Here is a 144,179-nt window from a genome sequence, read left to right on the forward strand (position 1 = left end):
TGGTTCTTGAGGAGGACCGTGAGAGGTTTATGCCTCCAACTGCAAAGGAAAGAAAATACATGGGGTTCATATACTCACAATAATACAACATGAAATTTAATAATTTTTATTATTCATATCTCTATAAATAAGTAAGAGGTCCTTCAGTTTTAGCCAAATTTACATGACAGTAAAATTCCACTTCCAGATATTATTAAGAGACTATTAAACTCTGTTCTCCCGTCAGCACTGTCCTATCTTTTATCTACCTTACATTTTTCATTGTCTATCTATACACACAATTATAGCTTTTCCTTTTTCAACTGCTTTCTATACATAGATTATAGCATTTTTTATTTCAGTTCTCATATTTTATTCCCCTTATAATTGAAAACAAATGATAATAATAAAATTTATCTGCAAATTATTACCATTTTTATTAATCCAATGGATAATAATCTTACTAAATAAAGAGATAAACTTTATCAATTAGTGATAACCGATGGTAAATTTATTCTAAATGCTATTTTTCTCTTACAGTATGTTAAAAACGAGGTGACAAATTACCACCAAACAAGCACTGAATCCCTTGAAAAGGTTACTGACATTTAACAAACGATGTAACATTTTTTAAACTCACCTAAAAAACTCATTTATTTCGGTTCGATTAGAGAAAAAAAAGTAAAAAAGCGTAGTGTTTGCATAAACAAATGAGGTAATATAGGAAATGGTACACAAATGAAGGCAGAAAAGGGCAACACAGCCATAAGTCAAGATGCGGAAGCTGTCTCCATACGTCCCGCACATTTATTCGGGTCACGTAACCTGCGGACTGCCATTTCAAAACCACTTCCTGCTGCCTTTGCGGAAAACTGCGTAAGCGTGTGGAAAATAATCATCTGAAACATCTCTTTCTCTTTCCCTCTTCTGCTATCTCATTTTATTTTCAATACTTACATTGCGTTCAACTATCAAAATGCCATAAGTACTCACATATTATAATAACATTAAAATATACATTGTAGAATTCTCTTTCATTTCATAAAACTTTTAAATAAAAAAATACAATTTCAGTACGACTATTTTATTTGATATATAATATTTTACATAAAATTTACAGTTTAAAACAGAATTATTTATTATAATTTAATTAATGGTATTTACATTATGTACACATTTAAATATGTTTAGATCTAGTACTTTAGCAACATTAAAAAAAAATTAAAACAGGTTCTTAGTTATTTTAAACGAGTAGTATTGATTTAACGCGACAAGATCCGGTAGTTATACCTACTGTTTTGAAGAAAATATGAACGTAACGGTATATGTTATTGATATATCTATTATAATAAAATATTAAAGATCCTGTAAATTCTTAATCTTTATATCTTTATTCTGTAATAATACTGAAACATACTTTTTGTTCTCATTTCAAATAATCAATAGAATGATTACATAATGATAATTTACAATTTTCAAAAAATAAATAATAACATTTCATAAATTTAAATTAAAAAAACTGGTAGTGGTCGATGTAATGAAGAAAAATTTGAGATAATATAACATACCAACGTATTTTAGGTATCTGAACATAAAATTATAATTGCAGTGCAATTAAGTAATCTATAATAATACAAGAATGTATTAAAAAATAGATACGTCATAATCGAGGCCCACTATAGTCATGAAACTGTAAAAATTCGATGGTGGTGACAGTTATTGCTCATAATTTGAAAGGAATATAGTAAACTATAATAAATCATGATTTTTTCATATTAAATTAAATGGTCATACGACAGTTAATTTGAACAAAATATCCAATCAACAAACTTTATTTCGTTCGAAAAAATTACCGCATCGTGTTCAATGATAATGATATTATTAACCAACACCCACATCGTATTTTTCAATTTGATTCCACGGCTTGACTTCAGTGACTATTATATTGAAATAAATTGTAATTTTTGAAGGAAATATGCAATCAAAAATCTTTATGTGTTGCAAACACTGAAAAGGTAACCGCATTGTTTTCGAAGATAATCAATAACTAGTAATTGCATAATAATTGAAGGCGTCCATATAAAAAGTGTCATACTTATGCCAAAACAAAAATTTTCAGGAAAGATCAAAAACACAATTTCAATGTTTTATGGGTACATTTTGAAAGATAATCATTTTCTGTTATTCATAGGTTATTCTGTTATAGGGACGCCTTCAATTCTCAATTTAGAGCCACGGCCTGAATATAGTTGGCCATGAGTATAATATTTCATAACTATAAATTTTACCTTATCTGAGTGCTTTGTGTTAAAAAAACAGAGTTTATTAAAAATGTGGAATAATGCGATCGATGAATTATTAACGATATTGTTATTACATATTTTAATCTTTAAGTTTATAATCATAAATAACTATATATTAAATATTCGTTATGTATAATAATAAATATTGTTATCTACAATTCGTAATGCTGATTTGAATTATTATTATTGAATATATATGATTTGGAACAGATTAATTAGATTGAAAACAGTTTGAATAATAGGTATTTATTTTTAAAATACCCCAATTTTTATTATTAATTTATAAAAAGTATTCACAAAACAAAATTTTATCACATTTATCTGGCCTGCGCAAATATGTATACAAAATAAACGTTTGCAAAAGATTATTATCTTAATAAGTTATTTAGTAAATACACATTTAAAACCAAAATCCTAAACATCATATAGTATCTATAATTTTATTAATTTATTTAAGTAAGTACTTATATTATTTTAAAAATTAAACTGCAGTTTTTTTACATAGCTATGTTTATAATAGTTCTATAATAATATATTTATTTTATTACATAACTACGTGATTACATTATTTTTTTATTAATAATATAATGTTACATAGAATTGAATAGTTTTTTTAACGTTTATAAATCTGTAAAAAACAGTTAATTATTATGATAAATTATTTAGAAATATTATTTTATGACTGATTTAAAATATTAACGAGGGTCACCGTGCAAGCACCGCGAATATTTCCGATACGGTTATGGCCAGCAAGCACATAAAACTGTTTTGCTTGAAACTCGCTCTCGAACTTTTTCTCCGTGATATGGCGGCCATTTTATCACCTAAAGAAAGAAAACATAAATATATATAATATAAATAATGAAATGCGATACCTACGCAAATAAAACTTATAGCATACAATAATGTAACGTAAATCAAATTTCAAATTAAATATAGAATTGTAGTGCGTATTTCAAAATACTTATAAAATATAATATTATACGTATTATAAAAAAAAAACACGAAACCGGGCGGGAATCGAACCCACGTCCATCGAGTTTGCGCCAATGTGCTCTACCATTGAGCCACCAAAGTCATAATTGATTACGACGAAATGTCTCGCAAATTACGTTAAATTTGGTAATGAAATAAATGTTCCGATAATTAATAGGTATTATCAAGATCTTGGTAAGTTTTAATTACAACTATAAAAAAAATATTTATTTTTATTAATGATTTTAATGCATGAACGAGGAAAAAGTCTGACTAAAACATTCAAATTCAATCAAAATCATTCAAACAAACATATTTAATAATATACTATGTTAATGTTTACAATCCCAACATAAAATTCCTGTACTTAAATACCTAATACAATGTTAGGAATAAAACAATTACAAAACGGCTGACGTGATAGCTGCCGGCTGCTTACTCATTTTGAATCATGTATTACTTATTTTGTGCGATCAATTGGTTAATGTAAATAATTGTCAATACTTTTAATATATTTACATTAAGAACTTATGAAGTGGAAGTTTCACAAATTAGGATCGCACTCAAAACTAATCTCAATGTCTGACTACTATATTATGCATCCTGAATTTAATATTGCGTGTATTGTCCCAGCAAGTTCAGATAATTTATTGGGTCTCTCATGTGTGTCAAAAGATAAAATAATAAAGGATTGATTTCTTCTTATATTATTGGTGATAATAGCAAACTATCTTAGGAAATATGTATGCATATGAGATGTACGGCAACACTTATTAGATGCCTTCAAACCGATTTACAACAAAACGCATATAAAAAAATGCAATTTTCATCGATCCACAATGTCAAAGGTGGCAATTTGTACGAATTTAAAAATGTGTTTAAAAGTGTCGTTAAATTAAATCATAAGATTGTATATAAATTCTAAATAAATTTTTATTCAATGTTATAAACGATTTTTCTTGACGATAATGTAATATTTTATATATTGGACATATATAATTTGAAAACATATTATTATATACTCACTAGAAAAAATCTTTTTTTGAAAAAAGTTACACCCTACGAGACTTATACCAGTGACCACTAAATTCACGTCAATGTGATTTACTAATTAAGCTACGGGCATCCTACTTAATTATGACAAATTTAACTAGTAGTTGTAGTCGTACATGAAATACTTATCAAATTGCGTTAACAATGTTGGATATCTGGTTAGCAATTAAGGATTTTAATTGATACTTACATAGGTGCCTACTTTGATTATATTATATCTCTTACCACTTTGAAATAGGTAAAGCTAAGTAATTGATAAAAACAGATTCAGCTTGAATGTTTTTTATGCATTTTGTGAATCGGACTAATGTTTTCGGTTAATTACATAATACTCTACATGATTTGAGTTGAGTTGAGTGGTATGACGTTTTGCTAGACTAGGTCATGCTTAATTACACAATGTTACATAAAGTTAGTTCAAAGTATAGGAAACAATAAATTTACGTTGTGTAAAAAAATCAAAGTATTTTACCTTCGGTGACGAAGACAAATATGCTGGCCGGTTCAGTATTGCTCGCGCTGCAAGTGTAGTTTCCTGAATCAGTATCTCTTGCTCCATGGATGGTTAGCCTCGACTGACTCTTAGCTCCTGGTTGAGTCTCCACAGTGATTCCTCCCCGAGCAGTGTCGTAATTTATCATCCTGTCATTATGGTACCAGAACACGTACTGCGGTGGAGTTGGGCTCTGAATAAATGAAAAAAGAAAACATATATTAAAAATACTATCATATTAGGTATATTATATCAGTGGATCCCAGGATGTTTGAAGACGAAAGCGTTCTTGCAAAACTATGACATAAAGCGATGTCTTTACCTACCAGAGGCACCTAGTGGAAAAATACGAAGCTTGGAATTTGAGACATTCGTTTGATAATTTACAATTTCAACTTCAATTAATAAATAAGAAATATTATGTCAGATACCTTATATCATGTATCTGAAAACATTAAAAAGAAAAATATTTTTTATTTTAAGTCAAAGATAAACTAACATTTGTAAAAAAATTAAATAAAATGTGAATTTGTTGCAGGACCCCATCTTATTATAACATAAATTTTATTGTGATCTTAATTAAAATTTAGGTTAATAAATTTTCTATATTTTAACGTAAAGATTTTTTACTAACTCATAGTTATAATATTTTTATACTAATTTAAAAAACATCGATTTTTATAAAAATATAAATGTGTATAACTTGAAATCCTTTTTATTGAACCCTTCTGCCTTCCCCGTATCAGCTTTCCTAATTTATTAAATTGTATATAAAAAGAGATGAGTTCAAACTGATAAAAAAGTTAATATTAGACCACACAATTGGTACATTACAACACAAAATGTTTTTATGAGAAAAGACGATTTGCAGCTTTGTAACGAATGTGATGTTCAGGAGAATATTTTATAAAATATAACAGTACAATTTCCCAATACAGAGACTAGACTAAGTGAACAAATCAAATATGTATGCATAATACGAGAGATGCTCCTTCTTTTGTGATTGGGATGCTTGAGACGATAGTTTAAACGAAAAGTCGTACGTTAAAAAACGGGCCGGAAAGTTGTCGTGGCTATTGAAGAGAACTAGACAAGAAATAAGGCACAGTATACAGAAAATTATAATGACTTCCATTACATATTTTTCGATGTGAAGATTAACCTACAACTAGCTACGGTATGACCCATAAATAAATAGTCCTGGCACAGTTGGATGGTTTTCACAAATGCTACTTATTATTATAGTATCGTGCTTGTGAATTCCATTCATAGAAAGAGACATTCAACATAGTTATTTAATTTGAAGTTAAAAAAAACATCACTAGTTTACAACGCAATACGCGTCATAATTCATTAAACTGCCGATTCTTTAATAAATATATATTAATAATTTGTAATATTCTTCGCATCGGAGTCTTTATTACTATTTTAATAAATTTTCATCACAGCTCGAAGTAAATGAAACAACTAAGGCCGTTTTAATTTACGTTAACTCATACTTAAGAGATGGTGCAAGATTTTGCTTATCTAGGATCTCTCATCGACGATGATCGATTATTCGAGGGAGAAATAAAAAGACGCATTATAATAACTAAGAGTGTTAATCTGGCGGCTATAAAAAGTATTTCAAGACAGAAGTATCTCCATGTTGACTTTCATCCATCCCCTACAAAGTTGAGTATTTTCCTAATCATAATAAATATTTGCACAACACAATATGAATTATTATAAAATCAGTCATTGGTGCTTTTGGTTTTTGGTAAGAGGATTAGGTGTAGGATTTTTGAATAGCCTTGCATTTTAACATACAAATATCTATGTAAAAAAAGCTCTTCTGCTTTTTGGTTATTTCATATGAAATATGAGAAAGAAAGGGAAATGACAGATTTGAAAGACTGGTCAAAATTAGCAGCTAACTAAAAACTTGTCGGAATTACAGAATGTCAATGATAACAACAATCCTCAAAAACAAGCAACGAATGAAAAGACGATATTTCCACTATCTTTTATGTGTATTGCAACACGTGTATTGTATCTAAGTTTTATTTCAATGGGGATTAGAGTATAAGTCTTGTGACCCACTTCCGATGTAACAAATAAAATAAAACTACATCTCAGGTGGATTGAAACTCACGCATTCAGCCTCCCAATCCCTATCCTGTAGTAAATAAACTATTCACTTTGTAATAGTCTTTTTATAGAATGATTCCAGCAATAGTACAATAATAAGTTCTAAAAGTAAATATTTTTATTACTTTTGCTCAATTGCACTTATACTAATGTTTAAATTATATTTTTAAAGAAAAAATTTAATACGTATTATGTTAAAATCCATTTTTAGAAGCTGTAAACTAAGAGTAATATAATAAATGTGAGCAGAATTATTCAGTGAAATGAACTGTAACTTGACCCTTTTTGTAAAGTTTTTCTTTCCAATGCAGGTCTCGCGAGGAATGAATAAATGCGAAATAAGTGCTACCTTTTATTTCACCAAAGAAACTTTTTAATGAAACAAATTTTTCATTACTAGTTGAACGAACCATTTTAAGTTTCTGTAAGATGTAATTTAAGCTGAAAATGATGTAATTGTTAAACATTTTATCGGAAATAGTAGTTGTCCATAACATGTTTTAGAATTTTTCATTATAAATTACACCTAAACTGAGTATTATAGCCCGTTTACACGTGCAAGATTGCGTTTACTGGCAACAGTAAGTATTATCGCGATCATAACGATAAAATGCAAATTTAATGTAAACACGTATTATCATGCATATTGTAAGATTACATGCATGGATCAAACGTTTTTAGCAACTTCTGAATTTTCACGCTTCAGTTGCAACTTGCATGACGTGTGAACATGCGCAGTAGAATGGTAGTGGCGATCATGACAGAAAAATAAAAATAAAACTATTATACTGCGAAAAGCATTTTGACGTTTCACAATCTTCACAATCTATCAAATTGCACTATAAAATGACAACACCGCATCTTGTTTACGCTTGAAGAATGAGATTGGCGTTAATCATCACTTTTACGTAAACAGTTATTATTGCGATAGTTTAATTTACATACTTTTCCAATAAATTCATGCTCTTGTACAGGCGCTATTGTAAATAAGCTCAAAGATCTTGCCTATATGAAAATTACCGTTTTTTATAGACGTAACAATATCATTCTGTGATAATGATAAGGAAAAATTATCGAAATCAATAAATGTGTTTTGATAATAATAAAATTAATTTAATTATTTTTTATTGTTTTTTAGAACACGTGAACTTATTGGAAAATAATTACAAGATAAAAAGAATTTTTATATACAACGTTTTTAAATTTTCTGTTGAATCATATAAACTTGACTTGACTAGCTTAAACGATCAAAAAAATTTGAACTTGATAGAAATAATACTGAAATGTCATATTGATTTCTATAGTAACGCACGTATATATTGATATTAATAATTTAATTGCTAGGACCCACTTAGCAACCAATAATAGTTTTACTTTTTACGGATTTCTTCCGAAATAACTTTTCATACAAAACAAAATTAACTGAAATGAAATCAATTCTACTTAAAGATTGCTAAAAGTATTTAAAAAATGCATTGGCATCGTGTTCTGATATATTCTAAAAGTTTCAATTATCTAGCTAGTCGGGAAGTTAGTAAAAAATCGATTGCAAGATTTATACTGGAAAAATAAGAATACGAGCTAAGAAAAACGTTGTAAAATAAGCTTTACTTTAATTAAAGCTCTATCAGTCAATTAGATATCGAAACAAATCGTCTCACATATATCTGCCATGTCAGATTATCGCCTCTCCAATTAGTATTCCGTTTCAGCAGCGGAAAACTACCGCCCGGCTCTCGTTCGTATCTCGCTTCAGTTTTGTCCGTGTCAATCTTCATTCTGACTTTTCCAATCCTCACCGTTCACACATCGTGTCGTTTGTAACATCCCCCTTTTCTCAATCGTGCACGTCGAGTATATCGTACAATAGGGGTAGCAAAACTAAATCTCTTCAAACACGTATTTGCTTTTTCTTATCCGTTTTGTTTTTTCTATCACTCAATAGTATTTGTTTTCATAAAAAAAATACATAATTAAACTTTGATATAATCATAAATGAAAATAATTTATATATACTTAGTAAAATCCAGTTCATAAACATTAAAGAGAATCACATCGTTATATGAAGTGGTAACAAATAATGAAACAATAATTGGAGAAGGGAACAGACAAGATTAACCACCTAGTAGTACCAAATACGTAGGAAATTAAAAAAAAAAAAAGAGATCGTCCGTTAGGCCTTCGTAAGTCCAATGTGTAAGGAACTGACCCTCTGAAGGCCAAGGAAATTTATCTCTTTCTCTATACGATATGGGATGATATTATTATTTTTCATTTCTCCTATGGGTTCTATAAGAATTAGATTCATATACACAATAAAAAAAATTAATAAATGAATATGCGTTCATTTATAGATAAAATATGTCTTAATTAATCCGTTTTTAATAATTCAGTATAACGTTTTTTTTAGTTAGTTTAATCCTAGAGGTATTTTTCTCAGTAACTTCAGATTTCCAGTGCAATAAACGTTTTCAAATATTAGCCCCACACTACCCCGTGTCATTTCCCAGCTTCCTATTTCTTTACTATCAACAGCCTCGTCTAGTTTCCGGACGCGTGATCACGTTCTCATCCTCATTGGCATTCTGGATGCTCGTCAGAGGCAGTTAGCGGCGCCGCCAGCCTTCAGCCAGCCGACGCCTCAGCCCCGAGGCGTCGCGGACGTCCGCCGCATATTATCAAACTTTTCCATGCGCCTACACATTTTTGAACATACGATGCAGCGATTGCGCTGATAGCTACCTGATTTTAAAACTACAACGAATAATCAGAACTAACTGATAAATTAAGCACACTTTGTATAAATTCATATTTTAATAATAAATTATAGCGACTAGTTAAAATTTTTATAATAGATTTGAAAATAGCCAAAGCTCCGACATAATAATATATTCAGTTGGTAGAAATTTCTTGGTGTAATTTGAGAAACCCCAAATAGAATTCCTAGTTATTAACAATACGCCCAAAGACAAATAATAAGATTCATAATGTAAAATTTATGTTTTCAATTACCATTTCATATATTTTTTCCCTCGAATGTTCCTAATGAAGCATATCTGAAATTTTTCAAACATATCGTGTATTTTCAAAAAAAGTCCTATTTTGAAAAGAAAAAAAATTATTTTGTTTTTATTCAATCTTGAATAAATAAATTGTTATTTGCAAGTACAAAGACGTAACTCTTAATTAAATTAGTCAAAATATAATTTAATTAGATTTAAGCCACGTAGTTGATTTTTTTGCCATTTCTCACCAAAATTTACACCTGAGATAGTTATTAGAAAACATTTGGATGAGATTCTAGCTTAATTGTTAGAACCATCTTCCAGAATACAAACTATGTGAATCCAAATAGCCATCGGTGAGATTGTTTTTCCATAGTTTTTTTAATATGACTTTAATATGAATAAGAATTTTCTGAAGTAAAATCTTATATTGTGTCTATTCATAAAAAATAATATATACCAATAAATACGAATAAATGCTGAAAATGGTCTATCTCTAATAATATGGAGTCTAAAAATAATATGCACGTGAAGCAAAAAATATATATTTTAATATAAACTAAGAAAACGTTGAGTATACTCATTATCGTTTCATATAAGAATGACACTTTTGATAAACTAAAACACGATTAATCTGGAATATACTTATTTTGAAATTATTATGAAAAAAAATCTTTACATTTTAAGATTAAGCTTTGACTTCAATGTCACTCAAATTTATTATTGAAATACCTAATATGGGCGTTTTATTTGATTTAAAAGAAATTTAAGAGATGGATGTAATTTTTTTTTCATAAAAAGTTAGATATAAAAATAATATTATAACTACCACTTATTGCTAGTGACAGTCATACGTAACAAGATATTATTTGCTTTTCCAAAGAATATTGTTGAATCTTTTTGCGTATTTGATTTATATGCCTGAAAAAAACTATATTTAAATGTAGAAATAGGAGTTCTTGGCAGATAGATAATAAAAAAAATATAACTTTTAAAGCAGGCTACAACAGATTTCACAAAATGCGCGATATAAAATAATGATATTTACAGATTTAAAAGTAGGCCTTGTTATATTTAAATAATATTGCTGATTTTCATAAAATAGGCTTCATATTTTTAACACGTATTTTTTGTTTAAATTTCGACATAATCAGATTAAAATTAATATGTAATGAAGGCTTTCTTAGGTTTAATTTTTTCTTTCTGGTCGGTAAGTATTTCTGGTAAACTTAATTATTCCATCAATCATGTGGCCTTCAACGCGATCCTTCAAGTGTTTTAATCTCCTCTTCAGTACCATTGTATATATATGCCTGAATTTATTCACTGATTTATACCGGTTTTTTTATTTTTACAACGTTTTTCTTAGCTCGATTTCTTATTTGTCCGGTGGTTGTTTGTCCGGTACAAATCTTGCAATCGATTTTTAACTAATTTCCTTTAGAATATATTTTAGAATATATCAGAACACGATGCCAATGCATTTTTTTAAATAATTTTAGCCATCTTTAAGTAGAATTGAATTCATTTTCAGTTAATTCTGTTTTGTATGAAAAGTTATTTCTACACCATTATTGGTTGCTAAGTGGATTGTCCTAGCAACTAAATTATTAATATCTACGTGCGTTACTATGGACATCAAAATGAAATGTCAATATGACATTTCAGTATTCTATGATCGTTTAAGCTTGTCAAGTCAAGTTTATATGATTCAGCAGAAAATTGAAAAAACGTTGTACATAAAAAGTTCTTTTCATCTTGTAATTATTTTTATATAGTTTGTTTGCGAAAATTTTCACATCATATTATGATTATAATACATTCTACTGTTCGTCATTGTTGCGTTATTCCTAACATGCACCTTTCTAGAGCACGTTGCGCTAGTTTTAGTTCTTTGATGTCTTTTGTATTAAGAATCGACATTTTGTATGTGTTATTATTGAAAACAATCATTTTGTTTAAAATTTTACGGTTAAGACACATTTGAAAGTAAAACTATAATATCACAGCTGAACTTACTGAACAATATAATTTAATAATTATTGACCTTTTCGAGCGGATTTGTAGAATAATGTATCTGTCTAGATATCGTCGCTGTAGGATTGGTTTGTCGAATAGACCAAATGTTCAAGAGGCGAAAAACAAATTTCATAATCGTATATTTAAATACATGGATATATTTAAATTGTTACTTTTACAGCATATGAATAATGTATTCATTACCAACAAAACATTCTGCATTAAAAGTTCGATTTCGACAAAAACGGATATTCGACAAACCAATCCTATAGCGACGATATGTGTATATTAAGAGATTTCGTCACCGCGTATACACTGTTGCAAACTTAAACGCCAGGAGACATTGTCAAAACAATAAACACTGTAAATAATCACAACCTACCAATCAGTGCAATACCATTTTAATATTATATAATTTTGCTCAATATCCCAATATCGTTAACATTCGTGTCGTTTAAAGCCAAAGGTTTTTACTTAAAATTTTATTTTTAACCAACAATAAATTAGGTATTTATAAAATAATACTTGGTTGGGCCATTTATGTTCCCATTCCACTCCTTATCTCTTTACCCACCTTATAATCCCCAGTGTTATTGTCACCAGACAATCAATAGCAATTAGGGGTCATGAGAGACGGTTGAAACAAAGAACATTGAGTTGCATCTCGATAGCGGACGCGTGCGGGCTTCTAATAGCTTTCCGTCGCTTAAGTGATTGACTCAATAGATACAGACTCATTCATAATCATCATCATTCATACACTCTTACATATAATCCATAAAACTGTGTCATAAAGTGCGTGAGTGTACGAATCGGGTGACCCAAAACAACAACACCGCGCGAGCGAAAGTTGAAACCAGACTACGGAGCCATCATACATCATCACAAAGGTCAGTGTCTGGCACTCTGTCCCATCGCCCCCACCCCTAATCCGACCTCCTCATCTTCCCTTAAAATAATTACAGTCCACTTAAAAATATCAACCAATACTTTTCATACATTTTTATTTAGCTTAGAAAAACATTGTGTACATAAAAATAGCAAATTTCAAACATTATACAAGAAATTAATCATTAAAAATAAAATAACTTTATATTATATCACTTAAAATGCTTCGGGCTTTTTGGTGGGTATTAATCTGCCAGTACTCGCTAATGATGCCTTATATAATAATTAATACATGACAATATGAGGAAATAGTTTGAATCCAGAAGAGTAATGGCTGCAATCATGACGGATGTTTGCAAATAAAAATACCTTTAGAATTATAAATAATTGTTGCTCATTGGGGCAGGAAAAATTGTTTTATTAACACAAATGATCCACAAAATTATAAAAAGAGGTTATAATTCGAAGAAATCAGGTCAAAAAATATTCATTCGAAGAATTATCGAGAAGAAACTAGCTAGGTATATTATGTGTTGAAATTATTCTTTCTAATCTCATAATTAGCTTACAACCTTTCACATAATTATCTTTATGCAACACGTATGGATGTTTAATTTTTTAGTCAAGCCGATTTTGAGAGGAAACCTTATTATGCTTTAATCTAAAGACCTTGTGGTTCATAATCACTTTTGTAAAGTTTTGAAATATTATTTTTGTAGGGTCAGCTTTGTACAACAAAGAAAATGAACAATTAATTATTATTTCTTTGTTGGGAAGCACTGGGCTGTACGGTTGTATAGAGTTCAAAGGATCATCTTGGCACGGGTTAAAATAGAGAATGCGATGCTTCATTAAATACAAATTACTGCGGCTTGTTCGGCACCATAGATTCTGTTATACGTACATAATTTTTAATTTAATATTATTATGTGGATATCCAAGGAAGACGAAAATTAGAACTGAGTTTACTTTGTAAACATTTATTATTCTTTTGTATTATCAAAATAATATTATCTATAATCCCTGAAAAATATTGAAATATTTTATTATGACAAATTACCATTTTCATTACTAACTAAAAATAATTGACTCACACCTCATAAACAAAGCCCAAGTAATTATCTATGGTTTTCAGAAAATTGATAATTGTTTGCCAATAATTAACGGAACATAGATTTATCGTGTTAAGATGATTATTTGAATACATTAAAGGAGTCCAGAAATCTACCTCACAGCTTCATTTCGAATTGATTTCTCTTGTAATTAATTCCTCACTTGTGATTTAAGATCTCATTTCATCTAGCTAGACTAATGTCTGTAACTTATATACGAGGAATGATTGAATTGAGTAGATAAAAAATACATTGAAAAAATAGCTTCAAGAAAGGACACTTTTCCACTATTGAACCACGGACGAAAAAATATTATAATACTATTATTCTATACTTATGATTTTAGGAACTCTCGTTTGATTTAAAGAAAGTATTGATAGAGTAGACTGAGTAGAGTATAGATAGGATAACCACAATGGCCGCGCGGCTTAAGCGTAGGCCTATAGCGTCGTGGGTCTCAGGTTCGAATCCTGGATCTGGCAAGTACACTATTGTTTTTCAATTTGTGTGTGAGTCAGGGTATGAACCCAATAGGTTGAGCAAGTGGCTGACATGCATTTTTCGTAAAAAAAACAAAATCTGTTAATACAATACTCTACCCTGTGTTGGCCCATATGATCCTATTAGGATCGGACATGGTCGAAAAAAATTTTTTATAATAATTTTCAACAAGCCTTTTATACTTGTATATGGTAATTAAATATTAATTAAAAGATCCGCAGTGAATCGAAAGTAGGTGTATAATATAACAATTATAACATTTACTACATTTTTATTTTGTACTAGCGATTCCCCATTCCCCTTCCGCATTAAAAATGAAAAGAAAATAAAACAGACGTCTATATGCATTGAAGAATAATAATATTGATTCGTATTACTATTTATTCGATTTCTAGGCACGCGCTTCTCAACCTGTCTCATACCTTACATTGTTACAAGTGCGTTATGTTAAAGCTAACATTCTGAGCCTTCTAAGATATTAATATGATACTTTAGTCAATTAATACAAACAATGTATTCTATGAGGTGTATAAATTTAATTTATATCGGGTTACCAGTTTTTAAGTTGTAAGTAAACAAACAGATATCCAAATTTTCTGTCTTCCCTCTCTCGTCGCTTGATTTAATATAACTTTATTATTATAGTATGCAATAAAATGAGTATCTGATTTTTATACTGATTTTTATTCAATTTTTCAATAAAGTAGGGAGAAAAAATTATTTTCTTTTATAGAATATTCTACACTAAAAAGTAGTTTCGAGTATTTACAATATTAAAATAATTAAATTTATTAGTAGGTAACAACGTCAAAGAAAAAAATATACAAGTTGGTTTACTAGTCGATAGTCACTACTAGCCTAAGACCTGAACTAAAAAAATGAAGGTTTGTTTAAGGGGGGACATGCTCGTCGAAGGTCAAAATTGAATTTTTATTGTATTTTCAAACCATGATCCTGGACACTCCTTAAACGTTGGAGATAATCTACTTATATAATTTTGAAGCCTTATTATCCTTTATAGTTATTTTAAACATTTGATGAATGCATAAAGTATTTTTGTTACATAAAATAGTATTCTTTTAAACCTCTCGCTCTAATGTTTTAGAATATAGTCATATTTCGGTACATAACTGTGCAGTGGTGTTAAGATTTTTTACATTTATTAATTTTTAAACGCATTTATGAAACTATTAGTATAATTTATTACGAAATAATTTTTGTAAAATATTCACGATAAAAAATTATATTGATAATCTCTGTGATCCCAAATTTGACAAGAATTAGGCATTTTATTATTCAAAAAATCGTCAAGATTAACACATTTGAAGATGATTCTAAAGATATTTATTATAAGCTATGTTTTTGACCATTGAAGTGTAATAAACATCTTATGAATAATGATTGCTTTATAATAATTATTGACCTAAGAATAAGGTAGTGTTTTTTTGAAATACGCCATTACTTTTGTCATTCCCTAGTGGTTAAGCTACAACATACGGCCGTAGCCTTAAATTGACAAACTGTGTCCAGGATTATGGTTTGAAAATACAATAAAAACTCAATTTTGACCTACGACGAGCACGTGGGCCGTTAAGCGTAACTGTTTTAATTTTCAGAAAGAAACGAAGTCTTCACTCTTACTCGCTTCAATACTACCCAAGAAATACTCTACTATTCATTATTTATGAAAACTGAATTATTTTTGGATTTTTAAAACAGATTATTAAGAGTCGTATAGTATCAAAAGTAGAACTGTCGCAAATATATCGAAATTTTACTAAGTATGCCAAAATATTCTCCTGACCATAATGTACGACTAGAAATATAATATTCGAGTTAAAATCATATCTGTGTGGTATAAAATTGTGATGGAAAATAGGGCTTGGTATCAGAAGTAGAACTGTTGAATTTGAATTGAATTTCTAATTCATAATTGTAGAAACATATTTCACGCTATTATAACACTAAAAAACCCGAAATTATGAATAACGCATAGATCTACTTTTGATACTATACGACTCTAATAGTGTATGGCCTGCATGAATAATTGACAACTTTCCAAATCCTAAGTTAATTAATATTATCTTCATCATCATCAACCGGGGTCGATCCACTGCTGGATTAAATCCTCCCCTAGCTCTCTCCACTCTTCCGTTCCTAGTTCTTTGCTGACATGTACATACGCCGATCTTTATGAACTCGTCTATCCAGTGGGTTTTAGGGCATCCCTGCAAGCATTTAGTTCAGCCATTGCCATTTCATTTGCTTAGTGATCTCTATCACATTGCGTACTCTTATAATGATCCTTATTCATTGGTTTTTTGTGATCTTTACGCATTATGCCCAACATCCACCACCTCATTCTCTCGACTCAACTCGTAATTTTTGGATTTCTCTAACATTAAAAGTCTATGTTTCCCATGCTTAATACTTTGGACGCGGAAGACGCACACGGTGCGTAATGACCAGGCGGCCGATCGATGTAATTAACGTGCATTTTAAAGGGGGCAATTAAAATCTCATTATCTATTCAGCAGCGAAAGCGTTAAGTGAGCGCTGGTTATACACACTTTACGCTTAAGACACAATGGGAGGTCACTTCTATAGATACCATTCAGCAGTTTAGTTCTGCGAGCAATCTCATCATACATACCACCGTCAATTGACATGTGTTGTCCAAGATAGACGTAGTTGTTGACTCGCTCGATTTGAGTATCATAATCGTATTCTAAAAGTCTTATGAATTGTTTGCAATGACAACAATGTCGTTTGCAAAATGCATGTAACTGAGGTATTCGGCCATTATACCGCTCTCTCAGTCAAGTCGCATGAATAGATCTTCCAGAGTAGCGGTGAATAATTTGGGTGAAATCGTGTCGCCTTGTCGGATACCTTTGCCATTAGGAAACTTTCAACATGGCTTATAAAGCTTTACACTGGCCATTGCACCACTGTATAATATGGTATCAGGGTATTATTTATACAGCGCCTAGCAATGATATATTCGATACTAAATTGAAATCGTTTATTACTTACAACTCTGTGCGTAGGTAGTTATAATTTTTGTCTTTAATAATGCGATTATATGATGATATAATATGATAAGCAGGAGTAAATCAAGTAAATTAAAACATTTAGCCTTGCCAACGCATTTTTTTTAATAAAATCGTAAGTAATATTTACATATTATCAAAATATAAGGCATATGCTTACTAATGCATTATATCTACATCTGAATAACTCTACTGAGCTTTTTTGTAGAGCTTTGACGCAATGTCTGGTGTTGACCTAACAACTATTGTTTGGTATAAAATCTATTTTTGTTTTTTTGTGGCGTTTTTATGACAATAAAAAACGCTAGAAACTTAATAATTATGCAAATTGCTGTTCGTTATTTTCTATTCGTTCAAAAACAGAAACATTCATTGTTGTATATGACGCATTTTTCTTTACAAAACCACTCTACTTTAGTGACTGAGAGTATGCTTTTCGTATCCATTATTTTTAATTACTTCCATCCAAGACCGCGGATATCTGTAAAAAACTTAATTTAAATAAATATACTTTGTAAGAAATAATATTTGTATTATATTATATGAATGGAAAATGATTTCGAAAATAATAATATTCTATAATACGGTACATAATATAATTTACATTGACGTAAAGTAAAAATATCACAGTTATCAAAAAAATGCGCAAAGAATAGAATGTTTAGTATGAATATAAAATATTATTAAGCATTGTGTCTACCCTAGTATATGTAGGTATTTTTTTCACTACACTGAACCCATTGTTTGAGGATAAAAATATATCAATACACATACATAATAATATAATACGTTATATTGAGGGAGTATGGAAGATTGAAGTTTACTTATTGGACATTCACAACGTCTTCATTATTGTTCTTTTACTTTTTTATATACTACTAATATTTCTTATATATAACCAGTATAATTAAATTAATAATTTAAATATTATATTAATATATTTTTATTTCCTCTCTTATGCAAATAATAATTGGTTTCCACTACTGTGATTTTTGACTGAAAAATCAAGGTTCGGCTCTTGCAAAACCAAGTCATTAGATCTTTCAACCACGATATTAAAGTAGTTATAATTTTTTCGTGAATTACAAGTTATAGATTATTACATATTTTGTGAATTTTTATATAACATTTGCACATATTTTTTCATTTTTTTGTTTATCAATATGCGTGACTTAACAGTTTTCATTTCACTTCAATTTTGTTTTCTACTTTTTAAGGGATTCTCTTCTGGATAATAAATTATTTTATGACATCGTATTTTTGTACAAAATGGGGATGGAGAGCCAAATCTTAAACATTTTACCCCATGCAGACGAAGATGTAATTATAACAGAATCGAAAGATGATCGCAAAAGAATGCTGCACAGATTTCACCTGACAGCAAACCAATAAATTTATCTATTTAAAAGCATAATATTTTCAAAGGAAGTAGCGAAATGCAAACTTGTATTTTAATGTAAATCTACAAAGAAATCAGATTCCTGTAAATAGATATAATTTTTTTCCATGATAAGTAAAGTATTAAATGAATAAAGTAAATAATTTAATTTACAAAACTATCTCTGACAAATAATAACATACTGAAGACTGCAGACAAAAATAATATGTGGCAAAATCTAAAATTTACGATGAAAAATATTCAAGTATTACATAAATAGAAGCATTCGAGAAAATTTTGACGGTAAGATTGTTATCAGATGAAGTATAAAACAAAAAATTTCACACTTCGTGCTATATGGAAGACCCGATGACTATATAGTTATCCTGGCAGACATCCCGAAAGATGGAGTTAGACATAGCGTTGCAAATATCTGAAGAATGCGAATAAAAATAAAAGGTAAAGACTTGTAAGTCTAAACATGAGGTAAGTGTGAACACTGATCATAAAATGGGCTAAAAATAAATATTTGATAGTATTGATCTCTATCGCATTCTGTTGAAACAACAATTAACAATTTGAATCAACAATAAATTCATACAGGAATCAACTTTTATTTCATCGATTGGCAGAAACACATGCAAAGGATAATTAACAGCGTGCTCATAGAACTGCTTAATTCGTCGATAAAAACTAAGTAAGTGAGTTATTTTTTATAAAACACATCTATAATCAATTTATGTGTAGTATAAAAGTCAAAACAGCTATAAATTATATTTACATTAACAGCAATTTATGCGTTTTCACTTCCCAGTTAATAAAAAAAAGGATGAAGTATTATTAACTAGGTACCTAAAATATTAGGTATTTGTTGCAAAAAACACTAATAGCCTTAACGCAATATATATATACATATATAAACTATTCAATACTCTGGCAATATGTATGAAAATAGAAAATTTTACCTTTTCAATAATGCAGACAAGGTTTATGATGCTATCTGTGTCAACATGATGTTCGCCAGACCCCAATATAAATGCTTCAGGAACAACTATGTTTAAGTTGACATAGTGAGACAGCAGACCAATTCCAGTGGAGACCTAAAGAAACATATTTCATTAATTTAAGACGAAAGCCTACTTCAAAAAAGGTTCGGTAGAAATGGAAAGAGGGAAAAATAAGAGGAAACACTGTTTTGAATACAAATCAAATTGAAAGAGATGATTTATGTGTATTGAATGAGTTTTTTTTAATGGGTAGGCATACAATAATTTTATTACACACAAAGTGAATTCCAAGAATCTTCATAAATATGCCAATTTAAAAATATTAGACCAAGTGAAATTCGAACATACATGATTTATTAATTGAGTAAGTGCTTTTATACGTTACCAATACGTCTATGACTCATGCGAATTAAATAATATCATTTTATACTTTTATTAAATTTAAAATGTTCATTAAATAAATTAAAAAATATATAATAAAACTTTTTTGAAAAAGGAAAAGAGTAATACGTTTAAAGCTACTACTATTTTAATAAAATCAGATTGTATTTTGTGAAACTTTAATTTTCCTTTTATATAATATTATGTGATTTTATATGCGATAATATATTATGTGGGCATGATTATACTTATGTGAAAATTACTAATTCAGCAATACCTATTGATTTTTCAACAAAATTTTCAATTATTTAGACGAATTTCTCTTTCTGCTTTCGGACGCTGAAATTATTATACATATAACGTGAATAAGACTAAATAACATACATAATTCTGAAAACATTTTTGAAAAAATATATTATAAGCAATAGAAAAAATCTTTTTGCAAAAAGTAAGACACCCACAGGAATTGAACCTGCATCTATCGGGTATCGCGCCCACGCACTCAGCTTACTATGCTAAAGGAGGCATCCTTAATTATGACAATTTTTAACTATTGACCTTTTTATTACTCACAAAAACGATCGGCTTTTGTATGACCCTACTAAAACTACTAATAAAAATCTACATAGTCCTTATAATATGACCTAAATCAATAAAATTGGAAGTAGCTAATAGTACAAGCATTAGCCGCGTACTGACTGAGCGACCAGCCTCGCGAGGCTGCCTTGGGCATTTGCTTCACGAAAATCGCTGCGCGAGTCAGCTCGCAGCAAAATTAACGTAGCCGGCTCTCGTCCTGCAGTGCGTAAGGTGCTGGTATTCCACCCGAGAGTTCTGGGTTCGATTCTTGGTGACGCAATATTTATGTGATTTTCTCAAACCCTGGGTATTTGTGATTCTTCAAAATTACTTACAACCACCTTGTACGAAAAAGCAAGAACATGGTTATTAATAACTCTAAAAACTTTACGCGAGACAGCCACGTACAGCACCCTTGAGCATCGATAAACCGACAACGGTTGGATCGGCTGCGGCAACGCTCGGGGGAATCAACGCATGCGCTTGCATCGGAAAAATTGCGTTCTGACTGACCGAGCATTTGCCTCACGAGGCTTTTACGTATATTATTATCAATGGCGAGGCTGCTCGCTCAGTCATCAGTACGTGGCTTTGAAAAGGTTTATATTTAGTTCTAACAAGTATACGAAGCAGTCGAATGAATTTCAATAGATTATTATTTTGATTACAAAATAATTATTAATAGTAATAAACTAATATGACAAGATGATTTTTTCTAGTTGGTATATACATGATATGTTTTCAAATTATGTATGTCAAATATATAAAATATTACATCCCAAGTCTTGTAAATTGTACGTTGAATAAAAGAAATAGTTTATTTAATTATTATTAGCAAGTGCAATACGTTATAACTAAAAAGTTAGTGTGATCCGGAATTCGATTAATAATTAAGGTATTTTTTTTATTATTTAATTAATTTCATACACAAAACCGTTAGCCCACATTATTTCGTAATTAAGTAAAAAAGGCACCTTTGAAAAACTACATTGGCGTGAATCCAATCCCGTTGGGTCATTATTTTTTTTCAAAACAGATTATATCTAGTGAGTATAATATACACGGGCGGCTCTCGTGGTGTAGTGTGTAAGACGCTGGCCTTCCACCCGTGAGTTCTGGGTTCGAACCCCGGCGAAGACACGACATGTATGTGTTTTTGTTCAAAAATTACTAACAACCACCTTGTACGAAAAAGAAAAGACATGGTTATTAGTAATTCTAAATATATATATATAGCGATATTTTCAAATTATGTATGTCTAATATAACTAGTTTTATTATATTTGTCTTTCAATACTGCAATTCAAATATATTTCTGTTGAATCTATTTTGATAAATTAATAATTTAACTACCAGTATAAAAAAAATACCTAAGTACGTAAGTTGACAGCTTCTACAGTGACGATTAATCCATTTTTTTGTAAAAAAAAAAAAATCTTTATTTTCACCTGCTTTTATTTGTCATACCTACTACCTTACTAGAAAATTATATGAAAAGGTGTTTATACGTCTTGATCTATTAATAGTCCAATAATTGTGACATCTCAATAAATAATGTTACAGGGACAGATAAATTATTCAGGACCTTCCATTCCAAATTGAATATTATATAACTTCGATCAATACTCAAATTAACTCTTTAAATGCCACGCATGAGTTAATTCGCCAAATTTAGAATAACCTCTCAGGCCAGGATTAAGTTATCATGATAATTTATTTTTGTTTCTGATGAGAATTTTATGATAAATTTATTGACAGTTAACAATAATGAATCATTAAACAATATTCATCTATAGAATTTAAAAAAATTAACAACGTAATATTTTAATACCAATAATGATATTATAATATATATAATATATAAATGATCAAAGATTATATTGTTACTAACGTAATCACTAAATAAATAAATTTTCAGGTTAGATAACATATCACGTATCGTATTAGAAGTATATGTAAAGTCAAATCCATAAAACTTCAATATAAAATTATAATTCACTAACTAACTGATCTTATTATAGAGATAAATTTTTTATTAAACTCTATAGTATATTTTTAAGATAGTATAACAATCACATAACGAGACGGTGTTATCTCTCGCAATCACTATGGAACTATTTAAAAATTGTACCTAGGTAAGTACTTACTTGGATAGCATATTAATTTATTTTCTTACAGGTTACACCATAATACTTTAACCTATTCAAGTCTAATATCTACCAACCTGGAAACTTTTAAAATTAAAACTGTCGTTTTTTTTTAAAGCAAGCTATTATATATTATTGTTTCCATGAATCTGTGTCTTTTCATGTCTTAAGGCTTTAACACCATAAATACATAATACAATTAACCCATGCTAGGTACATTCAAGTTATCTAATATAAACCACTTTACAATAATATTAATTTTAATTTCATCCTAAATTTATAAATAATAAACGAGGTTTTCATTTATTATCTTTATTAATTTTATGTTCCAGTGATGGGTTAATCAGCATTTTATGACAATTCAATAAAATACTTCGAAAACTTAGAATCTGATTTCCATTAATTATGAAAGGTCTACGTTTAACAGAATTTGGCAAAAAAATGTTTAAAAAAATCTTTCGTGATATTGCACTTAAACCAACGACTTTAAGTTGATAATTTTTCATAACATTTCTATAATTTCTTTAAATGTTCGGATAAATCTATTTTATCAAAAAGTGGCGGCATTACTTACGGTTAAGCAAATTTCGCGCGTTATAAAGGTTAAAACTTGAATGAAACTATAAATAGACTGCTGAAAAGGTAAGTCAACTTTATCTTGACTATCAAATATCACCAAGTTTGCCTTAACCCTTAGCCGTGACGATACGTTATTCTGTCTGATACATGATTTACGCAAGATATGTTACTCATCGCGAGCCCCTTTGGGTAGACATTCTACGTGTGTTTGCTGATTAGTTTCCGAGATAGCTTGTATTACATCTGTACTCAGAACTAATTTTCTTTCTTTTACTTTTATAAAAACGCATTTTATTAGCAAGGATTTCTTTGGGAAAGGGCACTATGGCTTATAATAATAGTGTATCTAGTATGATAATATTATTAAATAAGTTGATTTTCTAAACTATAAAATTTAGTTTTACACCCTACTTCGGTGAGATACATCAACATACAATAGAACTAACGATCTCAGAGAATAAATTAGTACTCGTCACTCGATCTTATCATAATTATTACGTTGTATTGGATATAATGATTAGTCGATATCAAACCGTTCACCTCACAAAAAATCTCTCAATTGAATAATCGTTTCTCGGATACTGTATTTGCTCGAAATATACATTAAACTATCAAAATAAGAAAACTATAGGTACTATCATGTTTTGTCAATATATATATATATATATGAAACAATAAACAACAATTAAAAAAATTCTTTGTTTATTAATCAAATACTATGTAACCATATAAAATTAAGCTTGGTAGTTGTAGGTACATTATACTAAATTAAGATACCGAACAATAACAAAGATCAGACATAAAATTGTTTACTACATAAAAGATTATTGCATTAATTACTTATTGTGAATTGATTTTATATTATGATGTTAATTTGTTGTTTTATTATCCTTATTTTGGTTTATATTTTGGGAATATATTTCTCTTACAAAATACGTTATATATGCTTTCTGTTTCGAACAAAATACCTACATAGATAGCCAAATTATAAAATACCAAATTATTTTTTTAAGTGTGTATTCAGCAATATGCTAACAAAAAAAATTACTGACATTCTCATTAAATAACTGGTAGATTTAATTTCATAATTATTTCAACATAACATGGGTCATTCCTGTTTTAAAATCGCGCTTTTATTTTGAAATATGTTAACATGTCAAATAATAATTACAATGAAATCACACAATGAAGCAAGGTTAGGTATCCATTATTTATATACACAGAAAATATTTTTTATTACAAAATTAAAACCTTGTCATAAATCACTGATTCTAGGTATTTTAATTTTATTATAATATTATTATGTTATTACGTATATAGTGATAGATCCACAGAAAACCTTTTATATATGAGCTTTATATGAAATGGATTGTCAAAATAATAATAATAACTATAAAAATTACACCGACTGACAAATACTTATTTAATTACGTAACCACTTATATACGACTTTCCAAAATACAGTCAAATAATATGATATTATATAAATAATGTTCTATATTATAAAAAAAGAGAATATAAAATGTTATATTCACTATCACTAAACTAAAATAAATTATAAATTTTTAGTTCTGATTTACATTAAATATATAATTGGTATTTAAAAAAATAGTCATTATACTGATATCGTGAGCTTGGATTATTTAGAATATTATAACTAGTTAGATATATTTCATTCAAAAAGTAATCTAATTCTGGTACATTAAATTTGACAAGGTCGTAGGCGACTTATTTAATTTTGACACATGGATACAAAGTTGTAGAAAATTACTACAGCCAATTTCTATAGGGAGATAACTCAACATTTCAAGGTTTTTTAGGTTAATAATACCATTCGACCTAGAAATGTTTTTTTTATAATTCAACAAAAAAAAAATAACCTAAAATTTATTCAACGGGTCATAAAATCGAATAATCCTTTCTGGGATTAATTATTAATTCAATTATGAACGGGAATATTATAGGTAATTATTTTTTAAACTGTAAAATTCAACTTGCTAAGACGGTCATTTTAACTGAATAAAAAATATACTTATTTAATTCAAATCGAAACAAATTGAAATAATATTTTTTGGAATGGAGTAATTTGAGTTTTTATCCTATATAACTAATGTATTGATTATTTTGATTTCATAAAAAATCCAATTTTCACAATTCGATCTATATCTTTTTGCGTGTTTATTAAAAAATAATATTTAATAAAAAACAGAAATAAACAAGAAATCGACTTGTATTAAATGTGCGTAAAAATATTTAGATTAATATAATATTATGTTCTAAGATGTTTTTTAAAGCAAATTGTTTTAAGAAAATTTTATTTTTACGATAAATGTACATAATTATTTTAGACACTTGGTCATTTTATTAGGACATTAGGTCCATACTCTGGGTGCAAAAATACATATTGAAAAAAAACATGTCGATTTTTACTAGATTCGGAATTCGAACATGATATTTTATAATATTTATAATTGTTAAAATATATTAACAAGAACCTTTCTTGAGTAAGGAAGTTTTTTACTTCAAAGAATAACGATAAATTATTGATATATCGTGACCTATATATTTAAAAGTTGTTATGGCCATACATACACATCCTCTGGGAAATTACTGATAACACGTGCTTTCTCGTTATTTTATTTTAACGGGTAAACACAACACCTGAAATATGACAGCGCAGTACAACGACTATCAAAATATAGGTACATCATTAAAGTTTTATCTCACAGCATTTCCGTCAACGTACATGACTCGCAAAATAATAACGATAATCGTGAACATTCAGTGAAAACCGGTGAACTAACTACCTACGTTATTTTAGATTTTTTGAACCTTCTCATATTTTCATATGTTAATTAATTTTTATATAAAATATATTATTATGTTTATTTAAGCTTCATAAACATATTGAAGTAGGCAATCTATTGACAATTATATCGTGTAATAGTCTTTAAATATTATATTATCCAGTAGGTAGTTATAATAATTTATTTAAAAATTACAACTAATTTACCGAACGTTTAATTAATTGACTATGTCAGTCATAAATATTTTAATTTATATTTAAAAAAAAAACCATTTCCTGTATGATAACTTATCAGGGCTAAGTACAAACAGTGTTTAAGTTAAAAGTGTGATTTACGATCTTGGTTTTATTACATCTAATAAAGGGGATTTTATTTATTTATATGTGAAAAAAGTTTAGTAAACGTTTGAATATTTTTTGTTATCCTGAATTTTGACGAATGCAAAGTGAAATTTATTCCATATCTTTAATAATTTGTATAAGTTATCCATTATAATTGACTCTTCGATTGTAATATGTATGTAGTATTTTTCAATACACATTTATTCTAATAAGATTAAAGAAAAAAACATATTTTCTCATTATTTATAAAATTCATTTTACTTTGCCCTATCACGTTTAAGCATCATAGCATAGTTGTATAACTAACGCATGATCATGCCAGATCCCTAGGCATCACCATATAAAATTTGCTGGGTGTATATTAATTTATTGCACGTATTACGCGTAGTATATTTTTCAAAATTATGTGTTTTCTGTAATTAATAATTTGATATTTTTCAATCTTGCATAAATTATATTTAACATCTACGATGGCCGAGCAACTACCGCATCGGCTTTTAAAGTCATCGGTACTGGGTTGGAATCCCAAGTCCGTGTATTTATATGTACAGTCTGTATAGGTTGAGCAAATATATGCATATTATATTTATTCAGTATTGAATAAAAAAAATCGTGGCTCCCCAATCCCATGTCTTAAATCGTAAATTTTAAATAACCCGGTTTTGATAGATATACTATAATATTGTATCTAATCATATTATATTTTTTTTAACATAATGTATATCTATATCATATTTTAAGTATATTATACTACAACATATTATTATAGCTTCAACGAATTAACCAAAATAACGAATATATTTTCAATAAGGTTTTTATGTACTAAAGTATTAGTTTTCATAATTTCTATAATAATATTTATACTGTCTAATAACTCTAATACCTTATTTATTTAGGTTATATAAAATATAACATTACATTAATTTTAAATAAATATGAAATATAAACAATGTAACACGAACATAATTATATCCGTGTTTGTGTCCATTGTAAAAGTTATAGGCAGTAGCGCACCCAGGGGGGGGGCAAGGAGCCCTGGCACCCCCCAAAAATGAAAATTATCAGAATGATTTTAAACATTGAAATTGAAAGCCAATAAACTATACCTTTGGGCTTAGACAAATAAAAACACGGCAAAAAAATGATTTGTAATAATTCTCCAGCACCCTTTTTAGAAAAATTTCTTAGATTTTAATTTCAAAACACTAATGTCAGGTTTTTTTAGAAACATAATTACTTATATAATTGTGCAATATATTTTTTGATTATTATGTGTTGATACTTGACAGCTCCATTATTAAAGTAGATGTATTAAAAATCGCCAATAATTTACTGTATAAGTACCCTTAATTTGAACTGAAACATAAATTGAAGAACGTTAATGTAGTGTTTCACACTGCCTTTAATCTTAGCGGTAGGTAAGGGGGCCGCCAAATATCCTAGCCTGAGGGCCCGTTTTAGGATGTGGGGACCATGGTGTAGGTACACCGAGTGCAATAGACAAAATATCGATAAACGAGAAATTAGCCTGTGAAGAAGAAAAAGATTATATGGGACTAATTTACATTCTCCTCCTTGGATAATATTAAATCCTGGGTGCGCCACTGGTTATAGGTATGTACTAATCTACATAGTAATAAAATGTTTTATCTTAGTAGTTATGAACGTACTACAAGCATTTTATACTACTTATTATTTTAACTAAAATTATTGGTTGTTTATTATTTCAGTCACATAGAAACGATAAACACCGAAACCCTAATCTAACGTAAATATATAAAAGCATATTTTTCAACTACAAAAAGCTCAATATTTCACGTAAAGGTATACCAGACCAAATCTCACGTACCTGACACTCGTAAGTTCCGTTATCTCTCTTCTGGACATATTTGATTTGTAGAGTCCAGTCGTCCGAACTTTCGCCGTGGAGTATCTGTAAACAAGTGAATTTTGTGAGAAAACTGAGTTACGTCATAATCCTGTATCGGAAATGAAAACCGATATACTTCCGCTTAGTGCTTTCGACAACTTTTTGATATGATTTCAAAAGCTCTCAGAATGTCTATTGAAGTTTCACTTTTCAAGTGCCTTTTATATTGGCCTTCTTTGTCGTTCACTTTGATTGTAAATCGTTGAATTGAATAAATATGTACACGCTCATATATTATATTTATCTCTCGAATAAATTACAAACTTACATGTGGATACATGAAATTTATAATATTGTTTGCTATTGTTTACGTATAATAAAAAAAACATAGGTGACATAATAATACAATATTATTCTACTATAAAAATAGACCACGTATATTATTTAAATGACATTATTATATTATGCCTCGCCAAACATATATATTTTGTTACTTGTTACTATTTAGCACTTACATGCACTTACATATTTTAACTAAAACGATAAAATTATGTATTTACCTAGGTACTTGATGGCATTTTAATTTTAATTCTAGTTGATAGAGGTTTTATATTATTACATTTGAGTCATTTTTTACGACCTAATTTTTGCCTTCCTGCATCTTTAGGTACTATACGCACTTGCCAATTGTAAATACATACTGATAACAAATACAAAACTGTTAATTCTAGATGATATAATAAATTCATTCAACAAAATAAAGTAAACACCATATCAACTAGTACGTAAAGGAATATGGATTAAAAAAATTGAATATTAAGTGTTTGTAAAAACCCGTAATGAATACATTCGATACCCACTATTAATATATTTAGTAATTCTATAAAATTTTCACCACTTGTAAATAATGGAACTAAGTAATTTGTTTGGAATTTAATAAAATTAGCTAATCAGAATTATAACTAAAATACCTTTAAATTAAAAATTAATAAATGATAGGCATATTAAATAATACATACATACTCTGAATTAAAAAAAATATGTTATGTTTAATGGAAAAGTTCATGATATAACATTAACAGTACGCTTATTCAGTTAAGTAGAACATTTTCTTAAAACAGTGGCTGTTAATGCACCATTTATTTGCACCTCGCGATAGGTACTACCTACTTGACGAAAGGCAAGTTTCGCAATAACTTTTTCACGACACGCACGTGCAAAGTGCTTGGAATCTTATTTGGCTTTATTACACATGCCATTGGTGTAGCTATTAAAAGTTAATAAGTATTTAAATCTAATAGTAAATATAAAAAGACTTCTTAACACTAACTTTATAAATGAAGCAATACATCAGTAAATATTTCTGAAAACTTTCTTATTGAATTAGTATGTATGATTGTGATCACATAATAACAGTATATAATTGAGTGAGGGTTGTAACAATTTGACCACGTTTTTATTAGCTCGTATTCTTGTTTGTCTAGTACAATTTTTTTCTTGTTTGTCCAATATCTTGCAATGATTTTTAACTAACTTCCCGACTATCTAGACATTTGAAACTTTTAGAATATATCAGAAAACGATGCCAATGCATTCTTTTAATATTTTTAGCCATCTTTTAAGCAGAATTGTATTCATTTTCAGTTAATTCTGTTTTGTATGGAAAGTTATTTTGGAAAAAATTCGTAAAAAGTAAAACACTGGTTGCTAAGGGGGTCCTAGCAACTCAATTATTAATATATACGTGCTTTACTATGGACATCGATATGAAATGTCAAAATGACATTTCAGTATTCTATATTTTATTCAGTATTTCTATCAAGTACAAAAAAAAGTATTTATTAATACATATAATTGTCAAGTTTGTATGTTTCAACAGAATTTTAAACGTGTACCTATATAAAAAGTTCTTTATATCTTGTAATTATTTATGTATTTATATTTGTATTAAAGCATGTTTTTTACGTATTGCATCAGTATCGACTCAATGTATGAGGAATTGTAAGAAATATATTATTACATATAACGGAAGTTTACAAAAGATTATTGTATAAATAAAAATAACGTATCGTTATTATATTACCAGGTGTGTACCTACCAAATTTCAAAACATTTGGTTATGGGATAGGCAAAAATTCAATCACAATTTAAACACAATTATCAATAGTACATAAATTACCGATACCATCTGATAGAACGTGTGAAAACTATAATTCAATGAAAAATAGAACTAGTCTCAGGAAATAAAAATAAGAAATAATATCGCAAAGAGTATTTGTCTCAAAACGAGACGACACCTCCTTAGCATTCAAGACATTAAGTTAGGTTTGAAACTGTGTATGGTTTGTTATTAATTATGTTTTATTGTATTTACGATAAACAAGGAGGTGTCACGAAGACTTGAGGCTTTCAAAATGTGACCGTATAGATGCATCTCCAAAATACCTTGGACTGACCGGGTAATATAATATATTGACACTCTCAATCGAATGGGAAAGGACCAAGAAATATAGTATCATAACTAGAATAGTACAATACGTCGACCACGTCATTATGGGATGATGAAAGTGCAGAATTTTTTAATTTGTCATTTAAAAAAGTTCAACGGTAAGCGTCGCAGTGGACAATGCCACACTACGTGACATTGGCTTCACCTAATTGTTCCGGGTAGTAGATGGTAAAGGAAAGATCGTTTTAATTGTGACTGGCCTTCATTAGACAGTAGCACGATAAAAAGAGGAATTAAATAAAACGTATACTCCCCTGAAGCCTATTTCCTAAATTTATTCAACAAAATGTAATATGCCTGACTGACAATTCGGAAATATTATCCTCATATGAATTGCGTCACAATCCTCTTACGTGACATATTCCACATCGTAGCTTAGTCATCGTCATATTTATCACGATGCTACATCATGCAGTTACTTAACGAATTGTCAGACGGATTTAATGATATGAAATTCTAAATTCATTACAAATAGCTAGGTTACACGACATCAAAGTTACGTAATAATTAGATTTTTTCTCGTTATTTTTACGTAAATTCTATTTTGAAATATGTATTTAAATCTTTATTATTACAAATTAAAATAATATAAACATAGCCTAATAATATTATAGTCCTCATAAAGGCCCATGTATCACATATTCATCTAAAACACTTTTTAACAATTATAATATATTTGGTATATATTTTTCGCAGTAGGATGTGGAGAAGAAAGAAGGTCATTGTTGCTTGGAGATTCTTTTACAAGAATAAATAAATACTTTAATAAAAATGTCAACGTGAGATTATAATCGCGGCTAATGATGTTCTGGTGAGATCAATGTGATCGAAACATTGATGACATTGATAAACTGAGATACTTGATTCAAGTGAAATGACGGTTGACTATGTAAAGTAAAAAACCCATGATAATAGTAGTGCGTCCCGTGATGGACTCGATGAGTGAGTGCGTAATCATGCATTACCCTTTCAAATTAATACAAATGCAGTCCGTATATTGAAAAAAATATTGTCATAATTAACAAGTCATAACAGACCCTATGACCCAGTTATGATTGAGGAAATGCTGACAATCATTATCGCTATATTGTTTTGTTTTGACATCAAAACATACGTATTAAATTGTATCACTAATTTAATGCTGAGTGGTATTATTGCTACATAATATACTGACGTAATGGTCACACGAAATATAATATTAATACCATAAAAGAGGATTAATTATTTTAATGTCGTCGTCGTATAATGATTATGAATAAAGCCATATTTTATATCATAAAATATCTGTGAGTATAGCACTTTTAAATCTTTTTTTCAACTTAATGTAAATTCATGTAATGTTGAAGTAAGGTTATACGACTCATATGTGTGTGGAATCTTTACATTCAATATTTGTTTAGAATCCTTTCTTTTCCATTCGATTACGCATTCACATATGCCTAGTAATCTAACCTATAGATGTAATATGTGATATTATTATATTCTTTTTATAGCTACATTATAATATATCATTAAATTTATTATTATCATTGTTATTATTAATTATTTTTAATCTGAAATGAATCACATCATAGTAGGTATACATAGTTGCATCCCGTTATTTATTTAATCCATATTTTTATAATTTTTATTGTTGTTATATTATTTAATTTTTGACTAGCCTATGTGTACATAGAAAATTATTTCAATGGCATATATACAATTAATCAAAATAAATCACTTTTTAATCTAAACTGATTTTTTTAATTAAATTTTATATTATTATTATACCTGTATTGATTAATATGGTATTGCTATGTAATGAAGTCTCTTCATCGCCTATCAGTACCGTGATTAACCAGTGTATTCCTACTAAATAAAATATTATTACGTAAATTGATCACTAGGTACTTACCTAATATACCTACATAGTTAATTATGTATCGAATGTCTCACATAAGTTTAAGGATTTTTTTCGTGCATTTTTAAATATGTTGCGGCACATCAGAATTTTGTCAACCTTAGAAGTAGGTGACACACCAGATCTAGACATATCTATTATATTTATATAATATCCTTTTTAGCAAATAAACAGGTCAAGAAGCTCAATAATTAAAGTAGTGTATAGTTAATCACATAATTATATCGTAACTTTACCGAGAATCCATCTCAAAGACCCCGAATAAAACACCGGCGGCGTACGGTCTGTACTTCGAGGATCGCACAATTCTTCTTTTAATGTCCCTTTATCCTAAAGCCACTTTTTACGACAAGTGTGTAATTAATAACTGGTAATTTTTCCCCAAAATACGAAAATAGTAGTCTACGTTGCCGAAACTTTCCATCTATTGCCTTTGATTTTGGCAGCATGGTTGATCAATATGTCGAATATCGAACTCAATAGAAAATACGGTAATAATTGCTAGATAAATCTATTTCATTCTCGCTCTGCTCCATATGTGCGTCTCTGTTTGACCTCACCCCTAGCAACAATAAAAACATAAGTGACAGCCGATTCGATAATTTTATTTTTCGCAGTAATATTATTGTGGTGTTATTACTAATCGTCAATTCATACTACGTACAATGAATAAATGGGCAAACGACAGGGTATTGGAGTTTATTAATGAAATTTATTTACGTCTGGAGCAATGGAACATCGAATTCAAACTATAATAATGATCCTAAAATGAAAAGGCCAACTATCAAATCTGCACAAACGTCAAATTTTGACATTCTTTTAAAGTTTTTAAATAAATAATTATTAATAACTAATTCCTGTTTTATATTACTTATTGTTTCACGTTATTTTTAAAGTAGGAACTGATCCAAATCCTTCTTTCATTTTGGATTAATTTGTTTATGTGATTATTTATATGGTGCAGAAATTTCATTGCCAACCGTTGTTGCTTTATCTCTAGTCACGTGTACGCACAAAATACATCGGCCTCACTTGCCCGACACTAACGTCGGGTCATACATTGCCCAGCAACTGGCAATAGTTTTACCATTTTTTCGGCAATTTATCGGCAATCTGCAATTTTTGATGCTCGTTTACGGGCCCCTTAAGGATCGTCAATTTTATTATATGTATTAGTTATGACTTTCCAGTATTACTGTATTCGGATATATAAATGTCTGAAGGTATTCAGAGATCCATAAAGTTGTTCACTCGATCATCAATGTTTACACTCATAAAGAATGTCTTCTAAATTATTGTTTTCCTTTCTTACTATATTGCTAAAAAGTTCAGAACTTTCAATATACATATTTTAAAGAGACTGTATTATCTGTATATTACTGATCTGAGGCTGTATCTTCTTTGTCGTACGTACATGACATTCAAATGTACTAATCTGTGGTCTTTTATTTTTATATATAGTTACAGTTTTATGAATCTATATTATAAGGTACAATGCTGCCTATAGGCTAAACTTGTCGTTATATTTAAATCTGTTAATTCAGTTGATCGAAAAGTGTGACCCATATTTTGTTGATTTTTTTAAAACCAACTTATTTATTCAATCTTACAGATCAAGAATTTATTTTCATTTTAACGATTCTACTATCAACACACCTTCAAAACTTCCATTTAGGTGCTTAGACTGCAGTAAATAAACTATTTATAATTAAGTAGGTACATGTTAATTTTTTTCAATGTACTTACTCCTTTTTGATTACTAATTAAATGATAATAATTTTTAGTTTGTTCTTTCTTATCTAACTGTAAAATTTTTATACTATAATTGTAAAATTATAAGATAAGTTTATTTATCTAATTTAATATAAGCGATAGACGGAATCCCGTTATAGTGTACTTAACAAATATTTTTCCGCTAGTTTTTGATAAAATATGTTAGGAAAGTAAACAGTTTCATGACTTAATCATGATTATTTTTCTTAAATACACGAATTATTCGTGGTATCAGATGAAATAGTGATGTCTATTATGTATATTTTATACAAATAACTGCTTCATTTAATCAAAAAACACCTTTGAACTTGAATTATATGAGGAGCGGTCACAACACAACTGTCATAGAAATCGTACCAGATGCTATTAACAATGTGACTCCAAAGCTGAGCTCCTATTGGCTAACGTGAGATGATCCGTCTTTAAAACTAAATGATTGTGAAATAAGCCATGTTTTAAAGTCAGGAAGCTAGGTTTGAAGTTTCTACCTAAAAATCTTTTAAAATATATTTTTCTTTAAAAAATGATATTCAAGGTTCATTTTTCGACAATATTGGAATGTGCCACGTTTGAAAATAATAAAATCAATTATGTGAACAAACCAAGCATTTACTTGGAACATTTGTCAAGTATAAAGACCAGTCGTTGAATTATTCCGCCTGAAGACAGAACGATTGAAAACTATTTCATAACAATTAATGGAAATTCGTCTGACAACTTTACTATAACAATATACTCTGACGGGGCAATTTCGCTATCACTTAGCTCGGAGCTACAAAGGTATATTTTATTAATAATTGATAATGCTGATCCCAGGTACGCCCATGTCCCCAATGCTATCTCTTGACTCTTGCTGTGTTCACATCACCAGTCGCCATAACTTCCCATTAACGACAACCGCCGCGGGACAAAAGTTTATACGGTTAGGCGCGAAGGGTTTACGTTGAAGGTTTCACACAGAACTACTTGGGTGATTCACGTACCTGAAAACGCTCGTCGTTCGTGTATGTGTACATCCCAGAGGAAAGTATGTGCCAGTCTCTCCGTCGCACCCAGGATATTTGCTATAACAATAGAAAACATACAACATTAATTTTAATTAGTATACAAAGTGTTAATTAAATAGAGCCGTTTTGAAATGTTATAAAAAAGTCAATTCTTTAAATCGATTCGATTCAATTGCTTAATAAAAAAATATGCTAATATTCTTTAGAATCACTTTGACCTTCACCTTTAGAATCACCCTTTTAAAAAGAAATATATAACGGTTATTTCGGTTCGATTATCTTACTTTTCAAAGAAAATATAATATATATTTTAATAGAGAATCAATTCTAATCTAAAACTGGTTAAAATAACATAAAAGAACAGTTTTTAATCACATACACTGTTTACTCATTAAATATGAATGAATATAACAAATATCCATTGATTTTAACTTAATATTAATTAAAAGCATTTAATTTTATTGTTATTGTATTAATTAGTTTTTAGAATAATCGTGGATATACAGCATAATCATATTACTTCACCTCATTACAATACATTTATTTTGGTTTTGAGAAAATTGATATTCAAATATGAATCCAATATAAAGTTCTTATTATAGAGAGACCAAATATATACAATATCTTGGTCACAATTTAACAAAAAATCTCTAATGATCAATTATAAAAATGCACTGTCAAACTATATATTATGGATACTAGATACTTCGTATATAATTGATTATAGTAACATATATCAACATAACATAGAACTAACAATTTTAGACGATAAATAAGTAATCATCACTCAAATTTATTGGATATGATATAATTGTTAGTCTATATCAAACCTTTCACTCAAGCAGTTCACAAAATAATCTGTCAATTCAATAATCGTCATTCGCATACTGCGTTTTTCTGCAATATAATACATAAGTCCATCAACATAATAAAGCCATACTATAAAAAAATATTATTAAAATCAATGACATTAGTATGGAGGAATCATCTGGAAAAAAAATGACACTCACTTTAATGTCGGGTCTGCCGAATGGCATAAACTATTCTAACGCCATTACAATAAAGGTGATATTGCTATAAATTCCTGATGCTTTTTGTTGGGTCTGCCGAATGGTTCGGTTCGAACGGGTTCGCTCAAATGAACATTGACATTAGAAACACTGCTCTAACGCCATTACAATAAAGGTCATATTACTATAAATTTCCGATGCGTGATATCGCTTAATGGAAATTGCGTGACGTCTACCTATACATCCGAATGCGCAAATTTACTTGCTAGCTACTGTATTGAGTGCGTCGTCTATGATTAAAATAGATATGAACCAATAAACAACCATTATAACAGTTCTATGTTTATTAACCAAAAATGTATATATCTAAATGAAATTATAAGAAGTAGATGGACATTTTAATTTATATATAATTGGGATGACGAATAACTACGACAATATAATAATTGAAAATAAACAAATATCAACACTTTTTAAGAGATTCAGCATATAGGGTTAAAATAATAAGAGTAAATTTAGTAATGTACATAATATTATAATATAGGAGTATATTCCTATTACTTAGGTATTCACATTGTTTGATGAAGTGATTTATTTGTAAAGGATTTACCCAAAAATGTTTGATGTGCAATTTTGGAAAGTTAAAATGTATTTAATTCGTTGTTGAAAACGCATTTGTTTCTTAAATGACATTTCAATTATTAGGGTTGAGAAAATAGCAGGTCGAATGTGTTAGATAATAGTGTACTAACTATTTTTACGTTAGTAATGCTCGTCGGCCTTTCATTGTACTGTTGGTTATATATCTATTATTATAATTCTATTCTTGTAGGTTATTTTTAGGTATAACTTATTGCTATATAATCGACTAAATGTTGTATAGAAATATACGATTTATACCCAGGTATATCAGCTGTTAAAACAAAATTACTCATTTGAATTAGGTTTTATAAGGCTCCCATAAATTTGAAACCAATCTAGGTACGCAATCCAATAAATTAACGTAAGCAGTAAAGGGGTAATATTTTCTTTTTAATCACCATTTCCGCGAAGGTATTTCAATATTAATTGGACAAGCTTTTATGTTTAAGTATACATTTACGACGAAATAATATAAATACCTACTTTAATTTTATACTTGCAGCTTTCAGATAATGTTATATAATTAATATAACATTAGGCTTATGATGGCCAAGCGGCTTACGCATTGACTTATAATGTTGTGGGTTCCAAGTTTGAAACCTAGGTCTGGCAAATTGGTTTTTCAATTTGTGTTCGGAGTCATATTATGGACCTCATAATAGGTTGATCAAGTAGCTAACACCCATTTCTTATAAAAACAATAATATTATGTTACAAAACCTTCACCCTGTAGAAGCTCATAATATGGTCTTATGATCGGACATGGTCTAATAAAAAATTATAAATAATTCATAGTATAATTTGGATAGTTAAGGGGGGACATGCTCGTCGAAGGTCAAAATTGAGTTTTTATTGTATTTTCAAACCATGATCCTGGACACTCCTTAAACGTTGTAGATAATCTATTTATATAATTTTGAAGCCTAATTATCCTTTATAGTTATTTTAAACATTTGATGACTGCATGAAGTATTTTTGTTACATAAAATAGTATTCTTTTAAACCTCTCGCTCTAATGTTTTAGAATATAGTCATATTTCGGTACATAACTGTGCAGTGGTGTTAAGATTTTTTACATTTATTAATTTTTAAACGCATTTATAAAACCATTAGTATAATTTATTACGAGATAATTTTTGTAAAATATTCACGATAAAAAATTATTTTGATAATCTCTGTGATCCCAAATTTGACAAGAATTAGGCATTTTATTATTCAAAAAATCGGCAAGATTAACACATTTGAAGATGATTCTAAAGATACTTATTATAAGCTATGTCTTTGACCATTCAAGTGTGATAACGATCTTATGAATAATGATTGCTTTATAATAATTATTGACCTAAGAATAAGGTAGTGTTTTTTTGAAATACGCCATTTCTTTTGTCATTCCCTAGTGGTTAAGCTACAACATACGGCCGTAGCCATAAAATGACAAACTATAATTAAAGTAGGGAGTAAAATTATGTTAACGCGCGTGTTTGAACATGTACCTAACCGAATTGTTTTTTATTTTTTTTTAAACGGTACATGTTCAAACACGCGCGTCAATATCATTTTACTCCTTATTTCAATTATAGTTTGTCAATTTATGGCTACGGCCCTATGTTGTAGCTTAACCACTGGGGAATGACAAAAGAAATGGCGTATTTCAAAAAAACACTACCTTATTCTTAGGTCAATAATTATTATAAAGCAATCATTATTCATAAGATGTTTATCACACTTGAATGGTCAAAGACATAGCTTATAATAAATATCTTTAGAATCATCTTCAAATGTGTTAATCTTGCCGATTTTTTGAATAATAAAATGCCTAATTCTTGTCAAATTTGGGATCACAGAGATTATCAATATAATTTTTTATCGTGAATATTTTACAAAAATTATCTCGTAATAAATTATGCTAATGGTTTTATAAATGCGTTTAAAAATTAATAAATGTAAAAAATCTTAACACCACTGCACAGTTATGTACTGAAATATGACTATATTCTAAAACATTAGAGCGAGAGGTTTAAAAGAATACTATTTTATGTAACAAAAATACTTCATGCAGTCATCAAATGTTTAAAATAACTATAAAGGATAATAAGGCTTTAAAATTATATAAATAGATCATCTACAACGTTTAAGGAGTGTCCAGGATCATGGTTTGAAAATACAATAAAAACTCAATTTTGACCTTCGACGAGCATGTCCCCCCTTAATTATGTATTTATACCTTATCATAAAAATAGTATATCATTTGAATAGTATCGAAAACTACATCAGTTATTTTACAACTTGTTGATCCATAAAAAAAGACTTAATGCATTGGAAAATGGCTATTAACTTTTCTTTGTGTACAGTCTGTAAAATTATATATGGTGTGTAAATATCAAAATAAATAAATCAATATCCATAACAAATAGTTTAAATAATATTGTTTTATATTTTAAAAAAAATTGGGTTAACCTGAATGACCTAAATCGATTTTAAAGTAAATTAAATTGACAACGGAGTGCCGCCCATTAAATGGCATTTATAATCTTCTATTTCTTTATTATATTTATCGTAATCAGTTTATATAGCATATTTTTTCGTTTCCAAATCGGGTGTCTCCGTCAAAGGGATGGTTTTTGGTACTACATATTTTACTTCTTTGGTCATATTATCTACCCCTTAGTTGAACACTACGCAGCACCTCCAAGAATCCCTGTCGCTAACCAGTCTTCTTGCATCATACTCTATATATAGTATTTAATGGCCTTCCAGCAAGCACACCGGTATCCGATTGGCTAAAAGAACAGGCAAGCTAAGTTGAGGTTCTCTTCTGGCATCCTCAGCACGTGGTCAAGCTACGTCCAACGTTACCTCTTAACTCTCAGCTTAATGAAGTGCTGCTCGGTACGTTCTCTTATCTCCTCGTTACTCCTAAAGTCACACCTAGTATCCGTCGCAAACAACTCAACTGTTTTCAAAACTCAAATTCAAAGTATACGGTGCATATTACATAGTGATATTATAATAAAAGCTACCGCAATGAATCTGACGCATTATCATATAGTGGCAGAATTAGTAAACTTTTAATTAAAAGAAAATTCATAGTCTTATTTGAAAAATTGCTTATTTAAAAGTGCCTCAATAAATCGCCAATAATAGCCACTGCAGGCATTTCAGTAAAGAGATAGAGCAGAGAGTTGTAATAATAAAATTATTTTGAAAATCTTCCTCCGCAGACTGCGAGTAATGAAGAAGCCGTTTATGTGAATTATATTCCAGTCGTAAAATTTAAGTTAATGAGGCTGTAAATCACTAAGTAATATTTAAAATTAAGATTAATGCCTTGTTTTACTCAAAGATTGTGAAGGCATGCATGATATTAAAGGTCTGTAACATTTTTAGTGTGAATAAAGCTGCAATTATCTGAATATAAACAAGTCTCAAGTATATTTGAAGGCCCTTACAAAAATATATCATGCACTAAAATAGCGCATGATAAATGAACGATTTTTTAACGTAAAACACAGTATATCTTTTGATAATTCTAAAAGGTTACAAATTGGTAAAAAAAAAAGTATGTGACCTTACCTAATAGCAGAAGTGAAATGTCTTTTATATGAGTTTGTAAGCCGTTCAAAGAAACATTACTACAACACTATAACACAATATATCACATACAAATGATATTTTTTTTTTTTGTTATTTAATATTCCACTTGAGTGTATGATAACCTCAGCTGTGGATAGCTTCTCCTTAGATATAATTTCCTATTATACGCCCGGTTAGAGCCAAATGTGGTATGGGACAGGTGTAATTTTATGATACCATCGTGTTCAGTGTTCTAAATTATTTATATTATTCATTCAATAATTATAGTATTTCAGTAGAACCATTTCCGCTCATTTTCCTGAAGTTCAGAGACGTGAAAATTACCTGACAATGATTCCGAAATGTTGCAAGTATTTGAGCGTAAAATTGTTTAAAGTCTGCACGGTAAACATTTGACAATGGCGAAGGGTGGAGGTAGGCTGTTAACACCCGACATAAATAGTGCACATTAAACTTTGTAACTCATTCATATTTGTTTTTATAGAAGACTATAATTAATTAACAAATGGCGTTAGTCAGATTTTAAAAATAAATTAAACCCTCCTTAACCAAATTATAATAGTTTTGGTATATTTTTGGCGATCCGACAAAATTGTGCATACTTTTTCATTCATACTTATTTGTTTTCGTTGAATTGGAGATACATACTACACATGTTGTTAGTTAAATAATTAAAATTCATTAAGCCTTGCCTAAACCAAACTATAATAGATTAAAAAACATGCCATCTATGAAATATCCAAAATTATGTGTGATTGAATGGCATAATTTTAGATATTTTATAGATAGACGAGTATTTTTTAACTATTATCTATAGTGGATTGGTTTTTGAGGGTTTAATTAAATTTGAATGAATAATATCTGTAAACAATTAAATTGTAGTTTTAGTCCAATGAAAACAAAATATGTATGACACAGAAAGTTTATTGTGCACTATTTATGCTGGATCTTAACAGCCTACCTCCACCCTTCGCCGCTGACATTTGACGACATCGCTACAATGCGTCCTATAAACATAAACTCTTTGATATATTTATCAGAATCCATCGCCTCCGATGGGCTGACCCTATGATACGTATGGATGATTATGTATCGACAAAGCGTTTTGCGTTTAATGGGTCGGAAGGAAAATTGCGTGCGAGTTGACCACTACTTCCGTTATTTAGTGAAAACCATAAAGAGTTGTAATCAACGGTAGTCAATATCTGAAAAATAAACGTGAATTCGCAGAAGAATAAATTCAAGAATCTGCTTAAGGTTACCTGAGTTACCCCGGACTTATGGCACAATAAATAAATATGAAGCGATTATTTTGGTTACACTCAGTCAATATTAGACGAATTGATTTATTTGTTTTAAAAGTCGACGCGACATAATCTATCTGAAGTATTTGACCAATATCAGCAATTTATTCAAATAATTAATATGAGGCATTTCTTTTAGAAATTCGATAAGTTTATAATCTAAAATGAACACAAAATAACATGTTTAAATTTCAGTTATAAGTAAGTAGTTGGTTTTTTACATTTTTATTGTATTTTTCAGAATAAATTTACCATATTAAATTTATTATTACAATGTTTTTATTAGCTCGTATTCTTGTTTTTCCGGTGGTTTTTTGTCCAGTACAAATCTTGCAATCAATTTTTAACCTACTTTCCGATTAGAATATAATATCATTCACGATGCCAATGCATTTTTTAATACGTTAGCCATTTTTTAAAGAGAATTGAATTCATTTTCAGTTAATTCTGTTTCGTACGGAAAGTTATTTCAGAAAAATCCGTAAAAGAAAAAGACTATTATTGGTTTTTAAGGAGGTGGTCCTAGCAACTAAATTATTAATATATACGTACGTGACTATGGAAATCAAAATGACATTTTAGTATTCTATATTTGTTTGTTTATTTGTTTTTTATTTACTTCGTATCAATTACAAGTTTGAGCATATTTAGTAGGTATAATAATTCAACAGAAAATTTAAAAACGTTGTATATAAAAAGTTCTTTTTATCTTTTAATTATTTATTAATCAATAAACTATTTTTATCAAGCAATATAAGAATGTATAAATAAATAAATATCCATATTTTTGTATCATTTTAAATGACTGATTTTTTACGCGATTGGTGAGTTTGATAATATTGATTGTAAAATTATACACATTACCTACGTAAAAAAGAATACGATTTCGATACGAAGAAGAGATATTATGACCCTCCACGAATTCAAAGTTATATCACACAGTTTTTTTTTACGAATAATGGTAGTTAGTCATTCTAAGAATCCATTATAATATACTTCCATTAGACGGAACATACATTTAAAAAATATAGACTGTTTTAAATTATATATATATATATATGTTTATATATTATACATATTTTTGATAGAATTTAATCATATAAAAGCCAATTTTTTATAATATGCAATATTCAAGAAGAAATAGTATCAAAGCCATTATAAACTGTCAATCACAGCGGTAATATCATAATAATAAGAGAAAAGTTATTACTATTTTAAGGCATTTTTTTTCACTTCTTGTGCTAATATTTACAATCCGTCTATATCGGCAAGTATCAATTCTCATGTTTTTTATTTTTATTTATTTTATTTAAGATAACAAAACATTGTGGACATAAAAAATCAAAATTCAGGATGTGTACAACATGAGATTTACATTATAACAAAATATATTACTCTCACAAGAGTGGAAAAGAAAAATATAAGTAATAGATACTAGTCTTGCACCCCTCGTTAATGCTGCCTGATAGGCTTGACTCAAGGAAACAGTTCTGACCCAGAATAGTTCATGGTTGCGGCCACGTAGGTAATCGACAGGCGCATATAAATTTAAATTCTCTGTGTCGCCAGAATTGGAAACAATCCCTCGTGATAGCAGAAAAAAATGTTTCAGGACCAGAAGTGACCTTCGAGATTCAATAGAGTGAAAAGTGAGCATGCCTTGTAGAAAGGCAGTCGGAAAATAATTATTTGTCAAGAAAGACATCAAATAAATTTCTTCTAGACGCGTTCTAAAATAAGCTTGTTGGAAACTTCATAAGGACTCCAGATAATAGACCCATATTCAAGAATACTACGCACTAACGAAACGTATAGTATACCTATGAAATTTTAATTATTGAATAGTTTGACTTGTCGCATTAAGAATCTTAGAAGCTTACTTGCACGTAGAGCTGTAGAAGTTATATTATGCGAGTGAAATGTTCCCGCCAATATCACACGTTACTATGCGGTCTTCCTGATACCCCGTCGCAAGACGACTATGATGTTTCATGATACTGTGTAGTAAGCAATTAGCCTATTTGATAACATCATAATGTTATTTTTCAGTTTAATTTATGATTGTGTTGTTGTTGTCTCTTCTTACTTCATGTTTTATATTGCTTGTTATTAAATAATAATTTTGTTTTATTTATAAGATGTAACTATATTTTATTATTATTATGGCGCATTGGGAAATAAGTGTATTGTCATAATACTCAAAGAGATTGAAAGACTGGAGAGGGAACACGCTATCATTTATGTGCTAAAAAATACGAATCGGAGAAAGACAGTTGGTAATGTTGGTATTCTGGAGCTTCTTAAAGTTCGTGTGGTAAAACAACTTGGCGGATATGATATTGTTATTCTCTCGATTTATACGTATTATACGTTATTATTTGGTAAAAAATGTTTATTAATGGAAGAATACAAATGAGTAACAGCATTTCGGAACAATATATGCATACTATTAATTATTTATACATTGATAGTTTTTCCTAAAAGATCTTTTACAATAACAATTCAAAACTTTTACATCAAACGTCAAATGGTTGTTTATTGCGAAAAATCCAGGGCCGTATGCATAATATTATTTTGAACCCAAAATATATGATGCCTTTTTTAAAGTAAAAACTGTTAGTGCTAGTTAATGACATTCATTATTTACATAGATTTTATATTTCATTTCAGAGTTAAATATATTTTTAAGAATACCAAACAAAAAATTGTATTTATATGAAGTATGTAATGGAGTATATGTAGCAATTTTATAATGTTATAGGTATAAATTAAATTATTTCAGATTTCCGAAAAATGAAGTTCTTCGGAAATTGTGGATTGATGCAGTCGGGCGGGAGAGCTGGGTGCCATCTAAATATGCATTACTGTGTGGGAAGCATTTCTCGGAAAGTGACGTTAAATGAGTGTTAAAGTTAAATGAGAGTTAAAAAAGTGAGATATTGTAATTAACTATATAATCAAATAGAACAATATGTAAAAACAAGACCATATTTCTTATTCCAATATTTAACCATTTGCTATTAACTGATTTGTGTATAATTTTTCGTAATATTATTGTGTTTTTTGTGTTATTAAAAATAAAATACTTACATCCATTTGCATTATTTTTTCTTACCCTGAATCCTAATAAAGTTATTATTGCGGGAACTTTTTATAATGAAAATACGTTTGTCATAAATTTTTGTAAGCTTGTGTTGATAAAAAAAATACTCAGTGTGGCGTTTTTATGTCCAAGTATGGCCCATTTGCAGCAAAGTGTACCTAATTTCATAGAAGTAGAACTTTCTCTCACAAAACGAGTACACACTGACATTTGTGTGCTACCTCTGGGGGAGGAGTCCAATCTCTTTGATAATACTCTATTTTCTAATAAATAAATAATTATGCTGTATTATAATATTAGTGATAAAATTTGCGAATATCAAAATGTTCTTACCCCTCTATCAGCTTTGTGCCTAACAGGACAATGCAAGAAGGCTGTGGATCCAAGTTGCACCGTTACATTGGTAACAGTATTATTGTCCAAAGCAGGCTCGAGACGCTGAAACTCGTCAAAGCCACTGTACCACAGCTGTTGCCAGTCGCCGTCGCGGCGCCCTGCGTCATCTGCAAAACAAAATAAGAATAATATCTTTTTAATAATGTATAAGCATTAGAATCCCTAGGTTAATTTCCTAATCTGAATAGAGACATCTTAAATAATAATATGAATAAAATTTTTAAATAATAATGTTTGTTATTGATACTTGGTAGATGGTAGATTTTTTAGACGTTTCTAAGATAAAAGTATTGATGATTGATACCTGAATCGATCAAAATAAATAAGTAATAAATAAATTTATCAAATGAAAGTTATTGATACATTTTTTTAACTAGATACGGTAAGAACTGTGATAAAACTGTCGTCGGGTTTATACTGACTCAAAGATCATCTGAGTGGCATCTTTTATCTAAACAGTATCTTTGAATTCATATAATGTGAAGACTGTTATATTATATTAATTCTACTATGACAAGTTTATATCATATAATATTATGGTTATTCTGAGATCGAAAATAATATTTAATCTTTTTTTAATTAAATGATTCAATAGAAGATACAATACGATTAATTTATGTAGTGTATAATATTTTAAATATTAATATCATAAATTGTCAAAAAAAATTAAGCGCGAAACCTAATATAATATTAAAGATAACAGTTATCTTAGATACTAAATTAATCTTTATGTTAATAAACTGGCCTTGCAAACTAAGTAAATTTATGCCTATATTATAACATAGAGAACTCTCTTTTTCTTTTGACAACTCATAATTATCAAGGATGATATAGTAATGATTAAACATTTTTAATAAAACTCCCTAAGTATTCCATCGTTTTAATTAATTTAAATTAACGGAAGAGATTAATGGGGTCCTCAATTATCCGTTCATTTATTAACGTACATTATCACTTCACGACAAAGTCTATACTGCTGTAATACTCTGGAGATATCTTATGCTGTCTTTCTTTTAATTAACCAAGTTCAGTGCAGCCTGCTCTGTTTGCGCAACGAAACTTTTCATTTCGCAAATAAAGGAGTTCACGGCAAAGACGACCTAGTGGGCATCTTTATACTTTGCTTCTTCGCAAGCAACGGGTTCAAAAAGTACAACAAATACTTTCTCACCAGTCAAAAGTTAGAAAATGGCGTACAAGATAATAATGAAGGGGACATACAATTATTTATATATCTAAAGAATACATACATATAATATGCTAGAGCTCTAATTTAAGCGAAATGCAAAAAATATTATTTAAATAAATGGTACAGATTTGTCCATAGATTTTAATACACATAAGAATCTAAATCAATAAAGTTATTGGAAAACGGTTTCCCAATTGAGATATGTGATTTTCCAAAAACTTGAACATAAATAAAATAAAAACTAAGCACGTGTTTTTAATACACAAAATAAGTACCTATAATTATTAATATTTTTTTCGGTATTTATAGAATCATTTTCAACGTGTGGATAAGTATGTATGTACTTCAAGTATACTTAAATTACGAATACCTTACCCTATTTATGACAAAAACTAACATAAATAATATCTTGGATTGAACAGGTAATAAATGTCTTCACCAATACTTAAGGACACATTTGGCATAGGACTTTGCTTTTATGATGCAGAATCAAGGACTCGCATTTTATCCTTTTGAGATAATTACTACGGATAACCCAAATAAAAGGAAGTTACTTAGTAAATCTTATTCATTGTAAAGAAACAAAGACTCAAATGCTTTGAAAATCATATACGAACAACTTCAGTTAATAATATAAGGGAATAGGATAAAACTAATTTGCAAGAAAGTCATTATTTAAAATAAAAATGCTCAGAATTAATACAATCAAGAATAACGTCATGTCTTTTTTAACACGAGCTTACTTGTAAGCTGGGTTATAAAATTTGAACGGCAATAATAATTAGTATACTAAGTATACATTCTCGTGTATCCGGAAACACTAAACGATAAGATCCTCAATCTAGGTGATAGTTTTTTTTCTGAAATTATACGTTAATTTTAATGAATACTTGACTGAAATAATAATATTTAAAAAAAAATATTTTTGAGAATGAATCCAAAACGTTGATAAAGGGGTTGAGAAAGAACAGTCAGTTAAAATATGAATGAAAGTCTCAAACAATATAAAAAATAATATATTTTTCTAGTTAAACAAAAACAATATTTTTTATTATTATTAGATGATATATTATATTGTACTTGTAACTCTCTTTTTCGTACTACTCGTTTTTTTCTAAAACTAAGAATATAGGGACATGGCGTGGTCTGTATTTATTTTTATCAACTATTTTATTTTACTACCATTTTTTTCTATACTTAGATTGCTTGATAAGGTAAATTACGCTGATTGAAATGATCAATTTAATAAAAAAAACTCAAAAAATTTAATATATATACTTGTAATATCAACGTAAAATATTTTAATCAAATTAAAGACATATTTAGGTAACAATATCCACTTACTATAAATTTAATATGGGTACGAAAATAACTGATTTTTAACCAATCAACCGTAATCAAGCAATAAAGTACAACCCAAAAATATTTTACTAAAAAAACTATCCGAATAATATAAATGATAGTTTAAAAAATTGCAAACGATTGATTATACGTATAGCACTAGATAATATGATACTAACACCGGGAAACAAAATGATAGTGACTGACTGTCAAATTGACATACGATAATTAAATAGATTAAACACTATAAACAAATACTTTGAAACTAATACCCTAAAATATTTATAGCGCGCCGCTGCAGATTTAACCCCTCGTGCTTTGCGTAGAGAGGTCTGAGTTTATAAGTAAATACACCGCCGACGGAAAACTTCAATCGTTTCTTCAAACTTGGCGCGTCGGTATATAAATGTACGTGTAAAGGGTTTTTGACGAGTTTCCTGAATAGTGTATTTAGCGATAACTTCGCGTCTCGCACAGTACTCGTATTATTATTTCTACCCGCAAAAGAAAATATGACTATTCCATTTCACAAAACAAAGTAATTTGACTATGTATATCTTGCAAATTAATTAAGTTTGAACAAGATCCCTTAATGTACATATTATATTCGTGTATATATAACATCGAACAGTGGGTGTAAAACCATAGTAAGTGCAAATAACTAATTTGGAATATAGTTTGAATAGTTTGAAGATAATATTATGATTTAAAGATTTCATTTAGTTAATAAATAATAACAAGATTAAAAGAACTTTTTATATAACACGTTTTTCAATTTTCTGTTGAATCATAATATAAACTTGACAATTCTATGTATTAATAAATACTTTTTTTTTGTACTTGATAGAAATACGGAATTAATATAGAATACTGAAAATTAATTCAATTCTGCTTAAAGATGGCTGAAAATATTTAACAAATGCATTGTCATCGTGTTCTGATATATTCTAAAAGTTTCAAATGTCTATCTAGTTGGGAAGTTAGCTTAAAATCTATTGCAAGATTTATATTGGACACACAAGAAAAAATATTTACTGGACTGATAAAAACCTGGTAAAATAGACTTTCTAAGACAAAACGATAATATTTGGTGGTTGGAGAGGCAGATAAAAACCATCGTCGACCTGTTACGGCTACAATAGTGACCAAGTGAAGAAACTCACTAGATAATAGTATTCACTCTGCTCTAAGAGGACTTGGTCACACCAAAGACTTTGCATTTCAGGATGATCACGATCTTTAACTATGAGGAAACAACCGAAAAGAGATTTTATGCCAAACTTATTAATGTGAATTGCCATATATTTATGCATCTCACTTATATAAGTGTTATTGCATATTTATATCTCGAAATGAAATTAAACCACTTAGGTGTAATGAATTTAAATTCATTATGCGATGTGTATAATATATTATACTTAGTTATTTAATTGATTCGTAGAATTTTATAATTTTTTTTAGCATCTAAGCTACGTTTTTTTCTTCAACACATACTCGTGTTTATGAGATGATAAATTCGTCAATCAGAAACGATTAATTTAATTACAAATAGGCACTACACGTAGTTTATACATATTTTCCTGATACTGTTAAAGATTATTATACTCTACAACTTCATGAAGACCTAGGCTGTTATCTAATATGTAAAAAGTGACACAGAATTATTATTCATAAGACTAAAGCAGTAGCAAGAAAGTAGTGATATTTTCTAAAAGCGACTAAGACACATATTAGGATGTAGTGCCGAATATTTGTTATTGGTAAAAGGTAATTGGTTAATAAGGGCAAATACAACATTTTTTAAATTTCAGAAATACACATATTAGAAAAAATCTAAAAAAAAGTTGAATCAAGCTGAACTCAAACTCACATCTTTCATTTTGCGGCTGAGTGCTCTAGCCTTTTAATTTGTATTAATTATTAATAAATTATGATTTAATTAATGTAATTAATAAATTGATACCTTGAATTTAAAATACAAAAGCAAAATTGATAAGCATTTCATCTAAAAACAACTAGTTAATTTCATCCTAATTAGATAGGACACCCGCGTTGTTTAAAAGTACATTGGCATGTATCCAGTAAATACAATATGTTCAACTCGGCGTCTCTCGTGGTACACTGCGTCAAGCGCTGGCCTTCCACCCGAGAGTTCTGGGTTCGATCCCGGTGAAGATGCAATATTTATGTGATTGCCTCAAAGCCTGGTTGTTTGTGATTGTTTAAAATTACTAACAACCACCTTGTTCAAAAAAAATATAAACATTTATTTACGTCTTATTTTAAAAAATTGATTTTTTCTGGTACCTGTCTATATTTAAGTTATACACTATGTTCTAAAAATAATATGTTTTGTCTATGAAACTATAATTTCTGTCTCTTAGGATTTTCTAATTGATGTATTTTTTAAAATAAAGAATCTAACATTCTTAAAGCTAATATATATTCAAAATGTAATAAAAATATAGTAATAACATTAAAGTTATCAAACCCAATTATATCATAAAAATTTCATAGTGATATTAGTTTTACGTACAATGTAAGGCTACAACAGCTGATCTGTTGCAAAGCCATCAAAAACAGCTTGTGGAAAATTTGCATTAAGCCGTTAAAGGAAGCGTTGCAATTTGCCAGTTTGAATGAAAACAAATTTAGCTGACGACACGGATTATTAGTTGGAGCAATTTGGGCGTGATGTTCCGTCCGCTGTTAAATTTCCTCTCGAGCAGGTCGCCCAATAGATGTCACGGGGTAAATAGAATTTAGTGGCGAACGAAAAAGCTTTCCAATAAAATGTTACCTATGGCTTTTGTTCCATAAAAAAGGGATATATCTTTATGTGCTTCGGGTTTCTTTTTCAATCATTTAGTCGTATACAATATTTGGGGCGATTTCGTACTTTGGATAAAAGATCTATTCCAAGTGAATGTTACCTTCGAAGTACATTAACAATATTGATGGCTACCAGTCTTCTAAAAAAATATTCACGACCCTTAAGATAATACCATTAAAATGGGTAAAGTAGTAAAGTTAAATAGTATTAAACGTTATAATACAATACTGTATAATATAACTAAATTTGATAATTTTAAATAATATATTGATTATCGTATACTTTCCATGTTACAGTAAAACAATACCTAATGTACAAAATAATCCATAAACATTTGATAAAAAATTCTGTTAGATTTAAGTTTTGTAGGTACTATTCTATTTGAGTCGTAATTTGTGACCCGGGTTTTGCCTTTCGTCATCTTCAGCCGAAACCCAGGTCTCAAAGAACGAATCGAATGGAATAGTATAAAACTAAAATAATTAAAATTTCAATTCAAATTCCATCAAGGACCTTCGGTCGATAGTATTAATAATTGATAATAAAATTAATACTAACAAATAGACAATGTGGGCCATCATATTCCAGTACATAAGTCGCTTTCTTTTTATTCAGGGGCTCCATTTTGGATTCCGAATTAGGTCACAATATAATGTATGTGATTTTTTAAAAGTCTGTGTGTTTGTGATAGTTTCAGTTTAATTTCTAATCGCACTAGTATTTCACTACACTACTGTCATGAGACCCCATTGGCTGTTGTAAAAATAAACTCAAATCAAAAAAAGTACATAAAAAGAAATACAATAGTTTCTCTAGCTCTTTGGAATCATTGTCAGTGAGTATGTAGTTTTTTCCTTTTATTATTATCCGAATTGAAACTTTAAATCGTTTTTTTTTTAAATACCAGAAATATTTATTAACCATTCATTCAATATGTAAAATCAGCGGTCGGAAAACTTTTGGCACTGAGCTTATAAGTAGTAAAACGAGATTTACATTATTTTATCAGCTATTTTAACAACCTAAAGCTCGTAGATAATTATCATGATTAGCACAGTGACTGATAAAAGAGGAAGAAAAAACTTTAATTGTTATAAATTTGCATTAAAATGATTTGTAACAAAATCTAAGTTTGGTTCACTATTCACAAATTCATTAAACCTTTTCAGAAAAGATTATCTCTGTCTGAAAGAGTATACATTAGTTGATTTATTGTTTAATTGCCCGTCTTTTGGCAAGTTTCAAAAATATTATTATAGTTTTGAATTAAATAGTTATCAAAAAAACAACGCACGTATATCAAACAGTTTTGTTTGCTGGCCACAGTTTTAAACTCATTTATTAAGTCTATGCTGTCAATCTAAATATACGTTGAAACAAAAACAGACTCGTGTATTTTCCAGACATCCACCGATACAAAATATCGTCACCTCAACAATACTACAACAACTAGATAACTTTGACTTGGTCATTGTTGGGTAAATGAAATTTAAACTATACTTGATTAACATAAATATAAGCTATAATTATTATTTAAAATAAAATTTAAAAAACAATTTGTGCTTATCTAATTGGGAACAATTTAATTATTTTTTAATTGTTTGAAAATATATTGTAGATATATATTATTTTATTTATTTAATGCATTTATAGTTTTAAAATTATCTAATATTTACAAAAACATAAAATAAAATACAGTTCCCATTATCTTCTGACCTAGGTACATAGTTTTATCATTTTGTTGGTAAAAAAATGTAGAATCTTAATATTCAATAGCTATCTCAAAAATATTTAGATGTTTTATTGAGGTGACTATAATATAATAATATATTTATAATCTATATCTGTGATATAATATAATTTTGAAAAAAATGTTAATAAATGAACATACCGCTGGGCTGTGTAGGTGGAGTAAGCAATGCGGGCGGCAGGCAAAGCAGCAAAAGTGCCAAGGGCCCCATGCCGCCCCTGCACTTGCGGCGGCGCCCCTCTAGCGCCGGCCCTGTCACTCTGCAATAAAAGTGAAGAACGTTAGATAACACATCATAAATCATAATAATAAATCACGAGTCTCATCCCTATAAGTTATTTATTTGAATTCATACAATACTAATCGTTTAGGTAGTGCAATAACACTGCGCCATGCTTAGTATTATTTATTTATTATTATATACATCCACATTATTGTGAATTCAGTAGATGCGGCTTGGAGTCCCATAGGATGTCGTATTTTTTTCAAATAAATTTTCAGTTTTTCACGCTCTAAAACCTTTCTAATTAAACGTTGAATAAAAAAATAGTTTATCTAACATACTTTCTGATTTTCTTGTCACTAAACCGATGAAACGGTAGGTTACTACCACTAAAATACTAGGTACATATGCTGTAGTTTAATTTATTATATTCATTTTCAATAATTAAGTTTTATCTTATCTTTATTTATAGGCAGCCCCCGTCGTGTAGTGCGTAAAGCGCTGGCCTTCCATCCGGGAACTCTTGATTCTACCCGGTGAGGACACAATATATTTTTTTTTTATTTTCTCAAAGCCCGTATATTTGTAATTATTCAAAAACTACAGTACTGTTCGGTTATACGGTAAAACAACGGAAAACGCATTTTGAAAATAGCCGATAAACTGGATTATTTGTTAGTTTGGGTTAGGTTAGGTTAAGTTTGGTTAGGATAACTTAACAAATAATTCAGTTTATCGGCTATTTTCAAAATGCGTCTTTTGCTGTATTCCGTATAACCGAACAGTACCAAAACTACTAATAACCACATTGTACGAAAAAGCAAGGACATAGTTATTAATAATATACAAAAAAAATATGTATGTTAAAAAACCCCTATCGCGTGACATTTTTCTAATTTTCCGATGACAGGTTATTGATCTTATTTTGCAAGGTGTATGGAAGTATTATTTTCACAGATTTGCATATTTAGGGATTGTAACTTGAACATCAATTTTATAAGGTTTCTTATGCGGTGGAATATCCTACTTATATTAGTATGCCATGTAATCATTTAAGTATTATGAATCAGATAAAAAAATAAACTCAGAGTACGTAACAAAGATTGATGCAAAAAAAAATTAATACTGCAATTTAAAATACTGAAATAATACCCCGTTTACATGTGCATGTATGTACTGTGTACAGTAAGAAAATTTATGTGGAAACATGTATCATCCTGCAGTTGGCAAGATTGTGTGCATAAATCAAATAAGATTGGAAGATTCCAAATTTCCAATGCGACAGTGAGATTATTTTCGATCTGCGCCTGCGCAGTAGAGCGATCGTAACAAACCTGCCGGCAAAAAAATGAACTACTCATTTTGGGCTCCGATTTTTAATACGACCTGCCAGATAGTAGTATAAAATAACAACCTCGCGTCTCGCTTTCTCCTAATGAATGAGATTGGAGAGACAGTCAGCACTTTTGCGTGTAAACAGTTATTGTCATGACAGTTTAAAATAAGCACAATTGCCGACAGTAATTCCATGCATGTACGTACAGGCGCTTTAGTACCCCGTTTAAACGTGAATGGATGTACTGTGCACAGTAAAAAAAATGTATGGGGAAATATGTATTATCCTGCAGTTGGCAAGATTGCGTGCATAAATCAAACAAGTAGACAGTAAGATTATTTTCGATCTGCGTCTGCGCAGTAGAGCGATCGTAGCGAATCTGCCGGTAAAAAAACGAACTACTCATTTTGAGCTCCGATTTTCAATACGACCTGTCAGATAGTAGTATAAAATGACAACATCGTGTCTCGCTTACTCTTGAAGAATGAGATTGGAGAGACAGTCAGCACTTTTACGTGTAAACAGTTATTGTCATGACACAATTGCCGACAGTAATTACATGCATTTGTACGGGCGCTATTATGAATCAAATAAAAAACAAACTAAGAATACGTAACAAAGATAGATATAAAAAAAACAAATGAATACTGCAATTTAAATAACTGAAATAAAATAAATGAATAAAAGCTTGACAAAAAATATTGTAAATCATATTTGAAAAAAATGTTACAATAATAAAATAAGTACTATGGTAATTCAGTATTACACACTAACACTTTACTGTCATTCTGAATACGTATATTATCCTAAAACATTTTGAAAAACGCACTAATTTTTCATTTAAACGACTTTCAAGCACTCTAGACTAGCACTTTTACTTTGATTTCTATTACTTCAATTTGAATCGAGGATAATCTTTTAAAACTTTACACAATCAGAGATAAACCATTTTTTAAAACGCGTTTTCTATCCGTTGCCATACTTTTTCACGTCATTCCGTCTATCTACGACAAATTAATTATAATTTCGTTTAATACATACTCTCTATATAATCTGTATATTATCACAAACCACAATTATTATTGTACAAAACTATTTTAATCTGAAATCGGCAAATTAGTGGAGTTTTAACAATAAATAAATGCATTTTTCCTCACTATTTACTACGAAAATATAATCTGAAAACACGATACTGGCACTCATCTATCTACCTAATAGGAGACTGATTGTCATTCGTTTTTTTCGCGAACAGAAAAATGATTAAATTATTTGAGGTGTATTTTCAAATTTAGAATTTTCGGAAATCGGAGAAAACATCGAAAAATTATTTGAAATTTCTATTAACGTAAATAATCAATTAAGATAGTATTTATTGCAATATGAGTTTTCTACACGTATATTATTAAACAAAATAGATAGATACCTATTTTTAATAGCCAGAATCATAGATCGACCAACTACATAAAGTAATTAGCGGGAATGGGCCAACTGGACTCCAGGACAATTGGACGCCGCACTGTCTTAGACACGTATAATACAGAACGTAGACGAGGAATTTTAATCAGTTTTTATCTACTACTTAGTAGTTTTAATTCATTTTACTCTTAGCGTAATGGTTTTTTTGTTGCAGATTGAAAATTATCATGCCTAAGGCTTTATACAAAATAAAAAACTCTTTTTTCGTTGAAACTTAAACATGTGCACGATTAAATCATTATTTACGTGTGCATATTTAAATTCTCACCAACTATTTTATCATAATAAATAATAATTTAAATATAAATAATAATATTAAATATTCTTTTTCAAATTACCTATAAGTAGGTACCTAAAATCTATTTAATTTTGAATTGCGTGGCGTCCAGTTATCCCGGTGCTAAATCGTATTATACTCTAATTAGCGTACCAAGTCAATGGGTTTTACGATGATTAGACTTTTTCATCATTTTATTAAAATCGGAGACTTATTTATATTCAATTAGGACGCCAAGTGACCTGCAAGGTCCTGGCAAGACAGCTGGCTCTGCTAGTTTGTATTAAATTACACAAAATGGTCGCCAATGTATTAATATTAAGTAGAATAGAGATCGAAATATAATATCTCAGTGCATCGCAAGTAATCGATAAAGGAATGAAGTGTAGGAATTGCGATTGTTGTAAATCCCATTCGGTGAAAATATATTCAGAAAAAAATCTAATACCTTTGTTTCTAATGTTTTAAATAATTATTGATTATCAATATAAATTGTAACATCAATAGGTATATCTTGTACGTATTTAATAAAATATCTTTTGATTAAATAACTGGTTTAAACTTTATTTCAATTTATTAGTTGCCTAATATATTATAGTATATTTGTTGTCATTATCGCTGTAAGTACGGGAAACTAGTGCCTGGATGAAATTAGGAAAAACATTTTTTAATGGTTGCATTTAGATGAAATTTGGATTATCACAAAAGTTTTTTTAAATATATAAGTATTGAATAACTATAAATTATTATGCTAAAGTGTTCCATACAATGTATCCAATAAACTTGATAAATTTAATATTGCCAAAATTTACCCATGAATCGCATGCACGATTCTGCGGCTGCGCATAAAGAAAACCAGCTTTTTTTTTAATGTGTGTTTCATCCAATCCAAAGACCAGCGGATCGGGCGAATTTCTAACAATGATTCTTGTGAGAATTAATAGGAACAGCAGGAAAAGAGTAAAGGCCATTTTATAATGATGAGGTCATTTGTCTCGTGAGAATGACAGTGTTTCAATAGACAATATAAAATAATATCGTTGGAAAGTGATTACTTATTTGGATAAACGTTCTATAAAAGTCCACGGCTCAAAAGCTACCACAGTAATTTCTTGCATTTTTAAAAGCATCTTTTGACAGTGATTAGGGTTGAGATTATTTTATTTTATTTTAGGCTCATAACTCTCATTTCTTTTTCAATTTTCAATTTTTCAATTTCAATTTTAATTTATTTTACATATTGTGGACATTACAAATTATAAGTTTAAGACGTTCACAACATGACATTTAGAAACAAATAAATATTATTAAAAAAGTATTATGTAATATTATAATTATGCAATATTAAGTTATTCTATAGTATAAATGTGTAAATACAAAAAATATGAAGTATATAGGTACAAGGAAGTACACCGGATGAGTTAAGCAGACCCTATTTTAAGAATTTATAAAATAACGTCCGCCTATACTCATTCTCACGTAGATGGAATGTATCAACATCCGAAGCAATTTGGTTGAACAGAGTTATTGCTCTACCAATTGGCATCACCAATGGCAGGTTAGTTCTGCTCCTCGGGAGAACAAACAACTTCTTATTACAACCCACTTAGTATATATATTTAAAATTTTAAAATACAATTGAAAATCAATAAGATATACAATCTAGAAGCAGGGTTTGATTCCGCGATTCATAAATCTAGGGTTAGACGTTTACTTTTCTTTGCCACTCTTGACGACATTTAGGTACCTTTTAATACGAGTTATGTAATATTTGGATATTTATTACACTGCATTATAAGCTGATAGCGCCGAAAAATAGGGTTATTTTCATAATGGAAAACGACGTAAATAATATTTAGTACAAAGAGCGTTCGAAATAAATAAAAGCATTTTTTCGAAATGTAACCCGTAATGCTCATTTCATTCTATTTTATCGCGGTCATCAATCATTCAGGCAAAGAGTCGCCTGTCAAACAAAGTGATTATCCCCAGTATTTCGATATAAAGGCAACATTGTCATACATCATTTGGACAGAAAGCCAAAAAGTCAAATCAGAGGTTAATGCCACCATTATTTTCTTGAAAAACTCATTCTTAATGATAAGCCATTATTAGTAAATAACACACGAGAAACTTTTATCAATCTAATCGACTTTATTCGAAGACGTTATGCTTGCTGCTAATAATATAATGTAAACACACAAACTATAGATTACGGAAAACTTCTGACGAGAGACTATGCGATGCATACAGTGACGTTTTTAGTGTCAAAAATATACATACAAATTTTAAATACGAACCACTTAATTTATTACGATTTTCTGACATTTTTTATTAATCAATATTATTTATTTATTTGATAAAACAAAACATTTAGACATAACAAATCAAAATTTTGTGCGTTCACAACATGAGAGTTACATTATAACAAATATTATTATCCTCACAAGATTGAAGAAGACGAAAAAAAAGATAGACAATTTTATACAGCAAAATAAAATTTCATAAACAAAATACATAGCACATCACCTAAAATCTATTTGCGCATTGCTAGTCTTGCATCCCTTGCTAATGGTGCCTGATAGGTTTGACTCGAGGAATCAGTTCTGACACAGAATAGGTCAACCACGTAGGTAATTTACAGCTAGTGCATATAAATGTAAACTCTTTAGGATTTCAGGATTGAACACCATTCCTCATAATCTTGATTATATATATTCAAAAGCATTGAAAGGAAAAATAATTATTTTTTTAATTAAAAAACATCAATTTATATTAATAGAAATTTCTCTTACATCTATATAATATAAAATATCTAAAATATATGTTTAACTCCAACAATTAATTCGTGGCAGTAAGTGTTGTAATTTTAGAGCCTCCACCCATTACGACGCGATTCGCATAAACTCAACGCAGCGACTGGTGGGTGAGCATCGCCACATGCATTGAATAGAGTTACCACTACAGAAATAATAAAGCAAGGCAAGGTTACACGGGGCTAAGAGGGAAACACTAATCTTTGAAAAATTTGCCATCAAGCCATTGCATTGAGCTGCAGTAACTTATGCTCTTTTGTTATAAGAAGAAGTGAAATAAAATTACTAAGTAAGGCACAAATTACATACCACTTATTCTTCGTTATTTATTTTTGGCCATATATTTTAACTAAATTATATAAAATATGAGAGAGATTTTTTACACCAGGCATATTCAACTTCAAGTAGGCAGTGATATACTATTCATAGACTCATGTGGTTTTTATTCAACTTTAATAAAGACGTTATATTTGGTTGATAACACTGAGGCGTTAGAAACTAATCAATACTCATATTTATTTCATTATCACAAATATTATTTAATATCACATTCATCAAGTTTTTATATTTTTAGCCACAAAGTATACTCAACTAGTATGTCACTGTAAAAATAGCATACTAAGTGACGGTAAAGAAAAACTACACCTTGGTTTAAAGTGCTATAACTCACATTTTTAACTCCTGTGACACGCCTCTTGTAACGAATTCGAATCAAGTAATAGAAAAAAGTTACACAGGCTTCTTTGTAGATCAATTTACAAATTAATGACTATCATGTTAGTATACATAGGAATGTTTAATACTTCTCTTCAAAACCTCAATAAAATCTTTTTTTTTCCACAATTTTATGGCCCGATTTCTATGGGTCCATGGTGCGATTGGTACGTTGAAAATGACCATTAAATTACATTCCTTTATCTGATAAATTGCATTATTTAATATTATTTTATTGATTTTGTTTAAATTCATAAGCAAAAATATAGATACGCAGATCAATCACAATTCTAAAAAAGCTACTATGAGAAAATTATTACGTATTTTTTGCCATTGTGTTTTTTTACGGTTTTTGGGATTTTTCATGTAGTTTTATTATGCTATCTATCAGTATCATGATTTGCAGTTTTCTGGGTCATATATAACTGTTATTATTTGGTTATCTTACCGGTCATGGATTTTGAAATAAGTATAATATAAGAAATAAAATAACATAATATTATATACCTAATATAAATATGAACTTATAAGTCTATTATGATATTCAAAAAGGTGAATATTTATTGGTGTAGAATAAAAACTAACACAAAGGATATCTATATTTAATATAATACATACGTCAACTGTAATATATGGAATATATTAATAGTAACTAAAAAATCGTAAAAGTGTATTTATAAATATGGTATTTTTATTATTATACTGTCGTCCTTTCCTATTATTATTTATATAACAAAAAATTTATGATTTTTTTATTTGGTTACGACGATTATTTTTGTCCTTGATGTAATACAATAATAGCTAGAAATAAAAATAGAATTCCATCAACCATCAAAGTTATGAAATGACGAATATTCCAGTGTTTGTCAAAACAAGATTCTTAAACGATGACTGACCAATACAACTAATGGTACAGTTCGGTTATGACGAATACAGCGAAAAACACATTTTCAAAATACCCGATATACTGGATTATTTGTTAGATTGATTTGGGTTAGATTAGGTTAGGTTGGGTTAGGTTAGGTTTGGTTAAGTTAACCTTACAAATAATCCAGTATATCGGCTATTTTCAAAATGTGTTTGCCGCTGTATTCCTCATAACCGAACTGTACCCGCCTAATCATTCATAAAAAGTAAACGTAATATTATTTTAATATTTGCTTGCACCTTAAAAAGTGAAGCATTATATAGTTTACGTTTTATAACCTTAATTTTTTTTTGCACTTTTTACTACACTGATACGCTTCTGATTACCTCGCACACAATTAGATTAAATGGTGTTTATTTTTAATAATATGTAGTATTAAATAAATAAATAAATAAATAAATAGATACTATTATATTACTCGTATGTAAACAAAATATTTTTATGCGCCGGTTAGATGGCAGCAACTTGCATGTACGGTATAGTTTGTGAAAAAAATACGGATCACTTTGTGATGTCCACACGGTAAGTAGTAAGTAAGTTTGGGCAAACTTAATTGAAGTCGTCGTCAAGTACTGTTTTATCAAAATCACAGCAATGTCGGCAAGTGACGATTTATTTTTGTTATACGTGTTTTTCTATTGTTTGTTGGTTAAAATAAAGGTAAGTAAACTCTACAGATTCAAGTGGGCCAAAAAATGGCTATCAATAAACATACACTCGCATGTAAATTTACTCAGAAATTTAAGAGATTATCCAACTGACTGGCAGAATTATTTAATAATGGATGAAAGTGCACATAAATCCTTTAAAAGTAATTACACGTATATTTTTAATAATTACAAGATAAAAAGAACTTTTTATATACAACGTTTTAAAATTTTATGTTAAATCATATAAACTAGACTTGACTAGCAAATGAACATAAAAAAATGTATTTGATAGAAATAATACTGAAATGTCATTTTGACACTGATATTGATTTCCATAGTAACACACGTATATATTAATAATTTCCTAGCAACCAAAAATAGAGGATTAGATTACGGATTTCTTCCAAAATAACTTTTCATACAAAACAGAATTAACTGAAAATGAATTTAATTCTACTTAAAGATGGCTAAAAGTATTTAAAAAAATGCATCAGCATTATTTTCTGATGTATTCTAAAAGTTTCAAATGTCTAGCTAGTCGGAAAGTTAATTAAAAATCGATTGCAAGAATTGTACCGGACAAACAATCACCGGACAATAATAAGAATACGACCTAAAAAAACGTTGTAAAAACAAAACACGTATTATTTACAACGTCGGTAACCTTCGACGGACTGAAAACAAGCACGGCTTGTATCCTGTATCTTGTCCACACGTACTAATTTTCACAAATCAAAATTTCAAGCAAGCCGAATATTATGCAGGCCGTGTTTTTCGGTTTGGGCGAGCTACAGTTTTCCCGTCCATATACACGGGCTTCCCGATACATTCCGGTTTGCGCAGGTAAGCTCGCGGTAAAGCATAAGCGTGCCGGTGCAAAATTGTTTTCATCCTAGAGCCGGAGTGCAAACAGCATACTATAATTCAACTATCATGGTAAGTAAAAGTCCACTCATCTAATATCAGCTGCGTTTGTGAAAGTAAATACATCAAACACTGTATTAAATAGTTATTTAGGCTATTGTACAATAATTATTCATTTATAAATATTTTCATAAAATACCTACCACATTTTTTTATATTATATTACTTCTATATCGTTTCGTAATAAAAATACGAAGTAGAAATTAGTAAGATTATAAAAAGGTCGCGTTTTTTTTAATGATGAAAATTTTTAATCAGGATTATGAATGACAACAAGATAGAGTATACGCTTTTTAACTTTGCAATCCGGATCTAGGATTAAAATGATGTAATATATTATTATAAAAATAGTCTTTTTACGTAATATAATATTATATGGCATTTATTTATTTATTACTATAATATTAATACAAGTATATATCGTTTCATCTTATTTTATGTGAGTTTTCTGGCTAACAGGAGTATTTATGTAGTAAAAAGTGCATAGTTATAGAACGGATACTCTACTTTATACTATATACAACTTACATTAATAATTATTGGTAGCAACAACAAAATATTTTTCCTGACATATTGTATTCCAAATTATATTTGTCCTGTTTCATACATAAGTATTTCTAAGTTACCTGAATCTACTTTTGAACTTTGCGAACATTATTAATAAATAACATATTTTACGGTATATAACAGTGGTATATAAAATATAATTAATAAACCAATAATATTCCTTTCAAAAATCGATACGTTATGAACACTACTCTACTTGATAATTAAATAATTATCATTCACTTTACGAATATTGAAATATTATAGAAAATACATTAATAAATTGACATATTATTATTACAAGATTTCATGATTATGATGCTTATAACTATTAATATAGAACAACATATGATTATCTAGTAAACTATTCAAACGACCATACATTTATTTTTGAACCAATTTTCAATTATATGAAAATTGGAGTTGGATTCTTGATTTTTACCACGTTTTTATTATCTCGTATTCTTGTTTGTCCGGTACAGATTTTTTCTTATGTGTCCAGTACATTTTTTTTCTTGTTTGTCCAATATATGTATTGGACAATTGAAGATGTTTAACTAACTTCCCGACTAGCTAGATATTTGAAACTTTTAGATTATATCATAACACGACAACAATATATTTTTTTAATACTTTTAGCTATTTTTAAGCAGAATTGAATTCATTTTCAGTTAATTCTATTTTGTATGGAAAGTTATTATTGTCGGTTGCTAAGGGGGTCCTAACAACTAAATTAATAATATATACGAGCGTTACTATATAAATCAATATGAAATGTCAAAATGACATTTCAATATTCTATGTATTCAGTATTTCTATCAAGTACAATAAAAAGTTTTTATAAATACTTTAACAGAAATAAATACTTTATAAACAGAAAATTTAAAAACGTGGTATATAAAAAGTTCTTTTTATCTGGTAATTATTAATACTATTTTTGGGCCCGAATATAAATTGAAGATTGCATTTTATGCATATTATAATTTTTAATAAAAAAATACAAGGTACCTACATAAAAAAAATGCACTGGCTTTTCATCCGGGGGGACCCGAATTCGATGCTAGGTGTGGTGACATTGAAGTTAATTCCTCCAAACCAAAACTCATCCTGCACCACACTCGGTCTTAATCGAGTGTATTACGGGACCCTACAGTGGCGTTGTGAAGCATCTACAATATGTTTATGTGATATTCTCAAAGCGTGAGCTTTTGCGATCTTTTTTCTTATCTACAACACTAAACGGTCGTTAAGTGTGATAACCTGTTAGTTGTAGTGTTAAAAAAAATATATAAAAATATTTTTTATTCTTTAGTATATTATAGACGTTCAATGTTGAATACATGACGTATCTCTCATTTCCCGCCATTTTGTGTGGTCCGCTGCTTTTCGTATCCATGTCAGTCAAGCGACTTTTCCAATGACATTCTTCTATCTAGTAAATGGTCTTCCAATATTTCGATGCTTCCGTACAAGAATCTTTTTTTATAATATCACCATTTTCTACTAACGTGTTCAACCCATTATTTCTTAAGAAGTCTTCCGAGATCTTTACGGAAAACTTCCATTGTCATTTTATTCAATAATATTTTTATCAATGCTTATTCCATTTTCACTTGCTAATTATTGAAATATACAATTTGTATTTTTAATACATATGTCTACAATTTGCATGTTATCACAAGGAACAAACATAATTATTCCATAACCCTAGTTTTAAGACATTACGGCACATTGGCCATGCGTGAAAAATTTCATCAATTTAAAAGTAAGAGCCATATGTAAACTACAGTGATAATATTATATGACTTGTCTTCCTAATTTAAAATATTAAATTTTCAATAGAATGAAAAAATTTAATTTTACTTTACAAATAATAAATTATTGCTCATGAAATCTGTCAATCATAAAAATATATTATTCTCTTACAATTTATTATAAGTATATTATCTAAAATAGTATAGTAGGTATTATTACACATATTTTAAAGAAAGGTTAAAAAATACAATACTACCGACATTAACTTCAAAACCAAATAATCGTAAGGTGCGAGGCGTAAGAATGTTTAAATTTATAATCCAGTATACTTACCAACTTTGCGTAGAATATACGAAGGTATGGTATAATATAACATTAAAATGTACGCAAAATTTCACTTTTACACTCGGGAAAATGGAAAAAGTTACGCGTACAGTGTTTTTCTTCGCGCACGTAATACATTTAACTCCGCTTTTTTGCAAATCTTAAAAAATGGAAAACACGAGGAGAGAGGAAAAATCGAGAGTGTTTCCAGATGACAAGTAACACTGTGCAAAGTAACCGTGGGCGTTGTATAATATACAATTTTCCTATGTAGATATATGTTTTTTTTATTAATTTCTTTTATAACCAATCTCGTTATTTATTATCAAATAAATCAAGAGAAATTTCACGTAAGAGACATTAATTAAACAAGTACCTACATTAAAACTAAAATTTTGAAAAATCCTAACGTCGGTTATGAATCATAGCAAGTACCTGTTATTAGTACTGCAATGTTTTTGAGATACCTAATTATTATCAAAGTTTATCGTAATTAGGTAGAACGCAGGTGGCCTAACGATAAGGCAAATTTGCGTGAATTCAATGAAAGCGGGTTTGATTTACACCAGGCGTGATGTTTTTCTCATTTTTATTATCTAATAGATACATATCTTAGGCATTTTCTATTTTTTTCAATTATAATTGACTTAAATTTTAATGGATTTAAGTTATTTACTATTCCACTTCAGATGTTTTTTTGCTATACGACTCAAATGGAATAGTAAAAACTCAAATCCATTATAATTTAAATTTAAATTCCATCAAGTATTCTCGGTCGATAGTATTAATATGATAATTGACTTAATGAATTGTGCTTCCAATCCAATGATAACATTTCCGTATAAATAGCAGTGGCGAAGGGTGGAGGTAGGCTGTTAAGATCCGCCATAAACAGTGCACATTAAACTTTTTCAGACACAGATATTTGTTTTCGTTGAAATAAGACTACAATTTACAGATAATGGTGGTTAGTTTTTAAAATTCAATTAAACCCTGAGAAACCAAGCCATAATAGATAATAGTCAAAAAATACATGTATATCTATAAAATATCTAAAATTATGCAATTAAATCATACATAACTTTGAATATTTTATAAATAGAATAATATTTTATATATATTATAGTTTGGTTTAGGCAGGGCTTAATGAATTTAAAAAAAATAACCAAGAATATGTGCAATATGTATTTTTAATCCAACAAAAACAAATAACTATGAATGAAAAAGTGTGCACAATTTTGTCGTATTGCCCAAATTAGACTAAAACTATTATGGTTTCGTTTAGGCAGGGTTTAGTTGATTTTTAAAAACTAACTAACACCATCTGTAAATTGTAGTCTTAGTTCAATAAAAACAAATACATATGACTAAAAAAGTTTAGTGTGCACTATTTATAGCGAATCTTAACAGCCACTGAAAATAGTTCATAGTTTTTGTTAAATATCTTTAACCAAATATTAAAATAATTTCATGAAGACCTATTATAATATACCTACTTACGTATACAATTTATAATGTTGTTTAAAGAATTTATAATAGATGTTAAACTAAAGGAAAACGTGCCTAAATATAAAACATTTGCTAAATGCTTGCTAAAAAGAAAGCCGTTACTACTACACGGAAGTATTCAATACACTATTAATTTTTGGTTTTGTTGTTACATTATTCTGGTTGTGAGTGAGATTTATTACCTTTGAGTTTAATCGAGTTTGAAGATTGAATCCACACGATAGCACTACAAGCGGCAGAATGGAATTCAATGTTGTAGACTTAAGTCGAATAATAAAATATGGTAAGTCATACATACTTAAAAAAACCAAATACTTACACATTTTTAACAGTTAATTGAAATAATGAAATATCATATTACACTTACAACAAATTAGAGATGGGATAATGATAGTTTAAGACATATTTGAGGTACAATTGTTATATTTTTAGAAACATAAATTTCTGTAAAAGTTTTGACAATATTGGGACTGTTAATACGAGTGTAATCACTATTATATTGAAATACTCGATGAATTAGATACGAAAGAAATTTTTAAACCTTATTAGGTAAACCTAAAAGTAAGTATTGAATTATTTCAAAGTTAAACGCACAAAATTCCATTTTTTTAATTAAGAAAAATCTTCCGGCTTTGAAAAAAAAAAAATCATTCAATATATTATATTTTAAGCAAGTAGTAATTAATCTATAGATTCTAATTAATTTGGTCGTATTTTAGTAAAATACAAGTGACTAAATTGATAATTTACATTGACCGAAATACAATGGATGCAGATTCAAGTCCGGCCCGGTATCGCATTTTCATATATCTGAGGTGTTTTCAAGCTATGTTTATTCAATAAATAATGTTACATTATCTAATCTTGTGAATTATTAGTTGAATAAAAAGTGTTTTTTTGTATACCTAATTTGAATTAATGCCAATTTACTTGCGTGTGTGTATATTCTTTTATATTTACTATCATTGCCTTATTAGATAAGAAGGCAAAAACTCTAACATATTACAATGTTTTATTATGTTAATTATTAAATTAATTACAGATACAAATTTATAGTCATTGATTATTTTGTCTTCTAAAAAATTATAAAGACTACATAATCACAATTATTATAAGTAACCTTGAGATAATTTCAATTTGACAATTAAAACCAAACTAATTTTGTTTCAATTAACCGGATGAATTCTTGTCAACAAGATTATATAAGTAATGTTTACTATCGTCCGAAAACTTTGTCTGCATGCGTTCTCATACAATAAATCTTACCCCGTATACTAACATTATTATATCCAAACTTTCATATTATGTATGTGCAAATGATAGAACTTCAACAGATGGTGTTATGTTTTCGTGCCTGAATTTAAGAGAACTTTTGGAATGGACATACTAGTCCACATAGTTTTTTGTACAGTAAACTTATTTAAGCTATTTAAAATAGTACATAATATTATTAGGAGCGAATTCTCTTATCTGTGGGTACTTCACGGATCTTCAGACAGAGTGTACTTTTAAGTTATCATCTTAAGTTTGTTTTAATACCCTAAAGCTATGTTACGTTGAAAAACTGATATTAACTATGTCTTTAAAATCAATCTCAAACCAATTGTCATCGATATATTCTGCGGTGAACCCGGTTGAGCAAACCGCCTCACAAAAACATGTAAATAATATTACTTGCTAAATTCGCTATTCATAAGAATTTATGCAATGCAAACGCATTAAACAAGTCAGTTGTTATTGCGAGCGAATTAGTAGAACAATTGCACAAAAACGCAATAACGCAGTTTTGTATCGAGAAATACATTATTTAATGAATTGATAACGTTGTGTCATAACGTAAACAGAGACAGAATTCTACGAAATTGTTTACCATCGGTCATGCAATAAACAATGACATGCACTCGCCGGTCATTCGTCCCAAGCCTACTTGGCGTTTCCTTTGTCTCAATTCACTATAAAAACCAAGGGGGCAAATAATTAAAATAATACAAGCATTAACGTCGTTCTAACTAGGGAGTCCAATCCCGGGATCCCGAATCGCGGGATCCCGGGATCCCGAGCTATTTTCGATACCTATGAATCCCGGGATTGATAAACATAATCCCGGGGTTTCGGGATTGATTTTTTTATCAATTTTTATGGAAAATAAAATAAAAGTGAAAATATAACAGAAAAAATATTTTTAATAAAAAATAACTACATCAGAAATAAACTGAGTTTGAATGAAGTTTGATTTATACCCATGTAGCCGATTCATTTTATTTTTTCACATAAATTATTAAAAATGAGTAAGATTGGAAAAAACAATGCTTCGCACTTTTAACAAAGTAATTCTACCATGATATCATACGTTTTCCTGCAGTTTCATATTTGGCTGACTAATTAGATTTATGAAGCGAAAAGGCCATAAGTACGCCATGATTATTTGCTTTACTATTTTAAATCTTGCTAATCCATTCAGTATGTCTTTACTATCAGAAATATCAATCTCATATTAAATTCACATTATTATTTATATTACAATATTATTTACTCCATTAAACTTGTGTATTTCCAAGATTGAACGTATACAATATAAATGTCTTAAATAGAATAAATTATACTAGATTTATTTTTGACCGATTTTATCAATGTTCTTTGTAAATATAAAAATTTTATATTAACAATGGAAAAAATGCCAATCCCGGGACCAGTCCCGGGATCCCGGGATTGTCAAATTGTAATCCCGAAATCCCGGGATCAGAATTTTGGCTCGGGATTGGATTCCCTAGTTCTAACCTACAGTCGCATTAACGTTCTCCGATTAGTAATTTTCTCGCAACACACTTATTAATTGTAAAATTCATTGTACAAGTCTGTATCAACGAACGTATCTTTTGTGGTTAAGGGAATAAAACTGGGTTTACTTTATTACGCACAAATTCTTCTACTCATTGGAACCTACCTACCCCATCTCACTCCATCCCTTACCTCATATCTATTATTTTTATACGTATTACATTTTCGAGTGCAAGTTAGAAAAATATTATACTCAACTCTTGGAGAATGAAATGCATGAAAAATAATTATTCAACTACCGGTAACAATATAGTAATTATTATTTTACAAATAAATGATTTACCTTTCAAGCTAATAAAATGTAATAAATAATGAATTATATAGGTATGTATTTATTTAGAAAAGACATATCGAGCACATAAAAAATTATTAATTCAAGACGTTCGCAACATGACTGTATTAGAAGTACATGTAAATCAAAATACCAAAAACAAACAAAATAAAAAAATAATTTTATAGCAAACGGAATTTAAAAAAAAAAATACAATAATTCAAGAAAAAATACAAATTAAAAAAAAATTAAATTTTATAAACTAAATACGTATTGCAGGAAATAGCTTTCACATAAAATAGGTCATGGCTGCGATCACGCATCTAATGAACGGGTACAGAGTATCAGGATTAGAAACTATACAACGTGAGAGTAGGTAAAAATACTTTAAAACCAGAAGAGTGACCTACGAGCTTCAAGAGAATGAAAGACGAACATGTCTTGAAGAAAGTTAGTCGAAAAATACTCTATGTCGATGAAATTTTTTCTTAACACTTTAGAGCCTTATAAGAAACCTCAAAAGGACTCATTTATGAAGAATTATGATGGATATTAATATTTTCATCACTTAATTCATTCTAAAAATCAGCTACCTCGCATTCATTGCTTATCTTAATTTATATCACACTAAATTTAAATAAATGAGTTATTTATTTAAATAATGAACGACACACATGATTTATCATCACAAAATCTCAGCATGTATTAAAACAAATGATGTGTTTGGAAATTGGAATAATCATTATTAGATTGAGTATGTAATAATTACTGGTCTAAAATTTTTACCTAAATATATGATTATTCATAAGAAATAGAGTAGATATTAGCTAGGATTGACTATTAGCTGACTATTGTCCAGACGTGAAGTAACATCTAACGTAATGTGCCTTCATTAGACGCAGGTGGAATAGATTTCAATGAATTTATAGATCAATAAAATATATTATAAAAATACTGTTGTCCTAAAAAATTTTGGAATAGCTCGAAACAGCTGTCAATATAAATAATTAAGATATCGTTAAATAACAAAAAAAAGAAACTTTGTTTCAAAACCAATAATAAAATACACCTTCACAATATTTTGGGGTAGAAAGTAAAATACACTTATTAAAAAAAATGAAATACAAGTAAATACTCGTATAAATAATAAATTTACTCGTAATTCGTTAGGTAATTAAAACAAATAAAACTAGGAGAACAAAACAAAACATTATTAAATCATCTATGATATATATAAAATATTTATTTTCAATTATGAATTCTTTTATCAAAAATATTGAATAGGTACATCTTTCTAATATAATAGGGAGGATGCCTAAGCCTATAAAAGTAAAACAAAAATGGACCCTCCGTCTATTAATTTTCTTATAAACCTTGAATATTTTCGTAGATATTTATTATTCATTGCTTATAATAATAGCATTTAGACAAGCTTAAACTTGCATCTGCGATAATTATATTGAAACCACATAATACTCGATCAGGTAGAAGTGTTTCTTCGACATCTCTGTATTCAAGCCAATTTTAATTCTACATTTTAGTTGAATCTATTTGTCATGTTTTATTAACAAACCCGGGATTCAAACCTGGGAACCGTGACGTTACAAGCCGACGCGTAAATCGCTTGACCAATAACGACTTTTTAATGATAAAAATATAAGTATATTTAAAAAAAAAACTTAAAGAAAAAAAAGGATATTTTTATTACACATAATTGATTTTACTAGAAAACAAATATTTCTCCGGACTTAAAATATCTGAATGTGTAAAAAGAGGTTCAAAAATATAAATTAATTAGGTCATCTCGGGACAGTTTTACAATCTATTTATTTAACACAATCCTATGCTCAATAAGGGTAAGTCGACGACCCTTGTCACATAGATATACAGGTATATGAAAATGAGTTGGACTTACATATTGTGAATCGGTCTTACCTATTTTCCATAAATGTATGTGGTATATATGTCATAAATATTTCCATAATAATATAAATTCCGTCTTTATATTAATTATTATATTTTACCACGTTTTTATTAGCTCGTATTTTTGTTTGTCCGGTACAGATTTTTTCTTGTTTGTCCAAGATTTTTAACTAACTTCCCGACTAGCTAGATATTTGAAACTTTTATAATATATCATAACACGACGACAATGCATTCTTTTAATACTTTTGGCTATATTTAAGCAGAATTGAATTCATTTTCAGTTAATTCTATTTTATATGTTTGGGGAAAAAAAATCATTAAAAGAAATATTTACTACTACTCACTATTTTTGGTTGCTTAGTGGGTCCTAACAACTAAATTATTAATATATTATACGTGCGTTACTATGGAAATCAATATGAAATGTCAAAATGACATTTCAGCATTCTATATTTATTTAGTATTTCTATCAAGTTACAAAGTACAAGTACAATAAAAAGTTTTTATTAATATATAGGTAGAATTGTAAAAGTTTATATTATGATTCAACAGAAAATTTAAAAACGTGGTATATAAAAAGTTCTTTTTATCTTGTAATTATTTACATTATATACTTAATAGTTGTGATATTAATTAATCACATTTTTATAAACAATAAAAAATGTAAAGATATCTGTTAATTTTTATAAAAGTAAATTTTATTTTATTAATAATATGTTGGTACCTACAAAATAATTATATGTTTATGGTTTAATGGTTATAATATAAATTTAACCTTCAAAGTGAACCGATAGGCACCCTAACAATGCTTCTTGCAACCCTCTTTTGAAAGTCAAGCATGTATGCTGAGATTCCTACAAAGAAAAATGACGAATAAAATTCGTTTGTGATAAACGTTTTTTCTTTGTTTGACAGTCTGGTATTTGATTTATCATTTAAGAGTTTCAAATGATTCCAGATGGAAATAGAAATAAAATAAATTATTTTTATGATGCATTTTATAAAATAAAAACTTTGTATGTATTATTTTCTTTAATAGTCATATAATAAAATAGAAAAGTGCATAAATATAATATTATTACATTCAAAGTAAAAAAAGATACACTTAGTAAAAGAAGCATAGGTATTTGTGAAACATAAGTAAAATTCTTAAGATCCCATTAGTATAGAAAACTTATAATATAGCAAATACGTTATCGAGTCATAATAAACAATGTGTATTCACAATTAAATAATTACACTATCTATTATTTCCTACATAAATCACTCAGTGAAAAGTCACAATGGTTTTTAAATAACGTTTTTTATTGATTCTGCATTGTTTGCGTTCATTTTGTTTGATATACAAATTTCAATAAACCACCCATTCCCCACCCATAATCCTTTGTTTTTACTCTTTAGTTTTATTTATGGTTGGATCGTTCGGCGATAGGATTATAATTCAAAATATATGTCAATAATAGCAGAAAATTTGTGAAACAAACAATATTTCTAAACCACTTTAATGCAATTCCACCAGGCAAATGCTAGTTAAATTAGTATATAAAAATATTGAAGCTTATTTTAGGGCTACACAGACTCGTTAATTATTTATAAAAAAAAGCTAAGATAATGAAAATAAAAAAAAAATACCGTAAACCGTTTTTATATTTTAGTACTTAACCAATTACAAATTATTACAACTCATTAAGCTTAGAAGCATAGAAAATATAAATTTTGTGCCTACGTTATCTTTCAAATTTACGTAAGTAATTAGGCATAAGAGATAAGAATTAATGGAATTACTAAAATTGATTATTCGACGCAATTTTAACAAATTAGTGCTAGTGTAAAATATGACTTTTGCGACCTATAAATATCTGTACTAAGTACGCAAAGAATGTGCTAAAAAAATGTCTCCATGTGGCATATATTTAGTCAGCCCTTATATTCTTACACAATAAACAGATAAATATAGATAAACATGAATTATACCTGTATTAAAATAAGGATCAATTTGCAAACTACGTTAATTTATGTATAAGTCATTAATGATATTTTTGCCCAAAAATTCTGTAGTCTGGCGAGTATTGTAAAATCTATATTTAATAAGAATGAAGTCTATAATATACAATGCAATAAAGGCGATTGCTAGAATTTTTTGTCAGATTTCTATAACATTTTCTGAAAAAAAGTACACAGTGTACTTTACTGTACAGGTATTGTATGGTAGGTACTGCATAATATCATGTACATCAATGATTTGAAATATTTGATACATAGCATTAGAATACCTAATTTAAGTGTTTTGAAATAAAAATGGTAGTTTTAATTTTCGTAGAATATTGGCAAGTAATTTAAAAATGTCTTATATTTTTCTTACGGGTATAATGCCTTTAAAAAGTTTTGTTTGTATACCTACTAATAATATTATATAATTTTTTTTAGAAATTATATCTACAGAAAGAATTTAATTTGTGTGTGAGTCAGTGTATGGACCTGATAGGTTGAGCAAGTGGCTGACATCCATTTTTCGTAAAAAACAAAAATCTGTTCATACAAACCTCTGCTCTGTGGAGACCCTATTAGGATCAAAAATGGTCGGAAAAAAATATAACAGGTACCTAAAAAAAATGAAGAGTAAAACATAATTTATTTTTTCATCTAAATATACGTTCATAACAGTGTTTCAAAAAAAAGTGGTTTAAAGTTATTTGCTTATTTAAAAAATATATATTTGATGGCCAATAATATATGTGTCGCTAGATTTCAAAATCAGCCAAGTCCATAATAGATGAATAGGAGAAAAACAGCTTTTTGTTTTCTCAAAAACACAGTCACAAGGGTGAAATTTTATATTATTTCAAGTATAGAATGTTTAAAATTAATAAATTCCACATTTTGATAATGCAGAAATGTTAGAAAGCAGTTGTTCTTCAGCAATTTACAAAAAAGTCAAAAATACCTAAAGGTGGACTTGGCTGATTTTGAAATGTAGCGACACATATATTATATTTGATTGATATGCAGGAATCGATCTCATGCCATAATGATTCGAGCTCAGACATTCTCCGCTGCAGAGCTGTATGTATAGATAATAGTTATTTTTTCATAGATAACGAATTTTACGAATATCCAGAAAAAATTGCCAATACATAATGTACTAACTCGAAACAGTATAATAATAAACAATGAATAATATCTTCCACTAAGGTAAAAAATATCCTTTACCTTTATTCGTATATTTTTAAAACAACAAATATGTCATATCAACAAAATCAATCAAAATAACTTACAACCTATTGCCAACAGTTTCACGAAAAATTATAAAAGTCAATAGTTTGTAATTTAATGACCCACAAATCATGTAACATTATATAATTGTTATTTTGAAAACGTTTTCATTGCTTGCGAATTCTTTCAGATGATTGATACCACCAAAAAAGCCACTTTCACGATATTAATGTTGGAAATATAAAATGGCTTTGGTGGCATTTAAAATACCTGTGTTTGTCAGAAAGCAGTAAAATTAATATTAAAAAGATATTTTTATAAAAAATATTATAATACGTAATCTTTTGTTGCCTACATAATAAGGTGCAGATACAAACACTAGCTTATTCAAAAAAAATATTATAGACTCACTATGAATCAGCAATATCAGCAAAAAATATTTTTTTGATATGACCAATTTAATCCACAATCTTCTTCATACTTTTGAATTGCAGCTAATACATACTAAGTAAACAACGATATTTCTGAATTTAAAAAAAATATCATCTGCGATCAAGCTGGCTACAGACAATATTTCTTAAACCAATTCTTGGTTTCAATCACCGTGTTTATGAATAAAAATGAAATTACAAAAACACTAAAATGATTAATTTTCTGCAATTAATGATTTTTAACAAATAACAGACAAATTGGGTCAATCTTCGTTATAATTTTAATCTGCTATTTATAAACCAAATAAAATTGACAACACCCAAATAAATGCTTTTTCTCTCTAGTTTAAACTCACATACTCACATTCATGCTGTAAACTGACAATTCTTTGAGTGAAAACATTATATTAATTCAATTATAACCCAATAATGTAATGTTTAGTTCACATAATATAATAACGATCATTGATCAGTAGATTACCATACTAACAAATGTATTATTATTTTAAGATAAATGTATAAAAATATACATGGTTTATCGAAGTAATGACTAACTTATACTTCATAATATAATCATTGCAAAATGCTTGAGGTTCTTACCCATTCTGAGAATCTATGTAGGTAAATTTAATTTATAGATTTAAATATTGTTCTTATTGCCAAATTATAATTTATGTCTAAATTTGTTATTGTGAATACCTTTAGAATACATATCAATAATTGTTGATGTTCTATTGAAGTAAACGTTTCCTGGTCGTAATTAAATTTGATGAAGTAATTACAAGGTACACGTTTGGTTTTAATTTATATAGTAGTAGTGTATCCTGTTTTTAGTGATATAAAAGAATAACTTTCAAATAATAAGATGATGTTTTAGATGATCTATCAAACTTCGTTAGGATTTTTGCTGTATTTATGGTGACTTCACCCAAAATCTGACGATCAAAACACTTGCCCAACTTTTAGAGACTGCTAATAAAAGAGGTGCTTAAATATAATATATGGATAACTAATGATTAGAACTTATGAAGGTATATTATATATTTTAATTTTTACTCAGTTTCCATTAACATAATATTATTGTATTCATATGACAGAAAATTAATAAGCACCTATCATTTATAATATAAAGTATAATAATATGATATTTGTTGTTATACGTAATACGTATTTAAATAATCACTGTGTATAATAATATATAGAAAAATAGAGATAAATCATAAAATAGAAAAAATAGTTAACTTTAATCGAAATGCATAAGATCAAAAAGACTAGAGATAATTAGCCTATCGCCACTTATTTACTAAATTTTACAAAAAAAGAATAGAAGTAAGTAATTAAAAAAACTGTCAAAAATCAATCTTTTAAAGTAAACTACCATGTTCGAATATAAACGGAGTATATAGGCCTCCACAGAGTGGAAGTTGTATTATCAGATTTCGAGGAGCAGTGACTCATTAGATCCTTGTACTTGATCAAATACACACTAAAAACACAACGTGTGTTTTTTGGCCAACCAAGTATTTAAATCCCTGACCCATAGCGGTGTGTTTATATAAATACCGATGCCCATGAACAACGGTCTTTAAGATCTTCTGAAAATTCTGAAAAGAAGTGAAGTTAGATCATCCGTTTTCTTACAGACACACATAATGATGCTGTATGTGGGTATATTATTAATATTTCATCATTAATTATTGCACAATATTACGAATGTGTTTTTTCATTGTTTAAAATTTGTTACCGTTCCAATTAAATTTTTATTTATTACATGAATATTTTTATTTTTAAAAAATAGTTATTTTATTTAAACATTGATTGATGATTAATATTTTGTTTTAAATTGGCTAGACGTTGTTTAAAAAAAAGTATTTTTACATGTCAAAATATATAGGTAGGTACTAAAAAATGTTTTAATATAAAAGTATTTATCATACTTTACCTTAGGTATGTATTATCAATATTATTTTACATGTTTTGAATTCTAAGAATGTCACCTGCGCCAGTTTCGTCGACAAACTTTATATTAAAACGGAATTTCTACGAGAATTCGCGTCTAGAAAAATGCGGACTTTGCTTTTTATTAGATGCTATCAATTGGGAAAGTTAACATTTTATCGAATAAAGTCACGCGAACCGTTGAGCGATATTTTGTTTATGGCTTTTATTTATTAAATAAAAATTAGTACTTGCCTAGTTTCGGTACTATAAACGTTCGCGAGCCGTTTATTTCAATTTGATTTAGTATCCGAATACAATTTAGCCATTAACTGTTCGTTTACGTCGATTATTTTAGGATACCTCAAAGCAATATTACCGATATTATTAGATAAAACTGAAAGATTATTGGCTCTATTATTTTTGGGTAACTACCGGTTAAGTTAATGCCAATACTAATTCTACTGCTAATAAAGGTTTATTATTTTTAAATTGATTTTACTTAGATAACGGTATTGTAATATTTAGATTTATCAAAAAATCACAGTAATATTTATTTGTTTTTTATTTTGAAGAGGCTAGTAATTTTCATTTACAAATAACTGTCAAGGAAAACCAACACAACCTTACATAAAACTCTCTTGCGTCCGGTTTCACGTCGGGATCATAACTTTGGGGATCGATGTGGTAAAGATGATGAGATAATAAAGGAGTATATAAGTTACAATGGTCGGGGTAAGATAACGGATACAGAGTATTGCGATGAGGTAGGCGCTCAGATCAACCCATGATCCGGTGGTGATGACGATCGGGACGAGCTCGGGAGTCTGTACTCGAGAGATGAATGTCTAATGATGGGAGTCGAGTGACTTTGAGTAGGTGACTATGTCTTCCTATCAATTGTTTTTTGCTATTTATATAAAATGAGTCACTGTTTATCTATGTTAATACGTCATTATACAAGTTTTTTCGAACTAGGTTATGAATGAGAAACCAGTTAATCGTAGTGTCATCCGACTATTTATAAGGTGTTTTGGTGAGCAAACATGAGATAGTCGATTGCTATGTCATTGTCTGTAATAAAAACGCTGATGCTAGATCAAGCAATTGATAGGTTAAATGACTTATTGATATTACGTTGTCAAAATTCATGCTGACCAGGCATAAGGTTATTGATTGATACAGACACATGGATCAAAATGCTAGGCAATCAGCAAATAGGATGAGAGAAATATGGATATCTGTGAGAGGAAAGTTTTTAGATGAATCTTTGGAGCTGATCAATGAAGTAGCATTTGGAGGTGAAGGTATAATGAGGAGCTGTACATAATTTATGGGGGCAAATGAAAATGCAGGAGCTGCGCTTGGATCGGTTATGTGCATGTAGCGGAGGATGTACCGACGAGGCGGGCTATGTACGAAATCTTCAATGGCAAGAGACGACCTAGACGGCCGAAATTAAGATAGCTGGATTATCCCATGGTACATTTAAAAATGATCAGTCAAAGCAACTGGAGAGTATTGGCACTGATTCGTCCAGGATGAAGGAAGTTTTTGAAAGAGGCGAAGACCCGCCAAGGATTGTATTGCAAGAAATGATGAGTAATTTACATCATATCGAAATCAAACAGCTACAATAATGCTAATTATTGTATAATTATGAACTGAAATAATATAAATATATTCATTTTATAGATCTTTATGATATACATACTATATTATTATAAATATTATTTTTTAAATACATTTTACTCGTTTACACACTACAATAGGCTATTAGGCCAACGATAGTAGTATAGTGAAACAGTAGTGTTACACTAGTAATTAGTAATAGAAGTGAAACAATCACAAGACTTTGCAAACATCACAAAAATTATATTGTCACGCACTGGAATACAATGGTCGCCGATGATAATAGTATGCAAATTTAGATAATATATTCAAATTCAAATTATTTTTCATTATCTATTTTCAATTAACAACACCCACGATTGCCGCGCGGCTTCACCGTCGGTCTATAGCGTCGTGGGTCCCAGGTTTGAATGCTGGGTCTGGCAAGTACACAATATATTGCTTTTTTTTAAAATTTGTGTGTGCATCAACGTATGGACCTAATAAAAACCTCCACTCTGTGGAGGCCCGTATGATCTGATTAGGATTGGATATTGTCGAAAAAATATACTAATTTATCGCCGATATTTTTTTTATCAAAAACAAAAAGGATTTATAATGACTTGTAACCGGTCACCTATCAAAAAATTCACATAATTAAAATTTTAATTAACACTCAAATATAAAACCTCTTTTTTTAAACAAACTGACGATATAAATTGTATAATATTCTATTATTATATCTTTGTATTTAAATGAATGAAATTATTGGTTATATTAATACATATTTACTATATTTAGTCAACGATATTTTAGAATAGTCTATTCAGGTCAAAGCTATTGTCTAAAAAGACGAAATTCCTGGTATACAACGTGACCGTAAAACCACTTGCTCTGAATGGGTATGAAACCTAAAGCCTAACGGAAAAACCAGGGAAAACTACCCACGTTTTCGTAAACAAAATTCTCTGAAGAATACTTGAAGAAAACCAAAAGTGGCGCATCAGTGTACAAATGCTAAGCTCTACGAACAATTTAAGCACTATATATAGTCATATTCTTGAGGGCCTTAAGTCATGTTTTTAGACGCCTTAGATTGAGAGCTTTCCATAAAGTTTATGAAGGAACCCCTGGGCCACCCCCTGAGAAGATAGTCGAATAACGTCAAGAGGGATACAGGGTGGTTGAGTGTAACGGACTGGATAGAGAGTTCTCGGGATAGAAATTTCTGAATAACGGTAATGCAGTCACAATTACAGTAATATTCTTTTTAGTGTGTAGGTAGTATGCTACGATATTCTTACATAATAATATTAACTAGCTGAGCCAGCTGGCTCTCGCCAGTCTGTCTCGCTAGTATTAATTATTATGAGTTACGCAATGTAGCATTGAATAGTGCATGTTGGGCATAACTTATAAAAATCACAAAATAAATCAATTGATACAGAAGCAGACAAGAGTACGCAATTTAATTAAAGTGGCAAAGCAGTAATGGCTCGGCGAGTGGACAACAGCTGGACAAATTCCATCATACAGTGGTACCCAAGGGTACTCACAGGGACGCCCAAAACCCCCTGGATAGACGAACTTATAAAGTTCAGTGGATGTATGTGACAGGCCTTCATACAGCAGTGGATCGACCCCGGCTAATGATGATAATTATGTTACCTAAATCTATAATACAAAGTATTTTATTCTCCATATATATTATTGTAATTAATATTACATGAATATCAAATAATTATAGTTTTTTACTATTTCATTGGAATCGATGCTAAACATTATATGTATATTATGACATAATTAATTGTGTAATTATTAACAATCGATTTTAGACCCATATATGTATAAATCCATGTTACTATAAAAAATGAATTTCTATATATACCTGTCCATTAAATACCAACCATCAATAGTATAAATAATAACATATTATTCAAATTAAACGTCTATACCTAGTAACTTACAGATTATATGCAAATTTTAATGAATATAATAACATACCTAATTAATTATTTAATTTAAAAAAATATAGTGCCTTTTTATTTTTGTAATTTTTCATAATAATTCACAAGACATCTATTAAAATTATTTGTAGTGTTCACTTACAAAGGTTAAAATATTATGATAAATCTCTATACCAAAAGAAAGATAGTTTTATGTTCCATTATTCCAAAAGTTGTCTTTCTTGAATTTATCATGATGGCTTGGCGCGGTAAATAGTGCCATTAAAAACTTATATTATAATGAAACTGTCAAAATAAATTTGTCCAATAAATTTCAAAGAAAATAAAGAATTCCTCCCACCAAGGTTAAAAAAATCTTTAACTAGACATTAGTTATTACATGCATTTTTCACTAATATATACAACACAGTTAGGTGTATATATATACTCGTATTATGTGGGCGTAACAATATAGTATGTAATTTAAAATTTAAGACTATGTCTGGAATGTTTCAGAGGCAACTTCCAAATATTTTTTTTTAATGTACCTACACTAAATTTGGTAGGTATGCGTGATTTATATATAGATCGAATCTAGTATGATCAAGCCCTGATAAAAAAATAAGCATTCTTTCATACAGTAGAGCGGGATACATTTTTTGAAAGATTTGATGTTTCCTAGTAGAAACTCTAGTTAATCGGTCTATCTGAAGGTTGGATCGACTCAAAAAGCTCTTACATTTCAACTTTTTATATATGATTATAACATATTTATAGGTACTGCGATATTACTATTTACTCAATAGGTAAAATATTTTATTATTAGTATTACAATAATAGTGAAACACATCTCATTGACACCCAAGCTTTTGAAAATTGCGTAGGTGTCTGTATTATGACCTTACCGGGAATTAAAATTGAGAAAAGAATATGCTATACTACAAATTTAATGACCCTCGTAGTCCAGTGCGTGAGACACTGGGCTCTCAGCCGGGGGCTCTGCGTTTGTTTCCCGGTGAGGTCACAATATATTTATGTAGTTTTTTCAATACTTGGGTTTTATGTAGTCGTTTCACTACTACTACACAACTGTTTTACTACACTAATTTCATTGGACCTACCTCATGGCCTAAATTGTAGTGTAAAAAAATATATTTAATTAGTTTACAAGATCTTGCATATCGTGCAGTTCGTCAAATTGATCTATCATAGATCACAGACTTACGTAGGATGGACGAGTCACGCATGATAAAAGAACTAGCATTCAAGAAGCCGGGAGACAAATTAAAACTTGGTACAAATTCAACATGATGAATGGTATCAAGTATTTGCAAGTAATAATTAAGAACCTTGGGTATCCTAAGCAGTGTGGAAGCAGCTTTCTGTCTATCTGTATAGATCCAAGACCGCATAGGGCTTTTTTTAAAAATTAAAAACCATGCCCTTGTTTTTTCGTACAAGGTGGTTGGGTGAATTAGTTGCATTGATGTGGAGCTAATTTGGTTCCTCCATTTATATCTTTAATTTTCTTTATGGCCAGGATTAAATATTTTGTGTAGTGTTCTTGAGTTGTTCTGTTGCTTAGTACTTCATGAGGCTTTTGGAGGTCAATTTCATAATTATGCTGTCTACATTGAGTCCTGATATTCCATTGCTCCCTTTCTAGTATAGGGTTGTCGTTGATGACATGCGACACTGTTTGAAATGTGTTGCCGTCACATGGACAACAGTCATCATCCCTCAATTTAAATCTTTTTAGAAAAGCTCGCACCGCTCCGTGGCCTGTTAGTATCTGTGTGAGTTTGTGTGATATTTTTAAGCTCCTGGCAAGAGTGATGGCACCATAGGATGACCATAATTACCACATAGGGTTGTAACACCAGAAAAAAGAAGAAGAAATAATTTCAACTCAGAACTCCGAGTATGAGAGGCAATTTGATAAGGACTGTTAAACTAGCTATAAAAAATACTTTAATCATGATAGTCTATTAGTATAAAAGGCGTCTAAATTATTTCAAAATATTATATGTGTCAAGTTTACTTGATAACAATAATATATTGTCGGAACACATCAAAATATTTTCATTCAAAATCAACGCGGCCGATTATTCCTTTGAAGCTTAACTAATCATATAAATTATATTTAGATAATTCATGGTGAAGTTTTTACTGCTTTTAACCATTTTCTTTCTTTAGTATGAGAATGCCTCCGAGTTTTTTTGTTAAACGTGATTGATGGTGATTCTCTTTTATCCTACCTGTATAGAAAGGGATTAATTTTGACTAATACCATAAATCAAGCTGATGTTTGAACTAGGTCAAGGGGAAAATTTTTGCCATAATGCATGCAACAATCCGAGAGGAAAATATTTTATTGACTTCAATAACGCTATTTTATTGTTATATAGAAAAAGCGACATAAAATTTTCTACATTACACGATTTTATGTCATAACGTATAAATGTGAAATAGTATTATTTTTATTACCTAAATATTATTAATTATTTACCGTACATAATGATATTCGCTTTTTAAAATCAGCAAAATATATAATTTTTTTAAATAGTGATCATTAAATCATAGAAATATAAATACTTTCTCACATAAAATCTGCCCTTATAACACTTTATTTCCTATTCAAAAAAATCTCGTTATATCTGTTTTAAGCTACACTAATTAAAATTAAATTAATCGGTAATTTATGAGAAAATGGCTAATTTGAATTTATACCCCTAATAATACATGAGAAAACCCGTTAAAGTAAAAGGACTTCTTTCATTTTGGTCCCTTTTCTTTTTATAGATTTTCAATAATCAACAACATAATATTAAATTGTTGCTCTTAGAAAATAACTATTCGACATATTATACAATTTCATATGCATATCGACTTTTAAATGGAAGAAGGACTTAACCCACACAAACCAAATTTTACATGCTTGAGTGCAAACCTTGAGTGCATAAAGATAATTATTGTTTTATGTTCTCAATCTGATATTAATTGTTGAAGTTATTAAAGAATAAAAAACAATACAAACGATACTTCAATCTTTTTTTTAGATTATAATTATTCGTCATTTGCAGCTAACATCCTTTAGACACATCGTATATTCAGTCGTGTTCTATGTAATTCTCCAATAAAACTTATTAAAAAAACTGAGGGTTAAATCCTTTTTCCTTTCTACAATCGAATCCATATTTGATTGTAAAGTATTCTAGTATTATATTGAATTTCCTTAACTCGATGTTATTATTTTTGATTTTTTTAAATTCGTTTAAGAGAGAAATTTAAAAATAAAAATAATAAATTCGTTTAAAATAATTTTAATAAAAAAAACACCCCGTTCTTTCGTAACTTAACTATCTTCAGTATGTATTGTCATATTTAATTCAAATGGCATAAATCGTTGCTACTCTAAATGCTATTATGGATACTGGATAATTAATATACGGATACTGTTTATACTAAAATAACTTAACTACAATAACTCAATATACCCAAAACTAAGAAATCATATTTACAATAGTAAGATTTAATCGAAAGATTTATAAAAATATTATAATATCGGTGATAATAAATTTATATTACAAATAATTGTTATATTGAAACCAATAATACTGCAAAATGTTAAATTAGGTGGTTAAGTTAATTATTTTTTTCATTTTTTTTAAATTGTAGGTTCCTCTTTCCTACCTAACTTCGATAATTTATAGTGACAAATTAATTAAAAAATACAAAATAGTCATAAATGTGATAAAAGTATTTATAAAAAAATAACTCAATAAGTAAGGAATATCGAAATAATATTTGATATCATATTAATAGCTTTTGTAATATTATATATTATACTGACTATGGTTCTTTTTTCTTAGGTGGGTAGATAATGAAACGAAAAGAAAATTTATTATTCAAAAGTTTTCATTTATATCCCAAAAAGAATAATTTATACTTTATTATTCAATATGCAAATTTAACTGAATGGGGTCAATATTATTAATTCCAGATTTTAAAAAAAACTTACAATTAGTTGAAAAAAAATATATTAATAAAATAATTCTTCGATATATTTTAATAATTTTCAGAACTGTCAAGTTAAAAATATCCTCCTAAATGGACGAAATTGGTCTTAGCATTAAATAGGTGTTATATTATATTGTAGTATGTTTACTCAATTCTGAATATACACAATATATTTTAAGAATTGTAAATTCTTCATTAAGTTGGTATATAACATGCACTCTGTATAATATACGTAAGTATTCACAAGTATAAGGACGTTAATATTAAAATTCAAAGAAACGGCTACCAATTCGTTAACAATCTGATAATAATAGTAAATTATTTACTTTAATTTATTACAAAGCTGAACGCTTTTAAATTGTCAAAATTGAAAGTACTACAGAGAAATGTATTTATTAAAAATTATTCGCATTAATCATAGAAGGACCAATAGCTTGAATAATAGAGCAATCACCCGGAAAGTGAAAGATGTAAGTTCGAATCGCACTCTGTCTAACTTATTTCATTAATAATGTTTTTTTTATAATAAGAGTGTATTTTTTTAAATAATGAAATTTAAAATATTTTAGATTGTTTTATTTGTTGCTCTTAGTTTTGTTTCATATTTTGTTGTTTAAAACCGAATATCTATAATAAAAATAAAGGTTACGTAAAAATATACTTACATTATAAAGCCTCTTCAAATCCACGCTACTGTTATGACAATTGCGTATAATAATGGAAAACTGTTCATTAAATATCCGTTTATAGCAAACTATTAAATAAATTCATATTTCTTTTTAAATCGCCGAACATTACCCGAACCAATCACATTTTCCGTTCAAATTATCTCAACCGACATCTTAAGAAACTCGACCACATTGCGTGTACCGCTTTGATACAAAAAAACAAGGTCCAACTCCCAAACTCTAGTTAATAAAACATTAGTGTGGTATCTAGATTACCGAAACGTTTCTAGCCACACTATAGCAATGACCGCACTCAAAATAATATGTATAAATAATATACATATAAGATTAATATGGGACGTAAACAAATACGACCTCCCCCTGTCGTAGCTCGGAGCAAACTGGAGTTCTACGCCGGACTGGGAAAGCTGGGAGCCGAGCTTTCGCGAAGCTCACCGTAGAACGCCGAGTAAGCTAGATCTTTCAGGCACCTAGTGCTGACGTAATTTCTCTCACTGTTCTCTTCGGCGAGTAGGCGTTAGCTCTGTCAACTTGGGCTGGCTTTTTATATCACGCATTTTATGATGTTTGTGTGTGGCCGACCAGAATGAAAGGTAGTGGCAGCTTAATATGGCACCTAGTTTCGACGAAGCGCAGATAGATTCTGTAAGCATTGAGGCACATTATGCGACACATGTTACGAACCGAATTCGCTTAGTTTTGTATTAGGTTTTTATTGGATCGATGAAATTACATTCGTCCTATTTTTCTCGGTTATTTATCTACGAAGCAACGAAAGAATTACTACAGTAGTACACAAGTAATAAGAATTATATCCAAAAGAATCAATATTTATTTATTCACTAATGTGTATATAATATTCTCAAGTATAAATCCATACAGAAAATAGCCAAAAAGAATAATTGATGATTAGTGAATTAATACCCACCGAAAGTTTCACAATCGTGAGCAATGTAAAAATGAAAAAAAAACAGGTTATTAATCAATATGCCCACGAAAGCCGAGCGGCTTACGCGTCGTCTTATAATATCATGGCTCCCAGGTTCAAATTCTGGATCTGATAAATACATATATTGTCTTTTAATTTATGGTTAGAGTCAGAGTAATAGGTTGGGCAAGTGGCTGACATTCATTTCTCGTAAAAACAAAAACTATTAATACAAACATCTACTCTGTGGAGGCCCATATGATCTTGTTAGGATTGGACATGTTCGGAAAAAATATTCGTGTATAAAAATGTTGGTAATTTGTATCAATTTGTAATAAATATTCTTGAAACAAACACATTTTTGCAAAATCTAAACAATTTAAATGAGCCATTTTCAACAGTTCAAAGAATATCATATTATTACAGAAAAATAATTATATTGTAATGTAATAAATGAGCTTTTGAGCAATGTGTACCTTCAATTCAGCGGAGCTTTAGCGTGCCCTTTTAGTGTTAATGATATTATACCGGAGTGGATGAATAAATTTGTCCGGCAATTATGCGTTCCAAGAGCAACGTGTTCTTAGAATTGCCATGTCCCTTTCTTTAGGCAATTAATTATGTCGACTATTCTATTTTTCCTTATTAATTCGATTTCTTCTTCCGTGTCGTAGTGCTATTTTAGGAAGATACACACCTTTCTTTGTTATATTCACTAGTAGTTTTCTTTATATTTCGAAACTCTTTTTTGTTTATTATTAATTTGTTTTATAAAACATGACTAACATAATATGCAATATTTTTAAAATATTGCATTTTTTATTTAGTTTAAAATAATTATGCAACTTAAAAAATTTACACAAATTTTAGATCACGTAAGTTTTGAATAAATCTTTCTTAATTCATCGAGAAGTAGGGTTTAGGACTTTAGTTTCTATAGCTTACATAAAGAAATAAGATCACCAAAAGCTACGTAATTATAGCAGCGAAAACTACCTAACTGTGATCCAGACGACTGCATAACTACCCTCTAAGTATTTCCATGTACATGTAGTTGATCACACTTAGCCTCTGTGAATCCTTCTTGATATTAACCAACAATCTCCTCCATGGGTGACGCAGTTGTTAAATGCCTAATAAAGTCCAATCATAAATTTATAGACAGTTTTAGGTCCATTGTACCTAATAGCATAATCGACGCATCCGAGGTATTGCTCTCTCAAGATATACAATATATTGGGCTTAACTTTTGCAAATATTCTTTATAAAGTCGCCCGTACGAAGTACACTCCGTAATCAAGAAACAGTATAATATGAGTTTGTATGTCACTAAACAACCTTTAATGAAAAAGTCAGGCAAAGCACACAGATTGGGAAAAATCCAGTGATTTGATCTAAATTGCCATACAAATGATGCTCATGCAGACGTTAATGTTTGTACTTTATATTTTTGTACTGTGTTGCGTCTTGAACTGTGAGGTCATGGGAGCAAAAGGCAATTGAGAGGATGACTTTGAAATGCGAGCTTGGCACCGAATATTTGTATTTTTTAATCAGAGTTCAGGACGAATCAGTCATATTCAGACTACAGATAAGGAAATGGGCCTTTACAATTAATATATCTAATATATGATCTGCAATCTTTCAAATAATAAATTCGACGTGGAATAGACAACATAGAGAAACTGGTGGTATTGGAAAGGAGAAGTGGAGAAAGAGTGTTGGTGAACAAGAGCGACCAAATTAATAAACTAACTGGGGGAAGTCTTCACTTTGACCTAAGAGAAGCAGATAACCATGATGGGTGAAAAGTTTTAGTCGCTTATACGATAACTGCATTTCAGGATGATCATGCTTCTCAGCCATGAGTTATATGATAAGAAGAGAAAAAACGATTGATGTGTTTTTTTGTCATTATTGTTCTTGATACCCGTAATTTTATTCTGCTTTGCTGTATTACCAATATTTTTAAATGTATACTAATATCGCGTACATATATTTTAATTCAATAATTATTATTAATAATTACAGGGTAAAAGTTTATAAGTCGCGTTTTTACGAAATTAAGATTTTGATGCCAAATTTGTAAAGAATTATTAATGTTAATGTTAAGATTTTATGACGTCATGAGAGCAAAATAAATCGATATTTTTATAACGTAGAAATAACTTAAATTGAGTAAAATTACTTATCCAAAATATTTAAAATAACACAATATCAAAAACTTAATTATATATTTGTAAAATAAATTTTAAAAAAGAGACCTAACCCAATTTACTTTTAAGCAAGAGTATTTTGAAAACTGTGATTTATTTCAAAACCGATTATCTCAGCTGCAACCAAACTGACTTAAGCACTTTTACCCTGAAAACACAGAATTTATTTGACTTAGAACAATGTTTAAAATATGACTTTACTTTTCATAACTTTTGACTCATTTTTTCAACGATTTTATAATTAGTATGTAAGCATGTTTTAGTTGATTCTAAATAAAGCATGAAAATCCTCATTAGAAAAAGCTTTCTTGGTAAGTTTTAAAATTTCACCGCACCAAATTATTTAGCGAAATAAAAAAAACACACAGCCAGCAAGTCGTAAAATTTGCGGCGAGATAACAAACTTGACTACGTTCGCAAGTATTTTAGTCAGAGAAAGTCGTTTGCAAAAGCGTATGTAGACATTTCTAGTCGTTTGATTCGCGTAACGAAAGCTCAAAAAATGCCAACCACATCAAATATTTTAAGACTTACATACAAACCTATCTGCTGTATTTTCCGCTTGACTTGAAAAATCTGTACAATCTATAATATTGTACACGTACAAAATATCATAGAAGCGATGTTTCACTCAATTTGAAAAACCTGAAAAAATATAATATTTATCTTCTAGTTTTGTTTGCAGTTAGTTATAAACAAAGTTATAAAAATTATGTTATACTTTTATTTCACACTGCATTACGTGTCAACTCTAGTATACAATTCAACACAGTGGAATCTAACCATATGTAAACCGCAGCCGTGTTAGTATGAAAGTTTACGTATAATTAATATGCACTATGGATAATTAAATATGACTAGTAAATATATCACTAAAAGAGTGTTATTATACAAAATAAATTGAAACTAACCATAATATTATTATTATGCAAACCGCAGCCATACTGGTGTGAGATTTTGCGTGTATAGTGGGGTTACTGACAAAAGTTGTAAAGTCTCGAAATCATGTTATGGAGTATGGCAATTTGAAAGTTTTACGTGCACTATAAAATCAGGCATAATGCTTATTTATTTCAATGCTGCCCAATGTGCCTGATCTATATTATATCAGATGACTTTGAATTTTCTAACATACATAATATGTATATTATTTATATACTATATATGCACATAATCCGTTGTTAACTCTAATTACCTAAATTATTGACTTTCCTACTTTTGGCAGCAATACCTATTATGCAATATGGATAATTAAATATAACTAGTAAATATTTCACTGAAAGAGTGTTATTATAAAAAAAGAATTAAGAGCTGTAATTATGTACCTACGTATGTGGGTGGCATATTGTGGAAGGGAAAGTTCACATTTAATTTTATTTATATGGTAAAATCATTACACTTTTGAAAATGTGTCTCATAATAATATGTTGGACAGACCATGTCTTTTGATAAAAGTTTAAAACGATTTGATGTCGTTAAATTATTTAATTTTGTCAATATAGTTTTCACTGAGATTTGTAAAATGTGTCTTCTGATGAGTTGTACAATTATAGAAATGGAAAATGGTATATTTACATTTAAAAAAAGATATATAATATATTATTAATTATTTGTTTTTACGGTAATCAAAGTGACAGATGCTAACAAAATCTATCCAATGTTTTATAGGCGCATTCCCCATACCCAGACACTCCGTACTTCCACATCACATACACATCACTTTGCACATCACGTCCACATCACATCCACATCACGTCCACATCACATGCACATTACATTTACATCACATTCAACATCATATTCACATCATATTTCATATCACATCCACATCACATCCACATCACATCCACATAACATCCACATCACATCCAAATCACATCCACATCACATCCACATCACATCCGCATCATATCCTCATCACATTCCACATCACATCCTCATCACATTGCACATCACATCCATATCGCGTCCACATTACGTCCACATCACATTCACATAACATCCACATCACATCCAAATCATATCCTCATCATATTCCACATTACATCCTCATCACATTGCACATCACGTCCACATTACGTCCACGTCACATTCACATAACATCCAAATCACATTCCACACCACATCCACATCACATCCACATCACGTCCACATCACGTCCACATCACGTCCACATCACATCCACATCACATCCACATCACATCCACATCACATCCACATCACATCCACATCACATCCACATCACATCCTCATCACATCCACATCACATCCTCATCACATCCACATCACATCCACATCACATCCACATCACATCCACATCACATCCACATCACATCCACATCACATCCACATCACATCCACATCACATCCACATCACATCCACATCACATCCACATCATATCACATCCACATCACATCCACATCACATCCACATCACATCCACATCATATCCTCATTACATTCACATAACATCCAAATCACATTCTATATCAATATCACATCATATCAACATCACATCCACATCACATCCACATCACATCCACATCACATCCACATCACATCCACATCACATCCACATCACATCCACATCACATCCACATCACATCCACATCACATCCACATCACATCCACATCACATCCACATCACATCCACATCACATCCACATCACATCCACATCACATCCACATCACATCCACATCACATCACATCCACATCACATCCACATCACATCCACATCACATCCACATCACATCCACATCACATCCACATCACATCCACATCACATCCACATCACATCCACATCACATCCACATCACATCCACATCACATCCACATCATATCCTCATTACATTCACATAACATCCAAATCACATTCTATATCAAATTCACATCATATCAACATCACATCCACATCACATTAAAATCACATCCACACCACATCCACGTCACATCGACATCACATCCACATCCACATCACATCCACATCACATCCACATCACTTCCGTATCGTATACATATCACATTCCACATCACATCTCTATCACATTACACATCACGTCCACATCGCATCCACATACTGATTTCTAGGCGCATTCCTCATACCCATACACTTTCGTACTTTCACGTCCACATCACATTGCACATCACGTCCACATCACATCCACATAACATCCACATAACATCCACATCACATCGACATTACATCCACATCACATCCACATCATATGAACATCATATCCACATCACATTCCACATCACATCTTCATCACATCCACATCACATCCACATCACATCACATCCACATCACATCCACATCACATCCACATCACATCGACATAACATTCACATCATATCGACATCACATCACATCCACATCACATCCACATCATATTAACATCACATCCAAATCACATCCACATCACATCCAAGTCAGATCGACATCACATCCACATCACATTCTACATCACATCCCCATCACATTACACATCACGTCCGCATCGCGTCCACATATTGATTTCTAGGCGCATTCCCCATACCCATACACTTTCGTACTTTCACGTCCACATCACATTCACATCACATTAACATCACATGCAACATCACATTCACATCATATTCCACATCACATCCACATCACATTCACATCACATTAACATCACATGCAACATCACATTCACATCGTATCCACATCACATCCACATCACATTCACATCACATTAACATCACATGCAACATCACATTCACATCGTATCCACATCACATTCCACATCACAATCCCATCACAGTGCTCATCACGTCCACATCACATTCACATCACTTCCACATCGTATCCATATCACATCCCCATCATATTACACATCACGTCCACATCACGTCCACATCACATCCACATCAAATCCACATTACATTTACATCACGTCCGTATCACATCCACGTCGCATCTACATCGCGTCCACATTACGTCCACATCACATTCACATCAGATTTCACATCACTTTCCACATCACGTCCTGACATACTCCTGGACTTCCCGTCTTCAATGGGGAGCCGGAATAAAGTTTTGTAGGCCTAAGCGTGCAGCTTGGTCAGATAGTCAATTAATTAACAGGATATGAAAGATTTATATGACGTATCACTTGACTATCTGGATAAAAAGGAATATGTTAGATTTAGAATGCTAATTATAGTATGTACCTAGATATAAAATTTCAAACTAATAGCTTTAAGTGTAATATTAAGATCTATACCATTAAAGTTGTAATTAATTTAGTAATAGGAATAGTTTGTAAATTTATGTAAGATTTTGTTTTATGAGTTTGAAAGAGATGGGTGTAAAAGATGTAAGAGTGGAAGAGAGTTAGCATTAAAGTTCTTTTGTAGTCACTGTTTAGTGTTTGTAGTCAATTTTTAAACATTTAATGGGGCAGTCGGAAGAAACACGAGTTGCGAGCTGACGCAAGTTGAATTCGTGTACTTCGCGCCAAAAAAATAAACTATTGTTTTAATTATTAGCATATAAGTGTGTAGCAAAGAAAATCACTGAAAATATAAAGCCACGTACTTATAACCAAAAAAAAAAGACAAAGACTTTTCATTTAACCTAATTTTTTTTGTGAATCCTGAGATCGACACAGTTCTGAGCTAGCCGGAATATCTCAGTCCACATCACGTTCACATCATGTTCACATCATGTTATTATCACGTCCACATCTCTTCCACATCACGTCAACATCACGCTTAACTGGTCAACCACCCACGCCGGGCCCCCAGACTAGAGCCCTGTCAGCCCACCATTGGGGGTGTAAATATATTATTATATAATAACAATAATTATTCAGACGCAGGATAATATTTTCTATACATATCATCAATATTTTAAAAAGGCACTTGAACATCAACATTTTTGTTTGTTGAAATATTTTTTAAACCATTATATTTATACATTTACACACCTCATTGTAATTAATCCCATTGGTTTAGTATTCTACTTGAAACAATGTGTTAATGTGACTATATAATTAAATACATCGGTTAATCAATACACTAACAATTTAATATAATATACTCGTACGAATACAAGCAATAATGAAAAACGTGTAAATTTAATGATTTTTCCAGTAAAAGTTAACTTACTACTTACCATGAAATTTATTATTGACCTATGTTATAAATAACAGTTTTTACTTTTAAAAAAGCGTTCCGCTTAAATTTTCTTCTGAAAGCTGTAGTTGATAACAAAGCTTTGACCTCTGAGAAAAGGTCAATAACTCACGTTAGCTAGATGATTTAAAAGAAAAACTAAAAATTGGACACGCAACCTTATCCTGACTTGACAACTAATTATGAAGAAAATATTATTAAGTTTTCCGACATCATTCACGCACTTTTTTGCATTTAATTATAATTTTGTTAAGCCTTGTACATGCCAAAGTATATCTGCCCGCAAATAATTTTTACAACCATTTCTAAGCTTTTGCGCTACAAAAATTCAACTGCACAGTAATAATTGATGTTAAAAAATATATAGTTTGGACGGTACATATCGTATAAATTAGGGCACTTTAATCAACACAATCTTCACTAGTTCTGATAAAAGTGTTTTAAAAAAAAACGCATACCTACCTAGCCATATCTGCTTATTTGTCAGTTTGTTTTTACATGTTTTCTATCCGCATTTAATTTTTCAAAATTGGACAAATTGTATAAAACCTTTTTAAAGGTTTTCGTAGGAACAATTTCAAACAACATTTATTTGTCTGCATATAAATGTAATAATTAAGTTTGTACTAAGCTTTACAATACTGCCGTATCACATCCACATCACAAGCACAGAGGCCGTATTTGCATTTTAGGCAAGTGGGAGATCTGAGCTCTCATTTTATTTTACTATTCCTGCTAATACTGGAGAACTTTTTGTTTATTTTATTTGCCTATAATACTTCATTTTGGTCTAATATTTGGTTTATGTTATTTTTCGTACAAAAAATGTACTAACGGCTTTCTCTATTAGGACCTAGACTTAGACCGTACTAATGTAATTTGGGCGTATCTACATTTTTTTTCTTTACTATCAATTATCTTTTTTTAGAATAAAAATTAAGAATTGAATTGAATGATATTTAGAATTTATTTGGTTATATAAATATAGTGGTTTATGATCTTTAATATCATATTGTATGACAATTTATTGAAATTAATATAAAATATAGGAAAGGACAGAAAAGCTGTCATATAAGTTAAAAGAGTAGTAATACAAATTAGTCGAAACCTAAAATTAGTAATTTTAAATGTCTTTGTTAAATTTTTATTAATACATTATGTTTATTTTGTTTATATAAATGTTAGATAAATTTTTGCTAATTTTTTATAAAAAAAAACCCGCAAACAAACCGTTTTGTATGGGTATTTGGTATAATATTTTGTTCCACAACGGTGGTTACAGTACATACATCCCAGGATTTCGAATTGATTGAAGGTAATATTACAGACGTCAGATTTATATTCAGAAGCGCTTCCTGGCGGAAGCCTCACAATAGAGGCAGCGACGCCACTGTGTTCTATACAACAACGACGCCACAGTACAAAAGTAGGCTTACCATCTTTTACAACGTATACGAACGAAAATATACAAAATAATATTCCATAATGTAATATAATATGTTAGTCTCCTATTATTTTAGTACAAATTAAGGGTATTAAGTATAATAATTCAACATAATAAAAATACTAAATTAACATAAAACATGGGTATAGAGAAAAATTATTATTATTTATTGGAAAAAGTTGCAATTACAAATAAAACACATAAATATTTTAAGTGGTTCTGACTAATAAATAATTTATAAAAGTGCAACTATTTTTAATGAAACTATATTAATTATTACTGTATCAACAGACGTATAAAGGGTTCGAATCTCGGATCTGGCAAATTCACATCTGATTTTTCAATGTGTGTTTGAACCCATAGTATGAACCTATTAGATTGAGCAAGTGACTAAGATCCACTTCTTATAAACACAAAAATTTGTTAATACAACATCCACCATTTCAATTTCAATTTTCAATTTATTTATTTTTTAACATAATGTGGACATTACAAATTATAAGTTTAAGACGTTCACAACATGACATTTAGAAACAACGATATATAAATAAAACAGTATTAACATGTATATGTTTTACAGCTCGCCATGACTATTAAAATAAAATTCTGTGCACAAATTTCAAATGGAACGCAGAATATTACTAGCCGAGTGGTCGAACGCTCTCTTCCGATCACCGAAGTTAAGCAACATCAGGCGCGTATAGTACTTGGACAGGTAATCGCTTTTTTTCACACGAAAAAATAACGCACTCGAGTGGATTCGAACCACCGATTTTTCGGTTATCAGCTGAAAGCACAATCTTTGCGCCACAAGATGGGACTGCAATAGTGACGTTTTTACTGTACTTTTATTATAATTACTGTGAATTTCACAACACAATCACAATCACAATTTCACAAATCACAATTTCACATTATTAAAGTATTTTTCAAACGCAATAATAATTACAATATCCTTTATTTGGTAGATTATCAGTTTGATGCATAATTTTAGTGTGTAAAATTTGGTGGTTTCATGAATCTGTTCCTTATACCAACAAAGTATCAACAAAAAAATCTCAAATTGCAAGCTTCGTATTTTTCCGCTAGGTTCTCTGTTGGCATAAGGATCTCCCTTAAATGCTTCAAAGCTGACAGAAAAAATAATTTAATTAAGACCTGTGTTTCTTTCGGTAGGTACGTATTAAACATTTAATAGTCTAGAAAGGTGAAGAAAAAAAATAACTAGCAGAACGTGGTTTCGATCCACGGACCTCTGGGTTATGGGCCCAGCACGCTTCCGCTGCGCCACTCTGCTGGATGCCACGAGTGACAAAATTACTCTTAATTTACCATGTACTTACCATGTAAGTAGCGGAGGTAAGTACTTAGCATCAGGCTGCTGATGCATTTATTTGTTGTCTAATTTTAAGTTAATAACTGAAATACTCGCATGATACAGAAATATGTGTGTTATTTAATTACAAGTATGATCTCTGTAATTTTATCTCTTGGTATTTACTGGAACTTCCTTTTAACTCCCGCAAGTTACCGCGTTTTTGTAGCATTTTTCTTTAAAAATAGCAACAAACCCTTTTCTTATGCAAGTCATACTTTTCTTATATTATCTAATGCGTAATAATTACAAGATTAAAGAATTTAGCATTCGTTATTATACATAAAAATGTAAGCAACTCAGATTCATATAATATAATATTAGCTTAAAAAATATGTGTACCAAACGCAACTTGGGTAACGGAAATTAACAAAAATTACAATAACACCTCGGACGCACAGTTCAGTGTCGGTTGCTTAATTGGTGTATTATCACACTGCACGGAATCCTTCTTTCTTCCGTCCTTCTCGGCAAAAATATTCTTCAAAAATGTAAATGTTCCGAAGTGTAACAAAATATAACTGTATTATAAAATTTATTAGAAAGAGATTTATCGCTCTTTATACAATATCAAGCTATATACTGGTTCCTGGTGATTCCGATCAGTATGCGTAAATAGTTTATTCAATTATTAAGTAGTACAAGTACTTACATTATAACAAAAAAATAGAGTGTTCCTGACACTTCATAAATCTAAAATACAAAAACTGATTGCTAGTAATTATAAGTAATGCAATATAGTGTACAGTGCTCACAGACATAAATCCTGGGTTTGAATTTGGTGGTTGGTCACATATTTCTCAGAAGTGTTTTCAAAATATGTAGGTATATTATTCAATATAAGAATAATATTTGAAGATAGGTATGGTAAGTATAATACCTATCGTTATACAACGTTTACGGATTATTTTTCTTATACTTCTAACTTATCCCATATTCTTTTTATTTTTGATCCATTTCGAAAACTTCCTTTGTTAATCAGTTTTGCTTTATTTTTAGTCTCTCCTGGTATCTTCCTCTGAAATCTGTACCACACAATAACAGGAAACATATCATAACTTGTTTGTTTTTGTATACGTATTAATTATTAATAAATAGCACGTTATGCGGTAATCCTACAGAACAGATTTTCCCTACGTCAAAAGTACTTAACTTTATGTCAAACGCACCAAAATTTAACGAAAATCTGGGATCATGTTAAAAAAAATCATACTTTATATACCTCATTGACACATTTCTTATTTATACCATTTAATTCCATATCCAACTACACCACAGTCATTCAAGTGTCTCTATCTCGAGCCCTTTCCACCCAATCGGTCATATTCAGTTTCTTTGCGTCTCTTCTTGGCGTTATCCGGACTATCACCGGTTTCTTTATAAACTTTCTATAAAACTCCAAATCTATCGCATCTAACAACGTGACAGGCCCCATCTTCGTGTCCTCAAGATATTGATAAAATTTTTAATGATTTTTAAAATAATGATAATGATTAAATTTTTAATGAAATTTTTAATTGATAAAATTTTTGGTTTTCTTTAATTGACCCAAGTATTCTTCGGAGACTTTCTTTTCGAATACTTAATAGCGTTCTCTTGTTTTGCCACTAAGTTTCACATGTATACCCATACGATGAAATAAACCTGTGATTATTTTGGCATACTATCGTAATTTTCATTTATATTTTGTATCAATAAGTAAACATTTCTTAAAGCTCAATAACGTTTGATTAATCATTTAATTCGTCCCCAAAATAAGCTTAGATTTTTAAAGCTTAAAGGAAGTGAAATAAATTTATTCTTCTTTCTTCTTTCACCCTGTCATCCAGCATTGGGGCATAAGGCAAGCACAAGTTTGCGCCACTTCCCTCGATCCATCGCCAACTCTGGCGCCTTCCGCCATCCCAGACTTGTAGACTTGTAGACGCGTAGATTGCTTTTGTAGCACCACTGCAGGGTGAGAGAGAACCGGCCATGACGACGGAACGCTTGAGGCAGTGCCACAAGCAGTACGATGCACTCTTTGGCGGCATCCGGAACACATATCCCAGCCATATATTTATATACGTACAAAATACATTTAAATATATCGGGTTAATTAACATATTTTTAAATACATGCTTTGCAATAACATCGCTATATGCATTCAAGTAATTGAATTAAAAACATATTTCATCAAATCACCAAACATGGGGTGTTCTTATGGAAAGGCGGTAACGCGGAATGTTGAGAAAATGCGGTGTGTCAATGTGATGAAGAGATTGTGCCAGTGCTGCGGCGGATGAAAAAGGCACTCACTCTGCCAGCAAATCATTTGTGAAGGAAGATGAATTCCGGAAGATTTTTTTTACATATGCAAGCGCTAGAGCTCTGATAATATATGATTTTCGATTGGTCTCCGCGAACGAATTTGGACTGTACGAACGAATGTGGCATGTTGTCTGATTGATCGGTGATACTGAACGAACCGTATTGCCGTGAGCAAGTGTATCGGCACTCAGTTTACTGGCTCCATTCACTTCATGTTATTATACATAATATAACTTGAATCCAATTCAAAACTGTTGAACTCATCTACTAAAAAATATTACGCATTTTTGATTGACCTTGAGATATCTTATCCAAAGCGTGCGGTACGAAAATAAATATTATATTTGCAGACAAGCTTTATCTAATACACTGTTACATATTTTTTTATTTTTTTGGTGGCCATTTTTTTTATAAATAAGAAACATTAAACGTTACATACCTACTACTATTTCATTATCACAGATATTAAATACATAGACAATTTTTTTATATAATTGTAATAATTCATCAATAGGCACATTTTGCCGTTGCAATATAGAATATATTTTCAGATATTATGCCAGTCGAAGTATAATAATTTTATTATGGTTCATTGGTACTATGTTTATACAATATATATTTTCTACAATACAACCATAGGTATCCTCGGTATTAAGGCAGGTTTGGATTAGTCGAGTTATTTAGTCGAGTGGCGAGTGATTTAGTAACTAACAGGCGTATGCATATAACAGCAAACTGCGTTCAAGCTATTTACTGCAAATTTGCATGCATAAACCTAAATGTATCTGACGGATAGTGACGTCACGTCGCCGACGTAATACGCGTCATGCCATGGATAATGTTACCTAATTTTAAATTTAAATTTCCCGAAAATTAATTTAAAATTTTGAAATTGTGAATCGGTGTAAAAATGTGCAAACGGTACCATATAAATTTAATAATTATAAATAAATAATTATCATGACCTTTAAATAATTTATTTTTTATAAAATCATATTTATTTCATACATTATAATGCACGAAATGATCAAAGTATACCCAGTAAATATTTCCATAATATGGCAATACAGCTTCACGGATCATTTTCAATATTTACAAACACCAGAAACACCTCCGTTGAACCAACGATCTCGATCATTTTCATTTATCATATCATTTCATCATCATGAATCCTATTGTGGCACAACGACGACGGGCAGTTAACTTCACGCAAGAGGAAAAGGAATTATTAGTTAGCTGTGCCGATAGGGAAACATTGGTATCAATCATCATCATTGGATCATGACATCAGATATGTCAAATTTGATGTATCTGTTGAAATGCTGAGCCAGAGATGCCGACACTCGCTGGATTGTTCTGGAAATGGTGGACTGGTGAACCCTTCCGATATCCCCATATATAGACTGAAAAGTAGAATTTTATTTTGAATTAGTGATGATGATAAATTAAAAACAGGCACCGTTTACTGAACACGTAGGCAGGTACTAAAATTGTTGTGTCAATATGTGTTTTTATCAAAAAAAAGATCTAATGATCCCAATCAACCTTTTACATAAAATCGTATTAGGTAGGTACTATATCATTTAACTCTATTATCATGTTTGAGAATGAACTCTTTCATAAAATAAAAGTAGGTAGGTATGTAGTGTTTTCCAATGTGGCTTACCTGAATGCTTCCAGTAGCGTAATATCTGAGGGTAAGAAGAAGTTGCACTTCTGGTGCAATGGGTAAGCCTTTCTGTGTAACTTTTTGCAGGTCACTTCTCACCATCTGGAATATCGCGTTTCGAACGACATCTTTCGAAAATCGAAACTTGTTTCGAAATTCCACCGCACTATACCTTGAGTATGGGTTGTCCATATCTCTGATGTATCTTTTTTACAGTCGCAAGCGTCTCCTCCTTTCTGTTTCACACACATTTTCGCAATAATTTATAAAACCTACGAAGGTTTCAAGCCTCCTACTAAACGTTTGTTGTGATGAAGTCATTGTGTATTAAAGTGACACTGACAGCTCGCGCAGATCGCCGCCATTTTAAGTTTGGTGCGCATTTCTGTGCGCATCTCGTGACGTATGCATTTTTTATAGTTTCCTTAATCGGCCGATAAACGGCTTACTACGTTGAACGCAGTTCAAATGTATATGAATACGGCAGTAAGCCTGTACGAACAGACAAATTTAGTCGGGTAATGTAGTAAAATCCCTTAGTCGAATCAATACATTTTGATTTAATTTTTCGGTCGAGTAGCAACCCCCACTTTCTCTCACTAAATACTAAACAAGCCACAAGACAAGTTTGAACTCGTTATCTTTAGTCAAGTTTATTAAATGTCGTAGAATTTCTTCCTTCAATTCTTCTAATATAGCCATTATAAATGAAGTTATTAAGATATTTATTGTTTGAACATACATAATTTGAAATCACTTTGAATCAGGTTCATAACACAGGTTCGAATCCTTCTTGGTATCGCTTTTTCTCAAAAGTGTTTTTTAATTATGTATGTTCAATAAAAGTAATGTTACATTCTTAAATCTTGTGAATTATTCGTTGAATAAGAAAAATAGTTAAATATTTATTTTTGCTTTGTTACGTTGTGCTCTATTCCTTTGGATACGTTACTCACTAATGTACTGTGTTTGACACTTTTCAGTTACTAAATCATTTGTGTCGCTAGATTTCAAAATTAGCTAAGTCCACCTTTAGGTATTTTTGACTTATTTGTGAATTGCTGAAAAATTCCTACTTTCTAATAATTCTGCGTTATCTGTATGTGGAACTTATTAATATTATACATTCTACACTCGAAATAATATCAACTTTCACCCTGTGGCTGTGTACTTGAGAAAACAAAAAGCTGTTTTTCTCCTATTCATCCATTATGGACTTGGCTCATTTTGAAATCTAGCGACAAATTTAGTGGTATCTAAATCACTCGCCACTCTACTAATCCGAACCAGCCTTTAATCGTGCGTATCATGAGGCCCTACATTTGGATCATCTCTACAGTTCTACGTGCCAGTAATCATCTAAGATTCAGCATGCGATAAGCTAAACCATTCAAGAATACAAAATTTCATACGTAACTCTAAACCTCGTTAGTACGTAGTATTTTTGAATATCCTTCGATTATCTGGGTTCCTTAATATGAAGTTTTTTTTTCAAGGTTATTTCACAAGTTAAAAAAAAATATTCAGTATTTTTATTTTAACAGATATTTATTAATATTTATTTTCGGATTACCTTTCTTCAACTCAATGCTCTCACAAGGGATGGTATATAATCCTAACGTTATAAAAAAAATTATATCCACCCATCAATTATCTACGTCGTCACATCCATGATCTTCTGGATTAGAACTGTATTCTCGTATCTGACTTATCAGGCACCATTAGCAAAGGGTGCGAGACTAAGCAATGCCCTCCTCCTATATATATACATTAAGAGTAGAGTAAAGTTGAGATTATATCAAGATATTTTGAACATTATTAAATTTATGTTCCCTTCTTTGGATCAAACAAATAAAAAACAACAACTTTCATATTATGATACTCGTATTTTCATGATATTATGGGATTCGAGACTGCACCCACGGTTTTGGATTCAGTCGCTTTACCACACTTACATACTTCTAAAAATCGAAAATAAAATAATTAAAAGATAAAAAGAACTTTATAATTATATACGTTTTTAAATTTTCTGTCGAATCATATAAACTTGACTTGACTAGCTTAAACGATCAAAAAAATTTGTACTTGATAGAAATAATACTGAAATTTCATATTTATTTCAATAGTAACGCACGTATATATTATTATTAATAATTTAGTTGCTAAGACCCACTTAGCAACCAATAATTGTTTTACTTTTTACGGATTTCTTCCGAAATAACTTTTCATACAAAACAGAATTAACTGAAAATGAAATCAATTCTACTTAAAGATAGCTAAACGTATTAAAAAATGAATTGGCATCGTGTTCTGATATATTCTAAAAGATTCAAATATCTAGCTAGTCGGGAAATTTGTACCGGACAAACAACCACTGGACAAATAAAAATACGAGCTAAGAAAAACGTTGTAAAATACATTTTAATGACATCCAATTTGTTTACCATAATAATATTATTGTTAAATGTAGGACATACATAGATTTATATGTACGGTCAAAAAGTCTACCATTCTCTGAAGCCATGTTGGCGCCTCTTTAAGCTCCCGATCGACGTTAATCTATACGAATGTATTTTAAAAGGTAAGTATCGTGATCAAGCGATAATACGTGATGATATTATCTTTATAAGGGATGCTCTACAGCTTGCATGCATATAAATGGGGTAGATTTCACTCATATTATTTCATAGCAGGTACCTAATTAATTACTTGTGTAGTATTAGGGTTGAATCTTCGTTGCTCACAATCTTATAACTGATACATATTGGTTATTATATTAATTACATATTATATACCTGGCACCGAGAAGACGAGTAAGGAATTACAATCATCAGAAAGATTAGACGAGGTCACAACTAATATCTGTCAAGTTCAGATACTACGTATAACGTGGAAAGTGGCCTTTACATAAACCAGCGAACTGAATTATTCACTATGGTAGCAGAAAATATGACAATATAGACCAAGATACTAGATCTAGATCTAGCGTTACGTCACATGAATCTTTCCTTGCAAATAGATTGTATATTTTTAGATACTCTTCATATGATTACAAATGATACGGCAGAATATTTCCTTTTCCTTTTTAAGTTTCTATAATGTTGATTCAATAAAATTGCCATCCTAATAATATATAAAAATATATTTCCCTTTTCTAGTAAAATATGTCAGCCAAAATAAAATAAAAAAACCATCCAATTATAATTATTACGTAAAGGTCATTATGACCATGTTTTACTATATTTTATTGTATGGACTACTAAAAATATTACGTTGAGCCATTTTTAGAATTCTTTTCACTTCTTCATCACAACTCCGTGACTGATAATCATTACCTAATTGATTTGATTGCCTCAGCGGCTTGGCTCCATTCCTCTTCCTCCCAAAAATTATGAAGTCCAATGAAGGAAAAGCGAGGGTCTGTCCCGAGTCATCAATTTTTGAAGTTATATTTCTTTTGGCGCGTTTGGGAAATCAGATCAGAATGTATTTTTGACGTGTGACATGTAACACATAATTTGTTTTTTTACACGAGAAAAAAACGCACTCGATTGGATTCGAACCACCGATTGTTCGGTTATCAGCTGAACACACTACCTTTACGCCACAGTTTAATACTGCAATCGTGATGATTATACAGTATAATATTGTAGTTTAAAATTGTTCCGTTGCCTAGGCAGCGAATTTATTAATGTCAGCCATTTAAAATTTCTTACGTAAACAAACGATTAAACGTCAGAGTGACAGTTGGTACTTTAAACATAAAAACAACGAAAAACTATTATATAATTTAGTAATATAAGTAAACGTGTATAGAAATAAACCAACGGCGTTCCAATAAGCGGTCCTTTTTCTTGAGTGTGTAATTTAACAAGATAATTAAGAGCTATTCAAAGAGTCTGGTTTATCACAAGTTTTGTTTTTGTATTATAAAATATAAAGAAGTATAACTTCTAACGCGCGTACACAAGTACACACACCATTTTTTTTTTAATTATAAAGTTGTGGGTATATTTGGGTTTCGTCAAGATTCTTATCTACCTCAAGCAATACATTTCTAAAATATGCTTCTTGTGTCTCTACTATCCAAATCTTAGAAATATATAATATTATATAAATCGTGGAGACAAAAGAGAATTTTAATTCAACATTCCCAAAAACATAAATTTTGATATTAAACTTATACTTTTATTGAGGCCGATTTAAGAAATATGACCGATTTTTTTGCGCTGTTGGTTACGGATAGCTTCCATTCCTAAACGTCAACAATGAGTATGAATATTATTTACCTAATAATATGCTGTTTGATTCTCTATTTAAAAAATGCAGTTTCTTTTTCATTACTCGTACGACAACTATAATTTAACTGAGTATGAAAATCACCCTAATGGATGTGAGAATTTGATGATTTATATTATTACGAAAATTTATGACACACTTATATTTAAACACATTTATGATGCATTGAATATAAAAAAATAAGATTAAAATCAAATCGATTCAGTTTTATTGCGTGTGCTTCAAATACACCATTATTTTTACTACGTTTTATGAGCTCGTATTCTTGTTTGTCCAGAGTACAATTTTTTTCTTGTTTGTCCAATATAAATCTTGCAATCGATTTTTAACTAACTTGCCGACTAGCTAGTTATTTGAAACTTTTAGAATATACCAGAATACGATGACTTTGCATTCTTTTAATACTTTTAGCCATCTTTAAGCAGAATTGAATTCATTTTCAGTTAATTCTATTTTTTATGGAAAGTTATTTCGGAAAAAAATCATTAAAAGTAAAACACTATTATTGGTTGCTAAGGGGTCCTAATACATGCGTTACTATGGAAATTAATATGAAATGGCAAAATGATATTTCAGTATTCTATATTTATTCAGTATTTCTATCAAGTACAAAAAAAGTATTTATTTATACCTAGAATTGTCAAGTTTATATGATTCAACAGAAAATTTAAAAACGTGGTATATAAAAAGTTCTTTATATCTTGTAATTATTTATAATTATTTCTTAGAACCGATTACATTTTCTCATGACATCGTAATGATGTCTAATTAATTACTAATATTATGGTCACCATGAGGACACTCTTTATAGAAATGCTGGTGAGTGTGTCACAGTTAATCCGAACACATGAACGTCGAGGCCCGTCTAATCCTTTTATCTTTAGCCCAGTTGCTCTAAACATGTACCTGTGGACATTAATGATGGCTCTACCTCGGGCGATATCCATTTACAGGCTTCAGTATTGTAAAACTGCTGTCACGGCTTATTCCTACGTATAATGGCTATTACACACAATACATCAAAGGAAGTTCAGTTCGTTATCCGTTTTTGGCAAGCTTTCGTTTCGCCGTTACATAATGCAGCCTCTTGACAGACTATTCCTTCAACATAATGGCCACAATGAATTCTTACGGTGTATGTAAACATTTATGTTGGGTCATTAAATAAACCATATGAGTCCTATTACCTTATATTATATAATCGTCTTTCCGATATTTATTCACACAGACAATATACAATAACGTAAAATACTTAACGTAAAATAAATTCTAATCATTGTTTTACAAAGATATTCAAAATATCGTCAGCCATAATATAAATGATGCCATGTTTTATGAAAGTAAAACAGAATAAAAAATAATAATTAAATTACATTTTCGTCAAATTCTTATAAAGATTAAGTTGTAATAAACTTCAAACAGTGAAAAACGCAAGCATTCATTTCAGTTTAATTTTAAATTCACCGAAGCTGCAAATGCCACCATTAATAAATTTGCAAATTTTAGTGAACAAATTTCTGAAACTTGAATAAGTTATAAACAGATAGTATTCTTTTATTATTAACCATGTTATAATCTGACTATGTTGAACAAGAAACGTGGTAGTTTTGTACCAATATTCATATAATAATGCGAGTATGTATATATGGAAGTGCTTATAAAAACAGTCCGCATTAACTACTATTACAATATACTATTATGATAATAAGTAGTTACATACAACAAAACATCACTAACATACCTATATAGATGAAACCTCATAAAATTTGCATATCCCTTACATATAAACAAATGAAACATCCAAACACCTGTCAAAATGGCGGTTATAAACAATAGTTTATAACCAAAATATCAATGGAATAACAACAGATATATGTTTTCTTTCTCTACTAATTTAACCATAGGTACCAAAAATGATATCTCAATCAATAAAATTGTTGTAATACAAAGAGTTTATGTGACTTTTGTACACCGATTATTTCTCTTTCTACTGCTTTTTAATACTGAATCTACTTCTTTGTTTTTTACACTACTTTGATACTATTTGTTTGTTTTTATAATGTCATATTGTGGATGACTTAAATTTATAATTAATTTATAAATAAATAAATTTGAATTAGGAACTATTTTTTTATTCAAGGAATAATTCACAAGATTTAAGGATGTAATATTCTAAGTATAGAACATACATCATTTTGAAAATACTTCTGAGAAAATGTATTATAATACGTTGGACGCTGAAGACGCACCTGGCGCGTAATGACCAGGCGGCCGATCGATGTAATTACGTGAATTTTACAGGTGGTAATTAAAAAAAACATTATCTAGTCAGCAGCGAATGAGATAACCAATAGAAAAAAATCTTTTTTGAAAAAAGTAAAACACCCGCAGGAATCGCATCTGCATCTCTTGAGTTTCGCGCCCTTGCACATTAACCACAATGCTAAAGGCGCCGTACTTAAGTAATTGCGACAAATTTTAACTAATGGCTCTTATAATACTCTCTGAAGCGATTTTCAAAATTATGTATGTTCAAATAAATTTAAATTGAATTATGCATTTTATTATTTTTTTTTTAATACTGAAAATGCACGCGATTTAAAAAGGTAGCTTTTTTATTGATTGGAACAGTTAAGAAATATTATCAATTTATAATTTTTAATATACCTAAATATTATTTACAAATTATATAAAAAAAACTAAACCAATAGGGATTCGAATATGTATACAATGTGTATACTTGCCGGATGAGTGTATTCTTTTACTAACACATTGACTGCTGAGTAGATAATTACTTTTTAATTATCAAATTTAAATAGCATGCTAATTACATCGATCGGCCGCCTGATTGCTACACGCTAGGTGCGTCTTTAGCGTCTAATGACTTGCTACTGATCCAAGCAGGGACGGCTCTTGTATAGGAGCAAAGGTGCACTGATCTCCCAAATTATTACGTAACTATGTAATAATAAGTACGTATTCAAATACCTACATATTGTATGAATTAATTATTGTAAAATATCCTTAATTTGTCGCCCGTCTGCACGCATAAAATGCGCGTAATTTCTGGCGGCCTGCATGTATGCGTAGGTACGTCCTTCGTAGTATTAATTGTGCAGGAGAGAAATCGAACCGCCTGGCGATGATTTTTTTTTCACGCTGCCGATAATGTGGGCTCAGTTGTGATTTTTTTTTATTTCCGAACGTGCAATATTTACCTCACTTGGGACACTGTGCCTCCTAATCTGAGCTTACGAGCGCAGACGACATTTCACGACAATGCTGTGTTTGACTGCCGCGAATAATAACACTCACAAACGCTTTTGAAGTCGGTACAAGATTCCCGCGTAATATTTCAAATTATTATATTATTATTTCGTACGTTATGAGGTAAATGCTACGTTGTTTGCCATATAATATTGAATCGATCAAAATATCGATTAGAGTGATATTGTGTTCATTAAGTTAGGTGTAGCAATGTCAACATACAAATACCAATTTTATAATTATTTTACCTTTAAAAATTAAATAATTTTATTATGCCTAGAGCAAAGTAAACTTGTAAGTAAGTAATTGATAAACTATTAATAACCTTTACATAATATAATATACATACTACAATTTTTTACGTACCTACTTATACTACTCTAAGAGAAGTAGTTATTTAACAAAAGCGTTACATTGTAACAATTTCTACAATATTAGGTATTTCAATAGTGTATGTTGAGTATGAGCGTTATTTTGAACGTAAAAGAGGATAAAATATTTTTTAAGAAGATGAACAAAGCAATTTTCCAATGTCAATTATTGAAGAAAAGAAATATAAATTATTCTATCAAATACAATATTCGTGTTACCGAAGTATTTTTTATTTTGAATACGTCTTTCAAATCAGTCCCATCTGGAGTGCAATTCTGGAGTTGAGGTGTACAAAGTATTAGCAATTTTTTAACAGATAGTAACTATATCCCGTTGAAAAATCACCGATCCATAGTATTTATCAAAATAATACAGCGCGTAGGTATATGCGGAGAATGTGGGATGCAAATAACCGAAAGGGGAGTATAAGATATGCCTGAATTGCGTCAGTATGTGAACTTCAACCGACCATAACCCAGGTACTTACCTATCGGAGCTACACAAATGAGGAGTTTACGGCTTTGTACCAATGACATATTGTCTAAAATACTTGCATCAGTTATAATTTATGGAAGTTAGGAGTGTCAAACGTGGAAACTACGTTGGCACATATGAAATGTATTACAATAAAAATCGAAAAGAGTTTGTATGCCTTTTGCATCATACCTATCATATCCAGAAGCTTGGACTTTATAACTTTGACAATAAATAAATGCTGTCGGTGAATGTGAGCGTCGTTTCGTTTCTCAACCCCCCCCCCCCCAAGATGTATTATATATTTAAGCATAAGCCTACCTCCACTCTGAAGGCTATTGCCGATTTTTTTCAATACCACAAAAAGGAAAATGCATGTCTTTGCATGCACTCCCTAATTTTATGATCACCGGCCGCCACTGGATCCAAGTAAGATGATTCACACGTTTGTCTAATACCCAAGTTTGCCCAATGCTTACGGGCCGCACAAAATTGTGTTTTTGCTAATTTTGTTTTCAAATGCAAATTAAAACGTTAATTACAAAATTAATTAAAAGGGCCCGTAAGCATTGTGTTAAAAATATTTAAAAAAAAAATACCTATTACCAAATGAGCGAACATAATATTATTAGAATTAACTATTCAAAGGTTTGCATACTATTTTGAATCTTTCTAAAATGTTTAATATTATTAAGCCTCAGTCTGAACCGAGTTTATGATTGACTGTACCCACTTAATACCGTAACATTAGTGCGAAGTGAAACAATTGGATGAATATTTAGCATTTTTAGGATTTAGACGTTTAATAATACCTACTATGTATTTTAGACAAAAGGCATCCAGACAATAATGCTGCTTTCGAATTGAAAATTCTATTTTGTATCACATTATTATTTTGTCTCATCTAATAGAAATTCAGTCGTGTCTTAAGTCTAGACATTTCTCATAACGGTTTTCGTTTGTATGAGTACCTATTTTAAAATTGTCATTGTATATTATATTTTATTAATTCAGTTTTCATTAAAATATATAGATATAAAAAAAAACTAATCTGCGTACAAAAAAAAATCATTACAATATTATGGGATAATAAAATCAAAAAAAGCTTCCTAGCATACATAACAATTTTCACAAGAATTTTCTATTTAATAACTGTGAATGTTTAAAAAATATTAAGTAAATCCTAACCTAGTCAATTATTATTTTTTATCATCATCATCATCAGCTAAGATCTATTCACTGCTAGATGAAGGCCGACCCTCGCTTTATCCAGTCTTCTCGGTCCTTAGTTATTTATTGCTAGGTACATCTACCAAACTTTATGACTTCGTCTGTTCAGTGGGTTTTAAGACGTCCCTGTGGGAATTTTGTGCCCCTTGTATATCAGTATTTGTTCAGTGATTGTCCACTCGCCGAGCAATATGTCCAGCCTATTACGATTTAATAACTAAATGATCTCTATCACATCGGGTATTCTTATCTGCTTCATCATACATTGATTTATTTTTTGTAATCTTTACGTGTTATGCCCAGCATGCTCCTTTCTCTGCCACATTGCGCTACTCATAATTTTTGATTTATATTACATTAAACAATGGGTTTTTACTCAGAGGAGAAGAGGCAATATGACAACATATCGCAGTAAAAACCTGGATAACATTATGTGAAATAGTGTATGTGTATAATAACAAAATATTTGCCTATTCATTACCGTGTGTACTATGTAAATGATACGCGAGCACAAAAAAGATTGACTATAAATTTTTGTATAAATCTGTTTGTTATTCATCTATTTCAAAAACTACTATATATATGAAATTTTGCACAGATTTTGGACTACATTTTTTTATATCAATAATTAATTACATATTTTGATATTGATATCTAAAAAGGTTCCAAAGTAACAATATAAAACTTTTCAAAACAATGCACAAAGTAAAATGGTCAGATAGAAGCGGTTGATTGGTGAGGTGAGGTGCGGGTTAAGGGGTGCACCCCTACATTCAACTGTTTTTAACCGCGTGAAGTTGGACTAAACTAATAAAAATAAATCAAATCATAAGTAAGTTTTAGTGGTCATATATCAGTGATTTAGAATGAAAGATGAGGTATAACTAGAAAAGCACGCACTTAAATCCAAGTTTGACCACATTATCATAAATAAAATAAATCAAATCATTTTAATTATTATACATTCTGTATTTTACACGGATATCGTCAATATAACAAATACTTATGTCATTTAATTATATTTAATTCTAAATGTATTAAAATATAAAAGAATATTCAAAAAGAGTCCAAATAAAGTTAATAATTAGTAGGTACTTAAGTAAAATGTGTTGCCATGCTCGGTAATTATATGGACATTCATAAATATCCAATGTAACCTTAATCTAGATAAGTCCTTAATTTCCTTCTTAATTGATTGGATTATATGGCTTATGGTCATTAATCCAATTACTTTATATTACAAAGAGAGTAATAATACTCCAATTAGAAAAATATTTTAATGTCTTAATATAATAATATACCTACACAATATTATTTACTATAATAATATGATAATACATTCGCAAATGGAGTAGATAGGTTATGTAACGATCGAAATATTTTTTCGCCATAATTAAAATGTTTATATTAATATTAATTTTACATATTTTTTTGTTTAAATATACATAACGTTTAAGAATGTGAGATGCTTTTTTTATAGAATTTTTTTTTTCGAAAAACCTCAGAAACACACATAGAAAAAATGAATTGCGAATAATTAGATAAAATAAATTGCATCCTGATTGGTGGAAGTTGAATTACTTCAGGTTGAACATTATCGACAGCTTAGAGATGAAAGTATTCACCCGGAAAGTAAAAGACGTGTGTTCTAGTGCTACTCAGTCTAATTTTTTTTCTAGAATTATTTATTTTAATATATATTTTATGTTTTTTTTTAAATTATAATTGGATTTCATTCTTTTAATTACAGTGATTTTAAAATACATCTACATCTATATATCTTCAAAGATAACTTTCCAATGTTTTATAGTGAACAGTTTTTTAAGCAACGTATTCTAGCAATGCTTTAAATATGATGTATGTAAAATATAATACTTGTGATTTGCATATGTTGGATATAACACGGAAACACCGCAAAATAAAGCAGTAACTAAGTCGTCATACAGTACTATTGTAGATATGTTAGAATCATTCAAGTTGATGTAATAACAGTGGACTAAAAATCTCTCTCTGGTGACGGTGACGTGAGTCGTTAATATTGCGAGTATATTAAACACTAGATAATATATTATTTAGTCATAATAAAAAATAGCGGTACTAAAAATTTCACCCTCCTTCCCTATCAAACATGCTGGATCGATAAACTCTTCAAGTATGGCGGAAGTACGTGGAAAAAGCTGATAACCAGTGACCGAAAATAGTGGAATAAGCTTGGGTCGGCATTTATCTGGCAGTTGACCCTCGACTTATGATCATAATTATTATAACTAGATTATGATATAGGTATTTTTATTTCATATATTTAAATAAAACACGAATAAAATTTACCCATATTGTAGACAAAATACTTTCTGGTTAAGTGCTTTCACATTTAAGCTATCAACCTATCTATGATGCAAGCAAATATTTTTTTTTAATTTACGTTTTAACTTAGGTGGATACTTTAACATACACTCAGGTGTTTTTGTATTTGAAGTTTAGCACCCATTCAAATATAGTATGTATTCATATGAAAATATAATATATTGCCGTCGGTCATTGGTTTGACTGGAATGTTCATAAGGAAATTAGTTGTCCTTAACTATTTTCATACTTACTAGAACAGAGAGACCTCAGCCTTTCATTAGTTTACTATGTAATGGTAAGTATTTCTGATAGAATCTAGTAACAGTAAACTTGCAAGATTGTTTCACCCACAATGCCTCAGTGATTGCTCAAAATATCCCTTCCATACAAAGTTGCAGCAGGCAAAAATAGTTTTATGATTTGCTCGCCATGTCTTTGTAGATCGTTCAATATCCCAGAACTTATAGGTAGTTATGAATTATCGTCAAATATAATGAATGAATATCTACATTCGAAAGACAAAAGTAATTAAGATTCATGCCTTAAACTAACTATAAAATACCTAATTTATTTTTTAAATATTTTAATATGTAGGTACGACTATTTTATCAATATGTAATATGCCTCTTGTAGCTCAATGCGTTTGAAGTAACATAATAGGTAGGTATAACATAAAAATATTTAAAGGCTACGCTAAAGGCCTAATGTCATAATTGATTTGATATCGAAAGATCGCCCGAATTGCATAATAATTGAATTGAAAGTAAAGCAGTTTTCAGAGCGTGATTATATAGGAACCTTTTAAAATTATCAATATTAATCGTCATATTAAAAGCCTCTCATAGAAAGTATTCCTCCCAAAACTATGCATTGCGCTCACACATTATGGTAAAAGTCAATGATTACCTTTATATTCTATCATTTTGAAATAGGTATACGCACAAAACAACAAATCATATTAATTAATACTTCAAATAGATTTTTTTAACAAACATGTTTTAAAATTAAAATAAGAGTAACCAACGATAAAACTTAAAATTATCTATCAATGTAATAGTTATGTCTTTGTATATCCAATTATCGTTAAAAACTCATTTAACTGTGATTTAAAGTCAACGAATTCACTATTTCCAAAGTAAAATAGGCAGGTTTGTATTGTATGCAAGATGATAATTTATTTTTGGTGTTTTATTTTATGCAAATATTAACTTCGAGTCATAATGCGTTGTGATTTTTCGTGCCAAGTTCTTGAAAAACGTAGTATTTAAGCAAAGTCTTTTGTTTTCTTTTTTTTAATGTCAAAAAAAGCACTTAAGCCAACACTTTTAAAGCCATAATAAAAAAATAACGTCTCACTTGGCACTCCCAGTATTACAAATAAATTATAATGTCAGTCTGGCGCGTTTGCAAGGGCGATATTTTAAAATCATAACATTTTTTATTGTCTGAATGTCAATAATAGCTGTGTTTATGGTAGACTAATAATTTACTAACTTAATCTTTATGTACCCAAAAGATTCTTCAATAATACATGGGTATATAATAGTGAGGAAGGGTGGAGAAAGGCTGTTCAGGCCCACCATAAAAATAATGCACACCAAACTTTTACTCTCATACGTATTTGTTTCCATTGAAAGAAGACTACAATTATTTACAGATAGTATTGGTTAGGTTTTAAAATGTATTTAAGCCCTGCGAAAACCAAGTCATGGTAAATGGCAACACTCGTCTAGGTATTTATTAAATATCTAAAATTATGCAATTAAATTATACATAACTTGAGATATTTTATAGATAGAATAATATTTGTTATTTTATTTTATTAATTTGGTTGAGGCATGGCTTAATAAATTAAAAAAAAAATGAACCAACAATATGTGTAATATATTTTCTTAATCCAACGAAAACAAATAATTATGAATGAAAAAGTGTGCACAATTTTACAGTATCGCCCAAAGTATACCAACATTATAATGATTTGGTTTAGGCAAGGTTTAATTGATTTTTAAAAACTAACTAACACCATCTGTAAATTGAAGTCTTTGTTCAATAAAAACAAATATGTATGACTAGCAAAGCTTAATGTGCATAATTTATGGCGGATTTTCACTGCCTAAATACACCTTTAGCCACTGGTATGTATTATAATCATATTATTGACTTAATAATAATAAAATGATTTTAGTGTAAATAAATAATAAGGTCCAAAAGTTTCCAGCTTAAACATAATAGAATATAGGTATAAACAGTTTTGGCTCTGTCAACCCCCTCTTTTATGTTTTGTTGTACTGAAGTTACAATTTTGTTACTCTTCCATCAGCTGGTAAACATATTGTTATTAATTGTTAATAATAAAATAATTATAGAATAGTATGTCAATATTCATAATATCAAAATAAATTGTAATTTTATAAAAATCATTACATATTAATATAGACATGCGTTCTATAACAATTTTATTTTATTTAACCATAAGTACATATGTAGTATATCGTTATATTTATAGATTATTTGTTTTTGTTTACTTATATAGTTGTCGATGAATAATATTATTAAGAGCGCGATGCAGAATCGTTGACGTTAAGCAGCCGTTCTACCAAGAAAAACACCTTAAATATTCTTCCTCTCTTCCACTTAGGCGTTCTAATATTCATTATATTTTTTTTTTCACCCCTTAAAGTTAGGTGCGTATCGTGGGGCTTTGCATCGCGATCCAAAAGACTATTTTTTTATTCAACGAATAATTCACAATATTTATGAATGTAACATTCTTTTATTGAACATACATCATTTGAAAATGCTTTGGAGATATATATAACCACTAGCTGACATTAGTATGTTTATGACGGCCTTTGACTCAGTTAGGGAGATATGTATCAGTCTTCCAAGTTTTGAGGGGATTCCTAGTAATTTTAGTGCATGCAACATTTTTTCTCTGTTGATACTGTCAAAGGCTTGTTTGAAGTCGATGAAGACATGATACAAAATCATATTATACTCATACGCCTTTTCCATAGTTTGCCACATCAGGTGAATATGATCAATGGTGGATCGATTGGGGCGGAATCCGCACTGGTATTCTCCCAAGATACTCTCCGTATACCTTAGTAATCTTGCATATAGAATACTGGAAAAAACTTTGTACGCTGTGGGAGAGTGATACCTCTGTAGTTCTCACATTTAGTCTTATCCCCCTTTTTAAGTATAGGTACTATAATACCCATCTTCCTAACTGAGTCAAAGGCCGTCATAAACATACAAAATGAGCTAACGGACCATATTGTGATTGAGTCTAGTGTAAGGCAGGGTGACGCACTCTCCACCATGATGTTCAACCTAGTTCTCGAGGCCATAGCCCGTAAGGTTGACATAAGGGGTTGTGTTAACTCTAACACATCCCAGATGTGTGTCTATGCTGACGACATAGTCATAACTAGCCGATCCAAACAAAAACTGATCGACCATGCCACAATAATGAAAAAGGAAGCGGAAAAGCTTGGATTAGAAATAAATGCCTGCAAAACAAAATACATGGTATCCACGCGAGAGTAGGGTCTACTTCGAAATATCTGTGTGGAGCAGCAGGTATGGGAAGAGGTTCAGAGCTTCACGTACCTGGGTTCTAACCTAAATACACTCAATAAAACAACAGAAGAGGTGAACATACGACTCATAGCTGCTAATAAGTGCTTCTACGCCTGTAAGGGTCTACTGAGTTCGAAAATCCTAAGCAAGAATAGCAAAATGCTTATCTACAAAACAATTATTCGACCAGTAGCTACCTATGGCTGTGAGACATGGTGCCTCACTCAAAGGGAAGAACATGAACTGGCCATATTCGAAAGAAAGATCCTCAGGAGAATTTTCGGGCCCACATTGGAAAATGGAAGTTACAGGATAAAAATGAACCACGAGCTAGAAGAGTTAATAAAACATGAAACGGTGGTGAAATTCTGTCGATCCCAAAGACTAAGGTGGGCTGGACACATTGAGAGAATGCCTGAGCACAGTACGCAAAAAATCATGACCAAGTGGATCCCACAGTGGAAACGGTCTAGGGGCAGACCAAAGAAGAGGTGGGCAGACTGTATCGAAGTGGACTGGAGAAAGATGGGGAGGGCTGGAGACTGGAGACTGGAGAGAAGCAGCCAGGGAAAGGAGCGTGTGGAGGACAATTGTAGAGGAGGCCAAATCCCGCCCCGGGATGTAGTGCCGAGAAAGAAGAAGAAGAAGCTGACATTAGTTAGCAATTAACTTATTTCAATATTTTGATTTAAAATATAAAAGCCGATTACCAATAAATAATGTAATATTTAGAAATCTTCAGTGATTTTTGTAAAAACCATTAGTTTACTTCGTTCAAAGTAGATAGAACACGTATATCGTAGTAGTTAGAAGGTATGGGTGTGAATCCTGAGGACGGAGTTCGGAGTCGTTGGGTGTCGTATTTTTTCGAAAAGATTTTTTCTACTGGTATTGTTGTATGTGTTATATTAAGAGATGTTAAAATATCGATTATACTAGATTGTATTTAATTTCATTGTACATAATATACTTTATTTATATACACTTAACATACGAGAGATCAAAAAATTGAGAGTTGCGCAACGTGGCATGGAAAGGTGCATGTTGGGTATAACGCGTAAGGACCGCAGAAGAAACCAATGAATAAGAAAGCAAACAAAAGTGAGAGATGTGATAGAGGTCACCGAATTGATGAAATGGCGGTGGGCCGGACATATCTCACGGCGAACGGACGGCCGCTGGACGAATGAAGTCATTCAGTGGTACCCAAGGTTCACTAAGCGGCCACAGGTGTGCCCCAAAATCCGCTGGATTGACGAACTTGTCAGGTTTTGTGGAAGTACGTGGCAGAGTAAAACAAGGAACCGAGAAAAGTTAAGGGAGCCGGGGGAGGCCTTCATCCAGCAGTGGATCAACCCCGGCTGAATATATATATAAATATATAATAATATACACCTTACTAAAAAAACAGTTTCATTGACTGCGCTTTAAAATCACGTATAATAAGAAACCTAGCATAAAACAAGCAACTCACGCTCCATACAGAAAGAATAATCAACGTCGTAACGGGATTAAAACATTTTTTTCCAAAGCACCAAACAATTTACACCTTTTCGGAAAGGAATTAAAAAATAGCTCGCAATTAATCTCCGTTAGGGCGGACAAAGTGGGCGGATCTAAAGGCGGGCTAGAGGAAGGGAAACCGCCCAAAGAACTTCACTTGATGAACTCAGAGACGCGGTATGTCTTCACCTCAAATATCACTCTATTTTAATTAAATCCCCGTCTTTGTCTCTGCGAGTGAAGCACAGTAAAAATACTAGAGCCTCTTAAAAATAGTCCGGTTTAGAAGGATTCAGTCCTTTAATCGGTTAAGCCTCTTTTTGTGAGCGAAAAAAATATTGCCAAATTTATTTGGATAAGTTATTTTCTTTTGATTTAACCAAAATATTCCATCTTAACTAAATAGTATTAGTATTTAAATATCAGGCAGGGGTTGATTCATGCATGCGGGTTAACACATTGATAGACTATCACCACGTCAACTGATGATAAATGATTTTAGACATAAGGATACATATGCCTCACGCTTGTTTAAGGTAACTATCGAAAAAAAATATGTTAGGCAAAATTGACCAATTCTAGTATTGGAATAATACGCCTTGATTTTCTCATCATTGCCAGATCCCCAAAAACTCTCAAACATTAATTTATTCCGTAAAATCAACCTGGTACTGCAAACATGGTACTCCTAACAAACAAAAGTAAAACAAAATACATTCCAGTTCTATTTAGTTTGTTGGGTCACTACTGTGATTGATGCTGTGAATGCTGGTACCATCATAGGTTCGGAGCAGCTGCACAGAAGTGCAGACAACCCTGCAGCCATCAAGAGGGAAACGCTCCAGGCAATCAAGTCAGGGTCACCACTGTTGGGTCACTACTGTGGTATTCGATGTGTGGGTTGAGGATGATGATAATGAAGTCTACGATGTAGCAGGGTGACATTTATTAGCAGCGTATCGGTACAATAGTATATTATCCAATGTTAGTTATGAGCTAGGTACTTGGATTCGAGTGACATTTAGATAAATTATTCTTCGTTATTTATACAATAAAAAGTAATACATTAACATTAAATTCTGTTACATAATCATATTGGACTAATTATAGAGTCAGCGTTTTAACTCGAGTAGCGAAATAAAATAGTATTTATTATTACAGTCGTAATAAAATATGATACCATGAAAAATGATTATTCGGCTAATACACCGTAATGATATAATGTGCTGTGATATGATGTAATAATATACCGTATCTAATATTGCCAATCAACTTGCTGATCTAGCTAAGAGTTGTTTGCTGGAAATTGATTCGCTGGGAATATATTACTGCAGAGTAATTTGATACGTTAAACAATAGATATCTGATCGCTATTATTCTGCAGCTACAAGTTCATCGAAAAATAATAATAGCAGGAATATCGTTGGCGACGATGCATTTAAAACCAATGCGTGTTTTGTCATAAAAGTAAATAACACAAGCGTTGAAATAAATGACCGGACAAACCTCGCCCATAGGAGCTTTGTTGGTCTCCAATGGCTTCTGAAATATAAAACACTTTCAAGAAAAACCAAATATACTGTATAATAATATATAACTCTTCTTCATCCAGTATTTACGTATGTATAAAAATGCTGGGTTCTCAGCAAATGTGATAAAAGGAAAATTGATATCTTTGAGAGGTGTCTTAAGAAAAATCTTCAGGAATGTTTAAAAAAATACATTTAGAGGTCGAAGTGTAATGGGAAGCTATACATACTTTATGGTAGCAAACATATCACTTGGAATATAAAATGCAGAGACAGCGTTGGATTATACACGTGCATATTATAATGCTGGAAGAGTAATCAACGTGGCAGGCTATTTACGCAATGCCTGAATGCAAAAGAATACCTAGACAGCGAAAAGTGAAATGATTGGACTGCGCCACAGCAAAGTTAAGAATGCTCGAATAAAGAAACTGGTAAGTATCGGTGTTAGATCATCCACGATGGAGGAATTTTTTGAAGGAGCCCCACCAAGAATTGAAATACAATAAATGATCGTGTTTTCTACTTTGACACAAGATTTTTTATTGGGTTATTCACTTATCTTTTAGCTATGTAATGTTAGAACTACATTCACAATGACTACAACCTTTCGTTTTTTGCGAACTGTAGTCGTGCTCTGCTGCAGGGATACTCGTATACATGTTAATCTATATATTTTCTAGAATGCTTTCAATGTTACTTTGTCAATATTAAAGTTACTTATGAACTTTAAGTATTTTTAAACTTGTAATATGGACGTGTTTGTAAATATGTTGTACAGTTATAGCTACATATCCATAGAATTCATATTTTTTCTTTCGCTTTTACAATCTTTGATCATTATTCGCATCATATGGACAACGTTGCCTATAATGATGATTCCATATTATCAAATTATTTACCTGTTTTCTAGGAAACTGTTATCCGATTAGCTTAAAAAATGTGTTATAGATATTTTTATATGCCCAAATCACACGACTGAGTCATATCCACTGCTGCATACTAACAATGCTGCATATTATTTTGATCTCATACCCACTTCTCTCTCCGTCTCATCAAGTGTTACGAGTCACTACTATAAAATAGCACAAAATGGCAAGTGTAGCTGCTAATTTAAAAGTCAGCAACCTCCATATTCCAACATTTTAAGATTGTCATAAAAACCAATAAAAAAATTATGACTGCAAATTGAATATTTTGTTTTGCGAACATATTAATAAATAAAGTACATATAGTTCAATAAAGTAACAACTCAAAAAACCGTGCACAAATTCTTATTTCAGTTTTAAAGCTCTAATTTTTGTGGGAAATTTACTAATGTTTTATTTAGTGTAAGGGAATTTAGAAATACACAGCGAAATTTTATATGTTCATAAAGAATATACCTAAATATTTCCGTATATAATTAAAGTTATCATTATATATATAAATAAATATTCTAATGGATTTAAGTTTTGTACTATTCCATTTGAGTCATTGTTTTGTGACCCGGATTTCGCCTTTCGGCATCTTCAAGCACTATGTTCATTCACAAATGATAAATACATACTGACAACGAATACAATTAATTCTAACTTATATAATAAATTAATACAATAAATTAGGTAAAAACTTATCACCTACATCAGTGGTCAGCAACCTTATTAGTCAACAGAGCCAAATATCAACAGTAGAAGATTGAGATTTCTTTTGAGAGCCATTTTTTTTAACTTTATCTATATAGGTAGGTACCTACACTATTTTTAAACTTAATAAATTTTAATTAAAGTTTTATGTCTTAATTAAACTTGATATCATACTTAATAATGATCTTATTTATCGATAGAAATTAAATTGTAAGTAAGGTATCCATAAAATTAAATGATAAAAATGACTGACAAACACTTAATATTGTGAACAATGGCCTTGCATCTCCTTGGAAAGTTTGGATAAGTCAGGTTTCTATATTATTGTTTTTAATAATTAAAATCTTTTAAGCACGATTCCAGATTCTCATCAATAAGACGACTTCTCAATTTACTCTTGATAAGGTTCATACTTTAAAAAGATTATTTGCATGAATATGTAGAACCGAAAAAACAGCACATAGCACATAGCAGGTTTTTCAACTGATCATATGAAACAAAACCGCATTCAAGGAGCCAAAGAGCCACATGCAGCTCGCGAGCCGCAGTTTGCCGACCACTGACCTACATCATAAGTCAAGGGTCACAATAAAAATATAACAGAAAAATTATAAACTAATAGTTCAAGTGTTTGTAAAAAGACCTTACCTTATCACTAATAATACAATCAATAGGGCGTATAAATCGTCAAATCCTAATAATAGACAATTAGATAATAATCAATATTAATACATTGAATATGTGTAAGATCATCAATAATGGTAATTTAATGGAGTTATCTAATAAAATATATTAATACTATATGTACTTACCTACTAATAATAAAAATAACAATGGGTATTAATAATCCATAGTATTTTAGAATAGCATGATAAAACGTATTAATGTTCACATGTATTTCATACAATTCCACCAATGTCACTTGCAATCCATGCAGTTCTAAAAATAATCTATAGTGCATAAACATGATGTTGCATTGTTATACAACTTATTTTGATAATACAATATTTTATAGGTGTGTGTTTTATGAAAGTGTTAACTATGTTAAAAGTGCTCATAAACAACAACAAAAAATACATAATGAATTCATTGTCTGTAAAACAGAAGTACCTATCATTTAGCGATTATCTGTATTATTGGCACCCAACTCAAGCAAGTCAGCAGCTACGTCTATCTCGGACAGCAGGTGCCCATAGACGGAAGCATGCACGATGAAATTGTTCGAAGAACAAAACTGGAATGGAGTGCTTTCGGATGTCTGAATAGTATCTTCAAGATTGACCTACCATTATGTCTTAAGTGTAAGGTGTTCAACCAATGTGTACTACCCGTGCTCACGTATGGCTGCGAGACGTGGACCCTGAACACGAGAGATGTCCAAAAGCTAAGAGTCGCACAGCGAGGCATGGAGAGGAGTATGTTGGGCACCACGCGAAAGGACCGTAAGAAAAACGATTGGGTTAGGAAGCAGACAGGAGTACGCGATGTAATAGACGTTGCCAAACAGCTGAAATGGAGATGGGCGGGGCACATTGCTCACCGAAATGACGGCCGCTGGACAAATGCCGTCATCCAGTGGTACCCAAGGGGCACGAAACGGCCACAGGGTCGCCCTAAAAGCCGCTGAATTGACGAACTGGTAAAGTTCGGCGGAAATACGTGGCAGCGAAAGACACAGGACCGAGAGAGTTGGAAGAAACTTGGGGAGGCCTTCATCCAGCAGTGGATTGATCCCGGCTGATGATGATGAAACTAATACATAGTACTTTTTAAATCTTAGTATAAAAGTAGTAACCATAAAATATGTATTGTTTTTTTTTTACATTTAATTGTAACATTTTCCTATTCTTTGAATAGTTTGCATAAAATTAATTTTGATAATATAACATTTTTGGCATGGAATGTACTATTAAAGATCGATAAATATTTTTTGTTTATATTGTAAACAGATTCACCACTCAAAGATACATACTACAATGGAAACTATGAGTATCAAACTATTAGACCAATGGTATCATATTATGGAATGGAAAATTCTATAGTTCGGATGGGTAACGAGTGAGATAAGCCAATACAACAAAGATAATATATTATCAGAAGCATAGTCACTATTTACAATATTTTCAAAGTGAACTTATTCTACTTCAACAATTTTTTGGCAAAATCCACGGTGTTGTTGTACATACCTTATATGTTTTTTGTATTGGAATAAGTTACTTTTGTTGCTAACACCGATTTTTAAGTTGATTTTTCTACTGGATTGAATGCTATCATGTTCTTCTATACAAAAAGGATACTTGAAATACTGGCATGACTCATTTATGTTAAGTAGTGGAATAAGTTTAATTTGAAAATACACCTCTCATATTATATAATATTACTAGCTGACCCGGCAAACGTTGTTCTGCCATATAAATTATTTCTAGTGAATATTTTGGTTGTTAAATAAAAAATAACGAATGTATCGTAAGTGTGTGGGGATGGGATATATGACAGAAAGAGGAATAGAGCGCTGTAGACGATGACCGCCGATAAAAACAAAAAAAACATCAACCATTCATTTTCTCAATTCAAAATGAGTAATGATGTTCATAATGAATGAATTACCTGTGACAGGATCTCGTTGTTTGATGTTTATGCAATATCCGTCTTGTCCCTTCCAGAAAATTAGCGGATATTGGAGAGCGTCGTATGAACGGTGTGTGTCAGCGATGAATTCCAGATTATTGTTTCTTCTTCGAATCACGATTTCTCGCGTCGATGTGCGGTCGCCAACCATGATTCCAGCAATGTCGTCAACAACAGGCGCATTGAATCGACGCACGTGCTCTCCAGCTGGTGTTTTATCAGGATTGATGACAATAGCGTGATTGTCACTTTGCAATTCGTGCATGTGTGCTTTGAAGAACTTCAATAATTCATTGTGCTCATTCAACAGGGCGTCCAGTTTGCCGACGACGCGCCTGGCATTGGGCGAATTGAGGCTATTGTAGCCGCAACGTGCATCCACATGATTGATGTCCTCACCGCCCATGAAGTAGATTTGTAAAAATTTATGTAGTTCGTTTGACATTGGCAGCAATGAGCCTACTTTGTGGTATACTTGGCCTTTGATTTTGAACGTAGAATGAAATTGTTGACCATTTGCCGCAGTATTGTGAACTATTTCTGTTGCTCCGAACAAAGTCATTTGGAAGCATGAATTGAATGTGAGAATGGACTTCAGGAACAGGTTTGAATCTGGAACCGTGCTGATGAGCAAGCCGTTCAATGGTTCTTACACGCACGTTTTTGTTATATTGTTGGATTTGTTCGTCTGTTCTTTCTGGTCTACTATTTTGCATGTTTGTTGCTTTATTCGTTCGACGGCCCAAATGGCCCCCCTTGCGTCTTGCTGGCATTGTGCACTGTAATACACGCACATAAAAATAGATAAATTAAAATAAATCGTACAAAATTTTGCACGCACTGCGTTGTGATATGCCGAATGAAATGTCAAAATGACGCGACGCTTCACTTAAATTCTTCTCGGACGTAGCGCCATCTGTTATTCAACAACATAAATAATTTCGTTCTGTTTGAAATACGAACGACGGTTAAATTTGTTCATACAAAAATAATAAAATCGCGATTAAAAAATGGGAGGGTGGGGCTAGGAGGGTGAAAATTTGGGTTTATAGGTATTTTTTTATGCCAAATAATAAAAAAAATACAAAAAAAAAAATGTCAAAAAAATAAAAGTAAATTTTTCTGGATAGAAATACCCTAATCATCTAGCGGTATGAAATATAGTTACTTGTTGACCTATTCTCATACCTAACAAATATACATAAAAAAAATCATAAAAATCGGTCGAGCCATTTCGGAGGAGTTCAACCACAAACATCGTGACACGAGATTTTTATATATATTATAGAGATTATGTCTACAGAAAAATGATAAATTAGTACTTATTGTAAGTTTTCATCCAGAATATGTTTCGAGATTTTCTTCTTGAAAAACTTATTCTTCACCCAATCGAATTTTCCTCTCAGAAATTTACTATTCAAATATACGCTTAAGAGCTTTTCGTCTAAGTGTTGTTTTTTTGTTCAGTGAGGTAGTTGTCAATTTCAATATTCATCGAGATCAATTCAGCTTTCTGACTTTTTTTTAAATTTCTTACTTAGTAAGATTTCCAACTTTGACCATATGCTATGTATCGTTTTGAGCTGCCTTTTAAAGAAAAAATAAGGTCGATAGCCTTTAATATTACTAGATATTTTGCGTTCCGGGTGTGTCAACCGAGATCCGGGACAAGGACTTATTTTTTAACCCCCGGTTACGACTCCTAAAAAGTATATTATACGCACGCTGTAGGTTCCGTTGTGTTTGGGGTTTTTAAGGTTTCCAAACTGTTTTGCGTCAAATTGCGTCAACCTTACTGACAAGTCACAATATTGTGTAGGACATATCTGATATTTGTTATATTGTCACAATATTTAATAAACAAATAAATAAATAAAAAGGAAAATTACTGGTTTGTTTCATGTATTTGAATTTAAAAGAATGTATTACATTATTTTCTTTACCTTTCACATGTTTTTGAATAAAATCGCATTGCTCTCAACTAACGATATTTTATTACACACTTAAAATGCGAATACAAAGGTATTCTATAGAAAATAAATACGACATAGGATTTAATTATGTCATCAAAGAACGATTAGTGACCGTTTTGATCAAAGGACATTCCCTTGAAAGCATTATACGAAATATTTTCTTTGGTCCAAATACGACACGTGTTTCTTTCGTGAACAAAAAGTGTTGCCAATTACAAAATTACTCCATTTTACCAAATTGCCTTTTGAAGTTTTTAATTAGAAAATTGTTTCAACAGATTGAGAAAAACACATTACCTCTAACAAAATTACAAATAAGCCAAACAACCCTTTTTTATCGATTTTGCGTTTACTTTCTTCAAGACAATCTTTGTTTATTTTTGAAAATAAGACAAAAAATCGTTATTTTTATATCGTTTCACGTGGTACGTTACCTTGCAAACATTGTCGAAATAATATCCTTCGCTGAGTGAATGTACAAAAATTACGTTATAATATTTCAACGGTATTCAAAAGTATTTTAATATTTTTTTAAGTGCAATTTTTTACACGTGTCTATGAAAATTCCGCTGAAAGTTAATACCATTGATCTGTAATGAAAAAACATCATGCACATTATTAAAATTAAAGGCATTAGGTACACGAAATCAATAAATTCATATACTGATTTAGCTACATTGGCCATCGGGTAACAGACAATTTATAATTAACTATTTCTTTTATTCAACGAATAATTCACAAGATTTAAGAATGTACCATTCTAATTATTGAACATACATAATTTTGAAAAACACTTTCTGAGAAAATATATTATAACCAATAGAAAAATCTTTTTTTTTTGAAAAAGTAAGCCACCCAATAATAAAGATTTTTTCTATTGGTTATAATATATTTTCTCAGAAAGTGTTTTTCAAAATTATGTTTGTTCAATAATTAGAATGATACATTCTTAAATCTTGTGAATTATTCGTTGAATAAAAGGAATAGTTACTTATAAATTATTAGCAAGTTCAAGTAAGTTACATCATAAAAAATATTGGAGAAATCCACGACGTCGGTTAGTAATTTAAGTAATAGGTAAACTACTTTGATTAAATAAACAAAAATTGATTGCCAAAGTAGCTTGATTTAGAAGAGCGCTGATGAGTGGGTATTAAAAGTGGCCAATAGTTAAAATTTGTCGCAATTAGTATGTCACCGCGTAGCATAGAGGCAATGCGCGGATGGGGCATAAACCCGGGAGATGCAGGGTTCGATTCCCTGCCGGGGTGGTTGACTTAAAAAAAATTCTATTTATACCGTAGGTATATGGTTATTTTTAACCGGTTGTTACTAATATTATGGAATAAAATGATTATATTTACGATATTATATTAAATTAGCGACTGATAAACTCTCGAAAAAGCGTATAATTTTTATATAGATACATATAATACATAAAATATAATATAAAATGTTCCTATGTTTACTCTAAAACATCATTTTTATTTAATAATGTAATATTGTATCACATTAATATTATATTATTATGTGATCCTAATATTCAAGAATTTTCAATCGCTTAATTTTAAGTTTACCGAAGTGAGTAGATCTTTAGATTCCTAGTTTAGGAATTCCGAGAATAGAAACCCTACTCAGTAAATACTTCAAATTGTTTAATAAATATAATTAATTTATACTGAAACCTATACGTAACTCTAAAATAATAATTATAACAAAGTAATTGATGGCTTTTTCACAAGATTTTTTTTATTAATTATTTATTACAATAATATTATTGTTGTATATTGAGAAAAAAACTTATTCAGTTAATTTTGTTAGTAATTTATGTCAAAATATATAATATTCTTTGGAGAAAAACGAACAAGAAAGATACGCAAAGCAAGACTATTATTAAATTATATAAATATTCAAAGGGTTCCCCCAAACCATAAATCAGTGACTTTACGTTATTAGTTAATTAAATAAAGTTAGTAGGCTAAGAGACTCTAATTGTCTTCAAATGATGGCATTTGAATATTATTAGGATAGCTGTTTAATCAGGTTTCTTTGTTTTACTCAAAACTGTTTCATTAAATATTTTATTTGGCTGAGACTAACAAATTTTAAAGTGCCAATTTATATTTGAGCTTCAGCGTATTACATTATCTGATTCCTTTAATTATTTAAATAACCAAGTTTATACTAGCTGTTACAAAAATAGCATCCCTTTTATTTAAACATTTACAGAATTCAACTTTACAATAATTAAACTTTATTGTAAGAAAATTTGGAAAATACACGCATAATTTATTTAGGTAACTTCGTTTAAGCCAAAACATTATAATTCATATTAAATATTATTACTTAATAACATTTTTTCAAAAAAAAAAAAAATGATCATATTTAAGGCTATTAGTTTCAAAGAAATAGTTTATTAGTTTAAAAAAGTAATTTTTTTCTGGAAAAGTTAATTATTTATTTCTTTTTTATATAAAGTTTTACTCCTTCTACTGGTATAATTGAAATAAAAATGGTTGCAAAGTCATTAGTTTATATTAACTTAAAATTCATTATAATAATATAAATTAAAATTTATTTATTTACCTAATATAGTGAACTTTATAAATTACAAATTTAAAACGTTCACAACATGACATTGTTAACAAATAAATATTTTAAAAATAGTATTAAAAAACAAAGAAATATAAGCCCTATTTAAAAAAATATATATAAAATAACATCTACCTATACTCATTCTTACGTAGGTGGAATATATCAGCATCCGAAGCAATTCGGTTAAACACTGTTATTGTCCTCCCAATTGGCATCGACAATGGAACATTACCTCTGCATTTTGGGAAAACAAACAATTTATTGATGCTCCCGATTTCTAGCTCCCAATCAGGGACACACATGTCAGTATAATCAATAATGGCAGATTTCTCATTTATTACAATAAATCGGAAAAAAATACGTCGCCAAATATAGATATTACCTTAAAGCGATTAGACTATAGTATATAAGTATACCTAAGAGAAAGTCAGTAGGATAAAGTCACGAATATTATCCATAAAGCCTCTAGTATAGCAGCCTATAACCAACAAAACGTCGTATTTCAACTGATTTTGGACCTAAACAATCGACTTAGTCTTTAGTCGGCTTTTCAAGAAGTAATTATAATAAAAACTACAGTAACATTTGAAAAAACCCGAGAAGTATTATGTAAAACGAAGCCCAACATTTATTTTGTATGGCTTTTTTACAAATGATAGCCAAACGTCAGTTTATTGTCAAACATATTTCCACAGGTGGCATTCGCGGATGAACTCTGCCAAGCATCGAATATTGGAAAAATAATACTCGTGAGGCTCTAGTAAACGATAAAATTTAGCATTAATAGATCAATATTGAAGCCCAGTTTGTTTACTAATACTAAAAATAATAATAAATATTTTTAAATCATCAGTGAACAACAAAAATATGACATTTTTAATTCATATCGCTTTGTCATTTATAAAAATCATAAACACTAATGGCTTCAAGTTTTAATCCTGAAGGATACCTTCTAGAGACCTACCACTTGGTAAATTTATATATTTTGAGTTCATTATTACCTGTATATAATATAATATGTCAACCTTCAGAAAATAAAAATGAAAATTATAATAATATTTATTATAATAGTTATATTGTGTGTTTCTTATACGTCGGTTAACTTAACGGAAAATCTTATCATTCGCATATCAGCCTTGAGAAGTTAAAACGCACTTTTCTGGGTTAGGAGTATTTTTATATAAACTTTACACAATAAACCAAAAGCGTTACATTTAAGAAATCATTGTTCGTGTTTCATCAGCCATTTGACTATACAAAAAATGCGTTGTCAGCCAAACAATGAAATTTGAATAGAAAACAGGCTTTTAAAAACGGCCTTCTAAACACGAACGAAAAAGCTCTACCTGGATATTTCAATAAGCTTTTTACGCTGACTGAGCATTTTCTCGTTCACGATATTATTATAAGTGTGTATGTTTGTATTCATGCATAAAAGAAAAATAATAACTTATTCATACGGCTAAAATAGATCCCGGCCAGCACGCCACTGTGCGTGATGCAAGATTGCCGGACTTATGATAATTCAAATATTGGTTGCGCAACGCCGTCAAAAACGGTAGAATATAAAGAAGTTCAACAAAGTCTTGGAAATAATTTAGACATTTATTTCATTATTTGCAACCTTTTTACGTACGTTGAAAAGGATTGAAAAAGGTGTTCTAAGAATACTTTAAAATAAACATTGAGTACTAACTCACATAAAACGTTTTTTTACATTAAATTCTTTTTATACAACAAATAATTAACAAGTTTTGATAATGTAACATCCTTCATTAAACAAACATAATTCATATAGGTCATCTCAAAAACATATAGGTACTATGACAAAATAAATTTAAATTTCATTACTATTAGTAATTAATGTCTTCATAATTAGGTATGGTGTAGGTAATTTAATAAATATTGATAAAGTATACCGGTTCAAATTACGCCTGTTACGTTTTACAAGATTTTTTCAATTTGACAAGTGTTATAATATGCTAGTTAGATAAAAATTAGAGAATAGTAATTATTCTTTATCCTATATTATTGTTCTTTAAATTGCCATTAGTCATAATAATAAAGTCAAATTGTCAGTAAAAATATCAATTTTCTATTGCAGATTATATGCTTTTTTTAATTAATTCAAATTGTGATTATTAAATTCATAAGTAAAATACCAATTTTAAGTACTGTGTATTCGATGGCTTGAAACTATCATAGTGTCCGTGTGTATTTATGAGGTACTACGCTGTCGTAAAACAATACTGTGAGAATGCATGATAGGCAAAATTTTGTTTTAACAGAATACAGTCGTCCAAGATACTCTGAATCGAGTTGAATGCTACTCTAGCTATTTCCATTTGGATATCGAGTTTGTTTTTGCAAAGTGCCATTTTCTATGATGGTATACAACACGTTGGTTTTCTTTGCGTTAATTTTTAACCTAAATGCAAGATGATTTCTTATAGAGCCTGTCGATTGTAATCGAATAATATAAAGGATTTCGCAAGTTCTGCTACTATTTATTTTTTACACGCAATAAATTTAGTGCTTTACTAATTGTATAGTGTGTCGCGGAGTTTCAAAAGCCGCTATAACACTGTTTTGAAATAATTAAGATATAATATATATTATATTATATAGATGGATTCGTTATTAACATCTCTACAAGAAAATTTTATCGCCTCTTTCAAAATCCGCTAGGATTAACTGTCATTTATGAAACAAAATCAATGCGTCTATCAATACTAGCTATAACACTACTGAAACATTCAAAAAACTTTTTAGTTCAAAAAGTTTTTATTGATTTTCTCAACATAATGAAAAAGTGTTATAGCGGATTTTGAAACTCAGCGACATTAGCATGTAGCTCCATCCTGTTGAAACCACATGTATACCAAATGAAAATCTTTTAATTTCAGTTAGAAACTGTAAGTAAACATTTTTCCATTGTGTAAGCCATGATTGACCGTAACGGTTGCTCTTTTATAGTTTTTAGTAGAAAATCTGCCCGTTGACGTCTCCAGCTAAAAAAACCGCAGAAGCAGTAACTTTTGCAGCATGTCATGGCTTCTTTTAAAACACTTGTAGGTTTTCCTTGCCACACACATCATCTTTTGAATTCAATATTTTTTTAGAAGATACCAACCACATAAGTATATTACATGTTTTTCAACATACCCATTGTAAATTTTCCTACAAGAAATTACTTTGAATATGTTAATTATTTTTTTCATATAGAAAATTTTCCGTATAAATAATAAGTTCATTTCAGAAAGTAATTTAAAATTGACAAAAAGCAAGGCACATGTAGCGCGAGGCGTCAAAAAATTACAGTGATATTTCATTTTTTGTGTCGACATTTAAATTGTATCCGGAAAAGTTCCACCTATTTCAAGAGGAAGTTGCTCAACTATACAGAGTGTTTTAAATGTATGAAAAATTCTGTCATCGCCTATGTAATTAAAATTGACTCGTAATGGTTGTGTTCTTATCTGATGACTTTATATTTTTAGTATATAATTATTATATAGTTATACATTTTTTTTGCTTCTGCGTATTTTGTATTTTGAAAAAATACGATTGAGCCTTAAATAATCATTAATTGAGTTAGCATTTATTTGGTAGAATTCCATTTTACAAGAAATGAAAATATAATTAATATTAAATTCTACAGGTTTTTAAAAAGTTTGTCGATAGCTATTTCGGTTGTAACACCATTATCAAGACTATTCAGATAGGCTGTTTGCCTTTGCTTAAAGAGACAGAATACATTTTCTTATTCGTTCCAGCAATATTATGAATTTGTACACTTATTATTAATTGTAATATTATTAATACTTTGAACGATTAAGACAATTATACTAATAATATTTTAATTGATTAATAATGTCAATAAATAACCAAAGTACTCGAACACTGTAATTTTGATAAATTTTGTAAATGTCGATATCCATTAAAAAAACCCACTTAGGGTTTTCAAAGTATTAATAATATTACAATTAATAATAAGTGTACAAATTCATAATATTGCTGGAACGAATAAGAAAATGTATTCTGTCTCTATCTATACACGTATAGTATTTAATGTAGTCCAATGTCCAGACACGATTTTCCATAACTGTAATATTTACTAATTGATTTAATTATGTGTGCTTTATGTAATATCACTTATTACTGTATTTTATAATCCTATACACATTAATATTGTATATGTATGTGATTAGTCATGTCGATTTAATATCATCACAACATCATACCTATTTTACATAATATGTATTGGATTTATTATTCAGTCAATTATTTAAACAAAATATCTATATCATTTTCATTTATGAAACGATTGTGATTTTAAATATATATATAAACTATAAAATGAAATATTGTAACTTTAAATTTTAAATATAGCGGCGTGACTACAAAAAGAGACCCATAGATGGCACGACCCATTGACTGGACGCCGCAAACGCTTTGTAAACAGATTAACTATATATATAGAGGCGTGATTTCGAAAAGAGACCCGTAGATGGTGCTGCCAATTGACTGGACATCGCAAGCACTATGTAGATGAATTAGTATTTAACTCTATGTTGACTCCGTAATTGATATGTCTTAAAATCATACAGCCAGTAAGTTTAGTCTGATTAGCTCTGACCATTTTGATCATACAGGTTCTCTACTGTGAGACTAAACACATTTCACCATCGAAATTCTTTCTAGTGATAAGTGTGGTATCTAATTGTCAAATGTGATACCTACCTGAACTGAACTAATCCTTTGGCAAGTTCATCTGGTTATTTGGTTGAGCGAGTCATCCTATCTTGTTAATCTGTTTTCGTCTTCCGTTTGAAGTATTCTTTGTTATTTTTGATTCTCTGTGAACTCTGAATAAATATTAAAACCGCAAGTTTTTCTATTTTATAACTATAACACACTACCTATAACTGGCGACCAACGTGGGCCCAAACTATTTCCATGTTATAAATATAAATAAAGAACATGCTATAAAAACAATTTTCTGATAAAAAGCATTTACCAGGTATAGTTACTTTCTTATTAAGTTATATTATTTTTATCTACTTTTGGTTATGGTTTAAATTCCTAAATATAACTACAAAAGAAATATAAATACAAAAACTAAATTAGTTCATACAATAGAAATACTATTAAATATAAATACTTAAATAGTTTAAACAAAAATTTTTTTTGAATTCATAATTTAAATAAATTATTCATTAAATGTAGATATTTCACTACGTATGCATTAATTAACTAAACACCTTTTTATATAAAAATGCAATGACATACGGTCGCCCCAGTTTTATAACAATAGGATGCGACCTATTAGTTTGTTAATAATGAATATTTGCAATAATGGATTATATAGTATAGTAAAATTTCCATTTAAAAATATAATATTTCCTTCTGGATATAAATAAATACCTCATACAACTCACTTATTTATTTGAATATATTCAAAACGAAATCTTGACATATTAAAAAATAATGATGGTATTCCAACATTTTGTATAATTTCCTTGGCACAATACAACCTGTATACAAAGAAGAGTCTACAAAAATCTTGTTTTCTTTCCTCTCAGCAATGATGAACAATAGTTGCCCCCGGCATGCAAAACTTTATTCTGTGGGGTAGATTTTTGTAAAGAGGGCGAGTAAATAAAGGATAAATCTTGCTTTATTATTGCTACATCTTCTTTTTTTTACTTTGACTCGGAGACATATTTCCAGATGGGATGATTGAAGTGAAATGAGATATGTATTACAAAATTTAATTAGGATTTTTCTAAATACAGAAAAATCATTTACCAAGAGTGTAGTTATTTAGATAACGATGAATTTTCACATTCTCTATTTCATATAGAATGTAAGCAAAAGGTAAGAATTACTTACATATTTTATAAATCGATCGTCATTTTAACGACAGAAAACAATCAACATTCTCAAATGTGGTTTAGTTCTGCAACATTAATTATGTTGATTAACCAGCATCACTACTTACTAAACACTATAATAACTCTTTATACCTTTTTCGTTAATCTAACATAATATCATAAATTATTTATTGTATGTAATATCGGTTGATGCTTTTTGGTTGGGCCAATTAGGATTACCCTCATTCTTTTCCTCCAACCTACCCCCAAATCCATTATTATTGTCACAAGACCAAGTCGACCAACAGTTACGGGTCATGAAACGACCGTGATTGCGAATAACATTTAGTTATCTCAAGTTACTGCAAGACAACCGACGCGCCTAGGCTTGTTGAAACTATCGCGCTCTATCTGATAGATACGAAAGAGCCTGCATTAACTATAGAGTGACTCAAAAACGCATTTTATGTTTGACCTTCGTTGCGCTAAATCTGATGCGAATTGTGCGAACGTCACGTCTATACTTCATCTCTAACTTTTAATCAGCATTAATCTCAAAACCAAGTAAAACCGTGAGAGTGACATTCCAAACCGCCCGTTTACCGGTGCGTGAGTGCTTGAACACTTGACTGGCTCCAGCGCGCGCCAGCCCCCTCAACATAAAAGATCAGTGTCTGGCATACTGTAGATCCGTAATCCACCATCTTCTTCTTATTGTGTCATCTCCTAAGATCCTCAAATTACAGTCCACTGCTAAAAACGCAATCACTTTCTATATACATGTTCGATACATTGGTAGTGTACTGTGTCATCCTCTGTCAAAGTATTATAAGAGTATCCTATCATTTAATAAAGTTCTTTTTTATTCCATAAATATTTCATAAGATTAATGTCACATTATTTTATTGAACATAAAAAATGTATGTGCACAAAACTGCTTGACATGATTTGGACCGCACAAAAAAGCGGGGGCCAGATTTGGCCCGCGGTCCATAGTTTTCCAACCCTCTCTCTTATTGTTAGCAGGTAAATATACCTTAACTTCAATGCCGATGAATACAGGTAATATTTTTAATAAGGGTCCTAGTATCAATAGGCTTACATAAACACCATTAACTATTTGAAAATAATATAATTTGTAAATACAATTACTTATGGTTGAGTAATATTAATTTTATTTTTTTTCAAGCAATCTAGGACTCGACCATATTGCTTTTAGCAATTTTTATACGTAAGATGAGTGCTGTCAGGTGTAAAATTACATCTTTCATGTAAAAAATATAGGTACCTACATTTGATTTAAATTCCAACCATTTTATTTTTATTTTATACCCATAGGTAATTCTGTAAGTAGTACATTGAACCTTTTCAAGGGTATAAATTGGCAATGAAACAGAAAAAATGCATAATATATTATATTATAATATATATTAATTATATTCTATCAATCGGTGCATTAGTATTATATACGTTGTACTTTTAAGATATCACTCGTTCATTATTAATGAGTTTCTACTAATGACATTATTAATGGACAATGCACTCAATACAGTAGCTAGCAAGTAAATTCGCGCATAGCGACATTTGCACATGTATAGGTAGACGTCACGCAATTTCCATTACGCGATATCACGCATCGGGAATTTAAAGCAATATCACCTTTATTGTAATGGCGTTAGAACAGTGTTTCTAGTGTCAATGTTCATTTGAGCGAACCCGTTCGAACCGAACCATTCGACAGACCCGACGAAAAGCATCGGGAATTTATAGCAATATCACCTTTATTGTAATGGCATTAGAACAGATTATGTCATTCGGCGACCAGACCAAAAAGTGAGTGTCATTTTTTTTCCAGATATTTCGTCCATATTAATGTTATTGGTTTCTACAGAGTAAAGTTAATAGGTATTTTACGATAAATAACCATATTAAGAAATTAGCCCAAGATGTTTGTCGAATAGATAAAACAATCTGGATAATTTAAAACTTTAGATTATGTATAGGAAATACATAGACCCTGAATTAAAAACAATACATGAATACGGAATTGGAACCCACAACTTACTTCTTGAGACGCAGCTGGTCTGATATTATTATACACATGTTGGAACCTATATTGAATTTTATAAGTTTCTTGAGTTAACAGCCATAAAATTAAGTGAAAACTTATGAGATTAACCTTTGGTCAGGGGTATATTATTAATGATACAAGTTACGATGACTAAGTAGACACTTTGACCTTCTATGTAACTTTATAATAGTAGTGAGGTATGGAAATATATTTTTGGATTACCCTCACGTATAATAGTCGTGTGTATTAATAATTTCAATTACCCTAACTGTATATTTATCTAATATTGAGTCATAATTAACTATTTCTTTTATTCAACGAATAATTTACAAGATTTAAGAATGCACCATTCTGATTATTGAACATACATAATTTTGAAAAACACTTTCTGAGAAAATTTATTATAACCAATAGAAAAAATCTTTTTGAAAAAAGTAAGCCGCCACGGCAGGGAATCGAACCCGCCATCTCATGGGTTTACGCCCCATCTATTGCATTTACCTCTATGCTACAAGGCGATGTACTAATTGCGACAAATTTAACTATTGGCCTTTTTATTTGATTTTGAATGATTTGGATTTGAATTTGATTTTATTTGGAAGAACGCTGATGAGTAGGTATTAAAAAAGCCAATAGTTAAAATTTGTCGCAATCAGTACGTCGCCTTGTAGCATAGAAGTACCTAAATGCAATGGACGGAGCTTGAACCCAGAAGATGCAGGGTTCGATTCCCTGCCGGAGTGGCTTATTTTTTTCAAAAAGATTTTTTCTATTGGTTATAATATATTTTGTCAGAAAGTTTTTTTCAAAATTATGTATGTTTAATATTGAGTCTTTGGTATAATTTTGGCTCACATTTATTTAATCAGAGTAGTAATTTATTTACTCGTGGTTGTAAATAAACATAATACTATTTCTTCTTTTCCAATATCTTATAATTATTGTATTATGCGTTTACCTTTCATGAGTGTGTATAGTTTCTGAAGATGTCGAAAGGCATATCCTGGGTCACAAAAAACGACACAAATGGGATAGTACGTACAAAACATAAAATAAATATAAAATATGTGAGCTTGGATCCTTTTACTCAAAAGCCATTCTAAATTTCATAAAATTATAATATTATTTTAACCTTCAGAATAATATAATTTATAAATGTATGTCAAGAAGTATATAATTTATTTACATATTTAATATGCGCATTATATTTTGAGATGTGAGGCTATTGGTTTTAAGGTTGGCTATCTTGGTTTTGGTTCTTTGAGTACTTTCAATTAAATGTGTATTCATTCATAAACAATCAATTAATCTAGCCATGTCTGTTAGTAAAAATAGTTTAATGCGAAATTTGATTGTAGGATTGGTTAAATATTCATCACATGACATTTTCATAACTCTCGCTTATGATTAAAAAAAGGGTTTGGGTCGAAATCCCGAAGGCCGGAATCCCGAAGGCCGAAATCCCGAACGCTGAAATCCCGAATGGCCAAAATCCCGAATGGCCGGAATCCCGAAGGCTGAAATCCCGAAAAATAAAAAAATACAAACAGTAATAATTGCGCAACCGAAAAAAAACTTATCTTGGATTGCGCAATTTTTATAAGAGACGAAAAAACATTGTTTGTAGAACAAATGGGTTTTTCTTTCTTGTAAAAATTGCGCAATTCATGATAACTGTTAAGATTGCGCAATTTATCTCGCATAGACAAAAACCCCATTTGTTATACAAAAAATGGTTTTTGTCTCTCTTGTAAAAATTGCGCAATTCAAGATAAGTGTTGAGAATGCGCAATTATTGCTGTTTGTATTTTTTTTTATTTATCGGGATTTCGACCTTCGGGATTCTGGCCATTCGGGATTTCAGCATTCGGGATTTCGGCATTCGGGATTTCGGCCTTCGGGATTTCGGCTTTCGGGATTTCGGCCATTCGGGATTTCAGCATTCGGGATTTTGGCCATTCGAGATTTCAGCGTTCGGGATTTCGGCCTTCGGGATTTCGTTTTAAAAAAAGGTTGTTTGGTAACTTTAATCTTTTTTGTGTGATTTTATTAGTTAAATACTTATCTACTGATATATTTTTAAAAGGAAAACATTATATTTGTACTCATAAAACGTGCTTGACGGTTTTTTGTGAGTATTTCAAAATGGTGAAATATAGAGGTAACCGAGTTTGAAACTAATAGCCCCATGTATACCACGAGCTTTCTTTCCGATGATAAAATAATTCTCCATGTTATATTCAGTATATTTCTCATCATAAATGAGTTAGTGAATAATCCCGTATCTTATATCCACTACCTTTCCAGGTACAATAATAATAACCACCCTTAGCGAGAGAGATAATATGTAAATTTTCCGGCAGCATATGTTCACTGTATATTTTTTCACGACGTTTTCCCATCAAATTGGGCAAACCCTCAGCGATCGGCGTTTTTATTCAAATATTCAAAAGCCATCAATCTTTCTGTTCGGGCTGAGGGGCTCGAGGGGGTGGCGACCGTTCTTTTTGGGGTGAGATACCTTTCGGAATAGGTTGAAAGAGATTATAACTAGAGGAAGTAGAAAGAGTGACATTTTAATAAGTAGGTATACTAGAAAAGCGCACAGCATTAATATTATTATGTACTATCATTATTAACAAAACTACTATTTTTTTCTTAAAAAAAGGTTAAATATTCTTCTAGGAAAGTTAATCTAAAAAAAGCTTTTTACGTTATCATAATAATTTTACCAAGGTAATAATTATAAAAACTAATAATTAAATTTTGAAAATCTACTAAAACTGTATTTTTTAAGTCAAGCTATTTTTTTTAATTTATTTATTAGGGAGCAAACAGTTACATATTGATTACAAAAATTAAAAATAAAATAATGAAAAGTTATTGTAACCAGCAAAGTTTCCATGTATAAATTATAATATACTTAAGCCTAACAAGATAGAAAGTAAGAATAACATACTTAAATATAAAGAAATTACATAGGAAAATTAAATGAGAAAAATGAGGAAGAATTAATAATGAACACAAAAAAGTAACATTTTTTTTTTTAATATATGAGTATTATAATATATATTTATACAAAATTTTGGAGATAGCGCGTTTAATTGAAACAGGTAAATTATTGAAAGGATCTACGGTAGAGAAATACATATTGTAATTTAAGTAAGAGCGCCGAATAAAGGAGTTTTGTGCATAATTAGAATCGCTACGACTGACATGGTACAAAGTTTTGTTTTGCGTAAATCTTGATGGACAATGGAAACCCACCTTTTCGAGTAAGTTTAGCGAATCAACAAAACCATTAATAATTAAAAAAAAAAAATAATCACATAATATAGAACGTCGACTTTCCATAGATGGTACCATAAAAGTTGCAGTGGTCGAAAGAGAATTAGCTATGTCGTGTCTTTCATTATATAAATCATCACAGTAAGCTTTAAAATTGAAGTGCTTACGAAATCGGTTTTGTACCGCTTCGAGACAGTTTATGTAAATGTAACGCACTATGGATTCCACACGACAGAAGTAAACTTACCTATGGATCGAACATATGACAAATAAGGTGCCTTCAGAACATCAGGTGATCTGAATGGTTTAGAGATCCGAAGAATAAAACTTAATAATTTCGTCGATATATGCGTTAAAATTCATCTTATTATCCATTATGATACCCAGGTCACGTATTTTTGAGCTGCGTTTCATGTGTTTGACTCTTAGTTTATATTCTGTGTTGATGGGTTTCATACTTCTGGAGAATGTTATTGACGAGCATTTGTTGACATTTAGATAACAATGATTCAATTGACAGTATCTATACAGTCTATCTAAGTCAGATTGTAACTCAATACAATCATCGACTAAAAATAAATGTTAGCCATGTAAGTTTCGTCAATATTTTTCTAGCAGATTTTGACTTATAATCAATTAAACGCAGATACATACATTTTGACTTATTATTATTGAAAATTCTTTTTGCTGACATCCAAAAAAGCTTTAATGTAAAAATTACACCAATATTTACCAATTTTTTATCATTTTAATAATTTACATGGAATTAATTTTGTGTTTTTCATTTTTAATAAAAAGTTAATATCAGTTTCAAAAATTTAATAAACAAAAAATAAAAATTCGTATTTAAACGGAAACCCGTGTTTAAGTTTGAAGTCGTAATTATGTGCAAGGCCATTAAAAGCTTTAAAAGAAAAGAGTGACAGACTTTGAGACATGAAAAAAGTTTCATATAAAACTTGTGGGTCGTTAGCTAAAAATGTTAACAGGGAATATTCTCATTTAGTAAGAAAGTTTGTCCCAAAAGTTCAACTCGAGATTGTAAATTTTCAATCATTACACAGGCGTTCGTAGACGACCTGCTAGAGAGATAACCATTTATATAAACATCAATCCGCGAATCATACTATGGAATGTAATATTGCTTGAGATTTTACAGTTATTTATTTTACTATTAGATTATCGGATGTTACCGTATATTCTTCTTTTTGTCAATGCTTTTCAGAACTTATCAGCCATTTTTTATTATTTTGAGGACGTGAAAATGTGAGTCATCTTGTCAGTTAAAGAAATTTGAAGGATACGTCTATACAGTAATATTTAAAAAAGCCTCAGCCATTCTTTATATATTGTTATCTAGGACAGTGTTTCCCAACCGCTGATCCGTGTACTGGTACCGGATTGCAGATATTGTTTGCCGGTTCGAAGATAGTTGTAACTCATTAAAAAAATAAGAAGAATCCTCCTTTCCGACCAAGTCAATGTTAAGAATGAAATAGAGCAACTAAATGGATGTCAATGCAGTGCTTTCTGAAACAACACTAAAGTCACACTTATCAACTGTTTTAGCAAATATTTAGCATATATAGTGTTATAATGATTTCTCAAATTTCAGTAAATCTATTGTTAACAATTTATTTATTTATCTAATTATTTCAATAATTAACAATATAATTCAATTTATATTTTTGTATTCACATCCAACTGTTCTGTATGTTATAATGATTTAAAAGCAAAAATATCAAAAAAATACAAAATACATCATAAATATTAGACCTATATTTATTTATTAGCGGTCCGTGATATATTTCTCTCGTTTTCATCGGGCCGCAGGTATTAAAAGGTTGGTAAAACATAATAGGTATATCATATTTGAAAGAATAATTAGTGTAAACAGCGATTATCGCGATAGTTTAATATCAATACTATTTCTGCCAGTAAATATGTGCATAATATGTACATCCTCTATAACACAAAATATTATTGAACATACATAATTTTGAAAAACACTTTCTGAGAAAATATATTATAACCAATAGAAAAAATCCTTTTTGAAAAAAGTAAGCCACCCCGGCAGGTCCCCTGCATCTCCTGGTTTTACGCCTCGTCCGTTGCATTTACCTCTATGCTACAAGGCGACATACTAATTGCGACAAATTTTAACTATTGGAATTTTTAATACCTACTCATCAGCGTTCTTCTAAATCTGGATTCTAATTCCCTGCTGGCTAACTTTTTTCAAAAAGAATTTTTTCTATTGGTTAGAATATATTTTCTCAGAAAGAGTTTTTCAAAATTATGTATGTTCAATAATCAGAATGATACATTTTTAAATCTTGTGAATTATTCGTTGAATAAAAGAAATAGGTAATTAAAAAATACTCACATATTGCGATTTTGTCATTTTTGAGTTAAAGATACCAAGTGATTCTAAAGCCATTTATATAAATATTAAAAAAAATAGTTGGCTATCAAAAGTCACTTTAACCCATGTGAAAATCATTAATTAAGTTGATTGCTGGTATCTATCATCAAGCCCTTTCTAGCCAATCAGGGAGCTTTATTTCTCATGATGTGCTGTGTGTCTGCAGCCTTATAATAATTATAAGCCAAATAATGTAAATCGACTCACTAACGCATTAATATTTAAGGGAGTTAAATACTTTTCTTCTAATTACAAACAACTGTGATCTGGTAGTTTTTTTGCGATCATCTCAAAACTTTATATTTTGATAATATGTGAGTTATGACTCCAGGCAACTCATTTATTGTATGATAATGAATGGCAATAACATAATTAATATCTCTAGTTATTGATTTATTTTTGTTTTTTCTTAGGTACAATTATTTAACAAGTTATTTTCTTCAAATTTCGTAAAAGTATTAATTATATTAACCGAAATATATATCAGTTCTATGTCGAAATGCTTTTATTTGCTGTCATCATACAATAATTAATGAGGGCCGTTTAAAATTCAAAGAGTTTTTTAAGGGAAATTGCGAAGAGAAGTAGAAACAAAGTTTTAATAACCAGTAATTTAGAATTCAAATTTATGCTCATTTACTTTATATTATTAATGATGTGAAATAGTTTCTAAGCAATTCTTTGTAAAGAATACTCATCACACAATGTCCTTAATGATCTTTTTAGAAAAATGATTCCAGACACGCTTATAAAAAAAATATGAGTCGTCCTTTCTTATTTCAGTGAAATTGATAATTATATAACTATTACACATTATATAATATCAGTATATCACTATCATTAGTACCTTATAATATACTATTATCAATACACAAAAATATAAATTTTAGGTTATGTTTAATTTACGTAGTAAAAATATGCTGTAAAATAACAACCTTCGAGTTACATTATAATGAAATTTTTTTTTTAGATAAGTATTTATAACGATGGTTAACGCTTTCGCTGCTGAATAGATAATGAGATTTTAATTGCCCCCTTTAAAATGCACGTTAATTACATCGATTGGCCGCCTGGTCATTACACACCGTGTGCGTCTTCCGCGTCCAAAGTATTAAGTATAGAACCACAGTGGCCGCGCGGTTTAAGCGTAGGACTATAACGCCGTGGGTCCCAGGTTCGAATCCTGGGTCTGGTGAGTACACAAATTGTTTTTCAATTTGTATCTGTCATGGTATGGACCTAATAGGTTAAGGAAGTGGCTGACATCTATTTTTCGTAAAAAACAAAAATCTGTTAATACAAACCTCTACTCTGTGGAGGCCCATATGATCCTATTAGGATCGGATATGGTCGAAAAAAAATAGAACAATAATCAATATTAACAATAAAAACAATAATTGTTCAGTAATTCAGAAAGAATACCATATTTTATTTCATAGTATTATTTTACTAGAAAAATAGCAAATCTTCCGAAGAACCTAAATCGTTAAATTGATTATTTTTATAGACTCGCTTAATGCACAACCATCATCCAGGATGTCTATCGTTCTCTCTCTCTCTCTCTCTCTCTCTTTCTGGCTCCGGGAGGCAGTCACACTGACCTCAGGATAGAAACCTTCAAAAATATAAACGTATAAACAACAGATTCGACTAAATATACGAGTATTAAATCTTATATCTTTGTCTGCATTTTCACGAAATATTAAAAAACAGAAATACTAAAAATGGTTTTGTTCTATGATGCCAATTTAAATCCATAATACATTTTTCATTTATATTCAGTATTCAGTTGAGTCACTCACGGTACCCACTCGCAATATTAACTAATATGGCTACAAAGAACTATCAAGTTAATGAGATTCTTTTTACACAACATTGTAAAACTTTCAGACTGAGATTTGCTCTTGATTTTTAACCTTGTCTCAAGTGCGTAAATTTTCAGGTGTTACGAAATTAAACAAACTTTTCAATGAACATAATTATATTGCCTCTGATTCGTTTTTACTGTATATAAATCTATTCCCTCTAAATAAATATTTCATTTGGATTTCGTCATCATCGGCTAGCCAATCGTCAGCTTGTATTGATGTTATTTTTATAACCCACCCAGTGGAATATAATATGTTATGGAATGTATATGGAATATGTTATTCCCATGGAATAACATTCAGAAAATTACACTAGAGTATTTAATAGTAAATGTTGTTACTGGCACGTGTTCGCGCTATTTCCATTGCTCCATAGCAGTACCCTGTGATGCATGCAGATCATTTTTTTAGTTTTCTATAAAAGGACCGGACTCGTTGACGGAATTCGTCCGTCTGTCACACAAGATTTAGATCCACGTGAAGCACCTCTTTGTGCCTCATCACAGCTGTCATGAAGAATGAAGAATTAATGTTAGCTAATAAAGTCCACAGAATTGATAATCATATCTGAAAACTATATTCAAATCAACAAACTAAAATTAATTTTATCGTTTACCGTCATTCTATGCCATATCTTTTATTAGATGTTGGTAATGAGTTTAGCTTTATTTTTTCCTGGTTGTCCTTGTTTTAAACAGGAATAGAGTTCTGTGAGGAAAAATGTTTTTCTCTTGCCAAAGATTTTTTTGCGCGAAATTTTCCTTAGCTTATACAAATAACATACTTTTTGGTCTTTTAGCATTCAAGTTG

At 30.0% G+C, this 144,179-nt stretch overlaps 1 protein-coding gene and 1 non-coding gene across 2 annotated transcripts; both read right to left on the minus strand.

Moving 5' to 3' along the window:
• Positions 1-2,794: 2,794 nt before the first annotated feature.
• On the minus strand, positions 2,795-85,677 carry dpr12 (defective proboscis extension response 12). Its single transcript, XM_085943594.1, has 8 exons — positions 85,289-85,677; positions 53,093-53,211; positions 45,776-45,945; positions 35,766-35,846; positions 28,580-28,663; positions 19,855-19,989; positions 4,783-4,996; positions 2,795-3,106 (listed from the first exon to the last, which is right to left on the minus strand). The coding sequence occupies exons 2-8, from the start codon at positions 53,160-53,162 to the stop codon at positions 2,988-2,990; spliced, it is 873 nt and encodes a 290-aa protein (XP_085799720.1). The 5' UTR covers positions 53,163-53,211; positions 85,289-85,677; the 3' UTR covers positions 2,795-2,987.
• A 10,609-nt stretch (positions 85,678-96,286) lies between these two features.
• Positions 96,287-96,358, minus strand: TRNAM-CAU (transfer RNA methionine (anticodon CAU)). The gene has a single exon. It is a non-coding gene; the product is annotated as a tRNA-Met (tRNA).
• Between the last annotated feature and the right edge of the window lie 47,821 nt (positions 96,359-144,179).

This window comes from Rhyacophila brunnea, unplaced genomic scaffold, assembly GCF_057557595.1.
Source record: "Rhyacophila brunnea isolate RB1 unplaced genomic scaffold, BYU_Rbru_1.0 scaffold_16, whole genome shotgun sequence".
NCBI lineage: Eukaryota > Metazoa > Arthropoda > Insecta > Trichoptera > Rhyacophilidae > Rhyacophila > Rhyacophila brunnea.

Excerpts from the sequence above, each read along its gene's own strand:
- dpr12 (XM_085943594.1), bottom strand. The coding sequence starts at position 53,162 with ATGGGGCCCTTGGCACTTTTGCTGCTTTGCCTGCCGCCCGCATTGCTT. Across the intron at positions 19,990-28,579 it reads ACGGAACTTACGAGTGTCAG|GTCTCCACTGGAATTGGTCT; the intron begins GTACGTGAGATT and ends ATGTTTCTTTAG. Across the intron at positions 4,997-19,854 it reads TTGTCTGCATTATTGAAAAG|AGCCCAACTCCACCGCAGTA; the intron begins GTAAAATTTTCT and ends TCATTTATTCAG.